Raw genomic sequence first — 129069 nt, forward strand, 5'->3', positions numbered from 1 at the left:
GATCGGATCTAAACTCGAACCGGTAAACCTTTTTCGTTTTAGTCATCCTCCCCAACGAAACCCTAATCCCACAAAATCAATTCAACTCCATGGCTGGTCGGCGATACAAGAGAGGTGGAAAAAGAGGCGGTGCGAGTACATCGAATGCGAGACGGCCGAACACTCTGCCACCCCAGTATGAGTTCACTCAGGCGAACAGTAGCCAATCGCCACCACCTCTTCAACCGACGAAGCCACCATCAATCTCTGTTAGAGATTATCCCCCACCGATGCAACTATTCGATAGCTCTTCTCCACCGCTTCAACATCAATCGTCGGCACCACCTCACCGTGACTCCTCTCCACCGATTCAGCATCACTCTTCTGCCCCGGTTCAACATCGCTCCTCTGCAACACTTCAACCTCGCTCCTCTGCACCTAGTCAACCACGGACGTCGGCTAACTCTCAACACCCACCCGCACTGAGTGAGGAACAAACCTCTCCACCGGCTCAACCAATCTACTCTCACTCGCATGAAGGTCACCACGATGGTGAAGAAGCTCTAGTCCCACCCACTCTCGCGGAAGACCATCAGAGGATTCTCAAGGCGTTGCTCAATCAGCCTGGCAGGGAAGCTTTTACGACTGTCCTTTCTCCCATACCGAAGCCAAATAAAACGTGGTATGCTTTTTCATTCTTATCTGATTTTGCTTACTTTAGATATTTTTGTAGCTTTGTTTGATTATCGTGTGGATTAGATGTGTACATTTGTTTGATTATCGTTGTGGAATAGATGTATAGCTTGTGTTTGATTATCATGTGGATTAAATGTGTGGACTTAGTATTATTTAGCTTAGGTTTAGTGCTTGTGTACTTGTGTTTGTTATCGTGTGGACTTAGATGTTTAGCTTATGTTGTGGACTTATTACTTTTCTTTCACCGGTTGTGTATCTTATGTTCTGGACTTAGTAATATTTAGCTTAGGTTTAGTGCTTGTGTGCTTGTTTTTTTTTTTGTGTGGACTTAGGTTGTTATGTGCTTTGGCTTGTTATTTTTTTGATACTTGTCTCTTGTTTGCTTTATTTTGGTTTATTTGGTAACTTCTTCCTTGTTTTTTACTAAGTGTGTAGGTTTGGCTGTGACAAGTCAAAACTGACCCGAAAGATTACCAAAATCTTTACAAATAAGTTTGATGGACCATTCTATAGTTGGACCTGTGTGCCTCGGGACAGACAAGAACGGTTTTTCATTGAATTTGCGGTAATGTTTTCTGTTCATAAGAGTCTTTAATGTGTCATATGGGTTTTTTATATTGCTCACTAAACATCCTCTTCTCTTTATGTCGTAGAAAACACACACATGGGACCCCTTAGTAACCGGTGTGGTTCAAGAAAAATTTGAGTCCATCTGTCTAAACCGGATGAAAGATATGGTGAGCAAGGCAAAGACTTCTGGAGACCAACCGAATTGGATTGGAGATACACTCTGGAAACAGATGAACGAATACTGGGACACTGAAGAAGCCAAGGAGAAGAGTGCAACCACTTATGCTGCTTGTATGTCTGACCGTAAGGGTCTTGGTCCTCACGTCCACTTCTCAGGCCAGAAGTCCTACCTACAAATCCAACAAGAAATGGTAAGTATCTTTACTAATCACTCAGTATAAACATTCCATCATTTCTCTGTTTTCTTCACATTGTTATTGTTTTTCATTCAGGAAGAAGAGTTGGGAAGACCTGTGAGTCTTGGTGAAGTATTTATCAAGACTCATACCAAATCAGATGGGACATTTGTAGACCGGAAGTCCAAGTCTGTGGCTGAAGCATACAAGAGGAACCTGGAAGCCAAGTTGGCTGACCTCAGGATTGACTCAGAGACTTCTGATGGTACTTCACCGGCTGTGGAGCTATCCGTAGAGGAGGAGAATGAGCTATTTCTGCAGGTAAAACATTGTTTTTTGTTTGTGTTTTGTTTTACAATGTTTTATGATTCTTTGGATTTCAAGAAGTTGACATCTTCATTTCGTTTTTGCAGTCTACTTTCACAAATGAAAGAGGAACCCCTTCTGGGATTGGAAGCCTCTCACAGTCAATCAATGGAAAGAGGAGATACCCAGGAAGCTGTTCAACATACAGGGGTCTAGAAGAACAGCTTCAAGAAGCTCAGTGCCTAATAGAAGAACAAGCTGCAGAGAACTTAAGGCGTGAAGCAGAGCTTGCCAAAGTTTCTGCTGAGCAGCAAGCCAAGCTCGACAAACTATCTCTGGTGGAAAGGTATTTAACTGAAACTGATCCTAGGTTCTTGGATTTCTTGTCTGCAAATCAAACCCCTCCAATTGATGGGATGTCTTCAGCTCAACAAACTGCAGCTCCAACCTCTAATCCAAACACTTCTTCGTCGCCAGCCACATAGGTTCTTCTAAGTCTCTGTTTGTTGTTCTATGTATCTCATCACTCTTATTATCTTTTGGAACTTATGTCAATAGTTGAATATGTAACCATTTTTATTTTGCACCTAGTTGAACAATGTATGTTTGTTTTATGTAATATATTTCTTCTTATGCTATTATCTTTGTTGTATATGATGTTTAGATGAAAATGTAAAAACTGAATCAAATGAAAATAGGTGGATCAAATCGCATAACCAAACAAGAAATCAACTACCAAAAAGAGTAGCAAGACAGTCGTTATTTAGTCACAACTACGTCGCTAATCAGTCGCTAAATCGTCACGAATAAACATGTACAAATCACTGGAGTCGCGATTTAGTCGCTACGATAGTTACAAAACAGTCGTTATTCTGTCGCTAAATTCAGCTACGGATTCGCGACTAATAATTGGTGACTTCTTCTCTACTACGTATTAGTAGTACAACAGTCGCCAAATGTAGCAACTAATTAGCGACTAAGACATGGCGACCTTTTTACGATGACCTTACAGTCGGTAATTGGTCGTTAAATTAGTCTATTCAGTCGCTACTTTAGCGACTGCATAACGACTGCTCTTCGTCACGACACATCCGTCGCCAGTCAGTCGCGAATGGCCGACTATTTGGCGACTGATTAAATTAGCGACGATAAATTAGCGACTACTCTGTTCAGTGAGAAATCAGTCGCAAAGTTATATTTAGCGACTGTTTAGCGATTGATTTTGGTGTCGCTACACCTCTGTTTTCTTGTAGTGCGACAGAAAAATAATGAGTCGTCAGCAAATAGAAGATGAGTTACTTTTGGGCAATGTTTTGCCAACTTCATACCCTAAAATCGATTGTTGGATTCGGCCTTGGTTAACATCTGACTCAGGACTTTGGCACACAAAAGAAATAAGTATGGACTTAACGGGTCGCCTTGACGTATCCCTCTTGTGGGTTTTATGTTCCCATATGGAGAGCCATTTACCAATACAGAAAATGAAACCGTCCTAGCACAACACATTAGAGGAATTCTCATTCCCATCTTCCTCTTCTTGTATTTCCATCTCAGCATTATCATGATTGTTGTCTTTGTCACCATCTTGAACAGCATCAATTCCTTCACCATTATGGTTAATCTCTTTACCTTGAATTGGATTGCCTTCGTCTCCATTAGCATTGTCATCATCGTCTTCCTGAACATCATTTTGCTCTTGATTTTGACCCTCGCAGACGCCTGTGTCGTGAGTCATCATCCCACAAACCGTACAAAAGCCTCTCAGTCTCTCGTACCGGAATTTGAGAAGGGTATTGACACCTGGAGTGAATTGAAAATTTTTCTGGAACCGGAGCGGCAGATCAATATTCCAATTCACCTTCACACGCACAAACTCCACCATCGCCGCCGCTTCTGGGTCGAAGTCCACCGCGACAACTTCTCCAAGACGGTCACCAATATGGCGAATAACTGGTTCCATTAAGAACTGAAGTGGAATTCCTCTTATCTGAATCCAAAATTGGATGTGATTCAAATCAAAGGCATCCATTTCCGGACTCCACCGGCGTAGAACAAGCATTCGATCGTTAAAAGCCCACGGCCTCCGATTAATGACCGATTGCATCAGTTCTTCAGACGAAAACACAAACTAAAACTGCCTTCTATCAATTACCCGACCAGAAATAATTCTTTGCAAGCCTCAGTTGCGTGGTAAAGTCGCCACAATCGCCCTCAAATTTTGACGCCTTGGAATCAAAGTTCTTCCCATGAGGGAAAACTGATTTGCTCTCGCTGCTGCTACACAAATTTCAGTTGGAAGTGCCTCTGGTTCATCGTTGACACCAAGGTTGATATCTTGAATTGCACTGCGTAAATTTTCAGCCATAGTAAGGGAAGGAGGAAAAATCTATTGAAAATGAGAATAAAAAGGAGTTTCGAGAGATGTTGATGAATCTGTTGTATTGAGTCCCAATATTTATAGAATAAGGGAAAGTTGCAGTTGTGCAACACAGATTCATCATAGTGATTCACGATGTCTACTATGGAGATGGCCGACGTCGTGAAGAAACCGCTGTTCCACGACATCGGAGAAAATGGAAACTGTTCTCACAAAGAGAAACCGACAAATCGCAAAAAAAATCGCCTTTCTCTCTTTCATCTCCTCTAGGTCTGTTGTCCTCTCATTGTCGCAAGTTTTAGTCTCCGACCATAGTTATAATAAGATTAATTAATATTTATTTTTAATCAAATAAAAAATGATTTTGAGTATTGAAAACTGAAAAGGAAACAGATTAAAAAAAACCAATTAATCGAAACATGTCACAGGCCATGGGTCGTTGATCCTTTAACCAACCAACCCCATAAGCACTCTATAGCTACCAAAACCACCATGAATCTTTCTTCTTCTTTTTCTTCTTCCTCGTCCTCGTCGCGGGTTTCACTCCGGTTCCTGATTCTCTCTCATCGCCGTCCCTAATTTCTACCTTCCTCGTCGCTTTCCGGGAGATGAAAGCGTTCGTCTCCGCTCTTCACACCGGAGAAGCTTATAGCCTGATAGGTATTAATTAGGGTTTTCGTTTACCGGCGAATTAGCCCGCACGGATTTTGGAGCTTTTGCTGTTATGGCGGAAGAGAATCGCAAGGATCGAGGCGTTTCGTCTGAAGTCACGATTCCTTCTGGTTTGAACCGGATCCGGACTCGGTTAGCTCCATCATGTCCGAGACCTGATGATTCCGCCGATTCCGTTCCCAAGCCTCCGTTTAACCGTAAGCAGAAAAGTATTACTTCTCGTGGACATGGCAAAACCACTGGCTCTTCGAAGCAAGGTTTTGATTTCTCTTTTTTTCGTTTTTTCCCCGATAAGAATCATTGTATTTGCATACGGTGTGATTCTATAACTATTAATTTTAAAAGGTTCTTATTTCCATACCATCATAGTTTTTTTTTTTGAACTCTTCTTCAGAGAAACAAATTGAGATATTTGCTTGGATTTTAGACAATTCAAGGAAAAACCAGAAATGCTTTAAATATATACATATCGTTTCTTGGTGGTGATCACTCGACTCTATGTTTCAGAGCATAAAGGAAAAAAGTTTTCGAGGTGGCTTGCTTCATATAAACCCAAGCACTCCTCTGGGAATCCTCCAAAAGATGGTTGCTCGAGTCTTGAGGTAAAAAAATGTCTGTTTTTGTTTTTTTGTTTTTTGCTTCGGATGGGGTAGCGTTGGATTTGGAATTTAACTGACTTGTTTTTGGTGACAGGATGTAAACTTGAAAGTCAAGAACTCTCGTAAAGACGAGGAGAGGATGGTCAAGGTGTCTGAAACTAACCTTTCCTCTTGCAAGGTCTCAATGGGTATCAAGAGCTTTTCACATGAATTAGGGCCAAGGGGTGGTGTTCAAGCTTCTCACCCTCGTCCGCACAGCTACAACGATCTGAAGGTACTGCTTGTTACGGAGTAGCGTTATATTTTGATGGTTTGGTTTAGTCATAAACTATAATTGATAAAACTTCTTAGGGTTGAGTTTTGTTTTCTAAAATTTTAGAGAATTAGAGTAAAATCTGTGTGCCATATAGCTAGTGTAAGGACTCGTTTTTTTGGTCTTGTTATGTTAATTGGTTTTCCTTTTTTTTTTCAAATGCAATGATATCCAGGAGCTTCTGGGCTCACTTCACTCAAGATTTGATGTTGCTAAGGAGATTGTGGATAAGAAGCTGAATGAGTTTGTCATAGATGTGGAAGAGGCTATAAAGAAAATGGATCCATCATTTCCTGAAGATCGAGAAATGGCAAAGGAGTTACTTAGGTTGGCTCAAGCCTGTGTGGAGATGACATCTGCTCAACTCCGAGCTACTTGTGAGTCTATTGTCCAAGACTTAACTAGCAAAAGGAAACTGTGTCAAGCAGGAGTTGTGAAGTGGTTGTTTTCTCAGTTGCTATTTATATTGACTCATTGTACAAGAGTTGTGATGTTTCAGAGAGAGAATGAACCAATTGATGAGAGCTCCTTCCGAAAATTTAAGGAATGTTTAGAAAGCATCCCTGCTCTGGAAACAAATTGGGTTTCCACTTCCAGAGTTGATGATTCTGCTTCTGCTTATTCTAAATATCAACGGAATGAAGCTGGGAAAAAGTTCAAGAGACGGGACAAAGAATCTTTAGAGCCAGAAAAAAGTTTCGGTTTTGGGATTGTAGACGATCATAGCAATAATGCTGCCAGAGAAGGTTATGCAGCTCCTAAACAGGAATTTCCATCGCAGAAACCCCATTGTGATAGTAAAGTGGTAGAACAAAGATTTTACTTAAGTGATGAATATCAAGATAAGATGTCTAATGAGTCTGGTAAAGACTTAGGTGGATCTGACTCTGTAATCTGCAGAATATGCGAGGAAGAAGTTTCGCTCTCCCATCTGGAACCACACTCTTACATATGTGCATATGCAGATAAATGTGAAATAAATTGTTTGGATGTTGATGAACGCCTTTTGAAACTTGAAGAGATACTGGAACAGATAATTGATTCACGAAGTTTAAATTCCTTTACTCAAGCTGGTGGCCTGGAAAACCCAGTTTTACAGAAATCTGGAGTTGCATCTGAAGGTTGTTCTCCCAAGGTGAATGAATGGCGGAATAAAGGTGTAGAAGGAATGTTTGAGGATCTGCATGAGATGGATACTGCTTTCATAGACGAGTCTTACACATATCCTATTAACCTGAAGAGCCATGTAGGGGCCAAATTTTGCCATCATGGCACTTCATCATCAACTGGTAGCATTACGTCAGTATCTTCAACAAATACTCCCAGAACAAGTCACTTTGACTCCTATTGGCTAGAGCGGCATAGTCCAGAGCAAGAGGATCTTCAACTGGTTAGTTGTCTGTTTCCACTATATTCTCTTTTTAGGCAGATTAAGTATTGATTCGGTGTTATATGTTGCTGCACTATAGTTTGATACTGTGCCTTGCAGTATCCTTATATATTTATTTAGGTCATATCCTGATGAGTTTTGTGAAGATAAATCGCTTCAAACCAATCATGCGGTGTTGCTAGAATCTTAAAATACTTAATGTCTTTAATCAACAAAACTTTAGTCGCTCACAATTTTGTTAGTATTACTGATGCCATTACAGGTTGATAATTTTCTTCTTCTCTGTTATAACCTCTCTAGGTTTTAGCTAATCAATAGCTTCAACTCCTTTTGATTCATGTTTTGGTTACTTGTCCATGGCCTCCAAATCAGATAGATAGCATTTGTGTTTACCTATTCCTTTTTGTATGCATAATCTAGTCCTGCTTATATATTTCTTCCATCTTGCAGATGATGGACCTTTCTGATATTGCCCGCTGTGGAGCAAGCACAGATCTGTCGAAGGAGGGGTCCTGTGATAATCTGCTTGCCTGCATGCAAGACATACAGGCTGTCTTGAAGCAGAGCAAGCTCAAAGCACTTGTTATAGATACTTTTGGAGGGAGGATCGAGAAACTTCTCTGGTAAATTCACCATATTATAAAATACTAACTACTGCGCTCATCTTTTAAATAATATTAACTCTGATCTTATCTGCAGCGAGAAATATATATACGCGTGTGATTTGGTTTCTGATAAAAGTTCAACGGGCATTGTAAAAGAGAATGGAACTGTCTTGGAGAATGCATCGCAAGGTTCTTCAATGGCTACTCCGCACTCGGTGCAGAAAGATAGGACAAGCATCGATGACTTTGAGATCATCAAACCAATAAGCAGAGGTGCCTTTGGTAAAGTCTTTCTTGCACGCAAAAGAACAACTGGGGACTTTTTTGCAATAAAGGTAGATGCAATTTACTTTCGCTTTGTCGCAGAAATAGTGTGTTTATTTTGCCTTCTGTAGCTCTAATATGCGCAGTGCTGTGAATCATATATTTCAGTGAAAAGATTAAAATGAAAATACTAGTTAAGAAACGGTTGTGATAACCTCTATGGCTGTAAACTAATTAAGAATATATAACACATGTTCACAGAAAAGTTGATACTAATGTGGCTTTGCAAGACTTAGTTAACAAAAACTGTCTCAGGGAATTAATTGAAGTTCAACTTTCTTGTTTCATTTATACATTAATATATACTTCTTTATATTGGTGGATGTATGTTCAATTCATGTATGATTCTGTAAATCTTGTTTCTAGTCAATTAGTAGCTTTTCAGTCCAGTTTTAGACCGCCTTGTCGTTAGTGCCATATTGTTCAAATAACCCAGATGGGCCACACTCTTAGGAATTAGGATTGAATTCTTAGTTATAAATTTCCATTTGAAAACCTCATATGAGTGGATCAGGCTAGTAATTTTGGCTCCCTATGTTTTCTTAATTGCTTTATTGTTATTCGTTAAATTATTGGGAGTCAGCTTCTCCATGTGCTAATCTTATTTACCTCATATACAGGTACTCAAGAAGTTGGATATGATAAGGAAAAACGATATCGAGCGGATACTAGAAGAGCGAAATATACTAATAACTGTCAGATACCCTTTTGTGGTAAACGTTTCACTTCTTTGCTATTGTTCAACCATAATATTCTTTTCAAAGGCTGAACTCCTGATCTTATTAATGCAGGTTCGATTTTTTTATTCATTCACCTGCAGTGATAACCTCTACTTGGTAATGGAATATCTTAATGGCGGTGATCTATACTCTTTGCTCCAGAAAGTTAGCTGTCTTGATGAGGACATTGCTCGTATATACATTGCAGAACTGGTTAGTTGAAGGCTTCATATTCATGGAATACCTAGGTTTGGTGGATTCTTTAAGGAACAATTATCAATTATTTCAGGTTCTTGCATTGGAGTACCTCCATTCCTTGAAAATTGTGCACCGTGATCTAAAGCCTGATAACCTGTTAATCGCCCATAATGGTCACATCAAGGTCTGTTATTTAAGCTTTCACGTACCTAATATTTTTATGCAGTAGTTAGTCAAATGTTTTTTCCTCGATGCATCCAAATAATTGATAAAAAGGGGATTCAATACACCAATGTTCAAGCACAGATTGTAGACTCACTCTTATGCACAAATAGGAAAAGAACCATATGCTAATATTGTTCTGCTGTTCAACCATCAAACTTATTATTATATTTTTTCATCAGCTGACAGATTTTGGGCTGTCAAAGATTGGTCTTATAAACAACACAATTGATTTATCTGGCCCTGAGTCAGATGCATCTCCAAGAACAAGCTCTCAACATTTTCAAAAGAACGAAGAAGAAGAAAGAATTCGGCATTCAGCTGTTGGGACACCTGACTACTTGGCCCCGGAGATTCTTCTTGGAACTGAACACGGTTTGGATACAACCTTAAACATAGGTTTTTCTAAAGCACGAGGAAATTATATTTGTCTTTTGGTGTTGCTTGCAGGTTATGCTGCAGATTGGTGGTCTGTGGGAATCATCTTGTTTGAACTGATAACTGGAATTCCACCTTTTACAGCAGCCCGCCCAGAGGTACCTACAAATGTCGATTTACTGCTGTGGTTTTTTCCTGACTAGAATCTAGTTCTAGATCTGCCAGAAAGTTTTGAAGTCATAAAAGCTTAGTGGTATCAATAATCATATGTTTTGATAATTGTAGTCCGATGTTAAAACATTTAAATCTTATTTATTTTGGTATATATGTGATTTTTCTCATTGTTGGAACTTGATTGCTTCACTTCCCTTTCCAATGACACTGAAAATTCCATATGTATCTATCTGGTTAAACCATAGTAGCTATATATTGCCTTCTGAGCAAAAAATTCTTGGAAATATTCATTTGTGATCAGTTATACACTTATACTGAGATGAGTTCTAAACACATATCCCGTTTTCAATGGGTGTAGAATTATTGCAGGCTCACCTTCTTAATTGTGCTGTACAGATAATATTTGACAACATCCTCAACGGAAAAATGCCCTGGCCAAAAGTGCCTGGTGAAATGTCATATGAAGCTCAGGATTTGATTAACAGGTCTGTTTTGAGGACTCTCTACGTATCGTAGTTTTCGTGTTAAGGAGATGTTAGGCTTTATGCTGGTCTGTGTTAAGGAGATGATACATTGGGAAACTTAGTTAGACATAAGTATTATAGTCATCTTATATATAATCACTCTATAAGTTTGAGGTTTTACTAGTTTCTCCCATTTGCATATAAATTCATTTTCTTTCCTTACTAGGTTTCTTGTCCATGAGCCGGAAAAGCGTCTGGGGGCTAATGGTGCTGCAGAGGTTCTATTAGTTGTCCCTTTACTTTTTATTAGAGACGCAGAAGGACACTGTTGTTGTTGTGGTCATTACTAAAATTCTCAATTACAGGTAAAGTCACATCCCTTCTTTCAAGGAGTTGACTGGGAGAATCTTGCTTTGCAAAAGGTAAGAACTCGACTTGGCATCTCTGTTTGCACTCAAGAACATATCAACTTATACAAATAAATAAATGTTTAAGTCGCTGAATCGAATCAGCACAAATAAATTCTAGATGTGTTTCCTTTTTGGCAGGCTGCTTTTGTACCACAGCCTGAGAGTATAGATGACACAAGCTATTTCGTATCACGGTTCAGTGAAAAGAGTTGCAGCGATAGTGAAACTGATAACAACAGTGGGTCATGTTCAAATTCAGGAGACGAGGTAAACATCTCGAAACTCACATCCTGTTCTCTCTAGGTACTTACTTGCAATCATCGGATTTTAAGCAAATCCTGGTTGTGTTTTTTATAGTTGGATGAATGCACCAACTTGGCCAAGTTTGATTCTCCACCTTATTATCTCTCGCTCATTAACTTTTCTTTCAAGGTAAAAACGCCACTTCCACTGTTTCTTGTTAATAGTTTACACAAAGGCAGCTAAAACAGAATATTATGATGCAGAATTTGTCACAATTGGCTTCAATCAATCATGATGTGCTATTGCAAAAGGATCCAGCCAAAGGAGGAGAAGGAGGCTCACCTTTTAATAGCCATGGAACGTAGAGCTTTGTTACAACCGTCAAAGCTGGCCTTAAGTCCGCGGTCTGGTCTGGTTTACGCCTGCTTTGACCGTTGTAGCTGCTGCTGCTGCGATTACTCTCTCCATTTATTCCTATGCTGAAATTGTTACCTTAAGGTTTTGGGTGACCTTTTTATGCAGTTTTGTCATAAAATTATTTGGAATGATTTCAAATACAAATCCCAAAACTAACCGTGTGGCGACAACATACACACACACAGCATATCTATTAGATACACATTTGTATTAGCTTTGTATATATATGAGGCTATGAAAATAAGAGAGGTCATTGCTTACTTACATAATTATGGGCATCCCACTTCCGTAACTCTTCTTTAGGCTTTACTTAGAAAACAAGACCAAGCTCGGGTCAACACCACCGAGGTCACAGTCAACGAAAAAAACCTCTTTGAGAATTTAGAACAAAAAAGGAATTAAACTAATGAAAAAAAACGTGTTAAATTGCATACTCGTTAAACCAAATCGATCGGTTTTCAATTTGTAGAGTTAATTTGCATAGTTCAACCTTCTTTGAAATGAGATCCAGTCTTTTGATTTTTGATTGTTATAGGTATGTCATAACAGATCTTTGAAAACCATGTTGCATCATCCATACTGCAAAACCTATTTTCTCCAGAACTTGTGATGTTATAGAACGTGTGATGTTATAGTCTATAGACTATCAAAAGATGAGATTATATTCATTATATTCATGCTTAATTCATGATCCTATCTTACCTGAATATTTTTCATGGCCAATTCTGAATAATCTCCATTTGATGGATTAAATTTTTTATTTTTTAATTAAAAAACAATAAAATTTTTTTTTTTCTAAAATTTCTGGAATTATATTAATAAAGAGCAAAGTTACATAAAGGGAAAAAAGGAAAAAAAACATCTTAAGATGAATAACCGAAACAAATAACCGGAAAAGAGAGTAAAAGAACCAAAACTAGGAGGCACGAAACCATAGCTGGAGAGCCTCTTGATACTTCGGAGAGAGCCGCCTGGCTGAGCAGATGTTGCGGATGGAGCGGTCCAGGATCATGATCAAGCCGGAGGCGGGGGTCCTGATGCCTCTGAAAATGCGGGAGTTCCTCTCCTGCCATAAAGTATAGATGATGCATTGCACAGCAATGAGCCTAAGGAAGGCCAGACTTGAGTTTTGCTGGGAAAAAATGAGCCAGTCAAGAAAGTGGTCCCAAGAACTGAATCCAATGAAGGGGCTGAGAAGGCGATGAGAGCACCAACTCCAAATCTCGTGACTGAAGTGGCACTTAAGAAAGAGATGATCTCTGAAAAACAATAAGTATGGTTTCGACTGAACGGGTTACGACGATTCCTTTCAACTTATTTATTATAATATTTATAAACTTCTAATCATAAAAATATTAATCAAGAGAATGTAGAAATAACATCAAAGCACCTTACTTGATGGAGAAATCAAAGTTGGCCAATACTAAGTTGTTAATCCATCCACGAAAACGTGATCTTGATCTCTATTTTCTCCATCTTTAGAAAGTAAGCCTCTGCTAGACAAATCATCCAAAAGTCTAAACGAATACGATTAAAAAATATTTAAAAGAAAATATTTTTTTCTCATTTCCATTTGTCGTTAAGATTTTCGTATCGTAGACTCCAAACTTCTAAATCTGGATATTGTAGTATATCCGATATGCACAAATGGTCATTTAGACTCCACATTTGTAGCTTACGAGGGTAATCAGTAATGATATCCATTGAAGTTTTTCAGTGTGAAGATCGATAGCTTGTACTAGTGGTCATCACAGTGAAAGTGTGCGCAATATGAATATCATATTATTAAAAGATGACCAACTTTCTCAATATGAATACCACATTATTAATTTAGATCGATATGAAGATGACATGTGTCACATTGTTTTTTTAAAAAATAATTAGTACAATTTCATATTACGTTTTAAACCATTCAAAGAAAATAATTTTTTTATTAGTTGATTCTTAAATAATATTTATGTAAATGTAAAACAAAAAATTATGTTATAATTAATTAAAAATATTGATTAAGATTTATTTTATTTTATATAACTCTAGATTATTTAATAATTCGATATGTATTTTAAATTAATTTTCAAATTGTTTCTAATAATACTTTTAAAAAAATACATAAAAATTTTGAAATAGTTGAACTACTTCATAAAATTTATATTAAGTTTTAAACTATTCAGAAATTTTTTTATTAATTGACTTTTTAAAAAAATCTGTAAATATTAAACAAGAATTTATGTTATAATTAATTAAAATATTGATAAATATTTATTTTATTTTTATATAATTCTAGATTACTTAATAATAAATCAATTAAAATAAAACAGTTAATTTTTTCCCCAATTACAACTGTTTCAGCATTTCCAGTCACGTTTTCCACCTTTTCTCTTACAGTTTCTCAACTTTTTAGAATCAGTCCAAGCAAATTTAAATGAACAGTGGAATCAAATATTTTTTTAAAAACGGGTTTTCTTCCACAAGGCAAAATCGCTGATTCTTTCCCTCTCCTGTGATTTTAATTTTTGATATCGAATGTTGACATCATATCTTCTTCTTTTTTCTGAAGCAAGAAGAATCTTCGATTTGAGTATGGCTGGAAAGTTTTTGAAGTTGCATTGGAGAAAAGATCAATATTATGTACAGATGATTCAAGAAAAGATTAAGCAAAACTTGTGGCAAGGCTTTCGAAAATTCATGGGTAGCAATGAGATCACATTAAAGTTGTTTAGCAAATGATAAAGTGATAAAGTTTAATTATCAGCATTTGTACAAGTTTGATTTTGATTTTGTTTTGTGTTTTGCAGACAAATCGTTGTTCCTCTATATGCTCGTGACGAGCCTCTTTCTCGAACCGAAGTACTTTATTGCCTGTAAGTGAAGGAGAGGCTGAAAGCACCTTTTCATCTCCTCTATGTTTCAGAAAGGATTCATAGAATAGTGAGGATGAAGATGTATGATTATCAGATAAATCAAAGCAGATTGAACGATATAATATGAGAAGAGAAGAACAAAAAAAAGAGAAAGAAAAGAAGAGACTTCAACTTACAAGAGATTCTCTGTTTCCATAAAGAAATCGAAGAAGAAACAGAGATCTGTAGAGTTGACCAAGTTGAAGACAAATGGAAGAGAAGAGAGAATCCAACTTACCAAAGAACTTTCAACCACGTAGCGCTCATGGTTTTATTAAAAGGTTAGCTGCAAAATCTTTTACTTTTTCAAATGGTTTGCAAAGAACAAAACCCTAACCAGTAAACAAATTCTTAAAAATCGAATTTCCACAAATCCTGAGTGGCTATTTTTAACAGCTTTTTTAGATAATAAATCAATTAAAATAGAGCAGTTAATTTTTTCCCCAATTACAACTGTTTCAGCATTTCTAGCCACATTCTCCACCTTCTTCTCTTACAATTTCATCAACTTTTTGAAATCACTCAAAGCAAATTTAAATGAACAGTGGAATCAAATATCTTTTAAATACGGGTTTCCTTCCACGAGGCAAAACCGATGATTCTTTCCCTCTCCTGTGATTTTTGATTTTTGATATCGAATGTTGACATCATATCTTTTTTTTCTGAAGAAAGAAGAATCTTTGATTTGAGTATGGCTGGAAAGTTTTTGAAGTTGCATTTGAGAAGAGATCAATATTGTGTACAGATGATTCAAGAAAAGATTAAGCAAAACTTATGGCAGGGCTTTCGAAAATTCATGGGTAGCAATAAGTTCACATTAAAGTTGTTAAGCAAATGATAAAGTGATAAAGTTTAAGTATCAGCATTTGCAAAGTTTGATTTGGTTTTTTTTTTTTTTTAATTTTTCAGAAAACCTTTGTTCCTCTATATGCCCGTGACGAGCCTTTTTCTCGAACCGAAATACTTTATTCGTCCGTAAGTGAAGGAGAGGCTGAAAGCACCTTTTCATCTCCTCTATATTTCAGAAAGGAATCATAGTAGTGTGAGGATGAAGATGTATGATTATCAGATAAATCAAAGCAGATTAAATGATATAATATGAGAAGAGAAGAACAAAAAAAAAGAGAAAGAAAAGAAGAGACTTCAATTTACAAGAGATTCTCTGTTTCCATAAAGAAATCGAAGAAAAGACAGAGATCTGTAGAGTTGACCAAATTGAAGACAAATGGAAGAGAAGAGAGAATCCAACTTACCAAAGAACTTTCAACCACGTAGTGCTTATGGTTTTATTAAAAGGTTAGCTGCAAAATCTTTTACTTTAGCCATTCAAATGGTTTGCAAAGAACAAAACCCTAACCAGTAAACAAATTCTTAAATATCGAATTTCCACAAACCCTGAGTGGCTATTTTTAACAGCGTTTTTAGATAATAAATCAATTAAAATAGAGCAGTTAATTTTTTCCTCAATTATAACTGTTTCAGCATTTCCAGCCACGTTCTCCACCTTCTTCTCTTACAGTTTCATTAAATTTTTGGAATCACTCCAAGCAAATTTAAATGAACAGTGGAATCAAATATATTTTAAAAACGGGTTTTCTTCCTCGAGGCAAAACCGCTGATTCTTTCTCTCTTCTGTGATTTTGATTTTTGATATCGGATGTTGACATCATATCTTCTTTTTTCTGAAGAAAGAAGAATCTTTGATTTGAGTATGGCTGGGAAGTTTTTGAAGTTGTATTGGAGAAGAGATCAATATATTGTACAGATGATTCAAGAAAAGATTAAGCAAAACTTATGGCATGGCTTTCAAAAATTCATGGGTAGCAATGAGTTCACATTAAAGTTGTCACTACAAGAAAACAAGGTTATTTCCGACGGAATTTCCCACGGTAATATTCCGTCGGAAATTATCGACGGATTTATGACGAGGTTTTGACGAAAATGATATGCGTCGGAAATCCGTCGGATATTTCCGACGGAATATAATTCGTAGGTAATTCGTCAGAAATTTCCGACAACTTTTCAAGGACAAAATTCCATCAGTAAAAATTCCGACAAAAATGTGATGAATTTTAGATGGATATTCATGTCCGTCATTCTCCGTAAGAGTTCGGTCGGAAGTTTCCAAGGACTTTCCGACGACAAATATCGTCGGACCAATTCTGATGGAATTCCGACGGATTTCTGACAACTATGTTACATTTATCCCACATCGGCTGGCAAAAAGGAGAAAGATAACTAAAGTGATCTATAAATATTCACACTTGCTCGAAAAATTATCAAGTGAGCTTTCTCAAATGCTCAAAGGCTTGGTTAACAGTTAAAAATTTAATAATTTTAATTGATTAAAAATTGATATTAAATCAATTTGTTTGACCAATTTGGTCCTAGTCGCAGAACAGTTGCGGAAGCGGGTATTTAATTGCTTAAGTGCATGTGTTTTTGAACACAGATAAAAAATCTATCTATAATGTCTTCTTCAGTTTCTTATAATTATTTTCGATCATGGATGGATAAGCCTTATCAAATTCCACTCTCTCTCTGTAAAATCGAAATCTCTTGTCTTCTCCTCTCTCTCTTTGTAAAATCAAAATCTCTCATCTCTCTATTCAATCGATATCTCTCATCTCTCTCTCTAATTGAAGTTTCTCTCTCTCTCTAAATTTCCAGTCAATCTCTTATCTTTCTCAAAATCTCTCGCCATCTTCCAATGGATGCCATGTAAGTTCTTCTTTTCCCCTTATTCTTGTTGTTAATTATTAGTTTCAAGTAAGGAATCCCAGATCCATATTATGTATTAGGTTGATAGATTTAAGGAATTTATTATGAGAGATGATTAGAAATGAAGATTGGAATTAGCTTATGGTTAGTTTATGGGTGTTAAATTTTTCTTTATGTGGTATGACAGTATAGCGATTGTTAGTTTTAGGAGACAATAATTATTTACAATTTTAAAGAAAACAAAAACAGGTTTTGAGTATTTTATTTTTAGATTTCTAAGTATTCATTCATAATTTTTTGATAATATAAAAAAAATTCTTTATATAAATACAATTATTGTAAATCTTTAAAAAACGTTTTTGTAATATATAATAAACGTTTTAATAGTAGAATAATTTAAATAAATTAACAATATCTAAAAAAACTATTTGCAATATCTGAGAAAACGTTTCTCTAAACCCTTTTTTAATATATAATAAAACATTTTAATAGTAGAATAGTTTAAATAATTTAACAAAATCTAAAAAAGATATTTGCAATATTTAAGAAAACGTTTTTCTAGAATTTTTTTAATATATAATAAAACGTTTTAATAGTATAATAGTTTAATAAATTAACAATATCTACAAAAAATATTTGCAATATCTAAAAAACGTTTTCTTAATAATATTAAAATATTTTTTAAATGTTTGTAAACATATATATCATTAATTTGAATAGGAAAACGTTTTCTAAATAAATTAACAAAATATTATAAGATTTTTATTAAGGGAAAAACTCTGATCTTATTATTTCTACAAGCAGTGTATATATACATTACATAACTAATGTATCAGAAACTCTAATGGGCCATGAGACATTAACCTGATGGTTAATGGGCCGGTTACTAGAAGTCCATTTGTTTATAACAATTTTGAAATAATGAAATATTTGAAAATATTGAAAACTTTAGTCAAAAGTTTTTGAAATCTAAGATTTTTTCAAAGCTTCCTAAACTTATGAAATGAAAAATTGTTTTACTTACGTTTAAATTTGTTTCAAAGAGACGAGGATGCTATTTGTTTGGACTCACAAGGACGGAGTCGGTCTCGAGATACTTTCCAAAGCTTGCACACCTCAAGCACTGCAATTCCGGATTCCGAGCAATCTAGGGCCCACAGCCACATGGAATTGAGGACTTAGTCGATCAGCCAAACCGAAGACATTGTATCCGTCTTGACCCTATGTACGAAGACGGGACTTGGTAAGTTACATTTTGATTTTTTTTTATTTCAATTAATTTAGCTTATAATTTATAATTTACAATTTGTTTTTGTTTTGTTTTAATATTACAGGTTTAAGTTGTCGCATGCGATAACTAAAGCGATATTGCGGATGCTCCATAACTTGTTGGACAAACCGTATGAGAGATACTCATACATGCCGAGACACGAAAAGGATTTATGGCATCGTACTTTCGCGGTAAGTTGGTGTTTTTTTATTTTTATTTTAGAAAAATTTGATATTTTTAACTCTTAATATATTTTGTGTTTTTTTTTGTAGCAAGAGTTCACTTGGGACCGCCACCATACAACGAATGTTCTCAACACTTTCGACAAGTATGCCGCTACCCAGTACTCGCAGCACATGTACGAGTGGAAGCAGAAGTGGCTTCAGAAGAAACATAAGCCAAAAGATCTTGAAGACGATGTTTGGAAAGGATTTTGCGAGTATTGTGATAAACCAGCAACGAAGAAGCTTTCAACAACCAACTCGAAGAATCGAAGGAGTGAACGGAATGGGAAAGGGATGTACATTCACAACGGAGGTGCAAAGACTATCGAACGAGAAGCAATGGAAATGGTAAGTATATATTTTATTAGAATTTTATATATTTTCTATTGCTATATTACTTAACAAATTTTTGCAGGCAAAAAAGCCGGTGGAATTCCTCCGGATTTTCTTGAGCTTTTGGAAGTAAGACACACAAACAAAAAGACCGGTGTTATCCAAGATCCGGAGATTCGTGAGAAGATTGAAATCTGCAAAAAGAGGAAGGAGGACAAGATTGTGGAACTCTCGCAACTCAATCCCGATGGATCGACTTCTTCAAACGAAGATACCCCGAGAAGAGATCAACGACATTGTTCTCAGTGTAAGTTAAAAAAAAATTTCATTAATTTTCTTTCTCTATTTCATCATCTATCTAACAATTTTATAATTTTTTTTAGGAAATTCGAAAAGTGAAGGGCAGATTTGTCGGGTTAGGCGGACTCCCGAGCCAAGAGTCTTCTTCTTCAAGTTATTATGCCCCATCTGCAAACTACAAAGCTGACATAGATAAACTATCTCTAACGGTTAGAGAGCGTGATGAGGAGGTTGCAGAGCTTAAGGCCGCTAACCAGTCAACCCAACAAGAACTATCTGATCTGAAAGCCGTTTTGAAAATCGCATTACCTAATTTCTTTAAATAGTTATGTTTTAAAATTTTCAAAACTATTGCTAGTTTGTATTTTTTTAAATCAAATTTCATGTTTTTAGAATTTTTAGTTTAATTAATATTTTTAAATGTTTATTAATGTTTAAAAATATTAAATAATAATTTTAAATAATTAATTGCGAATTATGTATATATCTGTATTTTCAAAACAATATTTATAATGGTCACAAATCCGTTGGAAAAAGTTTGGTCACAAATCCATAAGAAACGTTTCGTCGAAAATTTGTAAGAAAAACTCTATCAGAAATCCGTAAGAATATATTTCGTCGGAAATCCGTAGGAATGCATTTCGTCGGAAATCCGTAGGAATGCATTTCGTCGGAAATTCGTAGGAATGCAATTCGTCGGAAATTCGTAGGAAATAACCGACCTCAAGGAACCGTGGAACAGTCATCGGTTTTTCGTCGGTAAACTTTCGCCACGGGAAAACGTCAGTAGGTTGTCGGAAAAGAATTCATCGGTTTAGCGTCAGAAATATCCGACAAGATTCCAACGACTACAATCCGTCGGAATATTCCCACGACTTTCCGACAGATGCATATTTCCGACCAGCTAAAACCGACGGAATTTATTTTGTGGCAAATCCGTCGGAAACGGTCATTTCTGACGGATTTCCTATGGATGTAGTCGTCAGAAATGAGCTGTTTTCTTGTAGTGTGTTTAGCAAATGATAAAGTGATGAAGTTTAAGTATCAGCATTTGTACAAGATTGATTTTGATTTTTATGTTTGTGTGTTTTGCAGAAAAATTGTTGTTCCTCTATATGCCCGTGACGAGTCTCTTTCTCGAACCGAAGTACTTTATTCGCCCATAAGTGAATGAGAGGATAAAAGCACCTTTCATCTTCTCTATGTTTCACAAAGGAATCATAGAAGAGTGAGGATGAAGATGTATGATTATCAGATAAATCAAAGCAGATTGAATGATATAATATGTGAAGAGAAGAACAAAAAAAAAGAGAAAGAGAAGAAGAGACTTCAACTTACAAGAGATTCTCTGTTTCCATAAAGAAATCGAATAAAAGACAGAGATCTGTAGAGTTGACCAAGTTGAAGACAAATGGAAGAGAAGAGAGAATCCAACTTACCAAAGAACTTTCAACCACTTAGTGCTAATGGTTTTATTAAAAGGTTAGCTGCAAAATCTTTTACTTTAGCCATTCAAATGGTTTGCAAAGAACAAATACCTTACCAATAAAATATATATTTTTTTTCCCTTATCAATCATCAATCAGTGTTAAAAACATTTTATGCTAGACAAATTGTTAAATATCAATTTTTTTAACAGCTTTTTTAAATATAAAATCGGTAGACAACAACTCCCTTCCTCCCCCCCCCCACCCCACACAGCTTACAACTTTCATCCTACTGTGCTCTCCAAAGAGCTATATCATGGATTTAAGCATATTTGGATATGCTTGAGCTACTGGGAATTTGGTATTTCATATTTAATTTTTTATTTTTTCTTCTATAATAATAATTTTTCTTGTACGAGTACGGGTTCTAATACTAGTTAAGTTTTAAACCACTAAAAATAAATTATTAATTAAATAACATTAATATAAATATTAAACAAAAATTTATGTTATAATTAATTAAAAATATTTATGGATATTATTTTATAAACTCTTGATATTTAATGATATTATATTTTAAATTGAACTGATTTATTTTTTTCGACAAATTGACTGATTTATAATAATATACTAACACATAAAAATAATAATTATATATTTTTCTGGAAAATACAAAAATATATAAATTTAAACTAGTTGAAAAAAAAACTCTTACGTTTTGATGAAAAAACATGGACATTGCGTGCGGGTATTCACCTAATTATATTAAATTACTATGTTTTATAATTTACGAAATTCTTCTAGTTTTCTTAAAAAGCTTTTTCTTTCAAATATATATGGATTAGTTATTATTATTTATGAAAGTTTTTTTTTTGTTTTGGACAAATGATTAGTTTAATACTTAATGGAAATATAATGATTTCTCTAATAATTTAATGTGAATGTGATATGATCATGAAACCATAGGACGAACTGCGGATCGAAGAGAAAATTTCAGACATGGCCTTGATCGTACCAGACGGCCCGATGACAAGATCGCGTACCCGGAAGCTTCTGGGAACCATTCAGAAGCTGCTTACCGAACTCAGGAACCAAGGAATGGAACCTACACCAAGTGCCAAGACGTACCAAGGTATTCACTAACTCGGTCTGCTGTAGTTCTCCGATCGATCCAGTGAGAAATATGCTAAGGCGTGAGACAAGTCCCGAATACTCCTTAGGCTCAATCGCAAAAAAAAAAAGCGTGAAACAAGGGGGTGAAAACAAAGAAAAGAAGAGATCGCAGTATAAGGATGTTAAGGCATGAGAATATGATTCCCGAAAAATCCTTAAGCTCCAAATACTACTGCGGAAATCCCCTAACTTTGAAAGTGAAGGCTGTGCCATGCACAATGGACCGTACTTGATAAACCAGAAGATCTAATGGCTAACCACCAATAAATCAATAAGTTCTGAGGAGAACAAAAAGCGAACTCAAATTTTATTGATGAAAAGTGAATGAGAAAAATTCTAAGTACATGAAGCCTTTATATAGGAGGCGGAGTTGACCATTGGTCATGCAAAGGAAATTACAAAAAGAAATCAATAATGTTGACGAAATAAAAGACAGGTTGAATGACTCTTCGGCTAGCCTTTGACAGACTCTTGAGTTGCTCAGCCGAAGATGATTTTTGGACTTCCGACCCACGAACCAAGCTTCCACTGAACCGCGGTCATAAAGGTGGGTGCAGTTCTTAACCTCGTTAAAACCCATCTGATAAACCCATTGGGACAAACCCGGATGCAAGGAAAAAGAGTATTAAGAACTATACCAGACCGAGTTAGTCAATACCTTAGTACATAAAGACAATCTTGGCACTTGGTGTAGGTTCCATTCCTTGGTTCCTGAGCTCGGTAAGCAGCATCCGAACGGCTCCCGCAAGCTTCCGGATATGCGATCTTGTCATCAGGCTGTCTGGTACGATCAAGGCCGTGTCTGGAACCTCCTCTTCGATCCGCAGTTCGTCCTCTGCTTCTATGATCATATCAGAATAACATACAAGTATTTATCTAATAAACTAAAGCACTTTTTAAAAATGTTATGAGAAGTTCTATGATGGTAATCATGATGGTATTGTTGTAAATCATACGTAAAGACAATAATTTTCTTTACAATACTTCTCAATTAATATATAGAATATTATATGTCTATTCGCTTTGTTCCATCGATTTTTTTTAGCATAGGAACAAGCAGGGCCGGCCCTGGACTAAAGCTGGTAAAGCCTTTGCTTTAGGCGCCAAAATATATTAAAATGTTTAAGGGCATCATTTTCCAAAGTTAGCAGTGGTGTAGTGATGCAGTAGAGATGTGGAGTTTGATACTGTTCTCCTTCTTTTTAAAGAAAATATTGTATCATATGGGCTGTGCTTTGGGCGTCAAAACATGACGGGCCGACCCTGCTTGTTGAGGTCAACTACAAAAAATAACTAAAGAAAACGGACCCAACCAAAAAATGTGGGCTTAGCCGAACCGCGTAGGCTAATAATGTGCCCACGAGCCAAATCGATACAGATCGGGCCGAGCTGACGACCTCTTGGGCTTGTAATGCGCTCACAAACCAAGCCAATGCATCTCAGACGGAGCATAAAGCACATATAACCATACCAGCAAAGCAAACAGGCCAAACTGTAAAAATATGGAAGTACACCTTTAAGGATATCTTCTGCTATGCTCACCTAGGGGGTCACCGACAACTATAAAAAGAAGAAGAAGTCACTCAGAAAAATACACACAATTTTACCTAGCAAAATACTTAGCATTCCTTATCACTTTTTGTACCAAAATATTATCGAAACAACAATAGAAATACTACTATCTTTAGATCTATGTTCATTTGATTTATACTTAAAAGTTTTGGTTCTTACTTGATAGAGCGGCTAGAGATAAAATTAAAACCGTTGATTCTGAGAATATTTAGAAACTAGGGTTTGTGACTACTTTTCACAGTGGTTTATTAAAACTTCTTTAGAAAAACTTTTTTTATTAATCAAATCATAATATGAATACAACTGTGAGTCTAAACGACTTATTTATAATAAAATTCTTTAACCTTAAAACTTAGAAAACCTAGAATAATCTTAATTTATTAAATAAAAGATAGATATTTGGATCTTTATTTTCATTATTTCATCTTCATTTTCAGTAATTCATTAATTCATCTTCAAATCTTCATTTTGTGCTGCATTAGGTCCCCTCAGCCAACAAAGATTCATCCTTGAATATTCAACTGATTTTTCTATATCAGTTTAGTTTATTCGTGTTGATGATATCTTGATTATGCACAAACCTGATCTTGGACGGAATCTTCACATACTGAATCTCTACAGAGATTGACATGAACAATAACTAGGACATCATCTTCATAGATGTTGTAGATGGGATCACCGCAGATCTCTATATAGATCTCATCCTTTTCATAGGTGTCGTCGTAGATAAGATCACCATGGATCTCTCATCTCATGATGTTCTCTCTCTACAAAAAGAATTTCATCCTCAAAAGTGTAGATGCTATCACTCACCATAACAACCAAAATCTCTGGTTAAGTTATCAAAGAACACGCAGCTCTGATACCAAAATGATGAAGCAGAACCTTCTAAGAATAAAATTAAATCTGTTAATTTTAAGAATACCTGAAAACGAAGGTTTGTGAATACTGTTCACGATGGTTTATTAAAATCTTTTTTTTTAAAAAAACTTTATTTTATTAATCAAATCATAAACTAAATACAACTGTAGGCATAAACGATTTATTTATAATAAAATCCTAAAACCCTAGAACCTAGAAAACCTAGAATACTTTATTTAATTAAATAAAAAACATCATTTTTAAATTCCTTAACAAAATTTCGTCGTGTGAATTTTGACTCCCACAACAACTTGTGCTTGTTTTAAAGTATGATATTGGTCGATCCATAATTAGACTCTTGGAGCTTATGCACATAATTAAACAATCCAAAAATTGCTCTATATGCTTATCTTTAAGTAATTGGCGGTAGTGTTCAGGAGTTCTTTTAGAATTTTTCGTTCTAATTTTAAAGCTTTCTGCTTTTAACATAGCCATGAGAATATGATCCTTCAATGTTTCTACCTGAATATGTATGTCCCCCAACATTTTAACCACAAATTACCCATTAGCACTGCTATTTACAGATGTATATATAGTTCACTCACAATCGTCCTATGACAAATACTGTATAAGCAATGTAGTTTCTCTCGACTGACATAATGGCCAACAATTTTTTAGAAGTGTATTTGCTTGCAAAAAGAAAGTTAAGCCCATGGAAACAAGTAAGAATCAAATAAAAACAGTAAGAACAAGCAAGAGACAAGTTAAAACCATTCAAACAAGTCAAAGGCAAATAAAACAGCAAAACAAGCAAAATATATAAACCCCTTAAAACAAAGAAAGAATCAAACAAAAGCAGCAACACAAAACAAATTCAAACCAGCAAAACAAGCAAGAATAAAATATTATGAGCATCAATGAACTACTTAAACCATTAAACCAAGTCAGAATAAAATAAGATACCAATAACAAATCCATCAAACTAGTAAAAGAATTATCATTAACATCAGACGTTACTTTGACCAATGGTTGGAATACCGGTTAATAGAATCATAAATATGTAATTATCATTTCTAAAAGTTATCTGAATTTATTTATCAGATAGACTCGATATGACACACGACTTGATTTTTATCAATTATATTTTGATTAACACATGCCGATTAATGGAACACCTAGGAAAAAAATACTCGACTTTTTTGGTTGATTGATATTTCAACTGATTACGCCACATCAAGATACCTGAGTGTTTTTAGTCACCAAGATTTCGCCTAGGCTTTTAATTGTCCGATATTTAGAAAATTAGATGTAAGTGAGGATAAAATGTACTAAATATACTACATTATAGTATTGGCGTAAGTAATGTTCTATAATCAGCCACTTAAGTGTAGGCATTGTTGAAAATAGTCGGACGCTCTGATTTTAGCTTAATCGATCCAAAGATCTGTCAATAGACCGACGACTTTTAGTTTAGGCAGCCGATATATATATCTAAGTAAATTTTGTATAATTATATACATATGTATGTATATTTCTTTAATTAGATATTTAATTTACTTTAGCTAAATACATAAAAAATCAAACATTACGAACAATAAATCATCGATTAATTGATCAGATGCTAGACATTTCTCATATATTCAATTAACGTGTACCAAATTTTTGAATACATAACGTGGGTAAAAGGATATCATCAGTTTTACGTTTTCTTTTTATATCAAAGTGGTGACAAAGGGACCCATGATATAAAATGTGGTACGATTACATTTCTATGTACTATGCAATATAATAATCTTTGAGGATAAAGATTGTAAACATATAAAACTAAGAAAGAGCTATACTTTGATTCTCACATATCTGCCATGGAAACACCAATTACGATATCCCGTCACAACCATCCTATGATTCCTTCATCTGGGTTTGCTTTCAGGTGTTATTGGTGCAAAACCGGCGGATACATCAAGAACGGCTACCATTGCCCAGAGTGTGATATTTGGTTCCACAAGGATTGTGGTAATAGTAAATTATCATTTCAAATTAATCACACTTCTCATCCAGAACATCTTCTCAGCAGAAGACCCCTAGCTAACTGGTTGAGGTATTGGTGTAATGTGTGTAAAAGACGCATCGATGATGATTGGGCTTATGATTGTTCCATATGTCAAGACTTTAGCTTACATGTTTCTTGTGCGAGAGAAGCACCACCGCTTACTATTAAACATCCTCAAGCACATGATCATCCACTTGTGTTCTTCCCAGTTTCAAGAAACTCAGAGCACCTTTGTAAAGTATGTAAAGAAAAAGTCATTGGAAAAGTAGCTTACAGATGTTTTAAGTGCAGGGTGGTCATCCATGTAGAATGTGCAAATTCACTAGAGGTAAACCATCCTTGTCACACTAAGCACTCTCTCAAGTTGCTCACATCTGGAGCACCTAATTACACAGATGATACATGTCTTTTGTGCTCTTTAAAATTGGAAGGTGTGCTTTATCATTGTTCCATATGTAACTTTAGTGTGTGCTTGGGTTGTGCAAACGTTCCACCACCTCTTGATGTTAAACATCTGAAAACTCATGAGCACAAACTCACACTCATGGCAAGACAAATGTCATTCAATTGCAATGCGTGTGGGATGCAAGGAGATCGTAGCCCATATTTGTGTCTCCAATGCCATTTTATGGTCCACCAAAGTTGTATCGGTTTACCCCGTATTATAAATATCAGTTACCATAATCATCGAATCTCTCATACTCGACAACTCAGTTTTGGAGATTGGGTATGCAGGGTTTGTCTCCAAAATGTTAACCGGTTTTACGGGGCTTATTCTTGCTCAGTGTGCATTAACTATATTGTTCATTCACAATGTGCAACAAGAAATGATGTATGGGATGGGAAAGAACTTGAAGGGATTCCTGAAGAAACAAAAGATGTAAGACCGTTTAAGGAGGTGGCTGATAACCTGATAAATCATTTTAGTCATGACAAACATTACTTAAAACTCAATAAGGATGGTACTACTCTAAGTGGAAACATTCGCTGTGAAGCATGCATGCTTCTTGTCTACTCTGATCCAGTCTATAGTTGTGAGACATGTGGTTTTGTTCTCCATGTAATATGCGCAAATCTTCCTCTAAAGAAACAACATATGTTTCACAACAAGCCATTTACATTGCATTTTGGAGACATTGATTCCCCCAAGGCTTTTCCTTGTAGTGCTTGTGGAGAATTCTTTAATGGTTTCAGGTATGAGTCTGATCATGTAGTTCTAGACGTAAAATGCATTTTGATTTCTGAGTTGTTCTCCCATGAAAACCATGAACACCCCTTGCATTACAACAAAAAATATATTGGCAAGTGTGATGCATGTCACGGATCAGTAAATTCAGGAGCGTTTTCTTGTAAATCGTGTGAGTATAACTTGGATTTTCATTGCGCCAGTTTGCCTAAAATAGTAAAGCACTCATGGGATCAGCATCCGTTCTCCTTATCTTGTAAACAAAGTGCAAGTGGGAAATACTGGTGTGATATCTGTGAAGAAGAGATGGATCCCAATAAATGGTTATATACTTGCAATGATTGTGAGGTTACTCTGCATGTTAAATGTGCGCTTGGAGACCTCTCCCGTCTCAAACCAGGACGAATTATTGAACTACGAGAAGAAAGGTTTGTAGTGATTTCAAACAATCATAGTTCTCGACCAACTTGTAGTGCATGTGGACTCCGGTGCAAGGCCCCTTTCATTCTCAAGGCTTGGGGTTCGGATATGTTCGTTTGTTCCCAAGAATGTTTCCCCGTCTATGCACAAATTATGAGGGCTGCTCAACTATTCAGGGCTGCTGCTAGCTTTTAGTTTCTGTTTTATTTTCTTTAATTTAAATTGGGATTTCCAGTTTTAAATCAATAATTATTTTATTATTACTCCAATATCCATACTATTATTTAACTACATTATAATAAATCAACATTGTTTTTGTAAGATATTGACATTACAAATATAAAGAGATAATTGAAATTGGAAATGACATAATTGCCTTTTAAAATTATTGAATCAAATATGAAAAGTATATATGTTTTCCATTTATGAGATGATTTATTATTTAGTTTTTTAATTATTATAATATTAAAATTAATATATATTTTAAATAATAATCGAGTTATATATATATTTTTAAAAACTCTATTCTACTTCTTGCAGTATTTTTATTATAATTTATTATGTTTTATTTTAATATATATAAAAATAAAAGTCCACTTGGTAAATTTTTACGAAAAAATAAGGAGATCGCATCACCATCTTAATGACCATCTTAATAAGAGGTTAACAAAATCAGAACAATATTTTTTACATAGCTTTTTTCCATAAAAAATATATTTATAGAAAATAAATATAGTTTTAACATCATTTCACTTTCACAACGTTTAGTTTATAAACATCTAATTCATGTAATAAATTAATAGAAATTTACTAACATTTAAATTAAAAAAATAAATTGTATAGCTGCGCAAATCATATTTTCTGTCTACAAAAAACGTAATATACTATAATTTTGTATCATGTATAAAATTAAGAAAACTTTTGAAAAAAATTCATTTAAAATAAAATAATTTCCCTATTCTATAGCACGGGTTAATTCCTACTATTAGTACATTCCCCTAATCCTCAAACCAACGTACACAAAATTCCATCATTCATAGACATTACTCAAAGCATTGGTACACTCTAAGGTACAAAAAAAACATTTTTAGCAATGGTTCATCTGATCAATTGGATAAGTAAATTTTTAATCATAGGAGCCACCTATATTTTTAAAAGTAATTATGAATGACCAATCATAACTCATATGTTATAACGTGCTATCCCAAACAATTCATATGACACAAAATAATTCCGCTTTTATAAAAATTAAAAATCATCTCGTCTCTTTATAACTTCGTTTTAACTAACTAAGATACCCAAGAACCATCTCAAACTCTTGGCCAAAACATGTTCAAACCACCCAAAAAGACCCATGTGCCTTATTCAGCACTGATGAAGTCAGACAAACTCGACGACCACTTGAATTGCATTACTACCTCACCTATTGAATGTCTCGAAGTGGAATCAGTCTAGTTGGAGCTCAGAAAAAGGATTTATTCAGTTTACAAACCAATTGATCCATAACTTCTACGATTTGGACGTACATACCATAATTGGAGGTTTCGACCAAACCAGGAGGATTCAAGCTATAACCCGACTTGTTCTGGAGTCTTGATTCATCATAGAATCGGATAATATTGGAATTAAACCAATTCCGGTTATGGTTGGGAAGTTATTCACTTTACAAGTTGGAAGATCTGGTTCAGACCCAATTGCGCACCTAGGCCAAAGATCGTACTACATAGCCAAACTCAGCCACGGTCTCAGCCCAAAACTACTTGGAGAATATTGTTTGTTCTTTCCTGGATCCAACAAGCCCAAGATCCGAATAAATTCCCATTGGATCCACAAGGTAGACCCAATCTCCCAAAAGATTGACTTGGTTCCGTTTATAGTAGGTCCGAGCTCTGACTGGTTTAGTTCGCTATCTACAAGAGTTTGGTGCCCATGAGAGACTCTAATGCAAATAAAGAAGCTTAGAAAAATCTTCACATGCACTAGCACTCATAGGATCAGGCGGATCCTCTTCAAAGCTTAGTTTTCTTATGTGGCCGCATTCACACTTGGTGCCATAAATCACCAACGGCTCTTTTCCTTTGATTTGTACGACTTAGGAGTCTTTTGTGAAGATCAGAATGTTTCAGAGAAGCTCACTTATCCACTAAAACCATCCAGATACAAAGGCGTCATCACATTTCCATGTTTGGCCGAGATCCACTCATTTAGAGCCTAACACTAATTTTTTATTAGCTTTGATTTGTTTCTTTGTCTTTAGCATTTTAGAACATGTAAGAGCATTATATAAGCTCCTCTTAGTCCATTTTAAAAACTCACCTTTCAATCTCAGAATTTAGTAAAAGTATTTTCGTTTTGTTAGAAAGAGTGTCTTTGAATAATATGTCTTTTTTCTTTTGAATAAAAGTGTGTGATTCACTTCTATTCATTAGAAGCCACAAATTTAGTTATCTGAGTGACTCAAATAATTTGTTCGCCCAAGGATTGAGAGAGTCAATCAAACCACCATCTTCTATCTCTATCATCGCCCACTTCTGCAACAAAACTTGTTGTCTTTGACAACTTTGTTAATTATAAGATTTGATGGATTCCAATCTTATATCAAAAGATGTTGAAAATGAGGAAGCAGATTGAAAGATGAAGATGAAAACTATGAAATGTGAAAAAGAAAAAAAAACTGAGGCTTTAAAACCCCAGAAAAAACAAAACAAAAAAGATAAATACAATGAATTAATTAAGTGCTAAATGATTTTTTTATTTTCATTTTCTTACAAAGAGTGTCTTTGAAGAATATGTCTTTTTTATTTTGAATAAAAGTGTGTGATTCCTTTCTATTCTTTAGAAGTTACGAATTTAGTTGTTTGAGTGACTCAAATAACTTGTTCATTCACTGATTGAGAAACTTGTTTGTTCTCATTCCAAAGATTGAGAGAGTCAATCAAACCACCATATCTATCTCTATCATCGCCCACTTTTACAAAACAAAATTATTGTCTATGATAACCTTGTGAACTATAGAATTTGGTGGATTCCAATCTTATATCAAAAGACGTGGAAAATGAGGAAGCAGATTGAAAGATGAAGATGACAACTATGACTATGTGAAAAAAAAAACTGAGGCATAAAAAACCAGAAAAAGAAGAAAACCAAAAAGACAAATACAATGAATGAATTAAGTGCTTAATGATTTTTATTAATAATTATTTAAAAACTCGCTAACGGATCCGCACTATGTGCGGGGTACAAACACATAATAAAAATAAATAGATGTTAAAATTAAAGTACTTTTCTTGAATATTATATTTATATTTTGTTATAATTTTTCTTTTTATTGATTTATACTAAACTAAAAATTTGATTGGATTTATCATCAAATAGTAAATCTAAAATCGATATTTATTCATAAATAATGTGCATCTATTTATTAATGCAATTCCTAAGCATAACCAAATTTGAATTGAAGTTGATTATCTTTGTTTAAAACACTATCAATGCTTTTTTATGTCTATATTTTTATTGAAACTTCTTACGAAAACCCAAGCCATAGTTTCATCCCTAATTACACTTTCTACAATTGCAAAAAAACTTATACGCTCCCCACGACTCGTATATCATGTGAATTAAGCAATGAATACATATTTTTACAAATATAACTTTTTTATAATTAAAGCACAAATTGTAGTTGCATTTCAAAAAAAATGAAATAGTTAAAATTTTCATATGTATATTTAAGCATGTTCATTTAAGAAATTGGGACGGGATATTGCAGAAAAGGAACATAAACATGTATATCGGATATTGAAAAACATTACTCAGCTGTGAGATAACTCTGAAAACTAAAACATAAAGCCAAACATTGTGTTATCGGTAATTATAGTTTGACAAAACAGTGAACCACTTTTACCTGATAAATTAAATAGTTAAAGACCAAATACAGTAAAAACTCCATAAATTAATAATGTTGGGACTTAATATTAATTTAAAGAGTTATTAATTTATGAATGATTAATTAGGTAAAAATTTAAATTTGGATTTAAAAAAAATTATTAATTAAATAGTTTATTAATTTATTGAATATTAATTTATAGAGTTTCTATTGTATTGTGTTATTACACTGAAAAACTTGCCAAAAACACTGCATATTGACGTGTCTAGGCAATAGTATCAAGATTCTAACACAAGTTATGGAGATGTATATGAAGAGCATGTCCATTTGAGCCTTGTTTCCCGTCACGACTCATACCCATATGGATTTTCCATCTCTAATCTCGTTTTTTTTTAAAAAAAAAATCATTTAGGACAATTTATTTTATTCAAATGTATACAAAAATGGTAAAGGAAATGAGCAAAAAAAGAGAAAAAGTACCTGAATGACTAGTTTTAGAATGAAAAGTTAAAGGGATTTTTGCTAAAAATAACCTAAAACTTGATTTTGAATACAAAAGTAGACCCCTGAAAAAATATTTGGCAGAAATAACCTAAAGGGGTAGTGAAAATACCATTTAATCCTGTATGAGTAAACAAAAAACGGATGTCCTAATTACCGTTTACACCCTGACGAAGTCTACTAAAAAGAGAAAGAAGTCTAATAGTAGACTGTTTTTATCGAAATGAAGTCTACTAAGTAATTAAATATGGAAATTTAATTTAAAAATTTAGAAAAAATTATTTTGGTATCTAATTTACATTCATAAATTCCGTAATCGTAACCCAAATGTACATAAATTATTTTTTCATATTGCTAAATGGAAATTTATGTTTTTAAATTAAGTAGAAGAAAATTTTTTATTTAGGTTTTAAAAGTTGTAGACTTCTATATTATAGTCTGCTAAACCGAATTAATTAACCTAACCGAAATTAAACCGGGAATAACTTCTCTTAACCAAGAAAAACTGCCCGTAACCGGGTAAGTTTACCTACACCCGTAAAATTATTAACCCTAACCAAAAAAAATTACCCGAACGGAACTGAATTACCAGACTATATAAAGGAATTTTACAGATCCCGTAAAAAAAAACCGTCGAAAGTTCGTGTTTAAAAAAAAGGTCGAAGGCGATTTCTGTTTCTCTTCTCCGGCGCCAACGACTTATAGAACCGCCGCCGATAAACCCGTTCAGGCAAGTTTTCTTCCTCCAACCACACCCCCATGCTTCCTTACTCCTCCGTATTCATCACCTTTCCGTTTTCGTAACCACCAGTATCCAGATCTGAAATTAGGGTTTTTTTCTTTTTTGCAGATCTGCTTTCGCCGCTGGAGGTTAACGTCATTTCCTGCCTCAAAACGGTTAGTACATGTCCTTCCGAAGATATATACTTAGCTATTCCTCTATTTCTTCTATCTTCCTGTAATTTTGTCCGTCGGGTTTGAGTACTTAGGTTTTTTTTCCTAGATCTGGTTGCATTTTCTCGACGCCGGCTTCATCTAATCACGGCTGTAAACACTATAAACTTTGTAGATTCCATTTGGATGATTAGTTTTAGTAGACTTCATATACAGTATTTATCATGTATTGATTGCTTCGGTTGGGTTCAGTAGACTGCATATGCAGTATTTATGATGTTTTGATTGCTTCATGTAGCTTCCGTAGACTTCATATACTGTTTTTTTGATGTTTTGATTGCTTCGGTTGGCTTCAGTAGACTTCTCGACTCGGATTGTACTTAGAATGTGAAAGTAGACTTCCTTTAGCAAAAGTAGACTTCATTTGGCAATAGTAGACTTCATTTTGTAAAAGTAGACTTCATGTTGCAAAAGTAGACTTCATTTTGAAAAAGTAGACTTCATTTTGAAAAAGTAGACTTCATTTTGAAAAAGTAGACTTCATTTTGAAAAAGTAGACTTCATTTTGAAAAAGTAGACTTCATTGTATCAAAAGTAGACTTCATTTTGTAAAAGTAGACTTCATTCGTGTATAGTTTCAAAAACGTTAGTTATAACTAGTTTATCTCATTAGAGATTTGTTACCGTTGATGCAGAAATCTGTGTTAGATAATGGTGGCCTCTGAATTCCCTAGAAGACTGTACACCAAAGGCGGTGAGCCAGCCCCGGATAAAAGCATCGGCTATTATGCTGATGATTATAGACTGGTACCTGCACTACGGTCAGCTCTACAAGAGGATGAATGGGAAGAGATATACGAGTCACCGTTGAGTGTCTTTTTAAAGTTCCACGACTTGGATTTTGGTTGGGCTTCTAGGCTGGTGCACCACATGCTGACCTTTCAGATAGTTTGCAAGCAGAGTTACGAGATATGGAGCCTGATTGGTACCACTCCAGTTCGGTTTTAACTGCATGAGTTTGAGGAGATCACCGGACTCAATGGCGGGTGCGTGGATGACTTGACTGTAACTGATCTTGAGTTTTTCGATGACATGGTGCATTTTGGGAGCTAATGGGGGTCGACGTCGAGTCGGGCCCAAGCACAATCGAAATTATTGAAGCCTATTCCAACTGCTCATCATGGTCTCGGGATGATAGGCTGCGGTTGGAATATCTTGGGATCTACGCTGGTTTCATAGTGGCAACGAGACCAGGCTTATCCACAAATGTCAACCATGCCAGACTAATGATGGATCTCGAAGGTTTTAAAGAGTTACCATGGGGAAGAATTGCTTTTCAGCATCTGATCAAGTCTGTTAAGGAGAAAGATCTCAGCAAAAACATTCATATAGAAGGATTTGTGCAAGCTCTTCAAGTGTGGGTGTACTATGCTCTGCCGGATTTTGCTGCTGAATTTGGCGAACCATTGCTAAATGATCCAACACCTCTTATGCTGGCTTACAAAGGATCAAGAGGACGAAAGAACGTCAAAGCCAACATGCTAAAACAGGTACTGTATTAGTCTAGTCATTCTCATTTAGAAGTCTTGTTCCGTAGTAGACTTCTATGTAGTAATGAATTTAGGAGTAGACTTCATGTGTAGACTTCTATATAAAATCTTGTTAGAAGAAGACTTCAGTTGTAGACTTCAGTAGTAGACTTCAATGATAGACTTCATACGTAGTTTTTCCAGGCTTCATATGGCTAGAAATTCATTTACTTATTGTGTTTTTCCAGGCTCGCATACAGTGCTGTGTGGCTAAGGACTTGTCGGATATATTTCCAGTTTGGGATGATGAGGAACAGGATCCGGATATTGTCAAGATTGTCAATGCAATCCATGACCCCCATTTCAAGTTCTAAAAAAACCACTGGCCTTTGGAAGGTGTTCTGGGTGCACACATCGTCAAGGCAGAAGCAGGAAAGAGGAGCCTTCCCTCAGATGAATCAAGTCGCAAGAGAACCTTCACAGCCTCTGCCTCTGCCGCCTCTTTCGTTGGTGATGAAGGGGTCGGATTTGTCGCTACTATGAAAGCGCACTTCGACCAATGCTTCAAAAGCCTTTCAACCAAGATGCTGAATGGTTTTGGTAGCTGTGAAAAGCAGATCAAACTTCTCACCGACAAGGTTGAATCTGTAGAGCACGCGGTAGAGGAGTTGACTACAGGGTCGACGAAGCACACTGAGGAAGAGGTTAAGGACAATGTTCAGTCAACCCAGCAGCAGGTCACTGGATCCAAGAAGCATGAAGGGGTTAGTACCAAAAACCCTCCGCCTATACAAAAACATTTCATGCGAACAAGATCATCAAAAGATAGGAACACTTAATACTAATGTCATTTGAATTCGAACATGTTTAATAGTGCTATGTACCATGTGAGATTATTTACTTATGTTTTAAAAACTACTTGTTTACAATTTTCAGACTATGATAAAACATGTTACTAAATTATAGCAATGGTATTGTCATTTGTATATTCATGCTTGTTTGTGACAATAAAATGCAGAGTAATTCAGAGAAAAAAGATGCTCCGATGAAAGATAATGTCAACGTTGGTGCGAGTGAGAGTGTTAACGCCCCCGGGGATGCAAAAGGAAAGAAGGCTGCCATGAAGGAAAAAGAGGCCCCCGAGCCTAGCTTTTGTGAAATTGACCCGAAGATGTGTGATATTAACTTCGACACAATTGCACTAGCCAAAAATGCCAAAGCCAGAGCAGCAGCTCAGATAGTTGCCCAAGCAATGAGTGCCAGAAACCAACAGTTGGCTGCGACACAGAATAGTCATTTCTTAGGAAATAGCACCGCAAAGGCGATCATTCCAACGTCGGCATCTCACTCCGGCCGTGTCCGTGGATATGATCCTTTCGATACAACCGGTGTCAGGGCGAATCATACGACTCTAATGAACTTTGTGAAAGCAAACCCGTAAGTAGACTTCTATACTTATGTAAGTAGAATTCCTCATATTATTATTTTCCTGTCTGACTTTTTCACTTATACAGTGCTTATCCAAGACGTCCAGAAAACTCTTCGATCGACTGGTATTACATTCTCCGGACACCGAAGAAATGGCTAGCTGATACGGTTAGTGTTTTACTAGTTCATATTAGACTTCATAGTTAGACTTCATACGTAGACATAATATGTAGACTTCTTTAGTAGACTTCGTTTGCAGACTTCACTCATGTCTTATTTTCATCAATGTGCAGTACATGAAAGCTTATATTAACGTACTCAGGCTGCGATTATCCAAGCATCCGGAATGGTTTGTATCTGACTGGATTTGCTTCCTCAACTCCATGTTTGCTACGTTTTGGAGGCGTGACTACAATGACTTTATAAACTCTGAGCCGAATGAAGATGGTTCTGGCAAACTTCTACCACCTGGAGCGTATTCGTATTACACTGGCGAATTACCTATCTACTGCCAGACTAAAAAGACGTGGGCCTATGAAGTCGACCATTTGTACTCAATGTTGCACATCAGGGGGGACCATTGGGTTGCTATCTGGGTTTCATTTGTGATGAGGCATATCACAATATGGGATAGTCATGCGGGAACCAAACATGCATCTGACGCCCAAATTGACGAAGATGTGGAGCCTCTCGCTGTTATGATACCCTACCTTCTTCAGACATGTGCACCTGATGGAGACAAGTGGACATTCCCCTGCACGCCGCTCACACATTCGCGAGTACCAGGTACGGAGATACCTCAAAACATTCAGAGTGGTGATTGCGGAGTCTACTGCCTGAAGTACATCGAGTGTCATGCTTTGGATTTGCCATTTCCTCCGCAACTTTGTGATAAAAACATTCGACAAATCAGGAAGAAAATGGCTGCAGAGATCTTTGACGAAATAGGTGCTAGGGGCCATGATAAGCTAGATGCAACCGGGCTGGATGTCTATGATAGAAAAGCTTAGGGTATCCGTATTTAAAACTAACTTTGATTTTTATGGCAACTTTTGGGCTACTTGCATAAATGACCTTCAATGTGATTACATGTCATTTTTGCAATTGGTAGATGATAGGTGTGGAAGTTTTTTGGCCACCTATCGTATAATTAAAATGCCAAATATGTTGTATTTTCGTTTAGGATATTCTCGAGTTTGTCACCATATGAGTCGACAAGGTTTTCATCATCCATCCAGTGCTGGTTTGGCAGATTCATACAAGCACAACTCCTTGATTGTGCCTTAGCAAAAACATGGAAGACCGGTTCGTGAAACTCGTCAGGCTTCTTATAAGTGGTCGGAAACCTGTTGATGTGCTGCATAGTCTTCCTCATATTCGTTGCCTCTGCCGGAAGTAGACCATGAATGTGGTTAAATACATCATGGCTGCCATCCATGGTTAAAGAGAACATAACCATGGAGTAAGTAGCCACGAGGCATCCTCCATTTGATGACACCTTTATTAAATCAAACCCTGCTTGGATGCTGTCTTCATAGAAGATTAGAGAAACGTCTCGTAGGCATTGCGCTGTAGGATTTCTACACTCCAAACAGCGCCAAAAGAATGCGTCAACCCTCCCATGTTGATCCCAGACCCATGGAATGGTCAAAGTTATTAAATCAACGGTTCTTAAAAAACCCTCTTCATTAGAAATCTCATTTAGATGTTTGGAGAAAACCCTTGCTTTACAGAGCGCAGCGTAGGAACGAGATGTGATTTTTAAGAGGATATCCCACAGAATGTCGGAAGGGAGAGAGTTGAAGTTTATCAGGTTCGACATCTTCTAAGGGTCTGGAATGAAACTATAATTTGTCTAAACCCGAGAATTTATAAGCAGAAATACCGTAGAAAAACAGGTACAATGGTTATACGCACTGTTAAAGTCGTTAAAGCAGTTACTTAAATGAGTTCGTTTCAAACCCTAACCGTAAACAAAATATCACATACATAGTAGACTTCGACAATAGACTTCCATAGTAGACTTCTTGACAACAATAGCAGCTTTGTCCTCCTATTTCGGAGCCTTCTTGATATTGTCCTTGTGAATCTTCGACGTCTAAGTGAGAGACATAAAGTTTAGTAAATAAAACTGTTAATATTGTATAGGACATTATTAGATGAGTTTAGCTCAACTTACACAATTCGGTAGGGTATGACCAGGTTGCTTGCATTGTGAGCAGCTGTATAGTTTGTGCAGCTTCCTTGGCTTGTTGCTTTTCCGTCTAGCAATTTCTAGCCATGATTGCCATCGAGACTTCTTCCGTCTGCCTGGTTTGCGGCGAACGTCTGGTGGCAGACATATTGATAGGTTGACTCCTTGGACCTCTGAAATTTGGGGATATATGTTGGCAGAGTAAGCAGCAAACAAGTAGTTTTTCGAGTAAGTCGGACATACAAGGGAATCCACAGCTATCCCACCGGCTAATGCAGCTGCAATAGCATGTGAACATGGGATCTTCTCGATGTAAAACACACCATATTCACACATTCCATGTTCCAAATCAACAATACAATTCCTGGTTCCTCCTTTCACATAGTATCTCCAAGTGTCAATTCGGTCCACCTCCATTGCATCTGCATAATGTCCACGAATCGCCAGCAAATACTCCACTCCCTGAGTATTATGTGTTGTGGGACTCAAAGCATCCTCTCTGCGTTTTAAAAACCACCGACCGAGCTTCTCTCGTATGAAATCCAAGAGGAATGAAATGGGATAGCCCAGGCCTTCTTAAGTGCAGCATTTATAGACTCTGCGACATTGCTAGTCTTAATATTGTATCTGTCTCCAACAAAATGAACTCGGGACCAAAGGGAGACATCGGCTTCTTTCAAATAGTCAGCAAGGTCAGGCTTGATCTGTCTCAGCTCCGCCATGTACCGGTTGTAATCATAGAGGTTGTAAGCATAAGCCACACGTTTTACCAAGTACAGCAACTGCTTCCCCCTAAACTTTGTTACTATGTTATGTTGTAGATGGTAGAAGCATATCCCTCGTTTTGCCCATGGGAAAACAGTTTGACAAGTTTTCTTAATAGAAAGATGGCTGTCAGAAACTATCACCAAAGGATAACCATCTGAGACACATTCACCAGTTTAGAAAAAAACCATTCTCATGAAGCATCATCTTCACCATCAACAATTCCAAAGGCCAAAGGAAAAATCTGAAAGTTTCCATCTTGTGCGGTGGCAACCAACAAAGTACCTTCGTATTTTTCTGTTAGATGACATCCATCAACAACAATAACTCTTCTCATGTACTGAAAACTGGCAATCGATGATCCAAATGCGAGAAATAGATATTTGAATTTGTTATTCGAATCTACATGAAGAGCTGATACAGTTCCCGGATTGGCTTTGTTCACTGAATGTAGGTAAGCTGGGAGACTCGCATATCCATCTTCAGCTGTTCCCCTGACCAATTATTGGGCATATATCAAAGATCTGTATGAAGTAGTGTAATCCATCTTGATGCCAAACATATGCTTCATTGAAACCCTGACATGTTCTGGTGTAAGTCCATCAATGATGCCCAAATGGCTTATAAACAGCTTGCCAATATACTTAGGAGTAGACTTCCCACGCTGAGCCATTCGATGGGCTATTGAACATGTGTGGTCTTTCACATATTTTGTCACCCAAAAAGTGGATGCATCATTCTTAACGATCGCTCTTTTTATCCAAGCACATCCTTCCACTCGACATTTAGCCACAAACAGGGTTTTGGTAGACTTCTCTGTTTTAAAAGCAAATTTTAACATTATTGCAGTCAATCTAACCTCTGATAACAACTTCTCCTTTGTAAGGAAACTTGCCCTAACATATATATTATCAGACCATGACATGGGCATGCTTCCTGTTTCACCATATCTGTTTCTGACATTTTCAATACAGACTTCATCTTCATCATCATCTTCATCTTTCACTTTACCATAGACACTGTAATCTTCTCCGTCAGAGTAAGCTGCATCGTCGACATCTTCTCCATCCTCGTTCACATCAGAACTGTCTGCCTCATCATCGGTAGAATGTTCTGAATTTTCCTCAGACTCCTCACTTAAATCTTCATCTGATCCGTCCTGGTTCTCCTCAGTATCCATCTCCACTCGAATGGACACATAAAGACGTACCATATGCACTCTGCTTAACGCAATCAAGCTACAAAATGCCATGAATTCTCCTCAATCTTTCACTCCCCGTACACAACTGGAATTTGAGCCATTCTCTGAAAAAATAACCATATAAACCATATTAGCAAAAACTGCATACAGACTTTTTGTATCAAGAGTAGACTTCTCCCGAAAAGAACATTAGTAGACTACAGGACGAAGTCTACTTTGATAAGCTAAGTAGCTTAAGAATCAAAACTTCTGATTCAACAATAAATATCGAATGAAATGAAATGAAATTCACTGGGTAGTTCAATCACTTACTAAGAAGCAATTCTAATCCAAAAATTTTGAAAAATACTTTATAAATTTGCCTAAAATGCGTTTTAAAAAAATGCCAAAAAGTAGACTTCTACAGCAGACTTCAAATGTAGACTGAAGGAGAAGTCTACTTTTTCATAGAGAAGTCTACTAATGAAGTCTACTAAAAAACAGGTCATTTTTGCAATAGACCAATCTGTTGACTTTTACTTCAGTAGACTTCAGAAGTAGACTTCCGTCTAAAAAGGTTACTTTAGCATTTAACCGATGCATTGACTAACAAAGTAGACTTATATTGCAGACTTCATGTAAGAGTAGACTTCTCCGACAGTATACTTTTGAAGTCTACTTTTTTAATAGAAGTCTACGAAAAAAATATGTTATTTTTGCAATTGAATTTTTTGAATAGACTTCACAATGAAGTCTACTCAAAAAGGATTCCTTCTAAGTTTGACCGAAAAATATAAGTAGACTTCACAAAGAAGTCTATAGTTTGTAGAAGTCTACTGAAGTTTTTCGGAATTTTTTTTAATTTTTTAATTTTTAAAAAACAGTAGTCAAACACTAAAATGACCAATACGTTTTTGGTCAAACTACAAAAGTAACTTTAAGGTAGACTTTTTATGCAGACGTAAACAGTAGACTTCATACGGAAGTCTAAATCCAAAAGTCAAAATACGGTCAACTACAAAAATAATCTCTTTTCTTTAGTAGACTTCTTGAGCCTTCAAACGAAGTCTACTAAGTTTTTTTTTTTGTTTTCAAAGGATGTCGAATAGACTTCTCGTGAAGTTTAACGAAGTCTACATTAAGAAGTCAATTGCAAAAATAACCTTATGTTGACTAGTAGACTTCCGTATACTTCACGAGAAGTCTACTTTTGCGATATAAAAACTGAAATGTGGAGAAATTGAAGTGCGGTGATTACCTTTAAAAAAATTGAGCTTGCATAAGTTTCTCTTAAGCACCCAGAACTAAGGATTTCTCTGAAAATAAACAACCCAGGTGTCGAGTAACCAGAAATCACCGAAAATGCATGGCCCGACGCATTGTAACGTAGCCCAGATGTTTTGAAGAAGAAATTATGAAATAATGAGCAAGGTTATGAGTGAATGAGCTCAGATATTTACTTATTACAGTTTTAAAATTGGTTGAGAAGCATTTATTCCTATTTCGTGGTTGTTCATGGTGGTTGAAGGAATTGAAGAATATGGCATTTTCATAAATAAATGGTCCTTAGGAGGACCAAGGAGACTTTACCCAAATTAAAGAAAAATCGAAATACTAGATGTATAATGGCATTTTTGTTAATAGTTTAGGTGGGAAAGATAAAATTGTGAGAAAATGGCAAAAGTTGGATAGAGAAAAAAAAAAGAGGTTAGTTTAGTGTTTGACTTTGAAATATAGGTTAAATCTGAAACTCTCCCAAAGTTAAAAAAGAATATATCTGAAATTATCTAAAACTTCATAAATATACTGAAAATTTTTGATATTTTCCAAAGTTTTTTAAAATACTCATCTTGAGTTTGTTAAATAATTTTAGCTACCCAAATTTCTGGTATTGTTTCTTTATCGAGAACACTTTGTGTAATGTTTACACAGAACCCATGGACCGTACTCTTCTCCAATCTGGGTGTGACTCACGTCTCGAATGAATTCAAGGACAAATTCAAAGAAATTTTGGCCGTCAGTTGGAATGGTTTGTGGATTGCGAACCACTAGAGCTGCGGAACCGAATAAGATAGCAATTACAACCCAAGAAGATTCTATCCCTTTATAGTGATTTCTAGTCTCGATTTCTGAAATGAAATCGGCATTCTAAGAAATTTATTATCGCCACCTAATTGATAAACAAATGTATAGATAAATAAAAATAACAAAAAAAACAAATGAATATTTTAAACAAACAATCAGTAATTAGACCTCAAAAATTATATAACACACCAAACTAAAACATTAACAGGAAAATAGAGATACTAGGACTATTAAAACAAAAAAACACAAAAAAAAATTGAAAATACCAGAACTATTAGAAGTACCTTAATGATTTTAGCTTGTTTGTTTATAACTCCTTACTTTCTTCAAGTTTTAAGATAATCTTCTACATCTTCTTATCATTAAATAAGATACAATCTTTTTGCTAAAAAAAGCATCTAAAAATAAGATACCGTCACCAGATTAGATTTAGCAAATCAACAAAAAGTAAACATATAGACTTAAGCGTTGAACAAAAGAAAAAACAGAATAAAAGTTAAGCTATATAGGAATAACCTTTTGAATTTACGTAACATTAAAGACAACGGGTTTAGAACATTAGGTTTACGGTTTACCATATTAGACCAAAACAACAATGAACAAACCATTCGAGAAACCATAACGACTCTCTTCTACTTTTCGTTAGACCAAAACACAATAAGATAAATCAAGATACTAAATATTTCAAATAAGATAATGGACACATCCCTATATAGTAACCCAATTAAGCATTAGCTATTAAACTAAGTGGCTATTATGGTTATGATTAAAAAATTATGTGTTCATTTTGCATGATCTTGGTCGTTGTTTCTCCAAACACTGGGATTATTTTTTCTTATCTTATGTGTCGAACCGATGGGTCTTTTTGTTAATATTATTGATAGGAAATATTTAAACTATCCGAAGTTTGCATACATAGTTTTTTTTTTTTGAATGAATGTTAAATTTATTCAAACAAAAAAAAACAATGTTTTCAACATCAAAGATGCGAGCAGTTTTTAAGTAAAGTTACATCAAAATTAAACACTTCTCTAGCTTTAAACTAAGCTCTCAGAGCCAAGCCAGAGCCGACCTACCATTACCAATCTCTACTCGCATAAAAGTTGCAGCTTTCTGGCGAGATCGCAGAATCTCCTTCCACATCCAAGATCCCGGCGAAGAGTTTGTAGGCTGCGGTGTTAGCCAAAGAGACTCTTGTCGCATCAGATTAGCCCTTGTCCATTGAACCCATAGTGAATTCGCAGTAGCAAGTCTCCACGCCAACTTCAAAACACTAACGTCATTAGCTTCCCAAATAATCTTTAGACCCAGACCACCTTTGATTCGAGGCTTACAAACATCCCGCCATGCTATCTTGGCTTTCCTCGGGTTGAGATCAGGACCCGACCACAAGAACGCTTGACAAAGCCATTCTATTTCCCCAACACAACCATGTGGCAATCGGAATGCTGAAATCTAGAAATTAGTGGTACTCGCTATAACCGATGAAAGAAGGTGCAATCTCCCGGCAAAAGACAGTGTTCGAGCTGTCCAAGAGTTCATTCTGGTCTTGATTCTGTCTATGAGAGGTTCATAATCAAGTGTCCTCATCTTCTTCGTCAATAGAGGTAAGCCCAAATCCCGCACTGGAAAAGTCCCAAATTCAAATGTGAATCTTTGCGAAACAGTTGTTTTACCCATCTCCGAAACTCCTGCGAGGTAGCAAGTAGATTTCTCTACACTGATATTTAACCCTGATATTTTTGAGAAATCCTCAAACACTTCAACAATCCCCTCTATTGAACTCAACGAACCATCTGAAAAAACCATTAAGTCATCAGCAAAACAAAGGTGTACCAGGCTAATATTTGCACACTTCAGGTGATACCCAGATCTCCGATTCAGAGCAGCCTTATCGAGCAGTTTGGAGAGTACGTTCATACAGACAACAAACAGATAAGGAGGCATAGAACATCCTTGTCGCAAACCCCTTGAACTCCCAAAATAACCAGCTAGCTCACCATTCATTTGGACCGAAAAAGAGGCCGTTGTGATACAAAGCCTTATACAGTGAAAAAATTCCGATGGAACATTCAGTGCTTCTAAAGTGTTTAGCAAAAAAACCCATTGCACCGAGTCAAACGCAGATAGGTCTGAAATCTTTCATGTGCGTTGCCCCTTCTTTGTTTGGAATAAGAGCAAGGATCGTCGAATTAACACCTTTCAACAAGAACCCTTTTCTGAAAAAAGACTGAATTCCCACCACAAAATCAGCTCATAAAACCAACCAGCTCTCCTTGAAGAATTCTACCGTATAACCACTGGACCCGGCGATTTGTTAGAAGTCATTGCAAAAAGAACAGCCTTTACTTCCTCAGCCGTCACAAGCCGTAATAGATTCATACAATCTTCCGAAGTGCATTGAAACCCAATCAGCTCGCGCAAATCATTAACCCTCGTGTCTACCAGGTCCTCCGGGACAAAGTTAAGAAACTCAGAAAAGTGGTTGACCGCCACCTCCTTGATTTCATTTGTACCCGTGATTACTACTCCATTCTGCTCCAACTCACGAATTCCATTCCTCGCTTTCCTTGTTTGAACCACTCGATGAAAAATTCTATTGTTTCTGTCACCAACATTTAGCCAATGTAGCTTTGCTTTCTGAGCCAGAAAGCTTTCCTCCAAATTCGCATTTCTCTCCCACCGAGCTAATGCCTCTGTTTCTTCATGTTGATGAAATGCAGAGGGATCATTTAAAGTCTGTTCTTGCTTTGCACAAAGGATCTCATAGTCTTCCTTAATACGTTGAGATATATCACTCAAAAGGTCGCGTGATATTGTGCGAGCAATAGGTTTCAGCAGCTTTAATTTTTTCGAGAGACGGAACAGAGCAGAAGTCAAGTCGAAAAGAGGAACTGTGTTATCCCAGTAATCTTTTAGAGCCTCCTTGAACTTAGGCGTAGATGCGATCACATTCGTAAACTTGAGAGGTTTTTTTGGTCTAGCAGCTCCCACATCGACATAGAATCTACACCGGAGATGATCCGAACAGCCACCAGCTTCGAACACACAATATGAACTACAAAAATGATCAAGCCAAGCATCATTTACCAGGAGTCTATCTAGCTTTTTACAGATCAAACCTTCTGATCTCTTGTTACACCACGTGAGCAGGGGACCATGTGATCCCATGTCACTAAGTCCACATATCCGAACCAAAGTCTGAAAATCCTCCATGCCACTCGAGATTACCGTACCAGAGTCTGCACCAGATCAGCTCTTGACAAAATCTCAATAAAGTCCCCCATCACCATCCATTTCATTCCCCTTATATTGGAGATTGAGAAAAACTTTGAAGTTCACTCCACAAAACTTTCCTCTCCTCCATAAAATTAGACCCATAGACAAAGGAGCATAAAAATTCATCCACTCCTTGCAACTTAACCAGAACAGTTATCATCTAACTAGTTTTGAGAACCGGAGTGACTCGAACTGAATCCTGCCAACCCACCCAAATTCTTCCCAATCGATGGTGCTCGTAATTGCACATTGAAGACCAATTCGGAAACACCTTCTCTAGAATACCATCTGCTTTGTTTTTCCACCTCGAGTTTCTATTATACCCCCAAATAGAAAATCATTCTCTCTACACCAACTTCTCATAATCTTATGTTTCTTTTTTTTGTTAAAACCCCTCAAATTCCAGAAGAAACCTGTCATTATTGGGATGGTTTGGTTTGACGAGACTTAGTTCTCTTGCCCGTATTCTTTGCAGTCGAGGCAATTACCGGTGTAACAAATCGGTGAGTAGTCTTAGATCCTCTCAGAAGTGAGACTCTTCCACCTGCAGTTGTTGTATTAGCTTCTTTCCCTTGGTTCAAACGCCACCGCTGCCCAAGACTTTCCCGACATATCCGCATCCACCCCCTGATCACTCTTATTCACAGAGTCCCCGCTGATAACAGGAACTGACTCCATCTGACTCTCCGAACCATCCTTCTCCGGAACTACATCCTCTGACCACGATCGAACCACTTCAACCTCCGTTTCAGGAACCTGAGATGAACCCATTGACAAAACCTCCACAATTTCCAAACCCTTACTCGACAACTCCTCTCCGCTGCAGAAACACCTCCTTCAACCATCTTCACCGCATCCAAACCTCCTGAAGGCGGAGCACCCTGATCCGGCGCCGCCATCGGCCTTGCTTGGCCTGAAATCTCCAGAAACCCTAATTCTCTAATCGCCAAGTTGATCGCCCTCCCTGCTGACGTGGCCTCCTACACGGTTTTTCTTTTCATAGGTAAATGCGTAAAGCTAGAGTAATAAAATCGGGTTCGGTTTATTAAATTATCATAAACCACAAAAATTTAGAACGGCATATTTCAAGAATCAGTCAAAAAAGTTACACATAAGATGTTGAATTAAAGAAAAGGGTACAAACATCATTCCGCAGTCAAAATTCGTTGAGAATGTGATACGTTAGCAAATCACTACACAATTAAGTATATAGAGAAAGCCCAGAGCATAAATCTAGTTTGTCCAGTGCTGGGAAAATGGCCAAAACTGACCTAAAATATGTTTAAATGTTTGATTTATACCTAAAGTTTGCGATTGATCAAACACATAATGATATAAAAAGTCAAATTTCATACCTATAGTTTTTCTTTTGTGCTTGTCCATACATTGGCCGTCATATAGTTAACGCTTTATTAAGATTTGTCGACGTGGATGCCATGTCTGCAACAATATTTTTTGGTGGTAACTTCTAGAATTTGCAAAATTAGACAAAACAACACCATTTTGTCACTATGATTTGCAAGAATAATACTTCCTACAAAATCAATTAGGCAACTACCATTGATAAACAGTCAATTGGGTAAATGACAATATTCAACAGTCTAAAAGGTAGGGAAAATATGAAAAACCCTTTGCTCTCGTATATGACTACATGTACTAGAAACACATAATAAAAGCATTTGAAAGCAATAAAAACATAGAAAAAGTATTTCAAAATGACCCATAAAAGTTGTCAAAATACGGTGTTATCAACTCCCCCAGACTTAAACCTTTGTTTGTCCTCAAACAAAGCAGAGGTCCAATCTGGTGAAATGAAAACAAAAATAGGAAATGCACAAATCTCAGAGACATGAACTCCTAAACTATGACCATAGATCGTATATCAGTTCACAACTTAGTCTAGAAAAATTTTACCAAGGCACAAAAGATACTAGTCCACTTTTTCTGTCATGCTAAACCTAAACAATCTAATAGTCAACTAGCTCTCTACATTCATTAAGTGCAAAAGTGAATTCTCATTAAAGACATCATTCAGGGTAGACGGCGTTTGGTATTAAAGGCTGTTTAAGTGGTGGAGTTAAAGTGTTTCGGGTTACCTGAAGAATCTGGAGGATGCAAGAGAGAGTGGATCTGTTAATGTACGCAACTTTCAGTCACTTCTTCTTGCCAAATGTTGTTGCATAATCCTTCCTCCTTTGTTGTGAACAGTTGTTCCCCCAGACTAAGATTTTTTCGGGAATCAGAAAGATGATCTCCAAAACTCCAAATAATCGAACTAAGGCTTGCCTCGAGGATAAAATCGATCCTCTTAGATTTTTATTTCCATTCCTTTCTTATTTTTTCTTTTCTTTTTCAGATTTTTTTTTAGAGGGAAAATAACCTTTTTGTGAGAGAGAGAGAGAGAGAGAGAGAGAGAGAGTCTAAGGGACGAAAATGTACCAATGTTTGGTTATTTTCCTGAGGCAAGCTAAGTTTTCTCCTTTGTTAAATCCTTCCAGTAAAGTTTCCGGCAAAATCGCAGTTCTTCGTCTTAGTGACAGAAAACTACGTCATTCCTCTTTCTCTCCGACGTTTTTGCACATATCTACATATAAGACAATGGAAAACAAGAGTGCATGTGGTTCGAAAGAGGTTTGGTTAAGGTGGGGAACTAGCTAAAGATGAACTAGTCATTCAGGATCAACAGAGAGTGGTAAAAAGGATAAAGGAGTCCTGAATGTATGATTCGTTTCCCTGATCTAATGCTTTAATGAGAAAATTAATTCATTGTTAAGTCCAAATAAAACAGAGCTAGTGTATTCATTCATATAAATCGAAATCATTCAAATTCCTCTGGGAGCTAGTCCTAAATTGCAAATGAGCATGTCACTAGAAACAGTCTAAAAGCACATAGTCAACTATCATTGATTCATGTTCACCATTCCCTTTAAAACGTATTTTTTTTTGAAAACCATTTTTTGAAAAACTTTAAAGAAAATGCAGAAAGTGTAGATAATGCAAGACTCATGAAAGAAAAGTGGTTAGAAAGAGATGCAATCCTCCCTTAGACTTAAATCACATTGTCCTCAGTGTGAAAGAATTCGAGATTGGATGAGAAAAATGCATAGATATATCAAAATAGGTAAGCTAAAGGGGACTTACCTGGATCTGGGATGCTGACGGAGACGAACCGGATCAATTCGAGAAGATGCAGGAAGGTGGTAAATGGTGATGGGAAGTGGTGGAAAGTGGTGGATGAGGTGAAATGGGACCTGGAGAGGTGGAATGGGTGAGAATTGATTCGCTGGAAGTTATCTCCTAGTTTCTACTACAATAGAAAAACTTGAGATTGTAGTACAAAAGATTCGAAATCCAGAGGACCAGTGTTACACTATGACTCTACGAGGGTTGAAATAAATTTAAAACGAAAATGGTTGTTGGGGGTTGTAATGTAACACGCAAGAGAATGTAATTAACGATTTAAAATGCAAATCTCGAACTCAAACATGAATGCATACCGATCAATTGTTGTGGTATCGACAACTTTTCAAACGCCCTATATTCTAAACTATCGTTTGAATGTAGAATACACAGACAAGCGTTAACAAGCGGGTTTGATAAGTTCACGATTCGCCTTAACATCAATTGTCGTTGGCTAAGACCATCTCCAACCCTACTGCAAATTTCACTGCAAAATAGAGTTTGGAGCAAGATTATCTCCAACCCTACTCCAAATCTCACTCCAAAATGGAGTAAAAAATGGAATTACTCTATATATGGAGCAAAAAATAGAGTTTCTCCATTTTTTTAGTCATAACTCCATTTTGAAGTAAAAATGAAGCTTACATTGGAGTAAAATACAACTCCATTTTGGAGTTACTCCAAAATAGAGAAAAATATGGAGTCATACATTGGAGATGCTCTAAGGACGAATCGCTCACCAAAGTTTATTTTAGAAACCTATTACACTTTTGATGAACAGGCTAACCTAAAAATCGCAGATTAAGTGATCAGTTCAACCTAAGCATTAAGAAAAACTATGGTGAAGACTATCTGATTAAGCCATATTTGCATTTAATCACTAACTCATTGAAATCCTTTGAACACCCTAATCTAGCTAAGAGATCTAATCAGACATGGCGAAAAGAGAAACAGCAAAATATCAAAAAGAATTCATGAATAAAAATTAGAGATAACAAAGGGTTCAGAATTCTTCTCAAGTGTTGCAGGAATTCGTCTCTCAAATCTTACAACCAAAACTCTCACAAGGTCAAGAAAATGTAAAGAAAGCATAAATGAAAAAGATGTCTATTTCTGAGGCGGCTCTGGTCTTTTTTATTCTCTTCTTGCATCCCAGAACTAGGTAAAAATTGTTTTCCTTATTTTTCTCCAAGTGGTTGGAGTAGGTGCTCCACAAAAGGAGTTAGTCGGGAGCAGGTCCCCCGAACCTAGAAGTGGTACTTCTGCGCGTGAATTGGCCTCTTTTGCTCAGCTTCAACTCCTGTTTGCTCCAGAAACTCCAGTTGTTCCAATCCTCGCCTAAGGCCTCCTAGATACCTGAACCGACCTGAAAAAGACTCCAAAGACTCCCAAAAAGATCAGTAAACACGGGTCAGAACGAGTCAAAATAGCCGCCTATCAAGAATGGGTCAGAGGTCGTTTGAACGACCATTGGCCGCGGTCTGAGCTCACGCGACCGCGGGTGGCGCATACATGGCCGCGGTCACAAAGACGCAACCGAGGTTGATGTAGGCTTGGCCGCGGTCTGAACTCATGCAACCGCGGCCAAGCCTACATCAAGAATGGTTCAGAGGTAGTTTGAACAACCATTGGTCGCGGTCCGAGCTCACGCGACCGCGGGTGGCGCATACTTGGCCGTGGTCACAAAGATGCGACCAAGGTTGATGTAGGCTTGGCTGCGGTCTGAACTCATGCGACCGCGGGAGCTTAAATGCGGCATGTTACTGCTTTATCTTGGTTACTGCTGGGCCGAGCAGTTAGGAACCATCCTTCTTTTTGGTTTTTTTTTTGTTTTTCGATATTTGGCTTTTTTTATTTATAAGAAACAACTGAAACTAAGAAAAATAAAAAGATCAATAGAAAAAGAAAGAAAAATCTTAAAGAAAAAATACCTAAATGGGTTGCCTCTCATTAAGCGTTTTTGGTTTGAGTCGTTTAGCTCGACTTGGTGTAGGAAGTGGTTTAGTCCAATGAAGAAGACCTTGTCCTAAAACAAATCTTTTTTGAAATTTCCTTGTTCTGCTTAGCAAGTTCTTCGGCATCCAAAGTTCTGCTTCAAACACTTCTGATGCAGGACGTTTTCCTGCATTGCTGTTGTACGGGACAGCTTCCGTAAAGACATCTTTGTCGATATTAGCAAACAAAATCCTCCTGTTTGGCCAGTCCATGATGGCTCCGAAAGTTGCTAAAAATGACCATCCGGGAATCATTGGATGTGTTACGTCCTTGGTCTTGACAATGTAGAAGTCGACAGGAACTAAACAATCTCCTATCCTTAAAGGAATGTTAATCGCTACTCCTTTAGGTGTTGCTCTAGAATCATCAGCTAAACTGATTCTCGTCTTAGTCCTGCGCAGGTGCTTAATACCAAGTCTCAAAGCAATTGCCTTGGACATCATGTTGCGACAAGCTCCAGAATCACAAAGCACATTGTTAAACATTTCACCTCTAATCGAACAAGAGATGAGAAACTAACTTTGACCTTTGATTTTGTGAAGTGTTCAAACAGGTCTACCTCTTCTAGCATGATTGAACAAATCTTTTATTTCAGGAATGCATTCCTTGCTCTCACAGAAGTAGTGGCCGATCATGAAGTCTTTGCAGGCTTTGGCGAAGGTGATTCTTTCTGGCAAGCTTCGAACTACATCATTGAACTCATCAAGCTTCTCTTTATTGATCTTGTTTGTGTAGTAGCTGAATTATTCAGGTGTTTGGAGGTGGATTGAGTAAACTGCAGCATCAGGTGATGTCCTGGGAAAAGATAGGCATCTGGCTCTCCCAAAGTAAGTTCGGATGTCTTCTTTTGTTTTCTTGTTGTATCTAAAGAAAACTTGCAAACAGCCAAACCCCCACACATCATAGAAACCTTTATAAAGAGGGATTGTCTTCACAAATTTGTTGAACTCGACGAGTTTCTCTCTTGAAATTGGTGTTCCTTGTTCCACCAAACCATCTGGGTTACCCCCTTCTATGAACAAACGATAGTCTTCGTCTTCAAAGTATTGTCCTTTGTATTCATCTTCATAAGCTAAAGCTATGTTGCAAAGTAGTACCTCTTCTTCTTCTTTAGATGGCTTAGAGATGATGGCGTATACTGTTTGCTCGAGAAAAGGAATTCTGACCATCCCAGCAGATGTATCAAATGAACATTGGCATGTAAGAGTAGAGGAAGGCTGAGGTGAATCTGGCTGACAGTTGGCCACGAGTAGGTTAGACGCGACCGCGGTAGAGTGCTAGTGGCCATGGATGGAGGCTGCACAACCGTGGGTGGAGGACTGTTTGCCGCGGTCGCGGGATGTGAGACCGTGGGTGAAAGACTGACGTGGTTTGGTTGTTTCATCTTCTTCTTTGCCTTCTAAGTGGTTTCCTGGGTGTTCCCGCTCTGTGTGCTCTTCCCTTGGGTCAAAATCATTGTTGGGAAGTGTTAAACCATTCACTTCATGCCCTTGCATAAGCTTTCGACCTTTGCTTGACTTCGTCAAGAGCATAGACTAGTTTGTCTACGGTTGAGTCTATCTCTTCTGCTTTATCTTGAACCTTGTGTACTCCATCCTATAATTCTTCCACATAGGAGTAAGTCTAGTTGTTGTGATCATTGATAGTCTCTTCTGATTCATCATGTTTGATCTCCACTGTGCGAATGCTGCCATTGGCTCTGCGAATGTTGACTCTATTCTCTCCAACTTATTCTTCAACTTCGTTTATCCTCTTATGGATAAACAAAGTAGTGTTCACTTGAGTTTTGATGGACTTGATCGGAGTTGATAAATATTCGAACTTCGTATCAAAGTGAATAAACATACTATCAATCCTCTCATGAAGGGCGCCTTTAGAGACAGCTTGAGCTTCGATGAACTGCTTCGATGAACTGGTCGATTACTGATCTGGACGTTCTCATCCTGCTGGAGGATTTGGTGAGGTAGGCGATGAACAGGTGGTCTAGGGTTTACCATCGGAGGCGTGTAAGGGTCGTTTAGGAATGCTTGGTGGTTTGGATCGGTGTTCTGAACAAAGTTGAAGAGGTCGCATATGTATTGCTCTTCTCTGTGTTTGGTGGCTTGAGGAGTGTTGTAAAAACTTCCCTCGTAGTAGGGATTTCGATTTGTAGGTCCATTGCTACGAGAACTGAAACAAAAAGAACCAAAAACAAAAATAAGTGGAAAAAGGGGTTCTAGAGTCGATTTACCGACTTTTCTTAGGGGTTTTGCAGAAAAGGAAATGTGTGCTTTCCCCGGCTTGATGTGGTCAAGGGTGTGATGTGTCAAGTTTTACCCTAATAAGAATCAATAAGTCGCAAGTGCACAGCTGATCGATTGTAGTACTTAGGGATCAAATCCAAAGGGAAGGATGTTCTTTCCAGCAAAAGCCTTCGAAAAAAATACAAAGTAAGGGAGTCTAGAACTAGGTGATTTTAAAAGGGGTTTTGGGGGGTTTCTTTAAAACGCTAAAACTAATCTAAACGGTAAAATACAGGAATTAAAAATGACCTAATAACTAAACCTAATAAAATTGACTAAAAACAAGGAAAACGACTAGACCTAAATAGCATGTATGAAAATCGACTGGAATAAGAAAATAACCTAATGACTAAATCCTGTATGAAAATCGGTGAAAAACTTATAAGTACGAGACGCTGGGTTTTCAGGGAAATTCTCTCCGTGTGATGAACGATTCAAAACATTGCTAACAAGTAAATTAAAAGATCCTAGCTAAAACTTTTAGAACTCAAGTTATGAACGTATGAATATGCAACTGTCGTGATCATAACCAACTATCTCTCATAACCTTAACCAGTAGGTTTCCATTCTGGTCCTGGAAGGGAAAAGATGCAAGCTTTCTTAAGACTCGTCAACATTCACAGTTCGCCCATAGGTAGGTTTCCACTCCTATGGTTGATCTGCTTTTATCAAACTAGATCTGGCGGATGAATACTTTCGCAACACCAATGACCTAGATCAGATTCTAGTTCATGACGCTACTCCCATACATTAAGAATAAATTTAGAAGAAAGATAGCTAATGGAATCCTCATCGAACATGTATAGCCCCCATCGAAAATCCCTTAAACCCAACAATAAAACTACTCAAACATGATTAAAGAAAGCAAAAACATTTTATTGAAAAGCTGTATTGAAATCGATATGGTAAAAGCACAAAAAGGGTTCAAGAGATAGATCTCTATCTCCTTAAACATAAAACTAAGAAAATGAAAGAAAAAAAAAAGTTGTAAAGAAGAGTTGTATCTCTGTCTCCCTTCTTTAGGGCTCCTAAAATCATGTATTTATAGTGTTTAAGTCATTTATGGGCGTTACTTAGGGTTACTCCAAATAAGAGGATCATCTTGGGCTTTAAAATGGGCTTCTAGGTCGGACAGGCCAATCTCCACTATCGGGAAGGACGGGACCAATGCGAATTGGGTGTTAGCCGCGGGTAGAAATGTTTGCCGGCTGATTTACGGGACATCTTGCTCTTCGCATAACTTTTGATTGAACTGTGGGATTGTCATGCTGTAAAATGTGCTGGAAAGCTGGTAGTTCCATATTTAAAGTATCCAAATTTGAGCTGGATCAGACGGTGAGAAGATTTTCATTTGAGGGTGAACTTCTGACTGTTTAACTCTGAGCTAAAATCTGGTATCTATCCATTTTGTTAAGCTTTTTCCTAAGTTTCCTGAAAAGTGTCTTGAAACTTCAAGTACTAGGAAAACATTGAAAGAAATAAAAACATAGAAAAAGTATTTCAAAACAATCCATAAAAGTGGTCAAAATATGGTGTTATCACTTACCTCTCTCTCTCTCTCTCTCTCTCTCTCTCTCTCTCTATCTCTCTGTCTCTCTCTCTCTCTCTCTCTCTCTCTCTCTCTCTCTCTCTCTCTCTCTCTCTCTCTCTCTCTCTCTCTCTCTCTCTCTCTCTCTCTCTCTCGTCAATCTCTTTTCACAATCCTGAATCTTTCTATTTCTTCACAAGGGTTTCTTCCTAGCGATGGATGCCAGCTGCCAGGATGAGAAAAAGGCGAAGCAGTATATCGACAGGCTTTATCATGTTGCTGAGGGCATTCCGAAACTATGTCCCTGTGGTGAAAAAATCATCGAGGGATAAGAACCTTTTTATGGAATTACTGAAGACACTTTACCAAGAGGGAGATACTTTACTTGCACTGTGTGGGAGATAAATTTTTTGAATTTCTGGGTTTATGAATTGTTTTATTGTTATACTTTTTGAATTTCTATGTTTATGAAATTATATTATTGTTAGACTCTTTGAATTTCTGGGTTTTCATTATTCGGTTTGTGCAGAATGATAGCTTACAATATCGAAAAAAATGGGTTTATGCTTTTGGAGAAGAGGTTCTCAAGTTGAGGAATACAGTTGAAGAGCAGTGCAAGAAGATTCGAAGCATGGCAAAACATGATTTCCTGATCAAACAAATGTGTGAAGAACTGAAGACCAATTCTGAGGAGATTGCAAATCTGAAGGAGATTTTGGCAGGTGTTGGCAAGATTTTTGCTTATGGGAAACCAAATGTTTAGCTAATCTTTATCAGGGGTCTTTGTTAAACCTATGAATTTGTTTTAACTACAATGCTTTATGTCTTTGTTTAATAATGTAAGCCTCCCCCCCTGTTTCAATCAATGTTTTCCATATATTTCTAATTAAAAACATATTGTTTCTGCTTAGTTTGACATATTTTTTCATTGTATTACTGTTTAGTTTGACATAGTTATTCATAGTAATACCAATTAGTTTGACATAGTTTTCCATAGTATTACTGTTTAGTTTAACATAGTTAGTCATAGTAATTAGTTTGACATAGTTTTTCGTAGTATTACTATTTAGTTTGACATAGTTATTCATAGTAATATCAATACAAATCCAAACAAAAAATCAATTTAGTTTAACGTAGTTTTACGAGTAATATAAATTCTAACACAAAAGCAAGTTTCTTAAACATAGTTTTACCAGTAATACGAATCCAAACACAAAAGCTACTTAGTTGTAGGTAGTTTGACACGAATTCAAATTCAAAGCAACTTAGAAAAACATAGTCACACATAGTTTTACTCCAACCCCCAACTCTTCATTTCATCTTGTCCTCGCCTACGCTTTCTTCCAGCGGCCTGCAGTCAAACACAGATTTATAACAACATCATGTAAATAACACAAAACCCATGGTAAGTAAAATATGGTTACCTTTGAGGTCTCTCCTTGCTCATTCACAAAGGATTCCAACAGTTCAACTCTTCCCACCAAATCATCAACCTTATCCTTGATAACAATCATCTTTTCTCTTTCAGAGTGTTTATGAGCTCTGCCACTTCATTTACAGGCGTGTTTCCACGTAATTCATTGGGGACATTCTCGAGTATGGGTCCTAGTCGTGAAGCAATATCTTCATTATACATCTCTTCAATCCATATGGTATATCCTTCATGAAGACGCTGCATCCAACTGTTGACTACAATATCATGTTTATCAACATCGTCATCTTCTTCTGTGAGTCTAGCCAGAAGATCATTTTCTTCTGGAGTAGCTACCACCAAGCTTTCAATGTCCTGAAAATGTAAAAAAAATAGTTCTAAACATTAACAACATAACAAACATATGCAAAGGGTAACTAACCTTGATTGTACCAAGTTTTTCATTTATTTTCGAAAGAGGAAACCCTTTCAATTCGCTTTTCTTAAACTTTAACCTGCACATCCTTAGCTCTGGAATATATTCTCGGAAAATACTCCCTAGCTCTAGAATTGCCTCAAACGCCAAAAGCTACACAACACACATATAGTTAATGCTATCTTCAATTATAATAGATAATACCAATTTCAAATACCTCAAATAAATTTGTACTTACCTCTAAAGGAATACAGAAACCTGTAATCAGCCAGGTTACACTCGCCTTGACTACACCCCCAGAATGAGTCATCGTGTGCGATATCTCCTTCACCATATAGTCATATGATAATCTCCCCCAAGGAAAGCTCTTACATAACTCGAGATCATCCACTGCAATTTTAATGAATTCCAAAACGGGTGTAGCATCTACTCCATTCTTCGTCTGCCCTACGACAATGCTGGATAAGAAGAACAAGACCAACTTCTTCAATCTATATCGACAAGGTTCCATTTCCTCCAGTTTTTCTTTCACGTCTTGATGAGACACTATTGCTCATTTCCCAAAATGCTTATTCACAATTTCTTATCCACGACTTTGCTTTCTTCCACATAATTTAGTAGATAGTTGCAGCAGTCAAATCCCGATATCAAGGCGTGTTCCCTTAGACCATAGCAGATAGAAACACCATTAACAACGAACCAAACTTATTTTTGCTTTTCATTGCATGTCGTTTGAAGGAGCATCCACATGCTCATAAGCTTGTGGTATCTGTCCCTGGGCATATGGAAAATGTGTTTGAACTGCGGATGTTTCTCAAACCATCTCAACTCAACACTACTCAGAGGATGCTTCAACCCGTCTATTGTATTCAAGAATTCAAAGATATACCACCTTGTCGATATTTTAATTTTCTTGACATATTCCGTCGGTGGGAAGTACATCCTCATAGGTCGTAGAGCTGTTGTTTCGTCTTCGGAATCATGTAGCAATAATTGAGTTCTACCAAGTTATACTAGTTTAACATATCAATTTCTCTAAGTGTTCCCTAGTGTTACCTAGTTCTACCAGAATTACTAATAAACTCACCATAGTTTTACCTAGTAATATCGGTGTTTCTTCTAATATTAACATAGTTTTACCTAGTTCTACCAATATTACTTCGAAAATCCACATAGTTTTATCTGTTCTACCACTACTAACATATAAATTCTGCCTAGTTGTACCTAGTTATACAAGTATTGCTAATATAATCAGATATACTTACCGTTGAGACCACATCCTCGTCCATGGCGTATGAATTTCCATGGTCTCCTTCATCCTCTTCTTCATTCACATCCTTCTCTGATTTCTTGTCTTCTTCTTCATTTCCTTCTTCGTCTTCCTCTCCTTCTTCGTCTTTCTGTCCTTCCTCTTATCCGTCTTTCTCTCCTTCATCTTCTACGTCATCTTCTTCTTCCTTGTCTGACTTTTCTACATCTCCTCCTTCCTCATCTTCTTCTTTGTCTGACTTCTCTAGGTCTTCTCTTTCTTCTTCACTTCTCACAACTTGTTCTTCAACCTCTTCCTCCGTTCATGATGCTTCAACCGTCGGAGGGGATGGATCGGAACTGCTCTCGCCCTTGGTTTTTGGAGCTCCAATATTCTTCTTCTTCTTTGTCCACCTTGTTTTAGCCATTTTTCTGGATCGATAACAGTTTCGGGAGGGTTAAATCTGTAGTTATCCCTAGTTTGACGATGAGAGAATCGAATATCGGGAAAGAGATAAAGAGAAACCGTTAGGGATTTGATCGATTTGGGAGATTTGGGGAGAATTTTTAAAAAAATCCGGATTTAGGGTCGTGTCTCTCGGGTTACGCCCGGTATTACTGGATGGGCGGGTTTCACCCAGGTATAAGATGTAAATCTTGTGCGGACATATCAATGTTATAAACCAAAAACTGAAAATAATTAAAACAATTATTAAAGATAAAAATGTTTACTAAGTAAGTGTATTAACTTACCATCAATTGAACTAAGACAAAAGCAAGTTTTTCGTCTCCACATAATTATTTTTCATATTCTTCTTTTTTCCTCTTATTTATCTTTTAGTTTTTCTTCTTTATCGTTTTTTTTTATGTCTTCTATCTTTATGTCTCCTTCTTCTCTCGTATCTTCGTCTTAGTTTTCTTTTATTTCATTTTCCTTCTCCTCTTCATTCTATATGTCTTTTCTTACTTTTTTTCTTTAAATTCTTTTTCCACATCTTTTTCTCATCATCTTCTTCTTCATCATCGCTTTCATCTTCTTCATTCTCTCCGACTTTATATTTTTTTTCTTTTTTTTATCAAACAAATACATGTACTCGAGAACTTTAACTCTTTCTCTCTCCCCCGATCCATACGTCCCTCCCTATCATTCCGACTCTCCCTCTCTCTCTTTCAATATTTCTCTCTCATTCTCTCCCTTTCCCCCTTGTCCTAAATTATATATATCATACAATTTAAATAACTGCATTTAAAGTAAAAAGTATGTCGACAAAAAAAAAAAAGTAAAAAGTATCTAATATAGAAAAAGATAAGGGGACTTTCCAGCGTCGACACGTCAGCTTTTCCACATCAGCATTTATTTCAAAAATAATTAAATAAAACAAATCCATTAAACAACTTAAATATATAAAATTATTTAGTTTACATTTAGCTATGTTAAATTAAAATTAAAACATAAATTTATAATAAATAAAATTTAAATCTATTAAAATATAGTGGTTGTCTTCTAAATTAAAAGAATATAGTGTCATCAATCAATTAAAAAAAAAAAAGTTTTAAGATCAAAACTAAAAACAATAATGAAATTTTTTTCAAGCAACTGAAGAACAGTAAACAAGAACTATAAAACCACATGACACAAAAATAAATAATAACTAATCGAAAAAATTAGAGAGAAAATGATAAAAAAAAAACAAATTAGGGTAGTAAATAAATATACAAAAATTTAAAAGTACTGGCTAGAAAAATGGATTTAATGAAATATCTGTAAATTGAGAAAGTTTAATTGTTATGTGAGGGTTAAAATGAAAAAAAATCAGAAAATATATGAAAGAAGTTACTAAGATTATAAAAATGTAAAATAGTAAAAAAGCAAGTTATGAGGTTAAAACTGAAACCAATATGTTTAGTAAAAATAATAAAACTAAAATAAATCCATTAAACAACATAAATACATATAAACTATGTAATTTATATCTAAATATGTTTAATTAAAAATATCAAAGCATACACTTAGGATAAATAAAATTCAAATTTATTAAAGTATAGTGATTATCATTTTAATTTATTTTCATGTGTTTTCATTGTCATCTTTGAATTACGAGGATAACTAATCAACAAAAATGAAGAAAAAACAAGTTTTGAGACAAAACAAATAATAACAAAAGTCAAAAAGATTTTCAAGCAACTAAAGAACAAAAACAAGAGTAAAACTACAACACACAAAACTAAAAGTTAGTAAATAATCGAGAAGATAAGATAATATCAAAATTAGAGAGAAAAATGATAGAAAAAAAAAAATATGGCAACAAATAAATATACTTGGAAAGATGGATTCAATAAAATATATGTAATAACAAAATAAATGTTATGTGAGAATTTATATGAAAAAATTTGAAAAAAATAGATGAAAGAAATGACTAAGATCATACAAATGCAAAATGGTAAAAAACAAGTTATGAGGATAAAATTTAAAAAATGTTTAACAAAAATAAGCAACGAAAGAATAACAAAAACAAAGCAATAAAATTTTAACACCAAAAAATCAAAAAATAAAATATTACATATTGCAACAATTTTGAAGATATCAGTTGGAAAGATGGATTGAATAAATATGTGTAGTTAGAAAACATGAAAATGATAAATTGAGAAAGATAAAATTGTTGTTAGTCAGGATTTTGATAAAAAAAACTCAAAAATGACATATAAAAGAGGTTATTAAAATTAAAATAAACAAAAGAATAAAATATTTATGTTGAGAAAGTTAATAATTATCTCTAGATCAAAATTTAGATCAAAGAACTCGAAATTTGGTTGAACAAACAAAAAAAAAATGAATAGAAGGGATTACTAGATTTATGAAAGAAAGAAACAAATTATACAAAAATGAAAAAAAATTGATACTTTCACTAAAAAACTAAAATATAATTAAATAAGACCCGTACGTAGCACGGATTCTCTCCTAGTTTCAAATATAAAAAATAGGAACACAGAAAATACGAAATAACATAGATTTAATACCATGTACCTATAAGGTTTAACTCTCTCTACTATATTTTTTTCTCTCTTTCTCAAACACACACTCACTCTCTCTCTTTCTCTCTCTATTTCTCTCCCTCACACTTTTCGTTCTCTCCATCTACATGTCCTGAAGCATCTACATGTCTCGAAAAGTTTTAACTCAATTTTTCTCTATCTTCCTATTTCTCCAAATTCATCATCCATTTCTCCTTTTTATTCTTCAATTTTTTTTTCTTGTCATAATTTTTCTTATTATGATTTTTTTCCGGTCTTTTTCTTCGTCTTTTTCTTCTTCTTTATCATTGACGTCAATTTTTTTATTCCTTATATTTTTTTTCCTTCTTTATCGTCTACAACTTTTAGTTCATTTATCTCTTCTGATTTGTCTTCTTTTTTTTCCTTTTTTGTTTTGTTCTACTCTTCTTCATATTCTTTATTTTTTGGTTTAGTTCTTCTTCATATTTTTTTTAATTCTTATTTTTGGTTTTTATTTGTACCGACTTAGGTTAGGGCCGACTTTGATATTAGTGGCCTATAAATAAAATCGTTGGCCCCTAATCAAGAGAAAAAGCCATGTCATGGGTATTTACACATAAGATTAATGATCGATTTATCAGAACTAATTAAAATACCACATAATTTTTTTTATTTAATGACACTTAAAACAATCGCTGAGGAGACGACATATCAGATTTTTGATTTCGCAAATAATAGTATAGATTTTTTTTGAATTAAAATAAGTTTGAAGATAATTTACCTATTTTGATATTTAAAAATAATTATATTAAAAATTTACTCTAACAAAAGTTAAAGTTTGAGACTCCTCACCCTATCCACATCAGCATAGACAAAGTTGTTCTAAAAAGCTGCCACATCAGCAGGTTAATCTACAAATAAAAATAGGCTTTCCTCGACCAAGCCCTGATTAACCAAGACCACAACTCTAATTTCTTGGCACCACAAGGCATAAGCTCTAAAACTCGGTCACCTTCATCTCTTTATTGTTTTGTTTGACACTCTGAGTTCTCCACTTCAGTGTAACGATGTTTCATCCTCCTCAAATTCTTCGACTCATCTATTTGCTCCAGTCTCCACATCAACTCCTCTTCAAGATGTCACCTTCTCTCTGCAATCAAATTCTCTAATTCCTGGATACCTCTCTTTCTAAAATACAATCGATGAAACCTACGGCGGCTAGCTAGGAGTTAGACTCACACTACAAAACTGGTATTGGTTTACCCGGAGCTAAAGAAATACTTCTTCAAAGAGATGCCTCCATGAAAGAATCGGCCAAGGGAAGAGAAGAAGACTGGAAGGAACGCAGTAAAGACCGTAGTCCTCACATAGGAGTAAGGTAACTCAGAAAAAAAAACTATCTATTAGTCGTTAATCTGACCTTTGAAAATATGGCGACACCAGAGAAAATCATTCCAAAAAAACTCTACGAAATTATGAGAAATTGCCAGCTCAGTTGGTTGAGTTGTGCGTGAAACATATGTATCTTAGGGGCTGTGAACCACCCAAAGAAGAAGACAAAGATCACTCATTTCTCCTATTGTAATGTGCAATTTTGTTTCACTTCTCATGTTTCAGCAAAGGAAAGAAGTTAGATTCTTCTTCTCTTTAACCGCATGATTTGGTGTTGATGTTGTTTTTATGTTGTAGATCTGGCGTGGAGAACTTTGAATAAACAAGGGTATAGTCACCAATGTCATCCAAAAAAATTCCAAATTTTCAGGTATGAATGTGGAACCAAATCCTTAAGTCCGTATCAGTTATTTCCAAATATTCCAAATCAATTCTTTAGTGCATATCATAAAACGTAACATCTCTCTCTCCTGTAAGCTAACTTTATTTGTCTTGTTTATGAAGAACCTTTAAAATGATTAGCCATGAAGAATTATTTCTGTTTACGTGATATTGACAAAGAATGGTCTGGTCCGTGTGGAAAAAGTGACCTCGAAAAGAACTAGCAACTATACACACCGAGGTGATAAACAATTTAATTAGTTGACTTCTAATTTCTTTCCCAAACAAGTGTCATGTTTAGAATGTAAGTTACTGTGTTTCAATAGTTAGTATTCCTTATCCACATTCCAAGCAGAGTCATCTCATGCCAAATACACAAGCAGTGTAATTTTGATCTGAATTAAAAAAAATATACTATACAATTTTTTTCAATGACAGCTGCAGTTTTCCTACTATGTAATGTGAGGTTTGCTTGATTCTTTGAATGTCGATTGCTTTCAATTTCTACACTTTAATTTAACTGTGTTATCCAGTTTTGCAAAACAGCTTCTTATGATGATGTGGACATTCAGAGTCTCCAAATCATTTAGGGGTTTGTGTGATGTTAGAGTTGCATGAGACCATGATATGAAATTTTTGGTATTCTATGTTACCAAATACATGAATTTTTTATTCTTCTATTCCAAATATGTCTGACTAAGTTCAAGATCTGAAGTTTTATTGTTGTTGAAATTGTTTCACCAGGTTTAACTTCGCTTGACAAGTACTAATATTAGCAAATAAGAAATGCGAGGTATAAAGTTGTCCATATTATATAGTCTAACCATAAAATGTTAATAGTCATCATATTTCTATGGTTCCATTGATTTTGTGGTTTCTTGCAGCTTGAGAAAGAAAAGGATGAAGTAAATACTACCAGAGAAGTTGCTTTGCTCAAATCTAGAATAGAATGCCGTAGAGTTCAGAAAAGTGTCTCCTTTTGAGTATTTAGGGCTCTGAAATCTGGAAGATGGTTACTAATACTGGTCTTTGACATTTCTCGAAGAATCTTTGGTGAAAACCTAAAAGATATGTGGGAAAGGAGCATAAGCAGTAAAATGCAGATTCTAAAGTAGCTTTGCTAAAGATTGAAAGGAGAATCACATAGAGTAAAAATGAGGATATAACAGAGAATATTTGGTTGGTCTTCACGAGACAGGGAGCATAGAAGACCATTGCATGGTTTGTTTTCAAAATTTGCATTCCATTTTATTAATAAACAATAAAAAACTTCTTTTCCAGACTAATAATGGAGAATAATCATCCGATTAAATGCACTTGAAGTGGGATATAAGAAATTTTGGACAGTCTTATGTTTTACTTTTCCCACATAGTTTCCAACAGAATGGTTGAAAGTCATTAGTTGTGCGATACGAAAATAAGAAGATAGAGACAAGAGCAAAACTAACCTGGTTTTCTGTTTAAGACAGAAATTGACTTTTTGGTGTTATCAAATTCCAATTACCTATGTTTTTATCATTGTAGACATATTTTCCCTTCTATTACAGTACGTAATAGACTACACAGAACCTTAAACTCGATTTTACACGATCAGGCCAATGAATCAAAGAATTTTTTGGGGGCAAAAGAATATATGCAATAATGCAAACAACTTTACTAATAAAAAGAATAGTTGGTGAGAAATTAGCTAAGGGATAACTTATAATTATCATAAAATATCTAAGTGATACAGTATTGTCATATTTTTGTAAAAAACAGTAGTTATCAAATATCTCGGTTTTTTTTCCCAAAGTTAAAAAGAACTTAGAACAATAGCGAGAAAAAAATAATAATCGATAAACAGACATTATTTATCTAGAATAAAATGAGAACAATCACCTTTCTCATAAAAAATACAAGACCGAGTAAGACTAATGGTCGTGGTGTCGTGACATCAAATGCCCACTACATTTTGAGGATGGTAGTGGTACATCATGTTCATGGATCTCCAGGTTAATACCTATGTAAGTATGTTTTTTCCCTATACAAATTTTGATCGCCAAAAATTAAAATTGAAAAGTTTTTTACATGATAATATCAACGATTCTACATTGAGGTACGGTCTCATAAAAACAAATTTGATTTTCCATATATACTTTTGGTGGGATGGGAAAAATGGTAAATAAAGCTTAAGCTTCTGTCATATACTGAAGAGGCAATACAAGAAAAAAACTTGAGGATGCCCGAGTGCTTATTGAAAGGCTCTATGAATTGGCAGAACAAAAAGGGGAGAAAAGTAAGACACTTTAGATGGGTTAAGATTCTTATTACACTGATTCAGCTATTTTTATAATCTAATTGTCATGTTTTTATGTTTGATAGGCTCCACTAAATCTAAATGTAGGTCAAAAACATCATATAATGGGCTTCATAGCTAAATTACATATCTCTTTTATGATTTTTGTTTTTCAATGTGGATACGATTATTAAACGAGGATGCTCAAATGCTTAAACATGAGTACATGATAAATTATTAAGATTTGTTACTATATAGATGATTTTAAAAAACTCTAGCGCGGAACAATTTCTAGTTCTTAAAAATAGAGGGAGATATTCCACTTCTCAGAGGGGTAAATTAGATGAGTAATCATGTTTGCAATCACCCCGAAAGAATATTAGCAAAAAGAGTTAAAAGGTACTTTTTGGAGTAAACAAAAGCGTGGAGTCTATACGTGTAAGCTTTACTTCAGAAATCTCGGAAAACACAGATCGTTTCTTTCTCTTCTATCTTTCTTCAATCCCTGAAGATTCTCCAGATTTTCCAGATTTTCTTCATCCATTCGCGCCGATAAATGGACAACAACAATGGTAAGACTCAATTCGCCTTCATAATCGCCCTTTAGTAGTGTTCATTTTTCGAGTTCTTTAACCTTTTACTCCCGCAATTCTCCGTTAGTTGTTCTTTGTGCTCCTCTCTTTGTTTTTACCTGTGATAATCGTCTGCGAATTGAGAAATTATGGAAATGGCCGGAAAAAAGGATCAGACGATGTGTTTGTTTGAGAACGAAACTGGCGTGTTCAATTTTGTTGCTGCGAAATGGATTCGTAAAGTAAAATTTCGTAGACTGCGGAGGATATGATCGTTTGGTTTCACACAAGTTTCATGCTAATTAACTGTGATCTAAAGGAGATTACTTCTTTTAGGAAGTGGATTTAGCTTCATTATCTTACCTTATTCGAAGTAACTTGTTTCTGTGAAAAATTTCTTGGAGTCTTAGATTGGAAGCGTGTGCTAAGATATGTGAAAGTGATTGCAGAAATGAGCTTTATAGATCAATAAGTTGACTGTTGAAGGAATCTAAAATTTTTGTTTTTTTTAATTCTGTAGGATCTCAAGATATGATTGTGCCAGTAGAAGGCCTGGCTGGTGGAGGAACAGCCTATGGATTTAACGACGGTGGTCTGAGTTCAGAGCCTCTTAAACAATCTACGGATCCCACAGTGGTTCCAACTGCTGATCTGGTGAACGTCTGGTGTATGCCGAATACAGTTAACGTCGGTTCACAAGAAACACCTCGACCTCTAGAGACTGTAAGCGTTGCATTATCTTTACTATGTGTTTGCGATTATTGTTTATACTTGTGTTCTGTTAGGTGTTTCCTTTTACTTTCTAGAGATAATCATATATTTGGTCGGAAAGTTTACGGAGCAAGGTTTATCTGTTACCGAACATTTTGTCTGAATAAGGCCATTGTTAGTGTAGCTGCAGATAACTCAGTGGAATGGTACCTGGTTCTACGTTATGAATTAGTTTGAAAGGTGGGGGTGATACAGTAGACCTAGTAATCACTAAATAAACTAGCTCCAGTTATCCTTTATTGTTTGTTTTTATTATGAAATGATGCATGTGTTTAGATGGCTTCCTTATTATGTTATACAGATAAATCTTTTGGCAGCTAGAAATGAGAGAGAAAGTTTTCAGATTGCCATGCGTCCCAAAGTGACTTGGGCTGGTTCGAGTCCGTCGGGGAGTGTTCAGGTTCAGTGCAGTGACTTATGCTCTTCGGCTGGAGATAGGTTAGATATTTTCGTTATTTGAGATGGGTTCTTCTCTTTGCGGTTTTATCCTTTCTGATATGTATATGATTATTCTCTTCTTTACAAAATGACAGATTAGTTGTTGGCCAGTCTTTAAAGTTGCGGCGAGTGGTGCCTGTCTTAGGTGTTCCTGACGCTCTGGTACCCCTTGATTTACCTGTTACTCAACTTAACTTACTTCCAGGGTACTACCACTCACTACTCCAATTTCTTAATCTGGTATATGGTGACATAGCTGTCTTATTTCGTGAGACTGACGTGCCTAGGAGTGCTTTCTATTGTAGAGAAACAAGTGTGATTTGGGTCTCAATAGACGTTCCTAATGGGCAGCCTCCTGGTCAATATGAGGGAGAGATCATTGTTTCTGCAATGAAAACTGATGGAGGGTGAGTCTCTCTCTGTATACTATTTATTCTGCTTGATGTCATTGTGCTGTGTGAGATTAATAACGCTGATGCTCAATTATGTGGTTGGTTACAGCTCTTCTGATAACTTGGGAAAGCATGAGAAGGATCAGCTATGTATGGAACTTAAGAATTGTCTCGATATTATGGAACCAATAGAGGGAAAGCCCATGGATGAAGTGGTAATTTTCACTTTCCTACTACTTGATTGAACTCACCCTTGAAAAAAAAAAAATCGTGTCAATAATCTGTATCTTATCTTTTAGGTAGAAAGAATAAAATGTGCAAGCTCATCTTTAAGAAGAATTCTCTTCTCTCCATCATTTGAGGAGTTCATTTCTACGAATGGATCCACTGATATGATGGAAGAAGATGTTGTGTCAAACCTTGCAGTGCGTATAAAGCTAAGATTGACAGTTTGGGAATTTATTATTCCAGTGACTCCATCCCTCCCTGCTGTTATTGGCGTCTCTGATACTGTAATCAAGGATCGTTTTGGTGTTGAACATGGAAGTGAAGAGTGGTACGAGAAATTGGATCTCCATTTCAAGTGGCTTCTTCAGTATCGGATCAGTCCATACTTTTGCAAATGGGGTGAAGGCATGCGTGTCTTGACATACACCTCACCATGGCCTGGTATTACAAGTCCCTTTTGGAATCGTTTATGCACCATCTGTTTATCTCTTGTGTTGTGCAAGCTGATCATTTTGCTTCACATTCTAAGTTCTCCATTTGGATTCCACTTTTTGGTTTCACAGCCGATCATCGGAAATCTGATGAATATTTCTCTGATCCAAGGCTTGCGGCTTATGCAGTACCATATAGACAAGTTATAGCAGGGTATGCATGTCTTGGCCCAGTCAAGCTTTAGTTGAGCGTTGTAGGTGCCCAAACTAACTTTATCTGCCTGTTGATGTGTAAGCAGGGATGATTCAAGGGAAAGTTACCTGCGGAAAGAAGTTGAGATATTGAGGAGTAAACCCCATTGGAATAAAGCTTACTTTTACTTGTGGGATGAGGTATCTTAGTGCTTCAATAATTTTCCCATTGATTGTCAATAGGATATAGTTCTACCAGTGTGTAGTCAAATTCTATGCCATTTCTATATCTCATGATTCATCCTTGGTGTAATTGATGTATTCTTTAAGTTGAAATTTACGTATTGACAGCTTTCTTATTTCTATTGATACGTTTGGCAGCCACTGAATATGGAGCACTTTCATAACGTTCGCAAGATGGCTAGTGAAATTTATGCCTATGCCCCGGATGCTCGTGTTTTGACAACATACTACTGTGGTATGGCTATTTTCTATTTCTCGATTTAGTTCCTATTTTTGCCTTGGGTTTCTGTTTTATTGGTTTTCATGGCTTTGTCTTCCTGTTGAAATGAGCTCCAAAGTTAGTCATTGGAGAATCATAAATGTGACTTGTATCAGTAGGTTGATTATCCCACATTATGTGATCATGCAGCCCATAATGTTATGTTAGTTCATTGTGTAAGATTTAGTATTTAAGCACCTGTAACTTTTGTCCGGTGGGTGTTTAATATGCTTCATTACAACGCTTATGGATATTTATTCCTGTGTGTTGATGAAAGGGGAACTGAAATCTGCTAGGTTGATTATGCGATAGAATAAAGGTTCATAATTTGACAATGGTTTAGCTACGCAAGATGTTTAGTCAAATAGTTTTATTATTTCTGTAGGACCGGGTGATGCACCTCTCGCTCCTACGCCCTTCGAATCTTTCGTCAAAGTTCCAAATCTCCTTCGACCCCATACTCAGATATATTGCACAAGGTAATTGCTCATGCAAATTCTCTTAGGTGGTAGTATTTGATCATTCAAATAAAGTGCCTTCTCTTACCATTCTTTTATTTCAATATCCAGTAAGTGTGCTCTGTTATGCCTATCTAATGACATCTAATTACCTGAAGATTGATCATCTATCAATTAATCACAAAGTCACCTTTTTTCTATATTTATATTTTGTGCAAATACAATTTTCGTCTTAATATTGCATTTTTTTTCCACCCCATATCACTCCAGTCACGTACTTGGATAGATATGCAGGAGAGTTTAGTATATGAATCTATGATTTAGGATTGTAAGATAAATTTTGGGGAACCTTTGAGGAAATCTGTTTTCATCTAGTCTCTCATTCCTTTAATTTTAGGACTTGGTCTTAATATATGGTTTAATATTCAGTGAGTGGGTGCTTGGTAACCGCGAAGATTTGGTGAAGGATATTGTTGAGGAATTGCAGTTAGATAATCATGAGGTAGGCTCTCTCTGTTCCTTGTCAACCCCTTTCATTTCTTCTTTGAAGAGTGCTATCCCATGACTCAAGTCTATGCTAGCTACCTCAATGTGGCATACACTTGAAGAATGCTGAACTGAATAGAAATTGATAATCATAATCATCATCACTTTAAGAATAAAGTTTGGTCACTGTGTCAATACATGTACATGAATGCATCTAGTGTTAGTAGTAACGAGATTATCATGTGTCAATCACCTTAGTCCTCTTAATGCTACTCTTTTGTGGTTATGTATCTATTAGCAATAAGAATCATTCATAAAGGGGAATTCTCATGCTGAGTGCAGGAATGGTGGACATACATATGCCTTGGACCTTCGGATCCTCACCCAAATTGGCACCTGGGGATGCGTGGCACACAGCAACGTGCAGTGATGTGGCGTGTGTGGAAAGAAGGTGGAACCGGGTTCTTGTACTGGGGTGCAAACTGCTATGAGAAGGCAACGGTTCCAAGCGCCGAGGTTGTTCTGAACCATTCTTATATATCCTTTGTTCCTTTTGTAAAAATGTTTCTTGATTGATTTTGCTTCATGATGTTATATAATAATAACCAAATGTATTATTATAGGTAAGGTTTAGGCGTGGTCTTCCTCCTGGTGATGGAGTTCTTTATTATCCCGGTGAAGTTTTCTCGTCTTCCTCAGAGCCTGTTGCTTCACTTAGGCTAGAGCGTCTTCTTAGTGGCCTACAGGTATGTCTGTTTCAAGCATTTAGTTACCAAACCACTAGGTGTAGAAGAGATCCGGATTCGTGGCTTCTGGATATCCGGACTTAGAACGTCTGCACATATATAAATATATCCGGATTTGATTCGGTTAAATGATAACTAAAATGCATACTAAAAAAAGAGAATTAGTCAAAAGTAGAACAAAAAATTGTTTTTGTTCCAAACCTAGCTCACTAGGATTAAAATTCCAAAATGCCTGACTAAAAAAGCTTTAAACAAACAGAATTTTTTTTAAGTTTTGGACATGATTTTTTATAATAGAATAGGATCCTACTGTATATCGTAAAGATTGGTTATATATGTATTTATATATCAAAATCACATATATGTAAACATGAGTTTATAATAATATAGTTAATAAGGCAACCACAAAAGAATAAAAATAACAATCAATAAGGAAGTGTTTCAATTGGGGATTTTGATGTGATTGAATCAGGATTTTGAGTACTTGAAGCTGTATGAATCAAAATATGGAAGAGAGGAAGCGATGGGGTTATTGGAGAAGACAGGGGTGTACATGGGGCCTGAGCGATACACTTTGGAACATAGACCAATCGATGTATTGCGTGGAGAAGTGTATAACTCATGTAGACCTTCTTGAGTTAAGAGATCGTTTTGTATCTAATCTATACACTCCCTCTATACATAAGAAGAAAACTCTTAAAAAACCTAGAATGTCCTTTTGCTTTTCGATGTTCTGATGTAAATAGGTTATATATATATATATATATATATGCTTTTTGGGTTGTGTTTCTTAGTTGCTGTGAAATATCTAAATATCTAAAGGGCCTTTTTACCGTAGAAATGAGGTATTTTTCCGCGGGGGTGTTTATCGACATTCTTAAGAATTTAGCCAACAAAAAGTCTAATAAGCTAGTTAAGCTTGCTTAATTATCCATGTCTCAATTATGTCTGACTCTTTTCATTATATAGATATAATGTTTTTTCGTCAACTATAGAGATGTAATGTTTTCGACGAAAAACAAAAACAGAGATCTAATGTTTTACGAAAGAATTGTTTTCTTAAAATTATATAATTAAATTTTGAGGTTCTCAATGCTCTAACAAATCCTTTTTCTGTCGATACAAAATGATTTCCTTTATTATATTGAGTATGATAGAGATGCTCTGAAGAAAGAACCGGACTATAAGAATTTGATTTGGGAAACGTAGATAAATCAAGAAAAGTAACTTGCAATGTCTAACATGAAGATCCGAAGCATAAAACGATAAAAATCTCCGGATATGAGCGTACGTACGTAACTGAAATGTAACTTGCAGTTAATTGCATGTATCAAATATCAAAAGGTTCATCTCTGCATTCTTCATGTGATTTAAATATGCGTCCCACAAAGATTTCATCCTTCTCATAATTTACATCTCTGATAGTTCCCTCTAGCTCATCTGTTTTCGAAACATTTTTACTGTTCACATAACTTTCTCGCAGGTACTTATCTGGTTAATTAACGCTTAACTCGTTTAATTCAGGGCTATCTTCGTTAATCAAAATTATGTCTCTCAATTTTGTATATAAAAAAATATCCTATTTGTAGTTTCTCAATTCTCTTAAATTGTTATGGTGTTGACAAAAAAAAAAAATAAATTAAATGGTGGTAAATGGATGGTTTCCTTCATTGATGAAAGTTGCTCGGTTCGGTTGGTGTAAGCTAGAGATCAACTCCCCATAGAATTACAACATTTAATCCATTTGGCCACTGGAACATTTACATGGTTTCTCAGGACTCCAAAATTAATTGGTATTGGGGATTTGCAATCTGTACCTGCGCCACCGGCGGTCCCTTAATTCAACAGGATTACCTAAATTATTAAAAAAGAAAAAAATTATAATATTTTGTTGGTATACACCATATTTTTCCTTTTAGATAACAATTTTATAAAAAAACACAATAAATTAAAAATGACCGAGAAGTAGTCAATGTCTCACATGCCTTCTCTATAAAACACGATATAACATTTTAACCATAATAATAATCAAACAAGAAGAGAGAAAATGGCTGGAGAAGGAGAAGTGATCAGTTGCCACACCCTCGAGGACTGGAACGAGAAGTGTAAAGCCGCCAACGAGTCAAAGAAACTGGTGACTTGCATGTCTCTATGGCTTCTTTAATTTTGACCCTTTTTTATGTTTGTTCAACATTTTGACCAATACGGCCGTATAGATGCTGTCTGACAAACGTTAATATTGACATGATTAAATGTCAAAACTCAAATTTTTACTTTGGGCATAAAACCGAAAGCCCATATGCGTAATTTTCTTTGCTGGTATTGTCAAAAAAAAAAAAAAAAATCTGCTGGTATTGTATTTTTTTTTAAAATTGAATTCACCCTTATTTAACGTCTATATATATTTTTCATTTTGTTGAATAAAATCAATTTTTTTTGTTCATAAATCATGCATAATTAAGTATGATAAAATAATCATGATTTAATATTAATGTTTTGCATATTTTTTTTTACAATGATCTATTAGTATTACATACTACGAATTAAATACTACGAATTAACCTGTGCTACAGCGCAGGAAAACCCTTTTCATCTTTAATTAAGTGAAATTAGAAGAACAATAAAATCAGGCATCATTATATTGTTAATGTGCATGGTTTAAAAATGCTTTGGAAGTTATAATAAAAAAAATTTGCAAACAAAACAAAAGCTTTAAGCGCAATTCCTCATGTTAGAACTGGAATGATCTAATCCTTGGCTGTAAAACCAACATGTTTTTCTTTATCTTTTTCTTTTTCTGTACTTGGAGACCAATGCATTTTACACAGAAACTGCTCGTAAGAAAGTTACCCATCCTTCTATGTGTAAGATTAAGTCCCACCTTTGAATCTGTAACCAAGCACGGGTTGTCAACAGACGTGATTGGCTAGTTGGGTTTGGTCTAGATATCATCATGTTGGTTTTTCTGGAACCACCATGCCCGTAAAGCTGATGCAGTGAAAGTTTCAACTAGGCAATCTATGTTTGCAAATAAACCATCTTGTGCGTTTGAGTGAGTTTCGATCCATTCTATGCAGCCAATGGTTCGAGAAGGAAGACTCTGCAAGTGTCATCTATATTCTGGCTTCCAGGATAGGTATGTTTCTTTTTCATTTAAAGTTTTGGTTTAAGTATGATTTCTATATTTTTCAGGAATATTTTTGCAACAAAAGATATGTCTATTTTGATTATTTGGTATTAAATGCATCCAAATGCAGATGCAAATCTCTATACTATTATTTGAGTAGTCGTTTAATCTAAGATATTATAGAATATTTTACATAAATTAACCTTAACTAGGTGAGTACCCACATCATGTGCACAGTAAATATTGATCATAATTCTTTTTTTTAACATCTATCTTATACATATTAAATCAAAGTAGATTGAAATACATTAGGTAGAAACAATACAAAATAATAAAATAACAAAATAAGATTAGACACTTTTTTAATCCCATAAAATTTTACTCACGATTAGAGTATCCACCATGTTCTTCAAATTCGCATTCCATTTGATGCAATCTTCGTCTGTGGCTATTTTCCATTGTTTTTCCTCTTGTATAACATTGACCCATTCCCAAATAAGAACTAAAAATGTTCGTCTAAGATATAAGACTGCCAACTTTCAACGACTATACGAATGTCGCCATACAATAAGGGTGCATCTTCCGTTCCCAACCGTTTTACTTTCCATGGTGGTTTACATGGTAGTAAACCCTTAATCATCAGAGTAAAATCACCGGCAGTATACAAACTATAATTAACAGAATTATATAATATACCGGGATCCCAAATTCTTCGACCCAAGGACCATCGTTGGATTGCTTGCACTCGATCATTGATGACCCAGATTTTTCCATCTATTTGATTCCAGTTTTGACGGTTGAGAGACTTCGATTTTGTTGTGTCATCGTAGTGATTGGAGATCCTCACTATGGAGATGGATAACCCACAAGACCCACGAACAGAACCGACATAGAACCGCTCCATTTCGCAGTCAAATTGGGAAGTAACCGTCCTCGAATAGAGGAACAAGAGAAGAAGACGAAAAGACCGTTGAAACAGCATATGAATCATCTTCAACAAAAAGAGAGATCTTTGTGTCTTGGTCAAAGACCTGTCACTTTCACTCTTTGTTACAGACACGAAAAAAAACAAAGATAAAAAGGGAACAGAAACAGAAGAGAATCGTCATGAGATAGAGAATAGATATCTCTATTTATCTCTCTCACTCAAGATCTATAATGATTTCGTTCAGATTGGAGGAAAAAAACTGATGAAAAAATTGAAAAAAATCGCCATGGAGATCGCCTCCATAGCGATCAGTTTTTTTTTACACTTAAATCTAGTCATAATTCTTTTATTCGAATTCGAATATGCAAATATAATATAATATAAATACAATTATAAAAATGTTAGCTAATATTTATAATTGCAAATATATATGCTTATTATGCAATTGTAAATAATTATTAAATTTATATTTATTTTATAATACAATTGCATAAATGCTAAATAATTATTAGTTTTCTAAATAATTTTAATTAATATTTTTATATGAATGAAATTGCACATTAAATATGTTCTACCTAATCGGTCCGACATCAGACTAAGATACTTTGCTTTTGATATAAAAAAACTTGAATAATAAAACTATGTATGAAAATATTTTGATTTTCTTATTATTAAATAGATAATGTGATTTTTTTTTAACAAAATTAAGATAAAAAATGAGATAAAAAATATATAATATTTAGTAACATAAGTAATATTATGTATTATTTTTTATAAATATGTTGATAAAAAAGAGAAAGAGAGAGAGTATCTTTTCAAATTAAATGTTTGAGTACTAAATATATATAATTGATACAAACTAATCTCTAACCAAATTAATGTTAATGACTTATATGTAATTAATCTAGTAAGTTGAGCATACTTTCAAAAACTTACTGAGAAACTCTTTGAGATTGACACCTCAGCATGACACTCATGTAAATAGTATATGGGACAAAGGTTTGTTTAGGTGTTTTTGTCAATTAATAATATAAGATTTCTAAGATGTTATATAACTAAATCAATGACTGAGTCATAGAAAATTTCATGGTCCAAAATTGCAGGTCTTTTGAGCCAAAATTGTAGATCATAAATAATAGTAAATTGGGCCAAAATTGCAAAATTGTGTAGAATAGTGTTTTTTAAATTGTCAAAAATACATTTAAAAATACAAAAATCTAGCTTGGTTCGTGTATCACAATTTTAAAATAAACATGATTTTGTAAAGACATAGTTTTGAATGATCATTGTTTCTATTTTATAATAGACATGGTTTAAGTTATAACGAGTTTTGCAACAGTATTACGCTTTCATGTATGATCACAGATCTGCGTATCTAAAATTTACAAAATTGTCTTGAGAGAGAATGTCTTTAAAATTGCAGAGCTTTGGTCGGCCAACATATTTTATTGGGCAAATATTTTAATCTACGAGAGAATGCATATATAGAAAAAAAAGAATCGTACAATAATCATTATATGAATATAGGAAAAAAAAATTAATCCACAAGAGAATGCATATATAGGAAAGAAAAAATCTACGAGACAATGTAATCAACACATGTGAATATGAAAAAAAAAATTAATCTATGAGAAAATACATATATAGAAAAAAGAATTATACAATATGATAACACTCCCCAAAACATTTGTACACTATAAAAGTGAGTCATACTATATACTAAATTATAGAATATGACATAATTTCTTACTATCTGAAGACCACTAGACGGTATATTCTATAATTTAGTATAAGTAAGAAATAAACTATAAACTTAAATGTGTTAGGCAACTAAGTCAAACAATATTACGTATGACCTAATTTAGTATAAGTAAGAAATAAACTTGAATTAGGTCATATAATATTGTATACTATAATTTGTAACGTTTGTAACAATAAATGTTTTTCAAAAATTATATCACCTAAGAGAAGAAAGAAAAAAAAAAATTCACGCTACAGCGCCGGTTAATCTTTAGTTTATATGTAAAAAAAACAAAACAAACAAAGCTGTATATTTAAAGGCACAACCGATAAACATGAGCGAACAATATTTAGATACATCATTCGATATAACATTTTGATGTAACATTTGGATAGATGCACAAACAAAAAGGCCATATAGAACTACTGATTTTATAAATCTCCATTCAATCTTTTTTTCGGTAACCTCATTCAATCTCGCCATCTACATTTGGTAAAAAACATATATTGTAATTTGAAAGACAAAAGACGGATAATTTAGAAGAAAATAATTTTAGATCTGGGCAAAAAATCTGGATCCAAATATCCAAACCAAAATAAAGGTACCAAACCAAAACTGAAAAGTATAAAAATATCTGATGGTTCTTCCTCATTTATACCTGTAAGTATTGGTAATACCTGGAACAGAACCGATACTCGATCAGGTACCCGAATTAGCTGAAATACAACTAAATACTTATAAATTATTAAATATATTACAGTGTTTTAAGTATATTTTTGGTATTTTAGATATATTGTTATAAGTTTTTTGGATTTTCAAATATATTTTTTTAGTCTTTTTAAAAACCGAGCCGCAAATATTTTGATATGTAAATGGAGCTGAAACCTTTTTTTTATTAAATATTATTATTATTAAACTGACCAACCGATGATCAACTGGGTTTACTACAAAATTGAACTGCTAGCAAAAACCAGAACCGAAAAAACAACAAGAACAATATTGGAGAGTTGAGAAGACAATCAAAGACCCAGGGTCGCTTTGTCCGATTGACTACCACAGCAGCATGTGTGACTTGCAAGCTTTGCGGCACACTACCTAGTCCGTTCACAACGCACTACCCGACTCCAGAGGGTTGATCCCTAACAGAGAGGGCATGATCCCCAATCACCAATCTTGGCGACAACTAAAGATAACAACAGACACCAACAGTTTTTAACCGGTGAATACTGATAACACCTGATTTTGACCACTTTTCACAATTGATTTCAAATGCTTTTTCAAAGGTTTTACTTAGTTTTAGGAAATTTTATTATGATTTCCATGTATTTGTAGTTTCAAGGCTCTTTTCAGGAAACTTAGGGAATATGATGGCAAAATGGAAGAAATCCACATTTTTAGCTCAGAGTCAGACTGTCCGATCCAGCTCAAATTTGGAGACAATCAAGAGGAGACAACCAGCTTTCCATAGCACTTTACATCACAAAGATCCAACGGTGCAATCAAAAGATACATGGAGAACAAGTTGACCCAGTTCACCAGTCCCAGAAGACTCTCACCCGCGGCAAACACATGTTTTACCTGCCTTGGAAGACTCTCACCCCCGGTGGACCTTAGGACGAGCCACAAGGCCCAACATCAAAGCCCACTTCACCATTTCTCTTCAGAGAAGCCCTAAATGAGACCTGGAAGACCTTAGGACCTATAAATACATTGTTTAGCAGCCCTAAACGGGTGTGTGCTCCTGTAATGAGATTTTGAGCCACCAAACTTTGTTTTTCTAGGGTTAGGCGATGGAGATGGGGATTCTTCCCCAGATCCATTGTTCTTCCTCCTTTTTATTCTATTAACTTTTTTGTTTCATTCTTTTGCATTCTTCTATGTCTTTCATCATTCATTGCATCATGTAGATTAGTCTCAGAGAGTCAAATTGTTTGAAGACATCGACAAGCATATATATCGATTAGGATTTCTATTGTTCTTAGCCATATTCTGGATCTCATCTCTTCTAAGTAATTCGTAAAGCATGAGAGTAAATTCATGACCTATTCTCTGAGCCTAGGATCGATCAGAGCCACGAGAGTGCTGTATCAGATCATCCATACCTAGCTTCAGAAGAACATAGTCGCTATAGGAGTCGAAAGCTACCTATAGAAAAGATGTGAGCAGACGAATTCAGTGTTCATAGCATGATCTTAAGTTTAGCATGAGAGCAAGAGTTAATTGCTAGATCTAAGAGATTAGTTGATTAAGGTGACGACAGTTGGTTAATCATACATGTGTCTATTCTAGTTCAATGCAGATTCCCAGAAACAGATGAAGATAAATCGCCCGGAAGCTAGTTGGAAATGCCACCATGCATCAATTAGAGTAAACCAGAGAAGTCTAAATCGCCACCTATGAGTTTAAGAGTCTTTAGTTTGAATCGATATGCTTTAGATGTTCTTTTAACAATTCATTCTGCATTGCATCTCTTGTGAATATTAGATTAGGTTTAGTTTAGGATCTTCACCAAAAACCCCATATCTTTTATTGGTTTATGAGTTTGCTTACTTCCCAGTTTGTTGTTTCTTGCAGATTAGGCATCCTCCATGTGGATCGACACCCTAAGTCCTACAACGTACATCTGTGCACTTGCAGACACTAGGGTTTTATAATTTTAAATCTTTTGGAGGACCAACAGGCTTGTTAAAAAATGACCCTAGGCCCGCAAGCCCATCAAATACTAACCGGAACGAGCACTCAATCTCCGCCTCCCCCATCTACTCCTCATTCGTCTAGCAGGGAGTTCTCGAACTGTCTCGCCTCAACACCACACCTTCAATCTAGTCATGGAAGGACCCAAAACGAGCCGGCAAGCAAAGGGATGACCAAACCCTAGCCACCGCCAAGCACCGTAAGGGGCTGCTTCCGATGCAGGACGTCTTCCACACCACCTCCTCAACTTGCAACGCAACCCACTGATAACACCGTATTTTGACCATTTTTATAGATCACTTTAATATCTTTTGCAGGTGTTTTTACTCCATTTTCAAAGGTTTTCAAAGGATTTCTATGTTTTCGGATTTTAAAAGACTTTTCAGGTAATATGGGATAAAGATGTGCTAATTGGAACAAAAAGACTCTTTTAGATAAATTAAGACCGTTAGAACTCTCATGGAGAGACGAAGATCTTCTCACCGTCTGATCACCCTCAAAATTGGACAATTAATTGAAGACTCTACCAAATTTCAAATGCACTTAGTTTGGAGACATTCCAACGGTTGGATCTCAAGATATTCCATTTGCCCCGGAGACATTCGAAGACAGCCGGCAAGCCACGCGACCGCGGCCAGTAGCCCATCGTTTATGATCCTTGTAGAGTTCCCGAAAGTCCAGCGTTTTTAATCACTGTTTACAAACAATTTGATATTTACTTGCTTTCTTAGATCTGCATTTTATTTGCCTTAGTTTGATTTTCTGCTTGTTTCATTTGCTTTCATTCGATTTTCTACTTGCTTTTTAGGATAGTTTCATTTGCTTTCTTTAGTTTTAGTTTAATCTGTGACAAACAACAACCCTTTTAAAACCGATTTAGTCTAGACATAAACTTAGAAACCGTGGTAAAATGCTAGGCACACAAATCCCTGTGGATTCGATCTCTAAGTACTACAACTGATTAGTTGTGCACTTGTGGCTTTCATTTATTTTTATTAAGGGTAAAACTTGTTCCCTCACTTTGTAGCACATCGAGTTTTTGGCGCCGCTGCCGGGGATTTGTTTCTTTGTCTTTTTTTTTCTTGTTCTAATTTCTGTTCTAGACATCTGATCTCTAGTTCCTTCTTAAGTTGCTATATTATCTTTCCCTTCTTTTGTTTTTCTATGAATTGCATGAATACCAGGCACAGACCTGTAGAAAACATTCCAATTCTAGACAAGATAGACAGACATGAAAGAGAACTTCGAAGACTTAGACGAATGCAAGGAATTGTCGACGACGACCAGCCTGGAGATCCTGTTAACCGAAATTTAAACATGGACCAAGATGGGTCCAAACATGGTGAAAACAAAGAGAATGATCACAGAGAAGGTGATCATGCTTGACAAGATGGAGAAGAGAATGCGATTCCTCCAAGAAATCCTCAAAACCGAGAGAGAGAAGAATGTGAAGACCTTGATGCACCTATCAATGTAGCTTATGGTAACAACCAGGAGATGCAGCCGAATGGGCGCAATAACGCCATGTTCAGCAAGCAAATCAACACCGGAGACAAGCCAGGAACCATCGCATAGTTGATTTCGACGCACCTACTCAGAATTTTCAAAATCGATCTGCAATCCAAGTACCGTTCCCAAACCGGAATGAGTTTGAAGTCAAGCCTCAAATCATCTCTTCGGTGAAACAAAACCAGTTCCATGGAGTTCCTTCTGAACATCCAATGGATCACATTTAACTCTTTGAAGAAATCTGCAGCATGATGAGGACAAACCAAGTTCCAGCAGATTATCTAAAGTGTAAGTTGTTTTCTTTTTCATCAGCAGATAAAGCTCACCGTTGGTTGAAATCTTTGCCTGCAGGACTGATTACCAATTGGAAAAAATGTAAAACCGCTTTTCTGAACCACTTCTATACTAAGTCAAGGTCGAACTTACTGAGAACCAAGATCTCAAGTTTTCAGCAAGGACCACCTGAACCTTTCTATGAAGTCTGGAGCGTTTTAAAGAGTATGAAGGTGACTGCCCTCACCATGGATTTCCCGGATCAAGCCTGCTGAGCACATTTTATAGAGGTTTGCAACCAAAATACAAACTTTCACTTGATACAGCCAGGAACAGAGATTTTGGACAGAAAATGACAGCACAAGGAAGAGCCCTCATCGAAAATTTGGCTCAAGCTAATAACAATGATTGTCAGGAATACGATCGATTGACGAAGTCGGCTGGAACGGATAACAAGGAAATAACCGAGTTGAAGAACATGATGAGCCAGGTTTTGAAAAGCCACAATCTCCCAATCCATGCTTGTGACACCAACAATGCCGCAGCAGACGAAGGACCTTGTGATACCGATCACACTAATCCGACCTTTCAGGAAGAAGAACTGAACTATGTAGGAGCTCAAGCACCATATTCAAATCGCTTCAACAATGCTTCCAACAACAACTTCCAGAATGCGAACTACAACAATCTCTCTTACCAAAATCCAAATGTGGAGAATCCTCAAGACCAGCATTACCCACCGCAGCAGAAACTCTTCCAAAACAAGTTCCAAAGTAGAAATTTCAGAGGGACTGGAGTTTTTCAGCCGCAAAAACCATAAAACTATCAAGGTACAGGATTCAATAATCAATTTGGACAGCAGCAAGAGTTACAACAAACCAGCTAGTTTCGCAAATAGGAATACTTGAACAGTCCATCCAACAGCTTGTTATGACAAACGAGAAGGCAGCTAAAGACATGAACGTGAAAGTTGATTGCATGTACAATGACCTGAACAGGAAGTTTGAAGCTTTATCTTCTCACGTCAAAAATCTAGACGTCCAAGTTGCCCAAACAGCTGATTCTATGAAAAGACAAAATGAAGCTCTTCCCGGGAGAGTAGAAGACAACCCCAAGAGATTTTGCAATGCCATCACTACATTGCCTGAAGAAGGAGCCAAAACCGATGGAGAGGACAAAGAAACCCCATTCTCTATACCTCTCTGCAAGAATGTCGATGCAAAGCAACCACCATTTAAGGTATCTCAACGTTCCCCGCTTTAAAGGCTCACAAAAGTCGATGACTCGGGACATTTTTCTTTCCAATGTTTCATATCAGGAATCAAGTTTACAGACTGTGTATACGATTCCAGAGGCAATGTCAACATCATGTCTAAGGCATTTGCCAAAAAATGGGGATAAAGACCTTAAGGCAATCGACGGTTAAGGTGATCTTTGGAGATTCATCTCAAAAAAATACTGAAGGGGCGATTCATGACCTGCAGATTCTAGTTGGGAACAAGGTTGTTCCAGCAGATTTCCAAGTTCTGGAAATCGATCAAGACAAAGAGAGACTACTTCTATTTGGGCGACCGTTTCTAGCTAAAGTAGGAGCAGTAATCGATCATGCTAACTGGCATGCTGTCTTTCTGAACGTGGACCGCAAGAAGTTTTATCCCACTGTCCCAGACGATGCTCCAAACAAAGGAAAATGGCCAAAGGAGAAAGACAAGGAGAAGCCAAGACCTTTTGCAAAAATCAAGATCATCATTCCACCAGATTCAACAGAGTCTAGTGAGGAACAGATCCAAGAACTGATCGAGAACACAAAAAGGGTCTTAAACAACGTTAAAGTCCGAAAGAAGAGTAAAGGAAAGAAGCTGGTGCTACAAGAAGAAGAAGAAAAACCTCCAGCACCCAAAAATGATAAAGGCACATCAAGTGAAGTGCCACTTCATCCAGCCGGATCTTTTAAGCCTAAGTCGAGCTAAACGACTTAAAACAAAAGCGCTTAATGGGAGGCAACCCATTTAGGTACACTTTCTTTTAGTTTTCTTTTCCTTTTTGCAATTTATGTTTTCTCTTTCCTTTTAGTTTCAGGTACTCTTATAAAACAAAAACACAAAAAAATATCAGAAAAATAGAAAAACCCAAAAAGAAGAAAAGGTTTTTAGCTGCTTGGCCCACAAAAAACCTGAATGATGGACGCAGGCCGCAGGAAAATGGGTGCGGTCGCGACCAACCGACCCGCGGCCAACACATGATCGACCGCGGCACCATGAATGTGACCGCAGCCGGACCCTTGTTCACCGCGGTCACGCGTCTCCTGACCGCGGCTGTTGGTCGTTGAGACGGAACCTACGATTTTCGTTACTTTTCAAAGATTTCCGGTGATTTCCGACAATTTCCGAAACGTTCCCCGGGACAGCTCATTCCAATTTTTTGTGAGTTTTTAATTTCCGTTTACGTAACAAACAAGTAAGATAAGTTTCCGTAAGCTTTTGAATTCCCAAAAAATTTCCCGTTTTTGCCACAAAAATGCTTCTTAAAGAAAGGAAATGCACTTTTGGATCAAAACTCCTTTTTCTCTTCTCTTCCAAGAGACTTGGAGATTTAGGAGATAGAGCATCTTTTTCAATTCTTAAGCTTTTTCAGAGATTCTTGGACCAAACCTCACTCTTTTTCAAAGCTGATTTTGAATCTATTATCAAATCTCTCTTTTCAGCAATGTATGAAGGCAGTTTTTAATTGATTTTGGAACTTAAAGTTTTCTTAAAAAGGTCAAATCTAAGTTTATTAGTGGTGGAGATAGCTTAAGAAGAATAGATTTGTCTTTTAGGTTGTCTGGAAATCGATTTTAACACCTGGTTTAAGAGGAATTGAGAATTTTGAAATTTGGAATCTACATGCTTTTTGAAAATCAAATTTGGACTAGTAAAGTTGATGAATTTGATCAAATATTGTGTGATTAGTGATTAGTATCAGGTGACCTATAGATTTGACATGGAAATTGCTCAATTAAACCGATTTTTAGAAAATTTCTATGTCAAGAACATCACAAGTTCGAATCTGGTCATGAACTACTCAATTTTTCGAATTGATATCAGTTATGCTTGCTTGTTGAACTCAGCATCCATATTCACTGTTTAACTAATCTCTTGATACTCTGATTCGTATACGTGATCGTTAATATGTTAAACTCAGCATCCATATTCACTGTTTTTCCGAGAATTACCTTGTCTTGTAGGAAAATGGAATGAACCGAGTCTCGGAGAAGCCGTCGCACTGGTGACAGCTCCGAGGCAATACCCGATGATAGTACTCTTGGAGAGTATATGCTGAGCCAAGCTAGACCGAGAACAAGAGGTCGAGTGATGAGGCTGCTCCAACACTCAAGAGAAGCCCATGCGATTCCCGAGCCACCAAAGATCAGATAAGATTAACCCAAGAGTCGATTATGCAAGGCGCTTTAAGAAGGTGAACATCAAACCAACACCCTGCATTGATTATTGATGTGGGTGCAGTGGGCAACACAAGTTTTACCCTAGGCAAGCTACAAGTACACAGCAAACGCAGTAGTACTTAGGAATCGAATCCACAGAGATCTGTGTGTTGAGGATTTCTAACTGATGCTAAAAAAAATCGTAAACCTAATCTAAATAAAAAGGGTTTGTCACTAAATCTAATTTTGCAAAGAATTAACAAGGCTTGAAGCAAAAATCGGTTGAACACTTATATGAAAAGCGGCGCTGGGTTCAAGGTTCATCTTTAGGGTTCATGTTCTAAAACAAAAGGAATTTAGGCAAGGATTTTCTATGACTTTGAAACTAGGATAGACACATGTATGATTAGCCAACTCTCGCCACCCCAATCATCTAATCACTTGTTCATGGCAATTAACTCTCGCTCTCATGTCAGAACAAGATCATGCTTTGTAGATCAGAATCCATCTCTGCTTACGTATCCTCCGTAGGTAGCTTTCGTCTCCTACGACGGTGACGTCCATAAGATCGAGTTCAGGCAACCCAGATACAACACTCTTGTGGCTCGGATTTAACCTAAGATCGGATTCTGGGTGATCAATCCAGAATTACCGCTTTGAGATTTGGATGAATGGGAGAATCATGATAAAAATCAAAATCCTTTTTCCTAAAAACCTAGATGTCATTCGAACATGGGGTCCCTTTGGATTACCCTTTCACCTAACTAGGTGACTACTTGGACATAGCTGAAATAGACATCATCATCGGTTTAAGAACTAGAAAAAAGAAAAGTAAAGAAACAAAAGTTTCAGAAAAACTTCTCTTATTAAAGACAGATTGGCGATGGAGAGCTTATACAAATGCATAAAAATAAAACCTAAAACTACAAATGAGTTCTCTCTCAAAGAGAAGAAAGAGGCTCTCTTACAGAAGACCTAAAAATGAGTATTTAAAGTGTTTCTCCAAGTCTTGGGCGTCTAGGGCTTGTAAATTGGGTACAGGAAGTGTCTGGGGCCTTATTTGGGCTCCTGAGGTTCGGACATAGATCCACCGGGGGTGAAACCTCTTGAGCCGCAGTGGGAAGAAGGCTGGCCGCGGGTGAAAGCACTTGTGCTTGACTAGACTTGTGTTGATCGGTCTTTAGTGAATTAATGATATCTGAAGATCTAACCGTTGGATTGCTTTGATTCCAAGTGTGTTGGAAAGCTGGTTGTCTCCTCTATAATTTCTCTAAATTTGGGGATGAGCAGATGGTGAGAAGGTCTTCATTGGTTGCCAAACTTCTGACAGTCTGAATTTATCCAAAAATGTACTTTTACTCCAAAATGCACTCCAAAGTCCCAAGTTTCCTGAAAAACCTTTTAAAAATCCAAAACATGGAAAACACTTATAAAACCTTTAAAACTGAGTAAAAACACCTGCATAAGATACTGAAAGTGATCCATAAAAGTGGTCAAAATCAGGTGTTATCAACTCCCCCATACTTAAACCTTTGTTTGTCCTCAAACAAAACCAAAGATCTGAACATGGAAAAGAGGTTTGAAAATCGCAGGAACTAACAAAGTTTCAGAGACTATGCTTCTAAACCAAAGTTAGTCATTATGCTCAAATCAGGGATAGTCTAGAAAATTCTCACCAAAGCACATGCATAACTAAGGCATAACTAATCCGTTGATCAGTCATGCAAAAATCTAAACACTTAAACCTATCCTCCAGTCAACTAGCTCTTAACATTCATTTAATAGTTCCAGTGGTTCTCATCAAAAGGAGTTTAGCAAGGCAATCAAGGCTAGGTATTCAGAATGGCTGTTTAGAAGGTGAGGTTTTTAGTGTTTAGGGTTACCTTTTCTGGTGAGACAAGACATTATGCAAAACAGCAGAGGGGGTGGAGCTGTTGATATCCACAGTTTCCAGTCACATTCTTCTTGCCTTTAGATTCTTGATCTTGTTTTTTCAGGTTCTCCTCATGACTCCCCCAGACTTAAATTTTTGTCCAGGTTTAAAACGAATGCTCACTAATGAATACTTGTAGCCTTTGCTACAGAAAATTTTGGCCAACCTAGACTCTTTTAGGCTTTTTATTTTTCTTTTCCTTTCATTTTTTTTTTTTTTTTGCAGAAAGGGGAAAATGCCTTTGGGTGTAGACTCTTAGGAGGCAGGAAATTTACCTTTAAATTTAAGCTTTCTGAGGCACCATTAAGCTTTGATAGATTCTTGATGCTCCACTTTCCCAAATTTCTTCAGTCTTCTTCTTGAGTGACTGAAAACCATGTTGCTCCTCTATCTCTGGCGTTTGTGCACATATTTGTCGATATAAACCAAAGAGAGAATGCATGAGGTTTAAACATGAAGGTTTGGGTAAAAGGTGTGGTACCAGCTAATGATGAACTGGCCATCTAGGACAACAAAGAATGGTAACAATAAGGTGAAGATGTCCTAGATGTGTATCATGATGCCTGTTAAAACCAATGATGAGAAAATTAATGTCAAGATTATGTTCAAGTGAAATGAGCTAGTCTATCCTGTCAGAAAAAGTCTCCTTGAGTAGAAATCCTCTGGTGGGAGTTCGTAGTGCAAGTACTCTAGCTACCGCCTAGTCTAGCACTAACCATAGAAAGAACTAGCATGAAAAGTCTAGAAGCACATGGGTCTTACTCATCATAGTTTTGTGTCAAACATTCCTGAAAAATACTCAAGGTCTTTTAATAATCATAGAAATATTTTAAAAACTGCAGAAAAATATAAGAAACAAAGAAAAATAGATTAGTACGGATAAACATCCTCCCCCAGACTTAAATCACATTGTCCCCAGTGTGAAAAAGTTGGTGAGAAGATGGTGAAATAAAAGCAAAAGAGTTTAAAATAAAAGAAAAGAAAAATGGTGATAGAACCGTGGATATGCTGTGGTGACGGTGATGGATAGAGGTCTATGTCTCATGGCTGTCATCTGTCTCTGTGGCAGAGGAATCATCATCAAACCAGCGGTTCTTCTTCAGTAGCCTCTTCATGCGCCTGTTGATATTCTCTTGCTGGTCTAGCTTCTTCTTCAAAGCTGCAAAGTCTGCATCACTCCTAGTGGATGCTCTAATCTGAGAAGAACTGGCTCTGGATGAAGATGGTGCAGGCTGAAGTCTCCTGCTGTTTTCAGCTACCTCTCTCTTGGCTTTTGCAGCCAGAAAATGCTTCATGGTCAGAGGTAAGAGTGGCAAAGATGGTAGGAAGTCGCTAGTCTCTGGTTTCCATCCTGGGACTGAACCATCTCGGAGACGGGGTATTGAATCTGATGGTAGAAGGACCCTGTACTCGGTGGAACTGGTGCAGAAATTATACGCAAATTTAATTGGGTCCATCTTGGCCCTGGTGATACTCTTGTCTCTAGAGAACTGAGAAAGATCAAACCAATCCTCTCTAAGAGGTGTCTCAGCTGAAAAATCAACTCCTGCTGCTATTATAAGCGAAGTAATGATGCTCCCAAAAGCTGGTGAGTAGTCCTGACAATCAGATGTAAGCATCTCATGCTTAACTTTCACTAGGTTCCTTTCAATGATACAAGCAAAGCAAGGAAACTTGGGGTGATCTGCGAATGGTAATTGTAGTGTCACTAACTCTAGCTTAAGGATATTCGCTTGGTTGGCTCGCGAAAACACAGTGTGTGCTAGTAGCTTATGCACATAGCGGACAGCAGGGTGAGAAAGTAATGATGCCTTGGACCTTTCTTTGTCATAAACTCTATAACCCATCAGTTTCCAAAGATCCTCATCTCGATCCTTCTCCAATTAAATTTCATCACAGTAAGCCAACTTCAACGCATCACACATCTCTAAGATGGTAAGAGAGGACCTCCAATATAGAAGGAGAGTGTGCCATCTAGAGCTCTAGGAGTAGCTCTCCTCTTGTAGCTCAAAGTTGCTGATGCAAGGAACTCTTTGGTGTGGCTCTCATAGGTCTGAAAATTCTGCTCCATGAATGATCTCATTCCAATCCTATCAAGATACCATATCACATCTTCTTTGATTCCAAGCATCTCAAGAGTTGAGTAGTCAATTGCTGGAGTTGGCTTGATCTTCAGCTTCTTAAGCTGCGCCAAGTAGTTGATGTCTGGGTCAATGGCTTTACCAACAAACTTCACTTTTGGCCTTGAGGAAGACTTGACCTTTCGAGGTACAGATAGCTGAGTGGAGGCTCGCTCAATCTCTCCTGAAAATATTCTTCTTTGCGCGGTAATGAAAGTGGATAGAGGTTCATCATCACTCAGTTGTGTCTCGTTTAATGTGTCATATGTCTCCTGCAAATGGGCTTTTTTGCATGAGAACTCTTCTTGGTTCGAATCAAAGAACAAGATTCTCAAGACAAAGAATAAATCAAGCTGCTTTGGTATCGATTTTTATGAGCAAGGTGTTTATAGAACTATCACAAACACATTCTCATGACAAAAAAGCTGCAAATTCATCAAACATTGCAAAATCTGAAAATTTCTGGTCAAGTTCGATATATTGATGTCCAACACATGAGATTTCTAAATCAAGATGAATTTTATGCTTAGTCACATGTAATTTAATCTGGTTTTCTATCAACAAGAATCAAACAATCCAGATTTGCAAAGCTGAATCAAACAGATCTTCAAATTTCGATTTTCTCAAAGTCTCAAATCTCAGATTTTTGAAAACTTCAAATCTCTATGGTCTAAGTGTTTAATCATGCAATTAAACTACCCAGTAGTCTAGTCTTAAGTTCAAAGACAATCTCCAATCATCCTAAGGTGAATTTCTACTCATTTTAAGAAAACCCTAAATTTGAGTTCTTAAGAAAAAGTGAGAAATTTGATACCATACCTTTGATGAAAGTGTTATGTGATGATAGATTTGGAATATCCTTTGAAAAAGAGTGAGATAGGTTCGAAAATTTGAAGCTAGTTTATCAAGTTTGAAATTTGGTCTTTTTCTCAAAATTTTCAAGCTTGTTGGGGAAAATGAAGAGAAGAACTTTTTGATCTTTTAAATCCCTTTTTTCTTTTAAAAAAGTGTTTTTCCTGAGAAAATTTTATTTTTAAAAGTTTAGAAAACTTACCTTGGCGTGTTTAACACAAAAATTATGCTTCGGAAACTTTCCGGTTAAATCTCGAAATAAAACAGGAAATTGAAGTTCCGGTTTACGGGAAACAGGGAGAACTCGCCTGGGACAAAACAAGGGCCGGCCGCAGGCCAGGTGTGCGTGGCCGCGGTAGAAAAGACTTGGACCACGGGCGAGGTGTGTGGACCGTGGCTGAGAAGGGCTTGGCCGCGGCTGGATTGATCATGGCTACGGTGAACTATACCCGGGGAATTCCCGGTTTCTCTCGTTTTTCTGTTTTCTCCTCCTATCTTTTTGTATTTTCTGGTTTTTTAATGTTTTTGGTTTTTCTGTGTTTAATGAAACCCTGAAATGCATAATAAGAAAAGTAAATATCAAATAGAAAAGAAATAAAAAGAAAAGAAAATCATACCAAATGGATTGCCTCCCATTAAGTCTTTTTGTTTAAAGTCTTTTAGCTAGACTCTTGGCAGGATTAGAATAGAGAAAAAATAGTAGGATCTCTTGAAGTAAGAGTCTTTGGGGTTCTCCTTAGTCTGAACTTTGGATCCCCATCATCTTGAATCACAACTCTTTTCCTTTCTTAAAGATTTTTGCATCCTTGAAGACATGTCTTGTCTTCTCAACAATTTTTTCAAGATTTTTCTCCTTCTCCTTGATGATGTCTGGTGGCACCACTATCTTGATCTTTTCAAATTGCATGGATACAAGTGCTTTTAGTTCCTTTTTGTCATCCAACATCTTCTCTTTGCTCTTATCCTTGCGGCTTGGAGCTTGATCTGGTGTGGTCTTATAGAACTTTTTCCTGTCCACATTTAAGAAAACTAAAAAGCAATTTGCATGGTCAATAACAGCATCTATAGTAGCTAAGAATGGACGACCAAATATCAAGGGTCTGTCTTTGTCCATCTCTAAGACCTGGAAATCGGCTGGGATAATTTTGTTTCCAATGACCAGTGGTAAGTCCTGGATCATTCCTTCTGTCCTCTTTTGGGATGAATCACCAAAGATTATCCTTACTGGAGATGGGACAAATGTACCTATACCAAGTTTCTCAGCAACAGATTTTGACATAACATTCACATTAGCACCAGAATCACATAAACAATCTGAAAATTCAATTCTAAAGATTGAACAAGTGAAAGAAAAACGCCCTGGATCCTTAGACTTTTTGAGTCTTTGGTCAAGCAAGCGTTTGGGTACCTTAACCGGAATGACTTGGCTTCTCTCATGCTCGGTTTTAGAGTCCTTCATGAGAGGTTCAGGTGTCGACTCTTCCTTAAAGTCTGTGACAGGTTCTTCTTCCAAATCCGCTGTCATAGCATTACAGAACTTCTTTGGATTATCTTCCACTCTTCCTGGTAAGACTCCTGGCTGTCTCTTCATTGAATCTGCAGTTTGACCTATCTGATGTTCCAACTTCTTGATATGGGTCGTAAGAGACCATTCAAGTCATTGTAAATACAATCGATCTTCACCCCCATTTTCCTGATTGACTTCTCATTGCCTTGAGTCGTCTGTATCATAGTTTGTTTGCTTCTAATGAGCTGGTATGTGCTTGTTGAGGATTGAAAGTTGGTCTTTGTTGGAAGTTTCCTCCTCCATAGTTCCCATTTTGAAATTTGTTTTGAAAACTCCTTTGCTGCTGCGGGTAGGGCTGATTCTTGGCTCCTTGATTTCTGTATGAGAGATTGTTGAAGTTGGCATCAGAGTTCCTAAAGTTGTTGTTAAAAGCTGGACTAAATCGGTTATGGTATGCCTGAGCTCCCATAAAATTAATTTCTTCCTCTTGGTACATACCATCTTCTTCATCTCCTGCAGTAGTATCACAAGCATATATATTCTTATTTTGAGACTTAAGAAGTTGACTTACCATTTTTTTTAGCTCAGCAATCTCCCTTGATTTATGACTAGTGATAGCCTTCTTTGATCTGTCATACTCAGGGTTGTTGTTGCTGTTAGCTACAGCTAGATTTTCGATGAGTGCTCTCCCTTGTGGTATGGTTTTCAAATTGAAATCTCCATTGCTGGCAGTGTCAAGAGAAAGTTGATACTTCTGCTGTAGTCCTCTGTAGAAGGTGCTTAGCAGGTTTGATCCAGAGAAACCATGATGAGGGCTCTTTCATACTCTTTGAATTGCTCCCAGGCTTCATAGAATGATTCTATGGGGCCTTGTTGGAAACTTTGTATCTTGTTCCTCAGCTGTTTCGATCTTGACTTGGTGTAGAAGTGGTTCAGGAAAGCTGACTTGCATTCTTCCCATGAAGTAATAGAACCAGATGGCATAGATTTTAACCATCTAAAAGCTTTATCACGTAGAGAGAAAGGAAAAAGCTTACACTTCACATAGTCCACAGTTTCTGGAGTTGTTCTCAACATTCCAGAGATTTCTTCAAAAAGATCAATGTGGTTTATTGGATGCTCAGTAGAGATTCCATGGAATTGATTCTGCTTCACCAAAGAGACAATCTGACATTTTATCTCATGATCTCCTCTTGGAACAGGAATTTGAATAGCTGATCGATTTTGGAAGTGTTGGTGAGGTGCATCGAAATCGGCAATGAGTGTATTCCGAGGCTGTCTTCTCGCGGGATTGGCAAGCTGTATGGGTCGATTGGCTTCTCTTCCATTAGGTGGAACAATGTTTTCATCATTCATTCTTTCTTCAGGATCGACTTGGTCTTGTCTCCTTCGGTTATCAGCGGCTTGAGCAGGATTCAGAGGGACTTGGTTTCCCTGTTCATCGAGTTGTGGCTGGCCATCTTCTTCATGGGCAGCATCTAGGTCATCACCATGAATTGTATCATGGTCATCATCTCCAATGTGAATTTCCTGATCACGGTTTAAAAGATCTTCCCGATGGGCATTCAGATTGGCCATCTTGAGTGTTCTTCGTCTGAGTTTCCTAAGTGCTCTTTCGTGTTTCTCAATCTCGTCTAAGGGCAATACGATGTCGTCAGGATTTCTCCTAGTTTTCATGCACCTGTGAGCAAAGAAAGCAAACATAAAAAGAAGAGTTAGAAAATCTCCAGCAGAACTCGAAAATCTTGAGGTTTAGGATTGAAATTAGATTACGAAGTCAAGTCAACAGCGACAGTTCCCCGGAAATGGCGCCAAAAACTTGATGTGGGTGCAGTGGGCAACACAAGTTTTACCCTTGGCAAGCTTCAAGTGCACAGCAAACGCAGTAGTACTTAGGAATCGAATCCACAGAGATCTGTGTGTTGAGAACTTCTAACTGATGCTAAAAACAATCGTAAACCTAATCTAAATAAAAGGGGTTTGTCACTAAATCTAATTTTAAAAATAATTAAAAAGGCTTGAAGTAAAAATCGGTTGAAAACTTATTTGAAAAATGGCGATGGGTTCAAGGTTCATCTTTAGGGTTCATGTTCTAAAACACAAGGAATTTAGGCAAGAATTTTCTATGACTCTGAAACTAGGATAGACACATGTAAGATTAGCCAACTCTCGTCACCCTAATCATCTAATAACTTGTTCATGGCAATTAACTCTCGCTCTCATGCCAGAACAAGATCATGCTTTGTAGATCGGAATCCATCTTTGCTTACGTATCCTCCGTAGGTAGCTTTCATCTCCTACGACGGTGACGTCCATAAGATCCAGTTCAGGCAACCCATATACAACACTCTCGTGGCTCGAATTTAACCTAGGATCAGATTCTGGGTTATCAATCCAGAATTACCTCTTTGAGATTTGGATGAATGGGAGAATCATGATAAAAATCGAAATCCTTTTTCCTAAAAACCTAGATGTCATTCGAACATAGGGTCCCTTTGGATTACCCTTTCACCCAACTAGGTGACTACTCAGACATAGCTGAGATAGACATCATCATCGGTTTAAGAACTAGAAAGAAGAAAAGTAAAGAAACAAAAGTTGCAGAAAAACTTCTCTTATTGAAGACAGATTGGCGATGGAGAGCTTCTACAAATGCATCAAAATAAAACCTAAAACTACAAATGAGTTCTCTCTCAAAGAGAAGAAAGAGGCTCTCTTATAAAAAACCTAAAAATGAGTATCTATAGTGTTTCTCCTTTGGGCATCTAGGGCTTGTAAATTGGGTGCAGAAATTGTCTTGGGCCTTACTTGGGCTCCTGAGGTTCGGACATATGTTCATCGGGGGTGAAACCTCTTGAGCCGCGGTGGGAAGAAGGCTGGCCGCGGGTGAAAGCACTTGTGCTTGACTGGACTTGTGTTGATTGGTCTTTAGTGCATTAATGATATCTGGAGACCTAACCGTTGGATTGTTTTGATTCCAAGTGTGTTGGAAAGCTGGTTGTTTCCTCTATAATGTCTTCGAATTCGTGGATGATCAGACGGGAGAAGGTCTTCATTGGTTGCCAAACTTCTGATGGTCTGAATTTATCCAAAAATGTACTTTTGCTCCAAAATGCACTCCAAAGTCCCAAGTTTCCTGAAAAGCCTTTTAAAACTCCAAAACATGGAAAACACTTATAAAACCTTTAAAACTGAGTAAAACACCAGCATAAGATACTGAAAGTGATCCATAAAAATGGTCAAAATCAGGTGTTATCAATTATTATAGACTCGAGATGTTTAGGATTATATAAGACGTCATCTGCTACATCGATGCACTTAGGTTGAGACCCTACATGGAGCTGAATCTTCCAACTTATGCCGAGCTAGTTCGCGAGTTCTTAGCAACCGTCACCCTTCACCACACGAAGAGGAGGAGCCCAAGTCAGCCCTTCTTACTCATCGAATAAGAACCTGATTTTGACTTATGGAGAGAGATGGGCCATGGCGTTCATGACAGCGGGAGATCCAAGTCAGCCCTTCTTACTCATTCTGCAGTAAGAGTTGTGCACAAACTCTTACCACACATGATTTTCTCTAGAGCCAATATGGGATGTGTCCTAAAGACTGAGCTCATTACACTTCAGACACCATTTATGGACAACCCTCGACTTGCCTGCTTTGCCTGGATCATCGCACAGAAAATAGTGAAGGTGAAGCATGATTTACATGGATGTGAGGATGCTACTACTGCATATGGGAGCGCTATTACAGCAGTACTACAGGCTGTAGGATTTGATTTCTCATCTGATGATCCACTTCCCGACGTCTGGTATGACCTACTCTATCTCTCTCGCGATCACACTATCTCTCGTGCCATTTTCGATCCAGACAGGTTTGGTTACAAGTATTGCACTAGCACCGAGGAGCACCGAGTTTGCTTACCTTCAGCATCAGTCTCGAGACTGTGTAAAGGAGCACACCCACGATGGACACCGGGACCTGATGAGTTTCTATATTCTGTACCTCGTCTGCCACTCACTATCGGGCAATACATAGTGGCTAAGGTGAAACGCGACGCAGCTGCAGCACGTGCTTACTATCACCCATATGTTTCCACCGATCATACTTCATCATCTACATCATCACGCACACAGTCTGACCTGAAGCGCAGAGTTGAGAGACAGAGATGACGTTTTGAGCGCGTCGTCACCTTCCTGCAGGAGCAGCACCAATTCGAGGCAGACACATCGGAGGAAAAGTGATTGATCAGCACTTCATCATCATTGCCCCACCATCACGGTTCTATCATCATTTTCTTTTTTTTTTTTTTTTTTTTAGACTATCTCGCTTTTATTCACCATTTTCTCACCAACTTTTTCACACTAGGGACAGTGTGATTTAAGTCTGGGGGAAGATGTCTATCCGTACTAATCATTTTCTTGCTTTGTTTTTAAATTTCAAGTACTTTTAAATTTTTAATATGTAACCTATGCGACTTTAGTAATTTTCAGGAATGTTTTACACAAAACTATGATGATTTAGACCTGCATGCTTCTACACTACGCACGATAGCTCATTTGTGGTAAGCACTAGACTAGGCGGTAGCTAACGTACTTGCACTACGAACTCCCACCAGAGGAGTTCTATTCATGGAGATTTTTTCTGACAGAATATACTAGCTCATTTTATTTTACCTTAATATTGATATCTAATTTTCTCATCATTGATTATTGGCAGGCATCGAGATATACATCTAGAACGTCTTTTTCCTCATTTTTACCACTTTTTGTCGTCCTAGATGGCCAGTTCATCTTTATCTGGTACCAAACCCTAAACTCAAACCCTTTGTTTTCAAACCTCACGCATTCTCTCTTTAGCTTATGCCAGCAGATATGTGCAAAAACGTCGGAGAGAAGAGCAACGACGCAGTTTTCAGTCACTCAAGAGAAAGACTGAATGGAATTAGGAAGGAAGAGTACCAGAAACCTTATCAAGCTTTATATTGCCTCAGAGAACTCATTCTTATTGGTAATTTCATGTTCTCTATGACTTTATATCTAAATGTGTTTCCCCTTTCAAAATAAATAAATAAATAAAAGGAAAGGAAAAAAAAAGCCTAATGAGTTTTAGATTGTCGAAATTATTTAGAGAAAAGGCAACCACTATTCATCTATGGAGCTATGGTTTTGAAAGATAGACAAAAATATAAGTCTGGGGGAGTTAAGAGAGAACCTGAGAAAGAAGACCAGAAATTTATGGCAAGACGAAAGTGACTGGGAACTGTGGATATCAACAGTTTCACTCTCTCATGTCGTTTTGCATAATATCTTGCATCCTCCATATCTTCAGGTAACCCATAAACACTTTAAGCTTTACCCCTAAAATGACCCCTTTTGATACCTAGTCTAGATCGCCTTGCTTATACTTTCTTCAATGAGAACCACCGAAATTTTGAATGAATGTTAAGAGCTAGTTGACAAGAAGTTAAATCTAAGTGCAATAGATTTCCGCATGACGGATTAACGGATTAGTTATGCCCGTATTTTTAGTGAGAATTTTCTAGGCTATCTCCAATTGATACATAATGATCGATATTAGTCTAGAAGTTTGGTCTCTGAGATTTTGTTAGTTCCTGAGTTTTCAAACCTCTCACCGAGATTTGGTCTTTGTTTTTGAGGACAAACAAAAGTCTAAGTCCGGGAAAGTTGATAACACCATATTTTGACTATTTTTATGGATCACTTTAATATCTTTTGCAGGTGTTGTTACTCCATTTTCAAAGGTTTTCAAATGATTTATATGTTTTCGGATTTTAAAAGACTTTCAGGTAATTTGGGATAAAGAGGTGCAAATTGGAACAAAAAGACTCTTTTGGATAAATTCAAACCGTCAGAACTCTCATGGAAAGACGAAGACCTTCTCACCGTCTGATCACCCTCAAATTGGACAATTAATAGAATACTCAACCAGTTTTCAAATGCACTTGGTTTGGAGACATTCCAACGGTTGGATCTCAAGATATTTCATTTGCCCTGGAGACATTCAAAGACGGCCAGCAAGCCACGCAACCGCGGCCAGAGCCACGTGACCGCAGCCAAGCCTTCATTCCCTACGGTCACACCTCACGCGACCGTGGCCAGACATCTCCGACTTAAAAAAACCCATTTCTGAAGCCCAAGTCATTCTCCAGCCTCAATTCCGGAACCCTAGAGACCTTGGAGTATTGAAGACTATAAATACTTGTCATTTAAGTCGTTTTTAGATATCACTTTTCATACTTTTACAGAAACCCCTTTTTCAGCCGTTTTATGCGATTTTTAGAGAGGATTCTTCAACTTTGAGTTCATCAATAGAGAAGTTTTCTTTCATCTCTTTTCTTTACTGTTTCTGATTGCCTTCATCAAAACCAATGATGATGTCGATCTCATCCATGGCTGAGTAGATCCCAAGTTGGGCATAGGGTTCTCGAAAGGGGCTCTCTTAATCGATTAAGACATCTAGGTTTTTAGATCTGGGATTTTAACTAAGTTCTCTGTTTATTCTCATCTTTAATGCATGTATGCTTGATTGATCACCTCGTATCTGATTTAGATAGTTAGTGTTGCGAAAGTTTTCATTAAGTATCCGACCTACAATGAAACATGCGATTTTTCTGTAGGAGTGGAAACCTACCTGCGGCAAAATCGTGAGTACTGACGAGTCCTGTGCAGCTCTTGCGTTTTCTCCCTTCCAGGGCCAGAGTGGAAACCTACTGGTCAGGGTTGCGAGAAACAGTTGGTTATAATCATGACGGTGACAGTAGTCATACTGTCGAACTCTAGCTCTAGAACCCTAATATTTCGATATCCGTCAGTTCCAATCTAAAATCCCTAGTATTGAAACCGATTATGATCCCTGTAGAGTTTTCGAAAGCCCAGCGTTTTTTAATCACTGTTTACAAACCAATCGATATTTACTTGCTTTTTTAGATCTGCATTTTATTTGTCTTAGTTTGATTTTCTGCTTGTTTCATTTGCTTTCATTTGCTTTCATTTGATTTTTTACTTGTTATTTAGGATAGTTTCATTTGCTTTCTTTATCCGTGACAAACAATAACCCCTTTAAAACCAATTTAGTCTAAACATAAACTTAGAAACCATGGAAAAATACTAGGCACACAAAATTTCTGTGGATTCGATCCCTAAATACTACAACTGATTAGCTGACTTTAATTTGTTTTTATTAAGGATAAAACTTATTCCTTCACCTTGTACTACATCACTCACAAAGCTCCGTCGATGGCTTTACGGCGGCGAAAAACTACTTTTCTTCTTCTTTGAATTCTCGATCTCGTCACCCACTGCTGTCCTCACGCGGTTGTAGAACTGAAGAATAGAACTCACCTCTGTCGAATCTAAGTATCCCAACCACCGTTCATGCCATCAGGAGCTATCCACACGCTTACCCCTGGATCTCTGAAGCACAAGCTGGAGTAACTAACAAACCAGAGGAGGCCTCCTTACAACATGGCAATGAACGCCAAAGGCCGGAGAAGACCTCAGACTTCTGAGAACTAGAAAGAGGTTGAGAGAGAGAAAAATTTGACGAGTAAGATCCACGCGCTAAAATTATTTTCGGTAGATCCAAAACCTTCCTATCTGAAATACCTGAAATTGATCGGTTCCTTTCCGAAATTAAACCGAATATCCGAATCGGTCTAGCGGTCACCATCTAGAACTTCTTCAACTCAAGGAGTTTGTTCTCGACGTTGAAGAGCATCACATTGACCTAGATTTCCTATAATATCAACCGCAGTATCCGTTCACATTTCCTTAAACAAAAAACTAATGTTCCTTTTTTAATCCCTTTAAATAACATATTTTTGGAAATAATAATCAATTCTCTAAATTAAAAGACCGAGAATAGACTCCCTCCTTTTCTATAAAAAGACGACTCCACCATTATAGTTCTTCATTCATTCATCAAAAATCATCAAACAAATACAAAACTTAAAAATCCTAAAAAAAATGGCCGGAGAAGGAGAAGTCATCGCTTGCCACACCCTCGAAGTCTGGAACGAGAAGATCAAAGCCGCTAATGAATCCCAAAAACTTGTAACTTTCTTCCATTCTTGACTTTTATTTTTAAAGGGTTTTTGAGGGCTTTTGACTAGTTTAGCTTATTGATATTCAAGATTTTGATCTCAAAATTTGACTTTTTTATAAAGGGTTTTAGGGTTTTTAATTAGTTTTTAACTTTTTAATATTCAAAATCTGATTTTGATCTTAAAAATTCATTTTATTATGTATTAAGGTTTTTGATTAGTTTTAACTTATTGATATTCAAATCTGATTTCGATCTCCAAATTTGATTGAAAAAAAAACAGATCGTGATAGACTTCACTGCTACATGGTGTCCACCTTGTCGTTTCATTGCACCACACTTTCTAGACATGGCTAAGAGGTTCCTCAACGTCATCTTCTTCAAGATCGATGTCGACGAATTGCAATCCGTTGCTAAAGAATTCAAAGTCGAGGCAATGCCGACCTTTCTCTTCATGAAACAAGGCGAGATCGTTGATCGTGTCGTTGGCGCAAGGAAAGAGGAAATCGATCAGGCATTGATTAAGCATGGTGGTCTTGTTGCTTCTGCTTGAAATTTCCAAAATTTCTAATCCTTGCTTACAAAGTTTTAATCTTTTGTTTGCCCTTATGAAATAAAGGTGATTGCATTATATAAACTATCTCGATTCGATTCAACAATATAGCATGAGTAATGCTTTTGTGTAATGCACACAAGTTTGAGTTTTAGTTTACTAATCTCTTTACAACAGAGACTTTGGATATATCTCCACCAAGTTCTTCAAAGAGCACTAATAAGTTCCCTCTTGGCTTCAACCACGAACGCGGAACATGGTACCTATAAACGAAACAAAAAGACTCTGTTTTTAAACACGAGAAGAGAGCTCGAAAATATAGGTTTTAAGAGACAAAGCAAGTGTTATATTTACCATCTTTGTGTCGGTTCGCCACAACCAGATTGGCATTTGGTTTGCCTGTATGTTCCTGCGTAGTTACACTTACCACAGTTTCCTTTGGCATAAGCCATCCAGTACCTCCCTATGCTTTGCCCGTTTATCCAAGCTTGCCCTTTCCCCATACTCTTCAGATCCAAAGCCAAAGGCTTGTTCCCCCTAGGCGCGTCAAAGAAGGCCTGCGAATGAGATAAGCAAAGACATAGTGAGCCTACTTGAACAATTTATCAGCTGGTCAAGCCTTAGCTATATCCTAGGGTTCTTGATTTGTTCTTTGTTGATCATTGGGGAATAGAGTTATAATTTTGTTTGGAAAATTCAGTCTTTTATTTTTTTACCTTATACCATGTCAAAGGTTGTCTGTTTTGCTTAGCCAATGAGCCTTTGATCCAATCACCAGAGGAAGCTTCAGTAGGAGAGATCAAGTTCAATGCTTCACCTCGCAGACCAACCTGTTTAATCACACGAAAAGGTGAAAATACTGTTAAGTTTCAGTAGTTAAATGGGTGAATCTATGAGGGTTTCTTCTTCTTGTCTTTACATCTCACCTGATATGTCCATTTCTGCCGACTCAAGTCTTTGTTACCCTTGTCAAGGCCGTGAAGCGCGACAGACCCGACGATTCCCGTGGCCCACGTCTCAAAATGTAGTCCAACATTCTTCAAAATCACACAAAGAAAAAGAAACACTATGTTCTGAGTCTGCAACAAGATGCTTAAGACTAAGGCCAGTGTGTTCATGTTTGTAACTAACCGGCAAGCCAACTGCTATGCTCAGTAGCGCGATTCTGTTGGCTCCAGCTCGTAGATTGACCGGTGCGCTAAATGAAAACTTTCTGTTTTCTCTTGTCCCAAAGGCGGATCCTGCGTCGTTACATTTGATTAAACAGTTGCTTTCTTAGGAGTTTTAGTTAGCAAAAGAATGATTGTTACCGTAAAAGTGTCCATTAACAAATACATGAACAGCATGCCCTGCAGAATCCACCGCAAGAGTGGGCCATTTTCCTCCACGCAAGAACGATTCTGATGCCGTAATATCGACACTGGAAACCACGAGAAACAACCGATTCATTTTCCAAGAACACATCATGTTTCACAAGCAAAGATTGGAGATTCAAAACGTACTTGGTTATGTACCAAAGGTAATCACTTGTATCACGTGTAACATTAATCTGCTCCAACAATCCAAGAGCTGTGATTGTCCCTCGGTCTCCATAAGTAGCAATATCTTCATCGTATCTACCTACCGAGTACAAGATGGAGCCAGATGGCACCATTTGCACATGTGATGTCTTTGCACCAACCTGTCTTACAACTTCATAATTAGCTTCTTCATGATGCAATTCGAAGACTTTTCCCATCAAAACAAAAACTCTTTCTACTTACCGTCGCAGTGTTGAAAACAACGTTTCTGCAATCTGGAAGAATGCTGATGGACCAAGCAGGTAGAGTATAGTGCCGGTTATTGAACACTACTTTTGCAGGTGCATTCATGTGATAGTTCGTTAAGAAAGCTACACAACTTCCTTTACCGGCAGAAAACACATGAGCTTGCTCGTAGTTTCCTAGTTTAGTAACTTTTGGATCAGAGGAAACTAATGCAGCTTCACATTGCTTAATTGCCTGGTGAAGCTGCTTAAGATGGCTGTACTTGGGCTCTTGGACCAACCCTACATCATTGAACAAACCGAGTTCAGTAAAATGTAAAAGAGAAACAACATTTTGCACAACAGGCTGTAAGATAAACCGTACCGTATTCATCTATGGGAGCATCATAGTCGTAACTAGTGGTGATAAATGGACCTCCTGCTGTTCGTCCAAAGTTTGTTCCTCCATGGTACTGTCACATAACCACACACCAACAAGCATCAGGATGAAACTGAAACCGAATCTGAAACCAAAACAGTTTTTCATAAGGTGTGTACAAGGACATTACCATGTAGTAGTTGATATACGATCCGCCCTTTTGTATAAACCGGGCAACTCCAAATGCTAGATCTTCTACAGGTCGTTTTGGAATGGTTCCACCAAACTCTGTGAACCTTTTTCGCCATCCAAACAAAAAGCAATCAATACACACATTTTGTGTGTCTCTCACAAGATTATATTCTAGCAGGTAAAAAGTATTCTTCTTTTTACCAGCCACTCCATGCTTCTGTCCACATCGTTGGCTTGTATGGTTTATTGGGAGTAAAATAATCGCAGTAGAATCCGTTGCAAGCGTTTATCTACAAACAAGAATCACAAGAGATTAGAACATAAGTCTTATTTTTTAATCTCACACAGACTTTAGAAGATTGGTCTCACAATTGGGTCAGGTGCATCATCTTCCTTGCACATCACCCATGGAACTCCAGTGTTTAAACCGACTGCCATTTTCGCAGCCCAGTTAACGTATGAGTGACCAGCCGGTCCAAGCGCTTTAAGCTCTGGTCCAAACTCATTCTCAATCTACATTTCAAAAAAAGATCAAATCTTTGAAGCATATAACTTCAAAATATCAAACATTTTTAACAAGTGTTTTGTGAGAATTTGTATATACCTGAGATAAGATGATAGGTCCACCTTGTGACGCAAAGAATCGATGGTCTTTCATCATCTGAACAATCTTCTGCGTGAAACCTTGCATCGCAGCCTTAACAACAACACACACAAATGTTAACACTAATGTATCCAAAATATAACGGAGCAAAAACATCAAAGATTCATTTACCTTGAAAGGTCCATTATCTGTTCTGAAGCTAATCCCAGGTACATACTTCAACCAAACAGGAAACCCTCTACACGATTTTTCAAGGGAGAAAGAAAAAAATTTCAAAATTCAAAAATTCCGAACAGTAAGACAAGAAGCAATAAATAAAAATTGAATTTTTGTTGTTTCTTTCATTTATTGAAAACATTTACCCAAAATTCCATTCTGCACAAACGTAAGGACCGATTCTGAGATGAACATAAAGCCCCACTTCTTGTACAGTCTTAATGAATCGTACCAAATCGTATCTCCCTTTGAAATTGTACTGCAAACAAAACAAAACAAAACCCACCAATTTTTTCAACTCTAATTCCATATAAGCTTCAAACTTTAATTGGGATTTAACAATTAAAAAAAAACCCATCAAATCTAATCTCATAAAGCTTCAAACTTTAATTGAGATTTAGTAAGAAGAAGAAGAAAAGAAGAGTTTTTTCTTACAGTTCCAGGAGAGGGTTCATGACCATTCCAGAAAACATAAGTGTCAATAACATCCAAGCCTCCATCTTTAGCCTTCTTTATGAGATCTTCCCACATCTACAAGAAACACAAAGATCAAAAGAAAGAAAAAAAAACAAACTTTCTCAGAATCCATTGAGTGATTCGTACCTCAGGGGTGCTTCTTGGGTAATGAATGGAACCGGAGAGAAGGATTCTACGGTGGCCATTAATGACGATTGCTTTCTTATCGTAGGTTACGCTACACTGGATCATGGCGGATCCAATCAGCATTGTCGTTAGCAAGAAAGATAGGATCTTGGAGAGAACCATTTTTATTTTTTGGAAGAAATGTGAGAGATTTGAGAGGGAAATTGAACTTTCAAAAAAAAAAAAAGATGAATGAATGAAAGATCAGAAGAGAAGGAAAACTATGAGTAAGTGACGTTGGTCTGATATATCTCTGGTTTCCCTGCCTACTAGTCTACTACTCTCTATTAATTTTGTATATATGAACATAAATTGGTTTAAAGTGAATTAGTTGACAACAAAAAAATAAATTAATGGAGCTCTACAAATAATTAAATCTAATTAGTACTAGTATTTACTTTATTTGCATTAACTAGCATATAATAACGTTTATTTTCTATAATGTGGAAAAGTGTTGTTTTTAGGTATTCGATTAGTGATTGATTGGTTGTTGTGAACGTGGTTGATTAAGAGGAGTTATTGTTTGTGTTCTTTCCAAGTAATTTGAAAATACACACACATACACAAAGTTGTCAATTTTTTTTTGTTATTTTTTATAATGATGTCTTATTACTACTCGTTGAATTTTAAAGTTATTCCATATTTGTTTTTTACAAGAGATTAAGTAGGATTTGCTTTTAAATTATATAGTTGGTGTGGTTATTACTCACTCGGAGTCTAATTTGGTCTACTTGGTATTGGTTTTTAGTGTAAGTTCAAACATGAACTTCTATGAACAAGAAGACACATTTCTGAGATAAAAAAAATTGTATTTCTGAAAACATTAAAATCCTACTAATTCTTTTGCCAAATGAATCCAGTTTTACAATATTTGGTTCGAATTCGACCTCAATAATCAGAAAAAACGGTATCGTATTTATAGAGTTTATCTCACTTGAATCAAATATTAAGTGTCATATAAAATCCTATGTTAACCTAACTCACACAGTTGATGAGATTTACGTACTCTCATCTTCCTATTGAAAGTTGGATTGGTATCAGAGTAGTTGTGACCGGTGATCATAATTATATATGCAAAACCCTTAATAATGAAATAGATTCTAACCTCGTTGCGTCCACACTGGAATTTTTTGTTTTTTTAATATAATTTATTTTTATTTTTTTAGATATAAGTTGTTTTTATTATTTATTTATTTTCTTAAATCAAGAATATTCATTTTTTAATTTTTCAAATATGAAAAAATAATAAGAATGAAATGTGTTAAGCTTTAATCATTCTGATGTTGAGCTATATTTTAATATCTTACATGTTTTTAAAAACTAACTTGTATAAGAATGTAATTATAAATGCATAACTCTAACTTGCTCTATCATATTATTATAATATAAAAATTATAAAAATATTTATTAATATTAAATATTTGATATTTTAGAGCAATTTAATTGTAATAAAATATAATAAAATATTCAAGTACCATTTGTGTTATTATAAAAATAGATATATTTATAAATTGGCTAACTTGTTCATTTAACTATCTCAAATCATATTAATATCTTATAAATTACCTCAAATCATATTTTAAATTAAATTAAATCTAAATTTTCGTAATTAATAACTGATTTTCGAAATTAAATATCAATATAAAATAAATATTTTAAATTAATTATCACATATATTTAAGGAAAATCTAAAAATATCTAAATTAATACATAATTTTCGGAATTAAATATAAATATTAAATAAAATAATTTTAAAAAAATTTTAGGAGTATTTAGAAGCAAGCATTAAAAAGGCTTCTGTTTTAATATAATAGATTATGCTAGTTATAAGAGAAAAAAATGTAAGTGTAATGGTTTTTACTAATGTTACCATTATACCATAATTCAAATTACAAACAAGAGAACAATAAATGAGTTTTTTTGTTAATTGAATTAAGAAACAAGGGACAAAAGTTAAAAGCTTTGAAGTGGCTCCACATGGAAGGAAGGCCGTAAGCAAAAAGCATCAACGTCACATCAACAATTTATTTCATTTTAATATTTGCGCAATATAGTATAGATTTAAGGGACAAGCAGAGATGAAATCTAAATTAGAAATTAGTTTCTCTGATTAGTATTGTTGTCAGGACTGAGTCGATCGTTAGATGGATCTAGAAACTATACGTGTACGGTAATGAATGAATTAGCCTTCCACTTTTTATTTTTTAATTTTTATACCAAAGGAAAGGGAACCATATTTGATGTACAAACAAAACAAAACTGAACCTTCGACCCACAAAAAAAAATGAAGCATAATTTTAGTTATATCTCGCATGATCATTGATCAATGCATGTCATTCGATTGGGACACATACCAATGCTAATAAAATTTATATTTATGTGGAAAAAAATATATCTGTAAACAACTATACCAACTATATTTATTTACTACATCATTCTAACCACTATATTTTAGAATAATTATACAACAGACCAAGTTAATTAAAATATTTAGAGTCACTATTTACATGGAGACGGAAATGGAGATGCGGAAGCGAAATATTTCGAAACGTAGAAATGTTTTTATTTTTGAAAAATATAAGTATGAAAACGTTTTGAAAGCATCCATATATATATATATGATAATGATAAAATTATATAATAAATTATAACGTATAAATCATATTGAATATACGTGAATATTTAAATGAAAATTAGGTGAATAACTAGTTTTCAATAATCTATTAAGAAAATAGCCATGACTTTAGTGAAATTAAGCAAGTAACAATTTCTTTTTGCAGAACGACTTAACCTTATGTAATAAATTTTAACAAATTCTTTTTGTTGAATGACTGAACAAACATTCTATTTATTCAAATTTTATTTACTGTATAGTACTTCACATATTTTTTTTTTTTTTTGTATTACTTGTAAACTGTTAATTAATTACATTTTGTATTAGTAAAAAAAACATGATTTTTACGTCTAATATGATTTAAAATATAAAAAATCAAATCAAATTTTATACGTCAATAATGATATCGATAAACATAATTTTTTTTTATTTTTTTTACCATAGTAAGTATATTTAGAAAAAAAAAACATGTTTAAATTATTTTTCATATCCTTTTCTAGTTCTTTGCCTTAAAACCAAAATCTATATCTTTCTTTTTGTAGTTCACGATGAGCTGCACAAAAAAATTACAAAATAATCTCAATACCAAAAGAAATGAAGCTCAAACAAATTTTGAATTACAAAAAATAAACATTTTATTTAAAAATATAAAATAGTCATACTGTTACATTTATAAAAGTTAGTTTCTATTAACATTGCTGATGAATATCTGTGATTGCAACAAAAAAAATCCAAGAAAATTAAAAGTCTAGGATTGGTAGAATTGTGAAAGTTATTTGTGTTTTAGGATCAAATTGAATTGTTAAAGTTTTTTTAATCTATATAGTCATGCTATGTTATATGCTATATAGATTTGTTATGTCAAATTGATTTTACAAACTCAAATTATCTGATTTTCAATATTTTTAAACCCAAAATTCCATCGAAAAATTTACATTCTAAGAAGCACTAATCGAATTCAATGTTTTAATTGAAGAATGATTCAGATTTCTATGAGGGAATAGTGATTCGGATTTCTATGAGGGAGTAGCGATGCATAAAATCAACTAAATTAAAACAGCTTATCAGAAAAACAAAAATATTAAAATCAAGATGTAAATCACATGAGGGAGAGAAGTGGATATCATCGTCGGAAGAAAGAAGGAAAATTAAGGCAAAAACCAAAAAAGCTTGATGGAGGTTTTCTTCATGATCTTCGGCGAGGTTGTCGATAACGGTGTAGCCACATAAAAAAAAAGTATAGAGAAGAGAAATATATTAAAAGGGTAAAAGAAATATTAATATAATACACATGATAGTAGTTTCTAATTGCTTTTTGATAACAAACTGGATTTGTTAGGAATATGTTTCCAGCGTGTATACTCGCGTTTATAACACGTTTCTGTTTCTGAAACGTTTTTGAAATGGTAAATAGAGAGAAGTTTCCATGCAATCTAACTATTGATCAAGACAGTATTTATACTATTAAAGCAGAAGTATATTTTGTGTCCAAACCGGATTTACTTAGTTTTTTATTATTCTGTTTTTGGATAATTATTATATATATTTCCAAACATATATATTTAAATTTTATTTTTTTTTTAAAATAATTTCAAAAAAAAATCAAATATTAATTCAATTAGTTTAAATTTTCTTAGATATAGGTTAGATTAATTATTAAAATTACATAATCAGTTATTATTATCTTTATAAAAATAGAAATATTAATTTATGTTATATTTAAATATTCAAATTTAAATAATATTCTCATAATGATAAATGTAATAAATGATATAATATTATATATTTTTCATAATCAATTTTATCTTAAAAATAATTTTGAAAAATTCAAATCTTAGATAAATAGGTTAGTTTAAATATTTAAATATTTAAAATTAAAAAATCTTTATATTATATGATAATATAAACAAACGGGTAACATTATATTTTTAAATCTATGGTCTTTTTTAAGATTAATCGAATAGCTGGATTAAAATTATTAATTTATATTTTTCATCAAATTATTAAAACAAATGTTTTTAAAATAAATGTTATTTAAACACAAAAATAAATTTATATTATTTATTATAAAATATTATATTTATAAAAATATAAATTATATTATATAATTAGATTAAAAACGTAGAATTTTCATGTGGATGCATGAGATAGAATCTAGTTCTTACTTAAAAAACCGAAGTCTATTTTTTGCATTATGCACACCTAGTATTATTATTAATATATATATATATATATATATATATAGGAGCTTTGTTCGGCTAATTAAATATAACGTTTAAGACATACAATTTTTTTTTCCAGATTGTGACTTCTTGTTTATCCAAGTTCATGCAAAATAGACCAAATTCCCAATAAGTAATAACAACACCGACTAAATAATTTAAAGATGATGAGAGATAATGAATTAGGTCTAACGTTGAAATCATAATTTATAATACTGTAAGAGGATCCTTTAAAAAACAAAAAATACTGTAAGAGGATTCGGACCATAGAACATGTGCGATAACGACAAGAAGAAGGAAGAGGAAACACGGTGATGCTTTTGTTGGGCTCCATCGCATGTGCCTATGATCAAGATTTACATCTCTTTCTTCCAAATTTTTTTATTTTATCCAATGCATTATCATATATGATAATATAAATTTTATTTTATCCAATGCATTATCATATATGATAATATAATTTTCTTAGTATGTTTATTAAAAATATTGTTCATCTCGGCGCTAATTACATGGATTTTAAATTTGTTTTGGAGTCGTGGACGACAGTATACTTTTGTCTCAATCCATGTCCATATACTTTGGTTTTACTCCACTTCCATCCAAAATGATTTAACTTAGCTTCCACGAGGAATTTGAACATGTGCCCATCATCTTTTCATTAACCTTCATGCAGTATTAATTTTTATTGACGAAAATAGTTTTATTTTGACATAAATATTTTTTTTGGTAAATTTTGTTTTTTGACATAAATATGTTAATAGCTACCATATCAATTACTTTTGCTGATTAATTTTTGTGACTTGTGCGGCCTCTAGTAGTCGTGTATTTTGTTAAGAAAATATGGTCACTCTATATATATTAGCTATAAAGACTTTTCAGTTGTTTTTTCCTAGTACCCAATTTATTTTTACTTTTATCTACTAAATAGTATAGTTTTCAGGATCCTCTGCTATTATTTTTGAAACCTATTGCTATTCTATAAATTCTATGATAATATATATATGAACCAAAAATAATAATTATTTGACTCTCACATTATTTTGAAAAACAAAGAATGTAGAATCTTAGAGACAAATGCAACTTCCACAAGTCTTGTGCATGTTCTCCAAACCTTTTTTTTTTTTGACAACACATGTTCTCCAAACCTTAAAACATTTCACTAGAAGAATATTAATCAATCAATCTTGATTAAAAAAAAGTGTTACAAATTAGCAAAAAGATTACTTCAAATTTTATTTTTTTTTGGGTAAAATACTTCAAAATATTTTTTTACTTCAAAATTTTATGAGTAAAATGATCTAGCCAAATTATTAAATGAAAACCACGACGAGTTTGATTATTACTTCCCTTCAAAAATCATATATCCTATTATGCAATACAAAATGTGTTGTTAATTTAATAATATCATTAGTTTTCATTTTTTCTAGCTGCTATAGTTGTTTTGTATCTAATTTCTTCAGCATAACCAGTACAATGCAATTATATACCAAGCAAAAACCCAAATATTATTTTAGTTAACACGAGTTAGATGTGACATAAACTGTTTTTCCGGTTACCCTCGCATCTTATAAGATTTTAAATCATGTGATATTACATTTTTTTTTTCTTTATAGAATTGTTAGTGGATACCAAAAAAAAAAACTGTTAGTGGATGCGTAAATAAATTAATATGTGGTCGTCAGATATTTACGACTGGATTTAGAATGATCGTGAATTGATCATGCTTATAAAGATATACTGATCATTGATTATAAAATGATGATCATGGATTAATCAAGTGTAAAAAAGATGCGCACTGCAATGACAGTGGGTCTTTTGATTAGTTTGTTAATAACGAGGAGTGATGGTGAGATGCCGTTTAAGCGCCGTTTGTCGCTCTAATGAAATTTGATGATTACCAAAGCAGACGCCGCTAGATCTCCGTTCCGTCTACGTCGGTGCATGTCTGATCCAGACGAAACGACATTACGTGTTCTGTGTGTATGTGTTTTTCTATTTAAACCAATGGGTCAAATTCCGTAAATTTCGTGAACTTTACGCGACCAACTCTTTCGATACTGGATTATATCTTTTTTTTTTGCATAGATAAACCGCAAACTAAATGTATAAACTGTTAGTGTTGAATACGGAGACTAATAGAATAATTTACAGAAATACAAATACTTCCTATTACTTTATGATTAAGAATTATTTAGACAATCATAATGATCTGTTTAATCAGATTTATACGACTTTGCTATACAATTCGTCATTGACAAATTTCTAATCTATTCAACCTAACAATTGTGCAACTAAGATACAATCATTGACCAACCATAATGTTTTTACTCAGTTTCTTGTGACGACTATCTCACATTTTGCTCAGAACGGCTAACTCTTCTAAGTCCTCATACTGGAGAATATATATTACATCTCCACACGAGCATGTATATATTTCTCTTTTTTTTCTTGTTGTGATTCCGATCCTTTTTTCTTGATATGGAAGATCTCCTCACTTGCACTGCTTCTTTAGTGTCACATCAGCTTCTTCTCCGAATCCTATGTGTCACCAACAAATTCTATATTTTTCCGCGCTTCTATGTGTCACACATATTGCCTTGATGAGCTGTTGAATCTTACATTCTGGCGTAGCGTAAGCGTACGACTCGTCTGTTTGTTGATTCGAAGAATGACCGAACAAAAGAGAAGACTTGAAACTCGTTGATTCGCGTGAATGGCCGAGAAACAAGAAGGTTTGTTGCTTAAGAAAGCTCTGAATAATTCAATACTCAAAAGGTGTTTAGCTTCTTACAAAAAGAAAGCTATTTATAATAGCTGTAAAACAAAAACCCTATTCGAAATAGAAAAGGAAATAACTCCTAAAGCTTAAAGCCCAAGTAAAATACGAAATTCATAAAGCTAATTAACAACCCAACCGAAATAATAAGAGTAATAGATTGTAAAGCTAAGAATGATAAGATGCGCTGCATCAGGTCCCTCCGGGTAGAAGAAGATTCGCCTCTGAATCTGGATTGTCATTGTCACCCTGATACTTAGAAATGTATTTGACGTTAAAGACGTCAGCAGTCTTGATATGCGACAGAAGCTTGAGCTTGTACGCATTGGCATTGATGCGCTGCAATACTTCCACCAGACCAATCTTTCTGGATCGAAGCTTGCTGTACTCGTGGGATGGCATGCGGTCCTTTGTCAACACCACCCAGACCAAATCACCAGGTTCGAAGAGTACCTCACAACGCTTGCCGTCAGCTCTTCTCTTGTACTTCTGCGCAGACAATGTGAGCTGATCATGAGCTTGCCTGTGTGTTTCCTGCAAAGAGTCCACAAAGTCGACTGTCCTGCCATGCAAATGACGCTTTTCCGTGACAGCAGTAAGGTCTAATGGTCCACGAGGAAGCAAGCTATAGACAACCTCAAAAGGGCTGAATCCCGAGCTCTTATTAGTCGCGCGATTGTGCGCAAATTCTGTCTGACAAAGACGCGATTCCCATGAACGAATGTTCTCACCAACAAGACAACGAAGCATATTACCAAGAGCACGGTTCGTCACTTTGGTCTGTCCATCCGTTTGAGGATGATACGCAGTGATCATATCAAGTCACGTATGCAAAAGTTTCCACAATGAACGCCAGAAGTGACTCAAGAATCGTGTATCGCGATCAGAGACGATAGACGTTGGTAAACCATGCAACCTGTAAATATCTTAAAAGAATAAAGAAGCCACCTTCACAGCGTCTGTAGTGCGCTTACAAGGCACAAAATGAGCCATCTTAGAGACACGATCGACGACCACAAAGATGGAATCATTACCACGTTGAGATCGAGGAAGCCCAAGAACGAAATCCATGCTTACATCGGTCCAAGGCTGTGTAGGGATTGGTAAAGGAAGATACAGCCCTGCATTTGATGCTTGCCCTTTAGCCAGTTGACACGCACGACAGCGTTCCACAAATCTCTCGACATCGCGTCGTAGCATAGGCCAAAAATATGCGGCAGAGATAAGTTGCAATGAGCGATCCCTGCCAACATGTCCCTCACCATGAAGTTCTTCAATGACTCACAGGCGAAGGCTGCAATCCGGAATGCACAATTGGACACCACGAAACAGAAACCCATCTGTATAAGTGAAATCTGCTCGATTACCAGCTTTAACTGACTCAAAAATCTTCCCAAAGAACGGATCCGATGGATATAGGTCCGAAAAAGTAGCGAAACCCGGTACCGAAGTATGCATCGTCGCCAGCATCGTACGCCTCCGGCTAAGTGCATCAGCCACACGATTGAGCTTCCCTGCTTTGTGATGAATAGAGAAAGTAAACTGCTGTAAGAAAGCAATCCACGAAGCATGGCGCGAAGACACATTCATTTGGCTATCCAAGTGTTTTAACGCATCATGATCAGTAAAGAGAATGAAATCGCAATGCACCAAGTAATGTCGCCAGTGCTTAATAGCTTGCACCACAGCATAGAATTCTACGTCATAAGTGCTATAATGGCAACAAGCTCCAGATAGTTTCTCACTGAAGAAAGCGACTGGGCGAGAATTTTGACTCAGCACTGCACCAATACCCAGCTTAGAGGCATAGCAGTGCAACTCAAATGTCTCTGCGAAGTCAGGTAACACCAGGACAGGCGCTGACGTGAGTTTCTCCTTGATCAGTGCAAACGCTGCACTTGCTTCTGGGGTCCATTCAAAATTCGCTGATTTCATACAATCGGTCAGAGGAGCCACGATGGTGCTAAAGTGTGACACAAAACGTCGATAAAACGAAGCAAGGCCATGAAACGAGCGAACTTCGGTGGCCGACTTAGGTTCAGGCCATGATCTAACCGCAGCAACCTTACTTTCGTCCATAGCTAAACCCTCCGAAGATACGACATAACCCAAAAACAAGACGCGATCAGTACCCCATTCACACTTCGGCGAAGCCACAAACAAAGTTTCCCGGCGCAGAACTAGAAGAACCTCCCTCAAATGCGTAATGTGGTCCTGTAATGATGAACTAAACACCAGGATGTCATCGAAATAAACCACCACAAATTTCCCAATATGAGCGCGTAACGCCTGGTTCATCACTCGCATAAACGTGCTAGGAGCATTAGACAAACCGAAAGGCATTACAAGCCATTCAAACAGACCTTCCCTCGTCTTGAAAGCTATTTTCCATTCATCTCCTCGACGAATTCGGATCTGATGATAGCCACTCTTCAGGTCCAACTTAGAGAAAATTGTTGCACTCCCGATCTGATCAAGTAAATCGTCCAAGCGAGGAATAGGAAAACGATACCGCACTGTAATCTTGTTGATCGCTCTGCTATCCACATACATGCGCCATGACCCATCCTTCTTGGGAATCAACAAACCCGGAACCGCGCACGGGCGCAGACTCTCCCTGACATGACCCTTAGCAACAAGAGCTTCCACCTGTCGTCGCAGCTCCTCATGTTCCTGCGGGCTCATCCGGTAATGTGGACGATTAGGCAGAGAAGCCCCAGGCACCAGATCGATATGATGCTGGATGTCGCGGAGAGGTGGCAAACCCTGTGGTAACTCGTCAGGAAAAACATCCACAAATTCCTCGAGCAAGCTAGCAATCATTGGCTGTAATGGAGGAGGCGAGTTATGCGTCACCGAGGAAGATAATAGTACCACCGCAAAACCCGTATCCTGAAACTCAGCCTCAAATGCCGGTAGAGAACAGAACAAGACGTTCAACAACGGCACACTCGCAGCAGCTTGCGTCTGCGTCGGCTCAGGTAAAACTCGCGCAGGAGATGAAGCAAACGATGGGTTCGGTGAAAGCACAATACGACGATTGTCAAACACAAAAGCATACGTTTTACTTTTTCCATTGTGCACCACGTCGCGGTCGTGCTGCCATGGCTGTCCTAACAGTAAATGACTCACATCCATAGGCACAATATCGCAGAATATCTTGTCTCTGTAATACACAGCGATGGAGAAAGACACCAACGTGCGATGAGTAATGCGAACCTCCGTATCATCCTTGAACCAAGTCAGCTTATACGGAGATGGGTGTTCTTCTCGCTTCAGACCCAATTACCGACAAGCCTCTTCGGAGACGACATTCCGACATCTACCTGAATCAATAACAAATCTGCACATTTTGCCTTTGATCGTGCAAGTAGATTGAAAGATGTTCGTCCTGAGCCACGGGTCTTCACTAGCAAGCGGCGACAGACAAACGCGCACCACCAGCGATGGACCATGGCCGCCTGAGTTGTGATCCACAGGCAAATTATCATCAACCAGCTCATGATCATCGTCATGTTCCTCGTCCCACTGCGTCTCTTCCATCAGCAATCCCCGACGCGACTTCTTTGGACATGCTGTTTGGAGGTGGCCTTGCTCGCCGCATGTATATCACTGGAGCGCATTAGGCCGCGAGGAACGGCGCAAAGCTTGGCCCTCACCTGCATTGTCCTGCGTCGTACCACGCCCCTGAGAGGAATTGATCCCATCTTTGCCTGCTGTATTGCCCTGACTCGCATCTCCAATTACAGAACCAGAACCGCGATTGTGGTTACCTGACGTCCAACTCGAACTCGATCTGAATTGCTGTTCAAAGGCAGCAGCACGACGGTGAGCTTCTGCCAATGATGTCGGATCGAATTGCACTTAGGTGGTTTGAAGTTGTGGCCTGAGTCCTCCGATAAAACGTGACACTAGCTGTATCTCACTATCAAAAATCTCATTGTGAGTCACCAAAAGGAAAAATTCGTCTGCATACTCATCAACCATCCGTGAATTCTTGCGCAAATTCTGTAACTTGGTATACATAGTCCGATCATAATTCTACGGTAAGAACGCTTGCTTGAGATGCTTCTGCAACTTATACCATGTTCTGATTTTGTCTCTTCCAGTGCGTGCTCTTGTCGACTTCAGCTACAACCACCAAGACGCAGCTCTTCCTCAAAACGAGGCACATGCTTAAACTCCATCGCTTCATCAACAGCGACGAGCCAATCCAACAACTCATCTCCACGAGCGCCACCATGGAATTCGGGGATCTCCACCTTGAAGCTCGATTCCCAATTCCGATCGCCTCGCTCTTGCCCTCGATCCTCATAACGACGCCGATGACGATCTCTTGCAAAAGGATTATCACGCGATTCGTCGGAATCCCCGTCGGACCCCTGCGTTGACTGTTCACGATGCTGTAACACGGTCTCTGCAAGTTTCTGGATGGAAGAGGTGATCGTGGCTTGAATGTTTTCCTGCATAGCCAAGAGCATTTGACGAAGCTCAGCCCAGTCGTTGGCTGTCCCATCGTTGCGCGACTCTCGTTGATGCTGGGGGTTACGCTTAGGAGACATCTCGGTTTGCTGAAAACAACAGGAACGGTGCTGTCTCTGATACCAAAACTGGCGTAGCGTAAGCGTACGACTCGTCTGTTTGTTGATTCGAAGAATGACCGAACAAAAGAGAAGACTTAAAACTCGTTGATTCGTGTGAATGGCCGAGAAACAAGAAGGTTTGTTGCTTAGGAAAGCTCTGAATAATTCAATAATCAAAAGGTGTTTAGCTTCTTACAAAGAGGAAGCTATTTATAATAGCTGTAAAACGAAAACCCTATTCGAAATAGAAAAGGAAATAACTACTAAAGCTTAAAGCCCAAGTAAAATACGAAATCCATAAAGCTAATTAAAAACCCAACCAAAATAATAAGAGTAATAGATTGTAAAGCTAAGAATGATAAGATGCGCTGCATCACATTCTCCCTCTTTTATCTGAATATGACACTCCAAGCTTCATGAAATACACACAAAAACACATGAACCAGACAAAACAGAACAAGATTGTCTCCAATAAAGCAAGGCATAGCAAAAGACATTCAACCATAGTCAGAAAAACATTGTTCTAAGTTCAAAAGAGACCGAAGCAAAAGTACACAATGAAGAGTTCCAAAGACAAGCAAACTCAAAAGAACAATATTCAAAGAGCCAGACAATATCTAGTTTGCTGCCCAGCCATTTTCATCATCCGACCCATCACCCCTGCTCCCCCTCGGCCTATCCAACATCATCATCATGCTCTCCCTCAGCCGATCCACCTTGATCCACATTGGATTGTCCCCTCAGTTCAGCATATTCTACCCTTGCTTGAGGACATATTCAGATAAACTTTGAAAAATATCGCTGAGTTTACTCCTTTTGTTGAATCATTCCAATGAAATCGCTGGTCTTCACCTTCAGTGACTGAAAGCCGCGTTGGTCCTCTTTCTCTCCGACGTTTTTGCACATATCTGCATATAGGACAATGAAAAACTAGAGTGCATGTGGTTTGAAAAAGAGGTTAGGTTTGGTGGGGAACTATCTAAAGGTGAACTAGCCATTCAGGATCAACAAAGAGTGGTAAAAGGATAAAGGAGTCATGAATGTATGATTCGTTTCCCTGGTCTAATGCTTTAACGAGAAAATTAAGTCAAAGTTAAGTCCAGATAAAATGAGCTAGTATATCCTGTCAGAAAGAATCTCCATGTATAGAAGTCCTCTGGTGGGATTTCGTAATGCAAGTATTATAGATACCACATAGTCTAGGCCTAAATCACAAAAAGAGCAAAAAACGAGGAAATAACGTAGAAGCACACTGGTCTAAATCATCATAGTAATGTTTATTCTGTTCCTGGTTTGAAAACTTTTTGAAAAACACTTTGAAAACGATTTTGAAAAATTTTATGAAAAAGTTGCTGGGAAAAATTTTATGTAAAACATTTTGAAAAACTTTTTGAAAAATTTTATGTGTCCAAAATAAACTCAAAACAAATCAAATTTCATTAGTAAAGGATGAACATCCTCCTCTAGACTTATTTCATACTGTCCTCAATGTGTTAAATCTTGAAAAGAATGGTAAAGAAAATTGAAAAGTTGAAATGTTTAAAAGTACTTATCGTGCTGGAGAGTGTTGCTCGTCTTTTGTGTTTTATTTTATTTTTCCTTATTGAAAGCCTGAAATTAAATGAAACAAAAACAAAGCAATGGAAAAAGAAAATAAAGGTCAGAGGGAAATAAATAGAATACCAAGTGGGTTGCCTCCCACTAAGCGCTTGTTTCAAGTCGTTAGGTTGACATTGTTGACCGATTAGACTTAACTGGGGTCGTGAAACTCCTTGATTTTATCATTGGCCAATGATGGATCATTCAAAAACATCACTTCTCTTTCGTCTTCTCTTTCTTTAACCAGATACGGTTTTACACGCTGTCCATTCACTGTAAATGAGTTTCCGGTTTTGTTCCACAGGACAATGGCTCCATATGGTTTGACTTCCTTTATCGTGAAGGGTCCTGACCATCTTGATCGTAATTTTCCTGGAAAAAGCTTTAGACGAGAATTGAAAAGAAGAACCTTATCGTTAGGAGCAAAATTTATATGAATGATCTTCTTATCATGATATGCTTTAGTCTTCTCCTTGTAGATCTTCGAGTTTTCGTAAGCATTGTGTCAGATTTCTTCTAACTCGTGAAGTTGAAGTAGTCTTCTTTCTCCAGCTGTTTTCAGATTCATGTTCATTTTCTTTGATAGCCCATTGCGCCTTATACTCGAGTTCTACTGGAAGGTGACATGATTTTCCATAAACTAGGTTGAATGGTGTTGTTCCTAATGGTGTCTTGAATGCTGTTCGATATGCTCATAATGCATCAACAAGCTTGGTAGACCAATCCTTGCGATGAACTGCAGTTGTTTTCTGGAAAATCGACTTGATTTCTCTGTTTGAGATCTCTACTTGACCGCTGGTTTGGGGATGGTATAGAGAAGCAATTTTATGTGTAACTCCATTCTTTCTAAGAAGATTCTCGAAAACTCTGTTGATAAAATGTGATCCTCCGTCGCTTATCACAATTCTAGAAACTCCAAAACGGAGGAATATAACAGATTTAAACAGCTTCATGATGACTTTCGCATCATTGGTGGGACTAGCGACTGCTTTAACTCACTTAGAGACGTAGTCTACTGCTACTAAGATGTATTGGTTTCCAAAAGAAGTAGGAAATGATCCCATAAAATCTATTCCCCAGACATCGAAGATTTCAACTTCGAGAATAAAATTTTGAGGCATCTCATTCCTTTTGCTTATGTTGCCCATCCTTTGGCATTTATCGCATCGCAATATATAAGCTTGAGTATATTTGAACAAAGTAGACCACCAGAAAACCAGCTTGTAAGATCTTTGAAGCAGTTTTGAAGGTTGCGAAATGTCCTGCGTAAGACGAGCTATGACATCCGAATAAAATTCCCTCCATCTCTTCTTCAGCCATGCATCTTCGGAATAACCCATCAGCACATCTCTTATAGAGATAGGGTTCATCCCAAAAATAAAGTCTTACGTCTTTCAGAAACTTTTTCTTCCTATAACCAAAGAATTGTGGTGGTTCTACATCTGCTGCTAGGTAATTCGCTAGGTGCCTAAACCATGGGGTGTTGAAAGCATCTGATCTTCGCATGAGTTGGCGTGGTGGTGCGGCACTGGCATTGGTGGGGGTTGTATCTATTGCATAGATGTTTTCTTTCGGCAAACTATCATTTAAAGGCAATCTTTCATCAACTCGAATTCGTGAAAGATGGTCTGCAACTCTATTATCTGCGCCTTTCCGATCTTGAATTTTGATGTCGAATTCTTGCAGTAGGAGGATCCATCTTATCAACCGAGGTTTAGCGTCTTTCTTAGACTTTAAATACTTGATTGAAGCATGATCAATATGAACTATAACTTCAGATCCTACGAGATAAGAACGTAATTTCTCAAATGCAAATACGACAGCTAGAAGTTCTTTCTCTGTTGTAGAATAATTGCATTGAGCTTCGTCAAGAGTTCTGCTTGCGTAGTAGATTACGTGCAGTTTCTTATCTTTTCGTTGGTCAAGCACTGCTCCGACTGCATAGTCACTTGCATCGTACATGATTTCGAATGGGAGTTCCCAATCAGGTGCTTGCACGACTGGAGCGGAAACAAGGGATTCTTTGATCTTATGAAACGCGGCTAAGCACTAATCATCGAACTTGAAGTTCGTTTCCTGGCAAAGCAAACGCGTAAGAGGTATAGCTATTTGAGAAAAATCTTTTATGAAACGCCTATAGAATCCTGCGTATCCTAAGAAACTACGGATGCCTTTTACGTTTGTTGGTGGTTGCAGGCTGGTCATGACTTTGATCTTACTTTGTCAACTTCAATTCCTTTTCCAGAAATTTTGTGCCCAAGCACGATTCCGTCTCGTACCATGAAGTGACATTTTTCCCAATTTAATACTAAGTGCTTATCTTCACATCTTTGCAGAACTTTACCAAGGTTGCCTAGGCATTTTTCAAAAGAAGATCCATATACGGAGAAATCATCCATGAATACTTCCATGAAATCTTCGATAAAGTCTGTGAAGATCGACATCATGCACCGCTGGACGGTAGCAGGTGCATTACACAATCCAAAAGGCATTCGTCAGTAAGCGAACGTGCCATATGGACAGGTGAATGTTGTTTTTTCTTGATCTTCCGGGCAAATAGGAATTTGGAAAAATCCGGAGTATCCATCAAGGAAGCAATAATAAGGGTGATTAGCTAACCTTTCTAGCATTTGATCTATGAAGGGAAGTGGAAAATGATCTTTCCTAGTTGCTGCATTCAGTTTCCGGTAATTGATGCACATACGATGTCCAGTTACTGTTTTTGTAGCGATCATTTCATCTTTATCGTTTTTAATGACAGTGACTCCTCCTTTCTTCGGGACAACATGAACTGGGCTAACCCAAGTGCTATCTGAGATAGGAAAGATTATTCCAGCTTCGAAAAGCTTCATAATCTCCTTCTTGACAACATCCATGAGATTAGGGTTCAGTCTCCTTTGACTTTCGATTGAGTTTTTAGCATTATCCTCTAGATTAATCTTGTGCATACAAAGATCTGGAGAATTCCATGTATGTCATCAAGCGAATATCGTAAGGCTTTTCTATGCTTTCTCAGCTCACACAACAACATTGTGGTTTCTTCTTCTGTCAAACCAGAGTTTATAATGACATGATAAGTTGAATTTGGTCCAAGAAAAGCGTAGTTAAGTCTGACGGGAAGAGGTTTAAGCTCAACTTTAGGGGCTTTAAGCTCGCTCCAAGGATCATTAATTGCTGCATCAGTATCTTTAGGAGGTGTAGGAATGTTTGTTTGGTCCTTAAGATCTAGATAGTATAGAGGTTTCCTATAAGTTTCAGCCTTATCAAGCATACGCGCGCATTCACTCGAAATTTCTTCAAGGAAATTGCGTTCGTCTTTTGTGGGTGAAAGCGTGATACTTAAAGGGTCGTCTAGAAGCAGATCTTCATAAACTTCCTCAATAATTCCGTCTAACTCATCAATCCAATAAATTTTGCCATCCAAAGTCGGTTTATTGAAACTTATGTTCATGTCAAATTGCATCACTAGACCGGCTAAATGAAGGTCAATTTTTCTTTCAAGAACATTGATTATGGTTCCGGCTGTTGATAGGAATGGTCGTCCAAGAATAAGAGGATCCTTAGGTTCTCTTTCTAGCTCTAGAACTACGAAATCAGTAGGTATGGAACATATTTCGATTTCGACGGGAACATCTATTAAGATACCTACTGGTTGTCTAACAGAACGATCAGCTAATACTAATGAATTTTTTGTGGGCTGGAAAGTGTGGTGTCCTAAACGTTTTGCTACTGAAAGAGGCATCATGTTTATGCTAGATCCTAAATCACAGAGAGCACGCTCAAAAGCTACATCATTGATGGTGCATGAAAGTACGAAACTTCCAGGATCGTTTTTCTTTTCAGGGATTCGGCTTTGCAGGATAGAACTACATTCATGGGTTATGATCATAACGCCTTCTTCAAGAGTTAAAGAATTTGTTAGAATACCCTTCATGTATTTTCTTAAAGCAGGAATCATAGCAAAAGCTTCTACGAAAGGTAATCTCACATTTAATTGATCAATTAGCTCTTTCAGCTTAGCTTTTTTATTTCTCCTTCTTTGGGGCTCTTAAGGCTCTAGGACATGGAGGTTTAGGTTTATAGACACGAGTTGGTGGAGGTGGAATCGGATCTTCTCCGAGAACTTCCCGGGATTTATCTTCTCTTACTTCTTCTCCATCTTTCTCTCCTACCACTTCTTTTTCAACATCTTCAATCGTGATTCTTTCTCTTTATTTTTCCTTTTCCTTACCCTTTTCCTCATCTTCGGGATTTTTTGGAAATTCAGGCTCTTTGTAAGCTAATCCACTCCTAAGTGTGATAGCTTTCACATGATCGGAGGGATCTGCTTCATTTGAGTTTTCGAAAGAATTTTTACTTGGCTCCTCCTCGGAATTATCTATGTTCTTAGACTTATCTTTGATCATTAGGCTAAGGAGGGTGGAAAATTTTTCTTTGAAATCTTCTTGCATCGGTTTTAGTTCAGATCTAAGATCACTAATTTCTTGAGACCTAGATTTTTCAAGCTCTAGAATCTTTTTGTTTAGGTTTTCAGCTTCAGAAGAGGGTAAACTAGAATATGGAACAGGATTATATTGAATAGCTATGATTGGTTCGAAAGGTGGTTTCCAGACCAGTTTGGAAGACGGTTTCCTGCGGTCAGGTTGAACACGACCGCGGTGAAATAAGTCTTGGCCGCGGTCAGAAGCAGCACGACCGAAGTGAAAGCTTGCTTGGCTGCGGTCCAAATGAATGGACGAAAGGTTGCTTGGTTTTGGATGCTGTTTTTGAAATTGTTGATGAAAACATGAGCATCTTCTACAGATCTAGTTGAGAAGTCTCCATTACTTGCTGTGTCGAAAGAGTGTTGTAACTCTGGAGTTATACCGCGATAGAAAATACCCATTAGGTATTCGTCGGCATATCCGTGATGTGGACAATCTCTTTGGTATTCGCTAAATCTTTCCCAAGTATCTAAAAGATCTTCATCTTCTTTTTGTTTAAAAGTTCTTATCTTGTTTCTTAATTAAGAGATTTGAACGATTTCTAGTGTAAAAACGATTTAGGAAAGCAGTTCTACACGCTGCCCACGTTTTTAGTGAAGCACATAATTGAAGATGATGGCAGATCATCATCATCTTCATTTTTATCCATTTGCTGGCATTGTCTCTCAAAAAGAATGGGAAAAGACTACACTTTTGGTAATCCCCATTTGCTGTAATGGTTGCACAAAATTCTTCGAACGTCTCGATATGGTCAATCAGGTGTTCGGATATGTAACCATGAAATTGATTTTGTTGAACTAAATGGATATAGGGTACCTTAATTTCGGTTTTGCCATCCTCTGGTAAGGCTGGTTGAATAGCTCTTCGATCTCCCAAGAACTTTTCGAGTGAATCGAAACTTCCAATCAGTTCATCATCATCTTCATTTTTTGCCGATCTGACTAGCTCATTGTCATCATAGATCGGTTCTTCCAACTCATCATCACTCAGGTCATCGTCGTCGATCAGATCACCATCCACACGATATGGTGGATCACCAAGAGTCCCGGGAACATGTTCCCGGTCCCTCAATGTTGAGAAACCTGAAAAATTCAAGAGAAAAAGTAAAAGTAAAAAAGTGTTCTAATGGATTTAAGCTGGGATTCGCAACGAAACAAATCAATGTCCCCGGCAACGGCACCAAAACCTTGATGCGAGCAAAAGCGGGGTTTGTTGTTTTCGTTTTACTAAGTTTCAGGTTTTAAATTTATAACCCCTAAATGTCTGCAAGTGCACAGATGTGCGCTGTAGTACTTAGAGTATCGATCCACAGAGACTTAGTTGTTTCAGTACGAATTCACGGCAATGCTTAAATCAGAGTAGAACTAAACAATTTAGGTTTTGGTTTTGGGTTTTGGTTGTCACTAAATCTAAACTAGAAAGCTAAACAAGTAAAAGCAATTGAAAACAAAAGCAAATAAAAGCAAGTAATAAGCGATTAAACAAAAGCGAATGGAAGCAGGTAATAAGCGAATGAAAAGCAAATAAAAGCAAAGGTTGTAAGCAATGAAAAACAAACGTTGGGGTTCAAGGGTATTCGCAGAGATTCATGGACCAGGCTATGTCGATTTTAAACAATTGATAAAGGTAATCAACTACGTATGTTCTAGAACTTGAGGCACGGAAGTATGAATAGCCTACTTTCGCAGCACTAAACAACTATCTCTTACAACCCTGATCAGTAGGTTTCCACTCTGATCCTGGAAGGGAGAAGATGCAATAGCAGAACAAGACTCATCAACATTCACAACTCAACTACAGCTAGGTTTCCACTCCTATAGAAGAATTTCTCGTTTCACCCTAGTTTAGACAATCAATGAAAGCTTTCGCAACATATCATATCAGATCAGCTTCTAAGTGGCCAGCAGAGAATCACGCAGTAAGATTAAGGGCAAACGAAGAACATCTAGAAGATTATAAATCCTAAATCTATCGATTCATAAACAAAGACACACGAAATTCCCTTTGAAAAATCCCTTTAAACCCAACTGGGTAACTACTCAAACATATTGTAACAAAGCATCATAAACAAAATTGAAAGTGCAGGAAATTAAAAAGAACAAGGAAGAAGAATGAAGAACGGAGAAGCAGAAGGAGGCGCGATGGTCACTCCTGCGGCGGCTCCTCTTCGAAGACGGCGGCTCCTTCTCTCTAGGGTTACACGAAATCTCTCTCTCTCTTTCTATCTTATGTCGTCTACACACCTTTAAAAATGACCTAAATGGGTTATTTATAGCTTCTGGGTGGTTCTGGACACTTAGGGCTTCAAAAATAACGAAAAGAATTGATTTGTGCTTTAATTAAGTCGTCTAGAAAGTGAACATTGTCTGGCCGCAGTCGCGGTGCCTCTACCCGCAGGAAAATAGGTGTTGGCCGCAGTCCCGGCTAATGCTCTCTTCCAGAACTGCATTTTCTGTCATTATTGCATCGGGAATATATGAAGATCTAACCGTTGGATTGTCTCCAAACCAAGTGCATTAGAAAGCTGGTTAGATCCTCTATGTGGTCTCAAGTTTTGGGGTAATCAGACGGTGAAAAGGTCTTTATCGCTTATCATACTTCTGACGATCTGCATTTATCCAAAATTGCTCATTTGTTCCAAATTCCATATCTTTTGCCCAAGTTTCCTGAAAAGTCGTTTGAAACTCTTAAACATTGAAAACACTTTAAAAACATTGAAAACAGAGTTAAAACACCTGTATAAGACATAATTATGATCCATAAAAATCGTCAAAATATGGTGTTATCAGACAGCGAGGGAGTGTGAGCTTGGGATGCATGCGATCACGCTCGACTTATTCATGCCGGTTAGCTACATAGTGGGCCTCCAGATCCAGGTAGAGAAGGTGTCCTTGTTCACGCAGGTCAACGAAGTCGTCATCCATCTTCAACAGAGTCGTCATCCATCCCATTGTCTGAGGACTGACCGAACGGATTCGAGAAATCCTCCGTTTGAGTGAGAGGGCCCTTCAAATAAAGGTCGAAACTCGGCAGCACCACTAGAGCTGTCACTCTCCTCTTCCTCGGCACTCGGAATCTCGATCGGTGCCTTCCCGGAGCGTTGAAGCGCCTTTCGCTTTGCCGTGAGACACAGAAGTGCAGAAGCGAGCGTTTCTTCATCAGCAGGTGCACGATGGCGAGAGGCTTCAATTGCATAGGCGGGGAGCTTTGCGGTGGCTGAGTAAGTGTTCTGCGGCATGGTGAAGCTTCGAATTCGCTGGAAAGGAAGAAGGTGGCACACACTTAGGGTTCGTGGCACACATAACGTCATCAAGCACTTTTAAAGGGTCATGGGAAGAAACCCTAACATCACAAACTCAGGCCAAACATTAACCAAACATTAGGCTGACAGCCCATATATGTGATAACCATGAAGCCCAGATATGAAACCCATAACATTTTAATGAAAACACATACACACACAAACTCTGTTGACTGAAAGGACTTACACTTAGATGCAAGAACCAATTTGGTGATGACCCCATGCTTGGACTAAACATATCACACCCGAGTATGAAATAGACAATGACTCTAACATAACATGTTCAGATGGACAGGATCAAGCAATGGGACACAGACTAGTCTTGTTGCACAGAGGAGAGGTCAGGATCAAGCACAAAAGATAAGAGAAAAGTTTCTCCCAGAGCCCAGAAGTGTGGCATTCCCTTAGCCAAGGAGCCTTCACACATCCGATCAACTTGAAGACAGAATACCTTACACAAGACATCTTGGTCCAAGAAAGCCATGGGGAACCAAGACACCATAATCGCGTTCAGACTGTGCACTTCATTTACCACGAGCACATGATCACACATTAAAATAATCACAGAGATTCAGTTTAGAGTCACAGTAAATGAGGAGAACAGAAACACTTGTGCTGCTTACCCTCATCTGAGGAGCATTCACACAACTATAGAGTATTTGAGAATTTTTCTTTAAATTTTTTTTTGTTCGGGTTCCCCCATCTTTGACCTGTGAACTTTGAACACTAAATCTTCACTTTCTCTCTTGTCTTTCGCTTGTGCAGCCTACCCTCAACCGAAGAGCTATCACACAACTTCAGATAAGTCACTAGAAAATATATATGTCTCTTGATCATGTTCCCCCTTACTTGGAGAGAAAATGGTATCTTTACTCCATCAGGTCAGTGATCAGAGTCAGAATTGAAGTGGTGTAACACCTTATTCTAATCTGAGTGACTATCACACTGAGACATAGCTAGCAGAAGGCAGACATCTTATGGTATTGCTTCTATCCCTGCCATTGACTTGTACGGGGAGGTTAGGTGGAAAACAATTGGAAATTTTAGAGTGACATCACCACCTCCCCCACCTGCAACACGGACTAGTGTTCGCAAACTCCCAAAGCTTTGCGAAGACGCAGAAAACTATTGAGATCCAACAGTTTAGTGAAAATGTTAGCCAATTGATACTCAGATGCAACATGTTCAATCATAGCAAGTTTATCCTCAACCAAACCTCTCACAAAATGATGCCTAGTGTCAATGTGTTTAGTGCGTGAATGTTGAACTGGGTTCTTAGTTAGATCAATTGCACTTTTGTTAGATTTAACCAGAAACGAGTCAGAGTAAATACTGTAGTCCGCAAGCATTTGTTTCATCCACATGAGTTAAGTGCAGCAACTTCCAAGAGCCATGTACTTAGATTCCGCCGTAGAGAGAGACACACAGTTTTGATTTTTACTGTGCCAGGACACCATGTTGTTTCCAAGGAAAAAATATCTTCTCGATGTGCTCTTCCGATCATCAAGACACTCTGTCTAATCTGCATCACAATAAACTGCAAGGTTTAGGTTATTCTCTTTGGTGTAGTAAAGATCGTACTCTGGTGTCCCGTTGATGTACTTTATCATCCGTTTTACAGCTGTCAGATGTGACAGCCGTGGAGATGCCTGGTAACGAGCACAGAACTCCAAACAGAGATAAATATTCGGCTGACTTGCTGTAAGGTAAAGCAGACTAACAATCATTGCCAGATAGAGTTTCTCATCAACACGTTGACCCTCTTCATCCTTGGATAGCTTGCTTTAAGTGCTCATGAGCGTTCTCGCCGGTTTGCTGGTCTGCATCTCGAATCTTTTGATGAGATTCTTGGAGTAGGTACCCTGTGACACAAATATCCCTTCTGGTGTTTGTCTTATTTGCAGTCCCAGAAAATAATTCAACTCCCCAACTATACTCATTTGGAATTTCTTTGTCATAGTTTGGACAAACTTATCCACCAGATCTCGGCGTGTAGCCCCGAAGATGATACATACACTTGCACAATCAGGATGTCATGTTTGACACACTGAATGAAAAAATTCTTATCCACTCCACCTCGCTGAAAATCAGATGTTAACAGAAACTAAGCAAGCCTTTCATACCATGTTTGGGGAGCTTGTTTCAAACCATAAAGTGCACGTTTAAGCTTGTACACGTGGTTTAGAAAGTTAGGGTCCTCAAATCCTTTTGGTTGAGCAACATACACCTCTTCTTGGAGCAATCCATTCAAAAAAGCACTTTTCACATCCATCTGAAACAAGGTGATGTTCATTTTGCAGGCAAACCCAAACAGAAACCGTATTGACTCTAACCTTGCAACGGGAGCAAATGTTTCATCAAAGTCGATACCCTATATCTGACAATACCCTTGTGCCACCAACCGAGCCTTGTTTCTGATCACATTCCCATCTTCATCGGTCTTGTTTTTAAATATCCATTTCGTCCCCACTATGTTGACATTTTCTGGTGGTGGTACAAGATCCCATACATCAAGCCTCACGACATGCAGCAACCCAGAACTCATCCTCAAGAGCTTGTTGAATTGTACTTGGTTCAACGAATGATATAAAACATGTCAACTTGACCATCGCTTTGAAATCAATTTTCCGGCTCCGAGTTGTTCTAGCATCATGAACTTCTCCAATAACATCGTTCACCGAGTCATTTCGATGAACTTGAGTGGATGAGTTACAGCCTTATCGCCCTCATCAGATTGATCAAGATCTTCGTGCTCATCTGAACTCAGAGGTTCTGCAGGTGATACATCTTGATTTGTGTAACTCAAGTCATCATCCACGACTTCTTCAAGCGTACATGTACCCTGGTCATCAAACACGACATTGATGTATTCTCCAACAGTCTTGGTACAATGGTTTTAGCATCGGAATACTCGATTGTTTGTGGCATATCCGAGAAACATCCTAGTGTCGCTTCGAGAGTCAAATTTACCAAGATTATCCTTGTCATTCAGGATATAGCAGACATACCCAAAAATGTGAAAGTAACTCAGATTCGGAGTCATTCCATTCCAAATTTCATACGGAGTGGTCTTGGTTCCAGGTTTGACATACACCCGAATGATGATGTAGCAAGCTGTATTAATGGCCTCAGCCCAAAACCTTGGAGAACTATTGTTCCTATGAAGCATAGCCCGAGCCATCTCTTGCAGGGTTCTATTTTTCCTTTCTACTACACCATTCTGCTGAGTGGTACGAGGTGCAGAGTACTGATGTCTGATCCCTTGACTCTGGCAGAACTTTTCAAACACTTTATTTTGGAACTCACCACCGTGATCACTGCGTATTTGGATGAGGTTGCCTTTCTCGGTTTTCAGTTGAAGTGCCAAAATTTTGAAACTTTTGGCTGTCTCTGACTTTTCCCTCATGATACGAGCATGGAACCAGAAGATAGCCCACGGTTCGAGCAGCCGGACGAGACACGGGATGATGGACATGACCTAGAGACAAACCTGACCGTACCAAGTGGGTCGATGACATGATCCCGCACAAAGAAGCTTACAATAGCCGTTTGGAGGTTATGTACCGACCTGCGGATCCAGAGCAAGGAGACTACATCGAGTACCCGGACCGTACTGCTGCTATCCTACTCGATCGGTGTAGCTTCTTAATACTCTTTTTTTGTTGCACCCAGGTATGTCCCAATGAGTTTACCAAGTGGGTTTTAATGAGGTTAAGGGCTGCACCCAACTCATTGACCGTGGTTCGTTGATGGTTTGATAGGTGGTACGGAAGGCGAAGGACCACTCTTGGGCGAGAACCGAAAAATCAGTCAAGGGAGCTGAGTGGTCATTCAAACTATCATTAAATGCTTTATTTAATTTTTCTATGTCTTTTAAACTTCTTTTCGCCTCTATATAAAGGCTTGAACTCTATGTAATTTTTCATTCATCTTTTTCTTAATAAAATTTTGAGACTTTTCTTGTTCTCTTTGATTTCTTCTTTTAATCGGTGTTAGCCTTAAGTTTTTTTTGGTTTATCGACTTCAGTCCATAGGATTCGACGCAGCCTCTTCTCATCTAGTTTTTGGTTTCGTTCATAGTAGTTTAGGGGCATCAGGATTTTCGAGACTTGTCTCACGCCTGATCATCCTTTACCAGCGAGATCTCAAACTCGGTGTAATCACCACCTTGTTCTCATCTGTTCCCGCGAGTTGTGCCTAAGGATTTTTGAGATAACCTCTCACGCCTTAGCATCTTCTCTGAATAACCGATCCAGGTCAAGGATCTATCAAGTTCAACCGATCAAGCGAGTGCAATTCATGGGAGGATCGTATCACCTCAGGAAGCTGATCCACATGTTTCTGGAGAAGTCATCAACTACCACAAATATGTACTTCTTGCAATTAATACTCTCGGTCTGGATCGGCCCCATTGGATCCATGTGCATCAGCTCCAAATCCTTGATGATCTGGTTTCAGTCAAGGCCTTGTGTTGTACTTTGACCTGTTTCCCTTTTTGACAAGATGCACACACTGTCTCAGTAGTTGTTTCGAGTGTTGGAATTCCCCGAACAACTTCTGTCTTGACTAGTTTGCTCAAACCACTGACATTCATATGACCAAGACTTTTGTGCTAGAGATCCAACTGAGACTGCTTTGCCGACAAGCACTGATTCGACACTCTACATATAACAGTTGTTACCAGATTTAATCCCAAACAGAACCATGTTGCCATTCTCATCCACTGCTTTACAGTCTACCCGAGTGAAGATCATTTTCAGTCCCCCATCGCATAACTGACTGACAATAATGAGGTTTGCATTCAGCCCATGAACATAGTACATATTCAGAAGTTGCGGTTGATCCTCACCAACTAATGCTCTAACCCCTATTATCTTGCTTTGTCCTCCGTCTCCGAATGTTACCTGTCCTCCTTTTACTTTATTAAGACTTTGGAATGTTACCTGTCCTCTTTTTACTTTATTAAGACTTTGGAAACACTCTTGATAACCTGTCATGTGCCTCGAGCATCCACTGTCAAAATACCATGAGGTTGCCACTTCACCTTCCATGGATATGTATGCCAC

General features: G+C 36.7%; 7 protein-coding genes, 1 long non-coding RNA gene and 3 other non-coding genes across 12 annotated transcripts; 8 read left to right on the forward strand and 3 right to left on the reverse strand.

Moving 5' to 3' along the window:
* The first annotated feature begins 4725 nt into the window (after positions 1-4725).
* LOC18010828 (probable serine/threonine protein kinase IRE4) lies at positions 4726-11625 on the forward strand. Its single transcript, XM_006393605.2, has 17 exons — positions 4726-5213; positions 5464-5558; positions 5650-5829; positions 6044-7258; positions 7709-7881; positions 7958-8198; positions 8808-8900; positions 8979-9119; positions 9196-9288; positions 9509-9701; positions 9777-9862; positions 10275-10363; positions 10569-10620; positions 10708-10764; positions 10891-11019; positions 11110-11184; positions 11259-11625. The coding sequence occupies exons 1-17, from the start codon at positions 5009-5011 to the stop codon at positions 11358-11360; spliced, it is 3219 nt and encodes a 1072-aa protein (XP_006393667.1). The 5' UTR covers positions 4726-5008; the 3' UTR covers positions 11361-11625.
* A 22614-nt stretch (positions 11626-34239) lies between these two features.
* On the forward strand, positions 34240-37094 carry LOC18010821. Its single transcript, XM_024150812.1, has 6 exons — positions 34240-34677; positions 34905-34994; positions 35079-35420; positions 35675-36093; positions 36171-36252; positions 36378-37094. Exons 1-6 carry the CDS (start codon positions 34240-34242, stop codon positions 37092-37094), a joined length of 2088 nt encoding a protein of 695 aa, XP_024006580.1.
* A 1043-nt stretch (positions 37095-38137) lies between these two features.
* Positions 38138-40223, reverse strand: LOC18010822. Its single transcript, XM_024150813.1, has 5 exons — positions 39961-40223; positions 39329-39537; positions 38800-39200; positions 38264-38740; positions 38138-38182 (listed from the first exon to the last, which is right to left on the reverse strand). The coding sequence occupies exons 1-5, from the start codon at positions 40221-40223 to the stop codon at positions 38138-38140; spliced, it is 1395 nt and encodes a 464-aa protein (XP_024006581.1).
* A 17483-nt stretch (positions 40224-57706) lies between these two features.
* LOC112083086 (putative protein TPRXL) lies at positions 57707-58111 on the forward strand. The gene has a single exon (XM_024150814.1). The coding sequence runs from the start codon at positions 57707-57709 to the stop codon at positions 58109-58111; it is 405 nt and encodes a 134-aa protein (XP_024006582.1).
* Positions 58112-61633: 3522 nt separating this feature from the next.
* Positions 61634-63812, forward strand: LOC112082863. 2 transcript variants are annotated; one of them, XR_002897387.1, is made up of 4 exons: positions 61634-62039; positions 62351-63073; positions 63179-63227; positions 63319-63812. It is a non-coding gene; the product is annotated as an uncharacterized LOC112082863 (long non-coding RNA). The 2 variants fall into 2 exon arrangements; XR_002897388.1 differs by having other exon boundaries at positions 62351-62423.
* Positions 63813-65038: 1226 nt separating this feature from the next.
* On the forward strand, positions 65039-70679 carry LOC18010851. Its single transcript, XM_006393610.2, has 15 exons — positions 65039-65281; positions 65802-66004; positions 66354-66490; positions 66586-66696; positions 66796-66897; positions 66992-67097; positions 67182-67551; positions 67674-67755; positions 67841-67934; positions 68115-68211; positions 68621-68714; positions 69123-69195; positions 69522-69695; positions 69803-69925; positions 70398-70679. Exons 1-15 carry the CDS (start codon positions 65266-65268, stop codon positions 70560-70562), a joined length of 1947 nt encoding a protein of 648 aa, XP_006393672.1. The 5' UTR covers positions 65039-65265; the 3' UTR covers positions 70563-70679.
* Positions 70680-80346: 9667 nt separating this feature from the next.
* Positions 80347-80452, reverse strand: LOC112083235. Its single transcript, XR_002897527.1, has one exon. It is a non-coding gene; the product is annotated as a small nucleolar RNA R71 (small nucleolar RNA).
* Positions 80453-90830: 10378 nt separating this feature from the next.
* Positions 90831-90932, forward strand: LOC112083245. Its single transcript, XR_002897536.1, has one exon. It is a non-coding gene; the product is annotated as a small nucleolar RNA R71 (small nucleolar RNA).
* A 6977-nt stretch (positions 90933-97909) lies between these two features.
* LOC18010852 (thioredoxin H5) lies at positions 97910-98753 on the forward strand. The gene is made up of 2 exons (XM_006393612.2): positions 97910-98105; positions 98378-98753. Exons 1-2 carry the CDS (start codon positions 98019-98021, stop codon positions 98645-98647), a joined length of 357 nt encoding a protein of 118 aa, XP_006393674.1. The 5' UTR covers positions 97910-98018; the 3' UTR covers positions 98648-98753.
* LOC18010580 (beta-galactosidase 5) lies at positions 98697-102681 on the reverse strand. Its single transcript, XM_006393611.2, has 17 exons — positions 102386-102681; positions 102218-102313; positions 101929-102041; positions 101738-101804; positions 101567-101659; positions 101332-101475; positions 101164-101252; positions 100961-101066; positions 100777-100864; positions 100411-100694; positions 100150-100328; positions 99958-100067; positions 99779-99888; positions 99574-99684; positions 99364-99477; positions 99002-99204; positions 98697-98910 (listed from the first exon to the last, which is right to left on the reverse strand). The coding sequence occupies exons 1-17, from the start codon at positions 102545-102547 to the stop codon at positions 98799-98801; spliced, it is 2181 nt and encodes a 726-aa protein (XP_006393673.1). The 5' UTR covers positions 102548-102681; the 3' UTR covers positions 98697-98798.
* An 18438-nt stretch (positions 102682-121119) lies between these two features.
* On the forward strand, positions 121120-121226 carry LOC112083274. The gene has a single exon (XR_002897563.1). It is a non-coding gene; the product is annotated as a small nucleolar RNA R71 (small nucleolar RNA).
* Positions 121227-129069: the final 7843 nt, after the last annotated feature.

This window comes from Eutrema salsugineum, unplaced genomic scaffold, assembly GCF_000478725.1.
Source record: "Eutrema salsugineum unplaced genomic scaffold, Eutsalg1_0 scaffold_7, whole genome shotgun sequence".
Taxonomy (NCBI): Eukaryota; Viridiplantae; Streptophyta; class Magnoliopsida; order Brassicales; family Brassicaceae; genus Eutrema; species Eutrema salsugineum.

Excerpts from the sequence above, each read along its gene's own strand:
- LOC18010828 (XM_006393605.2), top strand. The coding sequence starts at position 5,009 with ATGGCGGAAGAGAATCGCAAGGATCGAGGCGTTTCGTCTGAAGTCACG. Across the intron at positions 10,765-10,890 it reads AGAATCTTGCTTTGCAAAAG|GCTGCTTTTGTACCACAGCC; the intron begins GTAAGAACTCGA and ends CCTTTTTGGCAG. Across the intron at positions 11,020-11,109 it reads GTTCAAATTCAGGAGACGAG|TTGGATGAATGCACCAACTT; the intron begins GTAAACATCTCG and ends TGTTTTTTATAG.
- LOC18010821 (XM_024150812.1), top strand. The coding sequence starts at position 34,240 with ATGGGGGTCGACGTCGAGTCGGGCCCAAGCACAATCGAAATTATTGAA. Across the intron at positions 34,995-35,078 it reads ATCCGGATATTGTCAAGATT|GCAGAAGCAGGAAAGAGGAG; the intron begins GTCAATGCAATC and ends CACATCGTCAAG. Across the intron at positions 35,421-35,674 it reads GATCCAAGAAGCATGAAGGG|AGTAATTCAGAGAAAAAAGA; the intron begins GTTAGTACCAAA and ends AATAAAATGCAG.
- LOC18010822 (XM_024150813.1), bottom strand. The coding sequence starts at position 40,223 with ATGGATACTGAGGAGAACCAGGACGGATCAGATGAAGATTTAAGTGAG. Across the intron at positions 39,201-39,328 it reads TCTAACAGAAAAATACGAAG|ATGGTTATCCTTTGGTGATA; the intron begins GTACTTTGTTGG and ends AATGTGTCTCAG. Across the intron at positions 38,741-38,799 it reads TTTCATACGAGAGAAGCTCG|GGAGTGGAGTATTTGCTGGC; the intron begins GTCGGTGGTTTT and ends CATAATACTCAG.
- LOC112083086 (XM_024150814.1), top strand. The coding sequence starts at position 57,707 with ATGGCGTATGAATTTCCATGGTCTCCTTCATCCTCTTCTTCATTCACA.
- LOC18010851 (XM_006393610.2), top strand. Across the intron at positions 67,552-67,673 it reads ATACACCTCACCATGGCCTG|CCGATCATCGGAAATCTGAT; the intron begins GTATTACAAGTC and ends TTGGTTTCACAG. Across the intron at positions 67,756-67,840 it reads TATAGACAAGTTATAGCAGG|GGATGATTCAAGGGAAAGTT; the intron begins GTATGCATGTCT and ends ATGTGTAAGCAG.
- LOC18010852 (XM_006393612.2), top strand. The coding sequence starts at position 98,019 with ATGGCCGGAGAAGGAGAAGTCATCGCTTGCCACACCCTCGAAGTCTGG. Across the intron at positions 98,106-98,377 it reads CTAATGAATCCCAAAAACTT|ATCGTGATAGACTTCACTGC; the intron begins GTAACTTTCTTC and ends AAAAAAAAACAG.
- LOC18010580 (XM_006393611.2), bottom strand. The coding sequence starts at position 102,547 with ATGGTTCTCTCCAAGATCCTATCTTTCTTGCTAACGACAATGCTGATT. Across the intron at positions 100,695-100,776 it reads TGCTCCCATAGATGAATACG|GGTTGGTCCAAGAGCCCAAG; the intron begins GTACGGTTTATC and ends TCAATGATGTAG. Across the intron at positions 100,329-100,410 it reads TTGTTTTCAACACTGCGACG|GTTGGTGCAAAGACATCACA; the intron begins GTAAGTAGAAAG and ends GTTGTAAGACAG.